General features: G+C 54.2%; 2 protein-coding genes across 8 annotated transcripts; one reads left to right on the forward strand and one right to left on the reverse strand.

Moving 5' to 3' along the window:
* Positions 1–2,545: 2,545 nt before the first annotated feature.
* Positions 2,546–13,991, reverse strand: CCDC92B (coiled-coil domain containing 92B). The gene is made up of 4 exons (XM_054287194.1): positions 13,931–13,991; positions 8,676–8,829; positions 6,599–6,646; positions 2,546–5,059 (listed from the first exon to the last, which is right to left on the reverse strand). Exons 1-4 carry the CDS (start codon positions 13,973–13,975, stop codon positions 4,398–4,400), a joined length of 909 nt encoding a protein of 302 aa, XP_054143169.1. The 5' UTR covers positions 13,976–13,991; the 3' UTR covers positions 2,546–4,397.
* A 5,197-nt stretch (positions 13,992–19,188) lies between these two features.
* RAP1GAP2 (RAP1 GTPase activating protein 2) lies at positions 19,189–70,656 on the forward strand. 7 transcript variants are annotated; one of them, XM_054287186.1, is made up of 26 exons: positions 19,189–19,253; positions 21,307–21,423; positions 33,127–33,162; positions 52,611–52,695; positions 55,103–55,138; positions 55,343–55,387; positions 55,814–55,846; positions 56,167–56,376; positions 56,779–56,882; positions 57,379–57,457; positions 57,800–57,853; positions 58,109–58,192; positions 59,053–59,153; positions 59,777–59,906; positions 60,100–60,255; positions 60,724–60,795; positions 61,196–61,282; positions 61,491–61,625; positions 64,331–64,468; positions 64,577–64,695; positions 64,827–64,940; positions 65,400–65,517; positions 66,016–66,142; positions 67,299–67,378; positions 67,555–67,590; positions 68,336–70,656. In XM_054287186.1, the coding sequence occupies exons 1-25, from the start codon at positions 19,204–19,206 to the stop codon at positions 67,561–67,563; spliced, it is 2,319 nt and encodes a 772-aa protein (XP_054143161.1). In that variant the 5' UTR covers positions 19,189–19,203; the 3' UTR covers positions 67,564–67,590; positions 68,336–70,656. The 7 variants fall into 7 exon arrangements, with proteins under 7 accessions (XP_054143161.1, XP_054143162.1, XP_054143163.1 ...); XM_054287187.1 differs by having other exon boundaries at positions 67,302–67,378; positions 68,336–70,655; XM_054287188.1 differs by having other exon boundaries at positions 65,457–65,517; positions 68,336–70,655.
* Positions 70,657–139,947: the final 69,291 nt, after the last annotated feature.

Consider the following 139,947-nt stretch of genomic DNA (forward strand, 5'->3'; position numbering starts at 1 on the left):
TTTAACTGGCCGTGGTGTCTGGTGCTCCTCCGCAGCTGCTGGGCCCATCGATCCTGAGCTCCTCCTGCTCACCCAGCCGGCACTGCTGATCTTATGCACAGATCTCAGATGCCTGCATGAGGCAACCCAGAGGCGTAAGGGAGTTCTCTGCCGTCCTGCTGGCAGCCAGGCGCCGGCAGTGCAAGAGGGTGACAAGAACAGGCGTGCAGCGAGGCGGCTGCGGCGTCACTACAGCCAGACTGGCTCAGCAGGGCTGCGGGGACACCAGGGCTGCTGTCTGGGAAAGGCAGGCTGGTGTGGCTTCATTGGGGCAGCAGGAGCCAGTTCACCAGGCTGGACACAAAGACTCTGAAAGGTTCACCTAACCCCCAACAATGGAAGTCCCTTGTTGTGCTGCTGATTTACCTTCCTAGTGTGCAGAGCTTGGGGAGAACTTGGGAAAAGCAGAGCAATCCCTTCACACTGCTGGCTCCAGCCACTTCAGGCAGGATGTTTCTTGCTGTGCCACTGCCATCTCTCCTGGGCACTGAGCAAAGAGCACCCCTCAGTCCCTCCAGAGCACCCATCAGCTGGGCATGAACCTGGCTTGGCCTGCCATAAGGCAATTCACAGAAAGCTTCCTTTCCTGGGCCTGGCCCAGGTCAGACTGTCTCAGCACAGAGCCATGCAGCAGTGGGAAGGCTGGGAGCCTAGTGGGGATGGGAAGGACACAGCTGGGAGTGCTTAGATTAGCCCCAGCAAACACATTCAGAAAATATGGCTTTTTAGTTAACAGGGTCAAGAAGAAGAACTTCCTGACTAATCTGCCAGGGTTAAATAAGTCCAGGGAAGCGTGCTCCCCATTGCAGGACTGGCTCTGCCACAGCAAGTGCAGCGGGTGCATCTTCCCCCATCCACTGCTCACCTCACACCAGCTGCAAGGTGCATTTCAGACATCCCTATCTCAGAAGATAGCATTAGGAAAAATAATGATGATAATAATAATAAGGAAAAGAGATATTAGCAAACCAACACATCAAATCCATAAGCCTCTGCAGAGCTGCAGAGCGGAAGGGGGTGCAGAGGAGAGGAGCCCGGCTGTTGGTCTGTAGACAGCTCTCAGCACGTGGTGGTTCACACACACAGGACGTTCAACAACCGAGCGTTATTGCTATGCTTCCATTTCCAGTGTAATCATTAAGCTTTACAGCCCCAAGCCCTGTCCGTTCCGTCGCTGTGCTCCTCAGTCTGTGCTTCCAGGAGCGCGGCGCAGGCCGGAGCTGTGCGCGCCCTTTGGACTCCCGAGGAGTGCAGAGCACTGACTGACGCACCTACAGATCCCTGTGACACTTACAGGCTAAGGGGGGAGGCTACGAGAGCCCCCCACTCCAGGAGGGGAGGGCAGGCCCTGCCTGGGCCCCAGGGGCTCTCAGGCTCCCGGTGGCTCCAGCCGCCTTCTCAGTAAAAAATAGGAATACTGTCTTTTTGATTTTTTTTTTGATCATTTTGATCTCTTTGATCATTTTATATAAATACAAAGATTAAAATAATTTATCTCAACATTATTTCTATTACAATCATACAGTGTTTTCCCTTCAAAACAAGTGCATGTATGTGTGTGTGTATATATATATATATATAAGTGTATATATAGTATCTCTAGAGCTTCCCTCCCCCCTAAGAAAAGCAGCAGTGACTGAAGCAGGTACAGCACGCAAGAGCTGATCCTTCCTGCTCCAACGCAAATGTGCCCAAGGAAAAGTGCAGGGCTCACCCTGACGACTCGTCTCCGAGCACATTACATTGGCATGAAGGGGGGCGCAGGGTGCTGGCTCTCCCTCCCTTGGGGAGCCCCCCTGCCTGCCCGCCCGCGGGGCTGCAGACCCGCCCCGCTGGGCAGGAACCGGCCTGGGGCACTGCAATGAGATCAATCCTTGAGCAAGCTGCTAATTACTGCTGGAGAGGAAAGGCCCTGCAGCTCAGACGGGGCTGCTTCATTTACATACTAGGCACTACGGATGATGATTGCTAGGAAGGTATTTACATAGGAGAAGGATCATACTTCTCCCTCCTCTTTTCAATGCTCACTCATAAACACCATGATCTCATGAAGAAGTTTGTAATAAGGATGCAACATATAGGTGTGTCTATCAGGATTGTCTAGGAGGGTCAGGAAGGAGCTGTGCACACCCCAGCTGCAGCAACAGCCGAGCACACAGGGACAGGCATCGCCTCTTTCACCGCAGGACAGGGGAGACAAATCTGCAGTAGAACCTCTCAGAACCTGAGAGAAACAGCGATTTCCAGAGGCCAATACGGGCACAACACTCCCAGAACTGTGCCGCTGGAGCCCTGGGGCTGCTCCCCTCACAGATCTGCCCTCCGTGCCCCCGAGGGTGGGTGACAGCAGGGCCCCAGCACAGCCAGCTCACCCGGAGCGGGGCCTGGCAGAGCCTGCCTGGGTCACTGTGCGGAGGGAAACAGCAGGATGCACTCTGCAGCCTTGCCGGGGAGCGCAGGGCTTTCTCCCTCGTGTAATTGTTCCTCAGAGCCCAGCAGGGCTGCCCTGCACCTGCCCAAGCTGTGCGGGCGGCCTGGGCACGGGGAGCTCTGCAGGGACGGCCTGTGAGGGCCCTGCCGGGCTCCTGCAGCCTCCCGCGGCTGCTGCGGCCTGCGAGGAGAGCTGGGGGCTCCTGGGGCTCTGCACTGCCCGGGCAGCACATCCAGGTGCCTCGCGGGCTGCGAACATTTCCCACTGGAGCTTCCGTGCCCCAGGAGCTGCACACCTCGGCCTGGCTGCTGCCTGGGCACTGTGAGGGGAGCCCTGCCCAGCGTGGCTTTGCTGGGCTCTTTCCCAAACCCAGAGCCCACGGCTGTGTTCGGGACCATGGGAGCAGCTGGGGAGTCCCAACCCTCAGGTCGTGCCCTCCAAAGCCTGACTAGTCACACGACAGCCAAAGAAAAGGTACAAAAGCCACTAATTTCTGCCCTGCTAGTGCAGCTCATACGCTTTGGAGTTTGTTTTTACTAAAGAGCTGGTTGGCGACTGCTACTGTCAATCTCATAAAGCATTTTAATAGAGTATATAAATATTGGACTACAAAAATAGACAGCTCTGACTGCACGGGCACACTGAGGGTGAGTGCGGGCAGGCCAAGCCTCGCTAGTCTATGAGGGTGATGTCTTTCAAGAGGTTTCAAACTGAATTGGAAGGAAATGGGGTCGGATGTCACCCTGCAGCTCCCTCGTGCCCACAGCAGCCGCGGGGGCAGGGAGGTCCTGCGGGAGGCTGCTGCCCACGGGCCGGCAGGGCGCTGGCTGCAGGCAGGGCCGCTCCCGGCCGGCCAGCCAGGCTGGCAGCCACACGCCGGGGTGAAACCTGCCCCTGGAGCTGCCCTGAGCAGCAGGGTCCGGCAGCACCGCAGCAGAGTGACCTTCGCCCTGCCCGGCCGGCAGAGCCCTCCCCTACAACGGTGTTTCACGACACCCAGGGAGAGATTGTAAAGCTGACAGTTGGGTGGAAATGGGGCAAGGCTGCCCCGGCGGGGCGAAGGCAGCTGGGCATGGCCGCTGTGCTGGGAAGGACGGGCGGGAGGACCGGGCGCTGCTCAGCCCTCAGCAGCGAGCCCAGACCTGGCTGCGGATGAGACTGAGAACCACAATGCTGGTGCCGAGGGGAGCACGGGGTGCAGCCCTGCTCCAGCAGCACGTGGAGCCCGGCTGCAGGGCCCAGGAGCCACGGGGTGTCCAGCAGGACGGACAATCCCGGCACTTGTCCGGCTGCCTTGTCCGAGTCCTGCCTGCGACCGCGATGACGGGAATCCGTGGTGGAGACAGCCAAACTGCTGCACGGGGAGCGCGGGACAGGGCTGGCCAGCACAGCAGCGCTGTCCCTGTGGAAGGGCTTCCCTCCGTCACCCAGGGGATCCACCTCGTCCGGCTACCTGCGCTCTGGGGAGCCCTGCTGGTGCCGTGCCCGGTGCCGCGATGGCCGGGCTGGGCTCACACCGCGGTGCCGGGCCGTGTGCTGCACGGCCTGCTGCTGCTGTGCCCGCTCCCAGCACCCGGGCCAGGGAAACCAGCCTGGCGCCCACTCTGAGGGCAGCAGGAAAATCTCATTTCAAAAACGCTTCCTCTTCTTTCTCTCTTTCCTTTTCCCTCGCAAGCTCCGGACAGGCGCTCGGACGTGTCCCCCTCGCAGCCCGGGTGCTGGACGCTCCCCTGTGCCGCGGCACCGCCGGTGACATCCCCGGCTCAGAACTTTCGGGGATCCTCCCTGGCTGCCGGCGGGTAGGTGCGCGCAGGGCTCCGCTTTCGGCCGCCCCTTCCTCTCCAGCGGGGATGGGGAAGGAGCCTCGGCCGGCGCCGCCCGGTGCCGCCGGGCTCAGGCCGTTCGGGGCCGCGCCGTGCCCTCGCCGCTACTCCTGGGCCCGGGGAGCGCCGTGGGCACCGTGGGCACCGGAGCCCTGCCTCTTGCCGGGCTCGCCCTTGGCCGACCTGGCCCTAGCCGCCGGCTCCTGCCGGGGAGGCCGCTGGCCCCGGGAGGCCGCGGCGGCGCCGGCCGGGTTGCGGGGCGAGGCCGGGGGCTCCGGCGGCGGCGGCGGGCGCTGCGGGCCGTGCGGCCGCGGCGCGTACAGGAACAGCGCCGGGTCGGGCATGGCGTCGTGCTCCTCCTGCGCCGGGTCCCGGGGCCGGGCGCCGTCCCCGGGCGGGCGCCGGGCGGGCGCTCTGTGGCCGCGGCGGCGGGGCCGGGGCTCGGCCGGGGCCTGCTCGGGGGGCGGCCGCCCGCCGGCCCGGGGGCCCGGCAGCCGCTGGGCCGTGGCGTGCAGCTGCAGCGAGAGGTAGGCGGCCGCCTCCGTCTGCTTCTGCAGCTCCGTGTCGAGGATGGTGACGCGGTGGCTCCGGCGCTTCAGCTCCTCCAGGAACCGGCGCTCCTTGCTGCGGAGGCTGGAGCGCAGCGCGGCCACCAGCGTCTCCTTGTGCTGCAGCTCCTTGCGCAGCTCCAGGTTGTCCTTCTCCTTCTCCTGCAGCTGCGCCTCCATCGCCCGGCACTTCTCCTCCAGCTCGCGGTCCAGGACATCTGTGGGTCGGGGCACAGAGGGGTCAGGATGGGGAGAGGGGGCTCAGCCGCGCTGCTCCTGGCGGGACGTGCCTGCTGACCGCTCCGTGGTGCCAGCGTGTGCCAGCAGTGCCACTGAGGCTGCTTGGGTGCTTCTTAAAGTCGGGAAAAAACCCCCTGAGCTGCCCGAGCACGGGCTCACTGCCAGCACAGGCACAGCAACCCCGGCATGTGTAACACCCAAACGCGGGGTGACAGCAAAGGCAGTTTCAGTGGAGGATGTTGTTGCCATGGAACCTGCTGCTTCTACCTTGCTGCAATTTTAAAATTTCCCTAGGTAAGTAGCTTTTCACCCTAAAAGTGACTTTGAATGTGTGCAGAGGGTGTGGGGGAGCATACGGGCTGGAAGAGAAAAGGAAATGGTGCAGGGAAACCATCAGCCCAACTTTGGAGGACTTTTGGCCTCAAGCCCTGGGATTCCAGAGCCTGGTTAGTCAGGATGGAGATGCTAATCCACTATTACAGAGGAATTGGGCCGCGCTCAGCAGGGAAGGAGCCTCCATCCTGGGACGGGAGTGACTTCTGGGGAATGCTGTCCTGGGGCAGGATGGCCATGTGGCTTGGGGAATTGGTAGCTTGGGGAATTTGCAGCTTGGGGCTCTGGAGCCAAGCCCAGTGGGCAGCAGGAGGGCTGAGGACTCCTGACCCCAGCCCTGGCTGCCTGCTCCAGCACCCAGCCCTTGGCAGGGCACAGGCTGGCACCTGCCCACGCTCCCAGGCCTGCCCAGGCCTGCTCCCATCCTCTGCAATAATCTGCTTTTTATGATGTGATTGGCAGCCACTTACAGCCTCAGCAAACAGTGTTTCTGCAGCTTTGTAATGAGGTCTTAGGGAGGCAGTTGCAGGCAGTAATTATTGCATGAACGGCACTAGAAGAGCAATCATTTGATGACATCATAAATGAGGCGCTGCCCCATAAATGTGGCAAAGTGATTGTGCAGCTCTGAAAGGCTGAAGGATGGGCAGGCACCAGGGATGAGACTCGCTGCATTGTGGCTGGTGATGGCACCCGGTGGGCTGGGCACCAGGCCCTCTGCCAGCAAAGCCCTCGGGTGCAGAGGAGGGACCCCATGGGAGGGCCGGCAGTGTGGAATTGCCACGGAGCCAGCCCCGGCACTGCGTGAGGGTGCCAGGGACCCCGCTGGCCCCAGTGAGAGCAGCCCGCACCCACCCTGGGACCGGCTGCCCTGGCACTGAGGACAGAGCACAGCTGGGGCTCGGTGCCAGGCACCGTGCCCAGGCAGCGCCAGGGAGGAGCTTCGTTTCATGTGTGGGCAGAGGAAGGAGAGGAGCCAGGCTGCTCCCAGAGCAGCCCCTGCCGGCCGCGGGGCTCCGGGCAGCACCGGCCGGCTGTGCACGCTGCTTCCAGTGCTGCCCTCAGCCCGCTGCCCCCCGGCACGGTCCTGTGCCCCCTGCAGCCCCGACGGGCCCCTCTGGCCGCGGCCGCACCTGCACCCGCACCTGCTCCCCCTCATCTGGTGCCCAAAGCTGTGCTCTTACCTTGCTGCCGGGCCTCCAGCTCCTTCATTTCCAGGTCATGGCTGAGCTCTGGAAGAGAAATCCAGCAGGACTGAGGAGGAGCATCCCACCCGCTCTGCGCTCCCCATGTCTTCCTCTGCTCCCTTTGGGGCACTGGGCATCACCGTGGCTGCAGTGATATCTCTGCCCAGCCTTCGTGGGAGTGTGGCCATCTTGGAGCACCAGCCACAGGCTGAGCTAAAAATAGGCAATTCTGGCAGCTTATATGATATTAGGGAGCCTCATGGCCAAGACATTGTCTCCGGCATGCTCTACTCTTCTGTCTTTCATTTTTCTGAAAGAGCTGCTGAACCATTTTCAGTACTGTAAACCGGGACAAAGAGCAGAGCAATGGATTGAAAATAGACCAAAGTGTAAGCTGCCACCCAAAGCATTTCATAATTTACTGCTCCAGGCTGATCACTGCCTCTGCATGTGACGCAAGCAGGGATGGCCTCGTCCCAGCACGATGTGCCTGCAGAAGGATGCTGCCCTGCTCCAGGGCGACGTGGACCATCCAAATCCCTTCCAAATCTCAGGAGCTGCAGCACCTACCTCCCTGCCCAGCCCCAACATGCTGCCTCCTCTCTGCTGCCCTTTGCCTGCTCACTGTCTAGCCCCAGGCTACAGCACCAGGTCACAAAGTGCAGCTCAGGGACCTTCTGCAGTTCACTTTACCCTGCACTCTTACAGACAGTCCCTTTTGAATTATTTATCACACCCCACCCAACCACTAACAGCCCTGAGCAGAGGAAGAGAGTGGTAGCAGCAGCATTCAGCTGCTTGGGGGCTATTTTTTCCCCTGAAAATGAGTTCAAATGGTTAATCTTTGCCCTACATTTTTCTTTTAATCTGCTTTTGTGTTGACTCTAATCCTCATCACTGCCATCCTTCTGAAACCGAACGCTTGTCTCAGGCTGCTCTGCCTGTCTGTCTTGGAAAACAAATCTGTAGTGAGGAGGCAGAAGTACCTGAGACCATAATGCAGTTTCTGGAAAGCGTTCAGCACTCTTGACTGCCCCAGTGGGAATCAATGGCCACTGTTGTGCTATTTTTCTGAAGCTAAAATAATAGGTTTGGAGTCTCAGATATATTTCAAATGAAAACCAAAGCAGTTGCCTGTTTCCAAAGACATCATTCTACTGAGCAAGTGCAGGGATGACGCATAGCCTGGGGTCCCAGTTTCTGTGCTGGAGCCAGGGGGTTGGTGCTGATCTGCTTCAGTACCATCCCCATGACCCTTGAGGGGCAGGTGAGAACCACCTCTGGGGAAGGGAGAGCCTTTCCCACAGGGGTACCTCAGAGAGACCAAGGGGACAGTGGAAAAGTCACAAACAACAGTGCCAGGGCAGCAGGCAAGGCTCCGCAGGGCCACATTGAGGAAAAACTGACTTAACGACTCTACTCTCCTCCTGCAAACAGCCTCCCAGATAATGACACTCAAGTGTCAGGAAAGGCTCCTTCCAACTGCCCAGGGGTTGCCTGGCACTCCTGGCAGAAGACACAGCACACCCAGGAGGACAGGACCCCTCTGGTCAGGTACAGCTGTCCTTGGGTCACACTGGGAAGGGGAGATCACCGTGCAGTGGCTCATTTCAGCCTGTGGGGACAGATCCCCCCAAGTTTGAATTAGGCAGGAGAACCCCACTGTTTTGTCTGCCTGAAGAGGCTGTAGATGAAACCATTAAGACAATGAAACAAAACAGTGAAAGCTCATAAAGGATGGGGAAAAATAGCCAATTTTATCGGTGCAGACATTTCTTTGTTTCCCAGGAACCTGGGAGAATGAGAGGCTGGAAGACAAGGAGTAATTAGCTATGGCTGAATTATTGATGAGAGCAGCAGCACAAGCTGGAATGAGTTCCAGTGGTGGCAGAAGGCTGCGCAGCCATCACTGCTGCAGGGGACTGTGACCCCGCTGCAGCTGCGCAGGGCCCCGAGCCTCGCCCTGCAGCCTCCTCTGAGCCCGTCTGGGGGCACCCCGGGCTGCAGCAGGAGCCTCCCTGCCCGAGGAGCTCCGGGAGCTCTCAGCTCCCAGCCCCGGGGCCGCAGCGCTCACCTGAGCAGTGCTTCTGCAGGCGCAGGATCTCCAGGTGCAGGTCGTGGAGCAGCTCCATCTGCTCCTTCTTCAGGAAAGCGATGTGCCGCTGCACGCTCTGGATCTGGTGCTCCAGGGACACGGTCTCCATCGCAACCAAATTCACAGTCCAGGCCTGCAGGGAGTGGAGATGGCCGGTGATGAAACGTGCAGCAGTGCCCCAGCCCCGGGGCCCTTGTGGGGGCAGAGCCCCTGTGTGAGCCCCACACAGAGGTGCAGGGTGGTGCCTCCTCTCCTCAACCCTCTCCACGGGCACCGTGGCTGTGGGCAAGGCAGCCCTGCTCAGCTGATGCAGGGAATGGCCTCAGCCCTCTCACCTTGCAGTGCCTCTGGGGCCGGCTCCTGTCCTGCCCGCTCTGAGACTGCACAGGCAGGAAATGCTGCTGCATGAACCCTGCCATCACAGCATGCATGTCTGTTCTGAATTGGCCCTAGGAAATACTTTATCACTGAGTAGGACGCATCTGGGACAGGATTGCTGCTCGTTGTCCCCAGGTGGGAGTTGCACCAGAGACGATTTTGGCTCTCACTTGACAAGCCCCACATTACACAGCAGCAACTGCAGCGAGCGATCCAGCACATGAAAAATACAATATGCTGTGTCTAACCCGATCAGCACTGCATGGCTGGGAGAGTCACGTTGTCTTCCAGGAGCAGGAACATCTTCCCTGGTAATTTGCCTGGCGGACAAGAGCTGCTGGCAGGCTGTGCCAGGCAGCCAAGCTGGGCTGGGCTGTGCTGGGGGTCCGTCCCCATATCATCAGCGGCTGTGGCAAAGCAGCTGCAAAAGCTGCCCACCTGTCCTGCTGCACAGGAAGATAAAAACAGCCCCTGAAAGAGCCCTTTATCCCAGGAAATACCTTTTTGTGGTGTGTGGAATCAGTCCTTGCTCCCTACACACAGCCCAGAAGGAAGGAAGCTGCAGCAAATGAAGATAACCTGGCAGAGTGGCTGGACTCAATGACCTGAGAGGTTTCTCCAACCTAAATGATTCTATGTGCCACAAGCCTGAGGGATGGAGTGCATCATCCTGTCCCTGGGCAGCTGTTCCCCACGTCCGACTCCAGTTTTCTCTCTACAGACACTGCAGAACCAAGTGAGCACTGTGGCCCACTGTTCCAGCACCCCTGGCAAGGTCACATAGGGCATTTTGCAATTCCTGCACCCAGAATGTATTTACGATCAATCCCTCAGTAAGTGGTCTTGGCAGTGCCCCAAGGTCAAAGCTTTGTTCCTGCTAAAGGCTCTGTAGATTTGGGACAATTCTACAGTCAGGTCTCCTGTGTTTGATGAGGTGTGGGCTGCAGGCTGGCTGGGGACAGCTGAGCACCCAAGCTGCTGGTAAAGAAATGATCCAAAGTGCATTGTCCTGTAGTTGTCCTTATGGAAGGTGTCAAACCCAGCTGTGCCAGGGGGCTGGGGCTGGCCAGGCCATCCTCCTTGGAGGGCAGTATGTCCTGATGCCAGTGCAAGAGTTATGGAGTTATCTGGCATCTGCCAGAGACCAGGAATGCAAACCACACCATGGGTACATCCTCCTGCCAGCCCTGGCCATGGTGGGCTGAGCTTCTTGATGGGAGCTGTGTTCCTCATCTCAGGAAACATCAGAAAGTAGGTTGGCCAAAGCACAGGGGACACATACTGCTATTTTCAAGCACTTTGTTCTGTCTAGTAGAAATGTCTTTAGTAGAAATGGCTGCAAATTTTCCATTGAACTTTCACTTCTCCCCTTAAGTAGGAAATTGTTCTCTTTTTTTTTTTTAACCAATGAAAATGTTTTCCTTTAAAAATAGTTGATAGATTTCAAGCTGCAAAAAAAGTCAAAGAAAAAAAATCTGGACTTGAGATCTGTTGTCTCTGATTTGGAAGCGAAGAGCCTTCATAATTTACCTGTGTATGCGGGAAGAGAAGTCTGTCTCCAGAATTGCAATGGTAAATCCTTAGTGGGTTTGAATCAGCTTTGCCTGTCCAACATGACTTTCATGTTTTGTCTAGAGAAGCAGCTGTCAGCTTGTGGCAGGAACATCTGAAGCCCCATGTGAGGGGGCGAGCACCTCGTTTTGTTTATCCACGAACCTCCCACCAGTACTGAGGGCATGGAGCAAGGCAGGGGTGGGACACAGAGGCAAGCGGGGCAGGAGCTGCCTTCACTGGAAATGAGGACAAAGCTGGAAACAGTCGTGCTGTTGCCCAAGAGCAGCGAGGAGAGGAGCTCTCCAGAGATTCCAGGGACCTGAGGCTGCTTCTGTTCACCATTTGCAGCCCCATGGGAGGGCCGTGTTGTCCCCTCTGCAGGTCCCACAGCTGTGCCTCACAGGTGATGATGCAAGAGCCAGAGCTGTTAAGGAAGATGCAATCTCATCCTGAGGCTTCAGTAACATCAGTGTTGGAGTGTCCCTAATGTAGTAGATAGGGAGAGGCGCCCGGAAAATCTCTCGATGTCACGGAAAGCAGTAGAATTCCTCTCCCCCTAACTTCTAGTGATAAGAGATCACCCAAGAATGTAGTCCCCCCTAACATTAGTAACTTTCTACTCCTTATTAACCAATTACAGTAAGGTAAGACCCCCTGACGTAGAGAAAAAACTTGCCAAGTATAAAACCCTACAAGACGAAACAATAAAAGCCTTTAGACCGTCCACCATACTAGTGCCTGCGTGTGTTCTTAACCCGAGTGACCCTAGAGAGTTTGAGTCGCCGTGCCGTTTCCTCAGAACCAAGTCGCCTCGCCTTGCATCAGAAAGCAACACCCTAACTGTACCCGAGGGCAGTAGATGGGCATTTGCATCACCAGGGCAGTGTCACCTTTTACCCCAAAGGAGTTCAGAACCAAACTCTCAGCAGCTGGTATCCTCCCTCCAAGTTTCTGAAGGCAAGTGGGATTGCAGCAGCATCCTGAGCCTTTAGTTTGATGTGTGCCTTGTGTCATTTCACACAGTTCCATCCTGGGCAGTGTTGGGAGTTAATAAGGATTAGCTGCTGCTGCTGGCTGATTTAACACTTACAGGGTGACCAGCTCCCAGCTGGTAACACCAGAACTCCCTGTGCCGAGGCTTCAGAACAGCCACAATGGTGATGTCCAAAAGCCTGTGCAGTGAACTATGGCAGGAACCTTCACCCTGTGCCACAGGCACGAGAGCCAAAGCATGGTGAGTGGGGCTGTCCTTGCCAGCGGCTCCTGCTGCCCAGCTGGGTGAGTGAGGCTCCCAGGATGGGTGTACTGCAGTGAGTGGGGACACGGTTGGTGCCCCACTCTGATCCCTCCCTTGTGCTGTAGCTGTTACTTCTCCTTTCCAGACTAGTTCTAAGGATGCCAAGACAACTGGTGGTGGAAACTCTCACAGTGACTGTACTCTGTGATTTTGATGAGTTATGTATGAGATTACAACCGTAGAAAACAATGTCATTCATAATAAAAGCCAAGAGTAGGTGATAGTAGTCCTCTTTAGCTTGAAGGATGCTCTGTGCCCTTGTGCTTTTGAGAGTTGTACGTGTGCACACACAGCAGCAAAGGAGGCAGCAGTCAGCTGAGCAGAGTGGCTTGCCCCTATTCAAAGGTGACACCTACAGCCTGAGCTCCGTGCAGAGCTCTGGCTAAACAGTTCTCTCCTGCTTTGAGGACTGGACATCCACAGCTTTGCTCCACCGCCGAGAGCTTCCCAGGAACAAGGCTCCCTTGCTGTTCCCCCAAGATTTTGAGCACAGACCTGGTGAGGTGGCACTGGGCTCAGCCCCCTCCAGTTCCCCACGGGGAGTGACCGTGGGCATGGTCTCAGCTGCTGAGCCTTCCTGTGCACCTGCCTCTAAACCACGTTTTTTTCCACACTTCTTGTCCTTTCATATGCAACCATGACATTTGGCACAAGAATATTGGGAGTCCTGATCTCAGCTGCTTCTTTCAAATGCTGGGGGAAAACTCCAGTGAGATTTACAATTTCATCCCAATTTATCAAATTCTTATTTCACAAATGACTGAAGCAGCCTCTTGGAGCAGCTACAATGACCAATTCAGTTGCAAGTCTACCGAGAGATGATTTCCTTTGCACAGACAGGTTGATTGAGAGTTTGCTTCCAGGGCAAAACTCTGCTTAAGTCTGCTGTTCAATGTAAATCAGAATCCCAAAGCTTTGACCCAAGAAAAACCCTCCATCCCAATGATACATCTGAAAGGGAGATGCAGTATTGCCTATCTGTGTACCTCTGTACACACACCATGGTCACACCGTGGTCTGGCCCTTATCTGTGATTATTATTCCCCATAAATGGCAAATTAGCTGGGAGTCAGGGGGCATGAGGTTTGCAGGAACAGGTCGATAATTTGTCCTGCTGTGGCTGCCAGCAACCTCTTCTCCATCACATTGAAACATATGCAGGAATAAACACTGACACACACTAGAAATCCATAGTGCTTGGTATTTACAGCTCAAATAATATAAACTGCAGCAGTGCCACTAAGCTAGTGTATCTTTAAATGTAGGGAAATCAGGCAAGCAGGAAGCTCAGAAACTTGCAGAAGGTCACAGAGGCAGTAGCGATGCCAGGAATAGAAACCAGAGGTGAAATCCTGGCCTTGGAAAAGTCAGTGGGAAACCTTCCCTGTTCTTAGCAGAGGCACAATTACACTCGGAGCTCTGTTTGCTATTCATTATCTGTCAGTGTCTATTCACAGATAAAATCAATACAGATGGTGATTATAAATTATTGTTTCTTGCAATTCTCTGAGCACAACCGCCTGAGGAAAAGCCCTGGTGACGCTCGTCAGGGGGATGCGGAGGCTGAAGGCAAGTCCCTGCTTTCTCCTCCCGGCTCCGAGGGAATTCGCTATGGATGCAGCTCTGCTCCGGGAGCGGAACCGGGCCCTCGGCGCCGCTCCGGGCCGATCCTGTTCCCGGCGGGGGCCCCGCGGTGCCGCGTTCGCTGGGGCTGGGGCTGGCAGCGGCCCTGCCCGGTGCCGGTGCCGGTGCCGCGCTCCGCAGCGGGCGGCAGAGCCCGGGGGCTCGGGGGGACGGCGGGACCGAGCGGCGGCGGCGGCGGCACAGCCGGGCAGGGGCGGCCACAGCGCCCGCGGGCCGCGCACCGCGAGAGGCAACTTCCCGCACGGGCACGGCGGGGCCGCGGGAACTTGTGCGGGGCCGGCCCGCGGCCCCGGGACCCGCGGGACCCGCCCGCCCCGCGCCCGCCCGCCCCGCGGCCCGCGGCCCGCGGCCGGCGCCTTACCTGTGGGGAGCGGCGGGGCCCCGCGGGGCGCCCGCTGGGCGTCATGGGCGGCGGGGCCGGGGCCGGGCCGGGCCGGGCCGGGGCCGCGCCGGCTCCGCGCTGCCCGCGCTGCCTGCGGCGGCCCCGCCTCGCCCGGCCCGGCCCCGCCGCCCGTAAACAGGCGGCAACGTGACCGGAACTGGGGAGCTCCGCCGGGGCGGCGGCGGCGGCGGGCGGGCGCAGACCCTGCCCCGGGGCCGGGCCGCGGCCGGGCAGCGCATCGGGCTGGGCGCCGCTCCCCGGGACCCTGGGCCAAGCGGGGCTCGGCTCCCCGGGACCCTCGCTAAGGCCGAGTCCCGCTCCTCGGGGCTCTCGGGGTGCCGCTCCCCGGGACCCTCGGTGCGGCCGGGCTCCGCTCCCCGCCGCTCCACGCCGCTGTCCGCGGTGCTGAAGCCCAGGCCGAGGCTGCCCCGGAGCCCCGCGGCCGCCGCCCGCTGAGCCCCGGGCGCGGGGACCCCCGAGCAGCCCCGGCGGTCGGAGCGGGGCTCTGTGTCTGCGGGGAGGGCGGCGGCCGTGTGTCCCTGCGGGGGCTGCGGGCTCACCGCCGCTCAAATGCGGGCCGGCACCGGCTGCAGCCGGGAAACCGTCAAACCAGCGGGGCTGTGGTCAGAGAGATGGTGATAAAAACTTGTTTACTCGAGTGGTTACTGATTTTTCATGCCTTTTGTTTGTGGTGCCCCGACCAGCTGGGGCTTGGCATTGAAGGATGACTCAATGCTTTGCGCCTGTGCTCCGTCAGGGAGGGGATGCGCTGGCCTGTTCCACGCGGCACGGCGGCACAGCGAAATGGTAGCGTCCTCCCGTCAGCTGACAGTCTGCTGATTGCCGTTCCCTAAACCCAAACGTGCCTGGAGAGCGCCCTGCTCCTGCTCTGATGCTGAGCTGTGCTCCGTCTCCTGTTAGAGCTGCTGCAATCCTGCTTATCCCAGTGCACAACCAGCACAGAGGAGTTGTAGGGGAGCTCACAGACTGTGGTCTGTGGTATCATTCTGCCATCCCACATCCTTCCCTCCCCTTGAATGCTTCCAGGCTCTGGGTGAGGGCTGGTGCTCCACAGATCCAGCGAGGCTGTGCTGTAGCCAATAGACTGCCCTGTGCCTGCAGCTCCAGGTGTGATACAGAGAGTTTGTGACATCTCTGCGCAGTAACGGCCAAGGACTGGGCCCTCACCTCAGGCACGGTGGTGGGGTCCAGCCTGGTCTGCTGTTTCTGGTAGTTGAGAAAGGCTGGGCTTGGTGATAGGGCTCATCTATGGAGACTAAGTTTAGTTCACATAAAGAAAGAAATCATTGAATCAGGAGAAAAGATAAGCAGTGTGCTCTGAAACGTCTGTACATGCACACGCAGGAAGATAATTTGCAATAAGTTATTCAGACAGATCTGCTTGCAGCCCCAGACAGTGCAATGGAGAGCTTCAGAGCCTCCCAATGCCAGCTCCTTTGTGGGCCTCCTTTCAACTTGTGTTCTCTGAAAAATGAGTTCTTGAAACAAGAAGTTGTTAAGGGGTCACAGGTGCTGCGTGAAGGGGGCGAGTGCAGCCGTTCTTGTTCAGAGCAGCACTGTCTCAGGTGGAGCCCCTCTCGTCCATCTGTGACCCTCAGGTCAACGCTTGCCAAGGTGCCATTGTCCCTCTCAGGGCAGTGTGCCATGCTTGGGGTGTGTGGGTGTTTTTAATGTCTCCTTGTGTCTTCCCCTAACTTGTGTGCTAACTTAAGCAGCAGCGAGCTACAGATGGGAGATGAGGGGAGGAGAAAGGGGAATGTCTGAGTGCATCACATTTCACAAGGTTTGTACAATTTTCATTGATTTTCCACTGGATAAAAGACAAGCCTGCAAAGAGTCAAGGTCAGGCACTCAGGGACAGAGAGTGGCTGTGTGAATGAGGTCATCGCTCGGGATGCAGCCTGCCAGGGGACAGCAGCAGAGCACAGCGCATCCTCTGCACCAGCACGGAGCAGGAAATGTTGGCTGCCTCCACAGCCATCATCTGGCAACTTGGGGTCACTCTGCTGCACGCAGCCTGCTCGCGTTTCCCATCTCCAGCTCCAAAATTAACTGGTTTCACTGGCAGCTTTCTCGAGCAGGACATGACACGGCAGTCCCTTTGCTGATGCTGCCAGGCGCCGTGATGTCCTGCACTGCAGTTATGCTGCATCTCTTCCCCACTCTCTGCTTGATCCCAGAGACAGGAGTTCCTGCTCAAACAGCTCTGAGGTTACAATGCAGTGAGGCAAATATGGCAGGAATACCAGTTCAGGAGGAACTGGGGGTCCCTGCTGCCGCCTCAGACGCGTGACTGAGCTCCAGAGGCTGCTGGGCAGCAGCAGAGAGCTCCTTGTCTGTCGCACCCAGCTCGGACACGTCTCACTGCCATGTGAGAGCGCTGGCAGCCCCTGCTCGGGGCCCCCCCGGGGCAGCAGACGTGGGGAGCCCCGCCGAGCGCCCCAGCCCCGGGTTCTGCTGCAGCAACGTGGCTTGTCCGCTGCTCCGAGCCGGGGGAGACTGGGGGGATGCAGGACGGGAGTGTGGGGATGTGAGGATGTAGGGATGGAGTGTGCGGGATGCGGAGCCGTGGGATGCGGGATGCGGGCACTGCGGATGGGGCTGCGGGCGGCAGCTCTTCCGAGCGGGGCTGGGCTCGGCTCCGCCGCTGCTGCTGCTGCTCCGAGCCGGCACTGACCTCTAGTGGCACCGGCAGCGGCAGCGGCAGCGGCGCCGGCGGACAGCGGTACCGGCCGCGGTAAGGATGAGCGGCCCCGGCCCCGGCACCGGCACAGGCAGCACCCGTGCGTCTGTGGGTGCGCATGTGCATGCATGTGGGTGGGTGTGTTTGTGTACATGTGTATAGGTGTGTGTGTCTGTGTCTGTGTTTGTGTGTGTATGCGTGTGTGTTTGTGTGTGTGTCTGTATGTGTAGGAGTGTGTGTACATGTGTGTGTGTGTTTGAGCGCATGAGTGTGTGTGTCTGTGTGTTTGTGTGTGTTTTTGTGTGTTTGTGTGTGTATGCGTGTGTTTGTGTGTGTGTCTGTGTGTGTGTGTGTCTGTGTGTGTATGAGTGTCTGTGTGTGTATGTGTGTGTGTGTGTCTGTGTGTGTGTTTGTGTCTGTGTGTGTATGAGTGTGTGTGTGTATGAGTGTGTGTGTGTCTGTGTGTGTATGAGTGTCTGTGTGTGTATGAGTGTGTGTGTGTGTCTGTGTGTGTGTGTGTATGAGTGTGTGTTTGTGTGCCCGTGTCCTGGCTCGAGCTGTCCCAGGCCGCGTTCCCGCTGTGGACACGCCACGCTCGGGGCTGGGCAGGGCCGGGGCCGTGCTGCCCTGCCGGGGGAAGGGGCGCTGGGCACCACGGCCTCCCTCTGTCCTCACAGGTGCCACAGTCAGCGGGCAGGGACAGGCCCGGGGCTGCTCGTGCCACCGTCCGTCCTTGCCGGGCCGCAGAGGAGCCGAGGGATGCAGCCTCTGCCGCAGGCCTGGACGTGGCCCAGGGCCTGTGCTGGCTCGGCCCGGGCCCCTTCAGCGCGGGCTGGTTCCTGGAGCGAGCCGCTGATTCCCGACCGGAGCCGCGTCCCGTGTGCGCTGCAGCGAGCCTGGACGCCGTGCCCTTCCAGGGTGGCCACGGCAGTGCTGTGGGACCAGAGCTTTCCTCTGCCACCCCCGAGTCAATTATTAGGGGGATTTTTCCATTTAATTTATAAATGAGTTTAACTTTGCCTCAGATATTATTTTCCAATCTAATTGAAATGTAGTGTATGTGTGCCTTCTAATTGCTTTGAAGAACCTAACAAGAAGCTCCTTAAAGTCTAAAGGCTAAAAGCTGGAGGATTTTAATAAATTTAACATTAGCTTAACATTTCCACAGGGATTGGAAAATATCTACTTGTAAGGATATTTGCCTGAGCCGAGCAATGCAATTTGTTCCTCTGTTAATACATATATGATATGTGAACGATCCAATTTTTAATTTTTCTCATTGTTTAAAAACTCTTTTAAAATGAAGGTTGCTTTTATTTTTAAATCTCCCAGGTCTTTAAAAATTGTTATGGTGAAGCATCAGATGTGGGGTGCCAGCCATTTCCTGGCCCACACAGGAGGCCGAGGCTGGGCTGCCGGGGGCATCCCCAGCTGCCCACCTGGGCACGTTCTCTCTGGGCAGGTGGTTCTCTCCAGCCTGCAGCCCATGGCTCGCAGGAGAGGAGAGCCCTGTGGAGGGCAGGCCACTGCCCAGATGTGGGAGAATCTGAGCTCCCTTTCTGTGGCCCAGGCAAGGCACAGCCTCCCCAGGTGGCATGGCTGGGCAACCTCGGCTCCCAGCTGTGAGCAGGCATCAATGCCCTTCAGATGTGTTTGCACCCAGCACCAGCAGGACTTCAGAATTACCAATAACAGGAATTTACTTCGGTATTGAACACCATTTGCTCTCAATGAGGCTGTTGGCTTGTGGATGCAGCACCTGGGTTTGCTGAGCTGTGAAATTAAGTTCTCAAAGATCAGAAAAGTGAGGATTTAGGACCAGAACACCACTTTTGGGAAACAGCTTTCCGTGTGGTTTCAAGCTGCTTGCAGTAACACCTGCCTGCAGGTGTGGTTTCCTCCCTGAGCCCCCTGCAGCTCCCAGGGGCTCTGGGGGGGAGCTCCGGCTCGGGCGGGTTTTACTCTGCATTTATGGGCGAACAGTCCTGCCGGTGCTGCCGAGTGGGTGCTCTCACAGCGAGCAAGGACCGAGACAGGAGCAGGGCGGGCCCAGCCCCGGCTGGGCAGGTACGGCCCCGCCCGCCCCGCGCACCTGCGCGGGATCGGTGAGTGGGGGGCTCGGGGGACGGGGATGCCGGGGCCCGCCCTGGGGTTTCTGCCCCCGAGGCTGTTCCCGAGGCACTTTGGGATGCTCAGCCCGACTCGCTCTGAGTGTTAAAGAGGCTGCAGACGCTCATTTCCCTGGAGCCCTGGACGGGGTCCAGCTGGCCGGTGCGAGACTCCGGGGTCCGCAGGGAGGCACCGGGGGCGTCGTGTCCCCCTCGGGGCCGCCCCGGCGGGGGCGTTGCATAACGCTTTACATAACGGGGCCGGCGGTGCGGCCCCCCCGCACCTGCCCGGGCCAGGCCCCCCGGTCCCGCGGGCGCCGGAGGGGGCGGGAGCGCAGGAACCGGCGCAGGAACCGGCGCAGCCCCGGGGCCGCCGCCGAGGAGCCGCCGCCGCTCCGAGCGGGGTCTGCGGGCTCGCCCCGCCCGGCGGGACCCCCGGCATGGCCTCGGGCAAGGCGGCGGGGGAGCGGCGCTGGGAGCTGGTGCGCTGGTGAGTGCGGCGGGCCCGGGGCTCCCTCGGCAGCGGGGAGCCGAGCTGGGCAGGGGGGGCTCAGCTTGCGAGGGCTCTGGGCTTTGGCCGGGGATGCTCCCAGCCCGGAGAGGGGGAGAGCCCGGGCTGGGGGGACACAGGATCTCGCCCTGGGTCTGGGACGTGCGGGGCGCTCCGAGGGGCGCCGGGGGTCCCGGCCGAGCGGGGGGGGGGGTCCGGGCGGAGCGGGGGTCCCGGTGAGGCTCCTGCTCCATCCGGGGGACACACGGGGTGCAGGGAGGGGGATCGCTGGCAGAGGCAGGAGGGGCGGTTCCGAGCACTTTGCGCGCTCGGGAAAGGGTCCTGCCCGCTGGGCAGGCTGCGTGCCGGGGTGCCGAGGGCTCCTCGTTCCGGGGTGTCCCCGGGACTCGCGTGGCTGCTCCGGGCTCTGGCGCGCGGGGACGGGGTGGGACAGGGCACCGTCTGTGCCCGGAGCAGCCGGGACGGGCTGACATTGAGAACAAGCTTTGTCTGTGCTCTTTTATGTTGAATTGTGCAGTTTGTGACGTCCGAAGCTTGTGACTTTTGAGCAGGGCGCTGCGGCGATGCCAGGCTGTGGCTGGGGACGCTGATGGCAGCGCCGGGCCGGGCCCGGGTGGGAGCAGAGCCGGGCCCGTGCTGGGTGCCAGCTGTGGGTGGGAGCCCCTCGAGCCAGGGAAGAGTGGGAACCACTGAGGCTTTTTCTTTTCCTCTCTCCCTCCCTTTCCCCGCTCCTTGCAGCCGAGGATACTTTTTCCCCTCACACACTTGAACAAACTGTGACAGCAGCTGCTGGCCTGGCTGTTCTGCATCCCCACTGCCTCACCCTCACTTCCCAAGGGACATCCTGGCTTCCCTGGCCCTGCTCTGTGCACGGTTATCATACCCCAGAGCTGCAGGGAGCGCTGGCATTGCACCGTGCTCGGTTGCTTTTAACTGGAAAATTGGCAGGACACTCTGTGCTGGGGATGCTCAGGGAGCCTTTTGGGTGTCCTTCAGCTGCAGCTCCTCCACTGTCGCTGCCCCAGCTCCACGGCACCCGGCAGGGTGGGCTCAGGCTGGTCACAGAGCCCAGCAGCAGCACCTGGGGAGCTCCTGGCACACTGGAGCCTCCCCTCAGCCCCATCCAGTGCAGGCACATCCCTGGGGTTAATGCTGGGGATGAACCTCCTGGAGCATCCATGTGCAGAGGAAGGGACAGGAGCTCTCTGCAGCTCTGGCTGAGGTTCATGGCTGCTGCAGTTGTGTGTGCATGTGTCTCCAATCAGTACTACAGGGGCTTTAACTTATTAATCACTCGCTGATGAAATTTCACAATCAGAGGAGTGTGTATGAAGCACAGCTGGCTGCTGGCATGGAAGCAGGCAGCAGGGTTTTGTTCCAAAAGATGGAAACAACTGCAGTTATCAGAATTTTGCTCACTTAACAGAGAACCCATACTCTTCTAATCAAATTCATAACCATCAATTCATTTGGCTATTACTGGATAAGCCTCGGCATCTGGCCTGGCATTTGAAGTGATGCTAGAAGGCCTTGGAGCCAGGGCCAGCCCGGGGGGTGGGTGTGTGCTGGGGCAGGCTGTGCCCCAGCACGATGGTGCTGAGCAGGGGTGCTGTGCCTCTGTCCCCTGGGGCCGTACAGGGGAATGTCCTGTGCTGCTCTGGGAATGTTTGTGCTTTGCTTTCCGGCACAAGGCGGTCAGGGGGGCCTGTGGGTCTGGGCTGGGGGCCCTGCGTGGGCTGGGGGCTCTGTCCCCTGGGGCTGTACAGGGTTGCAGCTGGCAGCAGCCCCACAGGTACCCAAGGGGGTGCAGGGCCCCCTCCCTGGGGTCAGTCTCAGGGGATGCCCTGTCCCAGGCACGGCCGTGGGTGCGTGGGCTGGGGGCAGCGAGGGTGCGGATGGCACGGGGAGCGGGCAGAGGAGGGGCTGTGAAGGATTTTCTGCCGCCCCCGGGGCAGGCCGCGGTGCACGCCCAGCCGCTCCCTCCCGCAATCGGGGCTGATGAATATTTCAGTCTCCCTGGGTTTATTTTTAGGTACGTGCGAGAGGGCCGCTTCCGCATCGAGGAGAGGACGCTGACGGCTTTCCAGTGGCTCTACTCACCCCAGCAGCACCGCATCGTCAGCAGGGCAGACCTGGGCTCCCCCAGCAGGTGAGGGGCCGCGGGCTCAGGGTGGGCACTGCGGGTAGAGCGCTGGCACGCCCTGCTGCTTGCTCTGTCACAAGCCCTTGTGGGCCTGCCGAGCCTGTCTGGGAGCCCTGTGACACATGAGCATCTCGGGCTGTGCTTCAAAATCAAGTGCCAGGTGCAGTGGTTGCGCCAGGAGCTGCAAACCCCACATAACAGCTGTTTGGTTTAAAGCAGTGGGAAGGACAAACGATCACCTGCCTGCCCAAACTCTTCTTGTAATCGTCCCCATGGTTTTGGTCGAGGATCTGCTTTATGTGGGCAGCACTTGAGGTTTACTTAAAAACAGATGGTAGCCAGGGGCTGTGTTTTCCCCAGCCATCAGTGATCGCTGGAAAATATCTGTTCTGATCCCCTGATTTTGGTCGGTGCTTAAACTCTCCCCTTGGGAGCCACATCCCAGGCACATGCTGCGGCTCTCCCTGCTGATGCATATGCATTGCTGTCAGTTCCCACCCCGTGTTTGATGATAAAACACCATTAACATAAAAGCCTCATGGGCCTCCAGACACACACAGAGCAGCATCTGCTCTCTGGCCTGCAAAGAGCTCTGGAACACGCTGAGTCCCTGAGTGGCTGTGGCACTAAAAGCTCTTCCCTCTCTGTTTCAGCAGCAGTTTTGCTCCAAGAGCCCTTAAAGCCCTGAAGTATTTATCTGCCTGGAACTGCATGGATGAGAACAGCGGTGGGAGGGTGGCTGCAGAGGATGGAGGTGCCCAAAATCCACTTGGGTTTCCCAGGACAGGAAGGGCTGTGGGTACTTTTCATGCAGGGCAAGCCGGGTGGGGTGGAAGGAGGTGACATTCACACCTGGGACAGGTGACATTCACACCTGGGAGAGACTTCCAGGGGCACGATGAGGTGCCGGCAGGAGCCACGGCAGACACGCTGACTGCTGCCATCTGCTTCCCGCGACGGGAATTCCTCTGCCTGCCGCTGGAGAGGCTTTCCAGAAACTGGAATGACTGTGCTGTTTATTGATTTTAACTAATTTTTGCAAATTGCTTTCAGAGGTTGTGTTAGCCCCGCGCCTGATGCGCATGTCTCATTTGGCACGTGCAACTGAAATGCGTGTAACATCATTTATAATTGATGTTAAGTGCTGTTGGGGTTAATTTCACTAGATTCATTTGATTTCCCGAGGGCGTTAATTTCCCTGGATTCCTTTGATTTCCCAGCGGAAAAGTTACCTGGAAGCTTCCCCTGGGAAGTTACCTGGAGCCGTCTGGAGACTCTGTAGGATACCAGCGACCTATTATGAGTGGTGTCTGTGTCTCTCTCATGGGAGTAAAATGTTTGTCTCCCAAGGCGGCTCAAGTGTAAGCTCTGGCTCGGCAGGAGCAGCCGCGGGCACAGGGACGGGCACGGGGACGCTGCGGGCACCGGGACGGGCACAGGAACGGGCACGGGGATGCTGCGGGCACCGCTGGGCACGGGGATGCTGCGGACACCGGGACGGGCACAGGGACGGGCACGGGGATGCTGCGGGCACCGCTGGGGCACGGGGATGCTGCGGGCACCGCTGGGCACGGGGATGCTGCGGGCCGGGCCGCCCGCTGCGGCGGCTGCTCGGTGGGAAGGGAGCGAGGGGACAGACGCGGCGGGGCCGCGTTGGTGCCTCGGGCAGGACAGGGCGGCGGCACCGGGCGGGCTCTGCCTCCGCAGCCGGCGGGGTCCCGGGGCCGCGGCGGCGGGCGGGGAACGCGCCCCGCCCGGTTCGGCCCCGCCCCGCCCCGCCCGGTTCGGCCCCGCCCCGCCCGGTTCTGTCCCGCCCCGCGCGGGGCCGGCTCCGCCACCGCGGCGGGATCCGCGGGCGGGAGCGGCGGGCACGGCGCGGCGCGGGGCTGCGGCTCCATCCCCGGTACGTACGCGCTCAGCGGGGCAGCCCCGCACGGCTCTCGGCTGCTCCGTCCGCGTTCGGGGCTGGGGCCGGGGGCTGTTCGGAGGCTCAGGGCTGGGGACGGACCGGGATAACGGGACCCGTGTGTGGGAGGGCGGCGAAGCGGCTGCCAGCGCGGCTCTTAGAATATTGACCATTCGAGGAGGCGATTTCCAGCAGCCCGTGCGGGGCTCTGCCTGCTGTCCCCGGGGGTCGGGGTGCTGGGGTCCGGCGGCGTGCGGGGGGCTCTGTCCCGCCTCCCCCGGCACCTCCTGGCCGGGAGCCCCAGGTGTTTGCACAGGACGGGGGTGTCTGAGCCTCCCTGCGTGCCCACGCCAGTCTGCCGGGGCGATTCCCCACACCGCGGCCCCTGCGCGGGGCTGCAGCTCATCCCTGACAGCAAAGCCGTGCAATGTCTGCCCACCAGGCTGAGCTTTCCCTTCATGCTGCTCATTCCCACAGGCAGAGCACCGATATGCCTGGCGTGGAGCTGCACAGAGCCTGTGAGGGCTGTGAGATGTTGTTTGCATCCCTGGCGAGCGCAGGCTGAGATGGATCCTGCCAGGTTGTGCCATCTTCTGCACGCTCTAGGCTCTGCTGTTTTGTTTAAGACTGCTTGTTGTTTTAGAAGCAGAAGGGACATAATATCTGTCCACAAGGCAGGATTTACTGGAGGTTGGAATCGTGCCAAAGAGTTTAAATTCAGATCCACCCCGCGGTGTGATTGCAGGCAGCCGGCTCGCGCTTGCACACACCACGTTTCACAGATACTGCATTCTCCCTCTGCTGCCGGTTCCTCCCGCTGGAGAGGATAACCATAGCAGCAAACATGCCTTTTTCTTTGCTTGTTTGTTTTATCATCCTCCCTTCCCTCCATCCCTAGGCACATCTGTGTGGTAGCAGGGTCCTGAGGGCTGCCCAGAGAGGCCCTCTGCTGCTGCTGCTGCCTGTTGTGTACCTGCTCAGATGCTCTGGTGGCTGCTGCTGCTGTGGAAACAGGAACAGGACTTCTGCAGCAACAGGAGGAGAGACATTTTTTCCAGGAGCTAAAACCAGCTCATTCTCCACAGACAGTTTTGCAGTTTTGTGGGGGCAGATGAATCCTCGCTTGGAGTTAACATCTGCCTCCAAGCTGGATGCCAGAAGGACTGTTGCTCGACTGTGATTTGGTTTCAGCCTGGCACTTGAAAAGCCCACTCAAAATGGTTGAAAAATACAGGTGATGTTGGCAAGAGGTAGCAGGATTTGGAAAAGCTCGAGTCCAAGCCCCATGTGGCTTGTTTGCAATGTTCAGTGTCCACACATGGGTTTGGCCTCAGACCTGAGCCTGGCTGCTGAGGCCTGACCTTGTGCCAGGGCAGCTCAGCCTCGGGCAGCCAGGATTCCCTGTGTGCTGCTGAGGCCAGGGTGCAGGGCAGGTGAGCAGAGGAGCAGCCCTGGGCAGGGGAAGGTGCCAGGACACGTGCTGGGTCAGCGAGCCCGGTGCCCTGCTGCTGAGGGCATTGCAGGGTCACACAATCACAGAATGCTTTGGGCTAAAGGGACTGTAAAGGTCATCCAGTTCCAAACCCCCCACTATGGACAGGGACACTAGACCTTACCACCTTGTGTAATATCTTAAATCTTCTGAGTCTCAATGAGGGGGTTGGGGTATTTTTGATTCCTTTATTTCCATTATTAGAAAATTGTCCCAGAGATTGATTGTATTGAAAATTAGAAAGCTCCTAATTCCCAGCCAAAACATGTTCAGGTCTCTCTCATTCCCATGCTTTCATCCCGCCCCCACGTTTTCCCAGCCCTGGTTTTCAGTTTAAGCTGTTCTTTTTCTGTCTCTGCACAATTTCTTCACTGGCTGCAGCCACCCCCTGCTCCGTGTTTGCTGTGTGAATTGGGCCAAACCCTCTCTAGCTCCTGGCGCAGCTGCCGGTGCCAGCCTGGCTCTGGGGGCAGGTTTTTGTGGAGGTTTGCCCCAATGCACCCTCCTTCCTGCAGCCCTTGCACTGCCTGGGCGGGCGAGCTCTGGGCTCCCGTTCCTGCAGGCGGTGGGGACTGACGTGCAGGGATGTGCAGGTAGCCATGGTGACAGCCCAGGACCTGCTCCGGCACGGCAGCCGCTCCTCTGCCTGCAGCAGGGCTGCCACGGCCGCAGAGGAGCGCGGCGGGCAGGGGCGCTGCCCTGTCCCTGGAGTATCCTGTGCCAGGCACCCGTTGGGCGCTGTGTGGGTGCCCGGAGCAGCCTCCCTGCTGGCTCCTGGGGAGGCACAGGGCACGGGGCTGTGAGCCCGTGCTTCCCTGGAGCATCCTCCTTCAGGCTGCACTGGCACGGGGCTGTGAGCCCCTGCTTCCCTGGGGCATCCTCCTTCAGGCTGCACTGGCACGGGGCTGTGAGCCCCTGCTTCCCTGGGGCATCCTCCTTCAGGCTGCACTGGCACGGGGCTGTGAGCCCCTGCTTCCCTGGGGCATCCTCCTTCAGGCTGCACTGGCACGGGGATGTGAGCCCCTGCTTCCCTGGGGCATCCTCCTTCAGGCTGCACTGGCACGGGGCTGTGAGCCCCTGCTTCCCTGGGGCATCCTCCTTCAGGCTGCACTGGCACGGGGATGTGAGCCTCTGCTGCTCCCCTCTGCATCCTCCTTCAGGCTGCACTGGCACGGGGATGTGAGCCTCTGCTGCTCCCCTCTGCATCCTCCCTCTGGCTCCACTGCCATGGGAAGGGGGTGGCCGGAAAAGGTGGAGAAAACAGGCAGAGAAAATCTGTGTGCTTGAACAGGCTTTTCCTAGAGAGAGCCTTTTCATGCCTTTTCATGAGAGAGGAATTTCGTGCCCTTGCTATCAAGGCAGGACTCTAAAATGGGTGGCCTTGAGAAAACAAACAACGCTGTGCATTAAATTCAGTGGGCTGAGAAGAATTCCATGAGCCCGGGAGCCCGTGTGATGAGTTTCTGCATACAGGGCTGTGGTGAGACACGATCTGTGTCCCTCTGCAGCAAAGAGCTGGTTCATGCGATGGTGGCAGCGGCCAGTGGGGCTTTGGGGGTCACGGGCAGATGGCCAGCATGGGGGCCAGGCTGTCAGCCAGCACCTCTTGGTGCTGGGTTCCTCTCCTCTGTGCTGGGCGCTTCCTGGGCTGCTGGGAAAGCTGGTGCTGCCGTTCCTGGTGTAAGTGTCCCTCTGTGCCAGCTGCCTGAGAAATGATGCTCTGCAGGTCGCGTTGTGGCTTCCTCCAGCATCTGTGTTTCAGCCATTTCCACAGAAACGAGCAGGAGAGGTCGGATCACTTTGGACATAGGGATGAGTCCATGAGCCATCAGTGGTTTCTTAAGAATGTGGAAGAGGAGCTGGAGCATGGTTTGAGCTTGAGCTGGGCTCAGGAAGGGCTCTGGCTTTCCCATCGTGTGTCTGAAGCTGCCCTCTGGGTGACACACAGCCTCCCTGTGGCCAAAGGAGCCGCCCGGTCCTTCTGGTCTGAAGCTGTTGGACAGTGAAGAGCCACCCCTGAGAGAAAGCTGGGGTTTGTGGGAAGCCGCATTTAAGATATGGAGTTTCTCTTTTCACTTCAGCAGTACCATAAAGGGAAGAAAATAGTGCTTAAATATTCCATGAACTGAGTCAGAGGTAATTTGGACACTGTTTTCCTTTGCTCTGTAGGTCAAGCTGATGATGCGCACAACATGTTCTTCCTGTCAGGACAAAATCTAATATTTCTGGGTGCCCACAACCTTCTTTAGAATCATAAAAGGAAGCTGAATGCCCTCAGAGTGCTGCAGGCAATATTAAAGCACTAATGATGCAATCCCAGTAAGAAAGGAAAGAATTATGCTGCCCTTGCAGGGCACAATCCTGCTCTGAGATGTCACCAGCAGTGTGGCACTGTTCCCAGTGGGCAGGGGCCGCTCACCAGGTTTGGTTGGAGCAATGGGATCCTGGTTCTGGCAGAGGCCCCTGGGAGATGTTAATTTAGACTGGTGCAGATGGTACTGAGGAGTCGTCCTCCCCCAGGGTTTTGTTTCCCCTAATTTTGGCTGCTCGGCTATGATTTGCCTGTGCCTGCTCTGAAAGTAGGAAGGTTTTCTCCTTGTTGTTTTTGAGCCTGTGTGAAATACCTCGGGGGGGAAGAGGGGAAGTGAGAAAATGTCATTGCAGAGCCTATTTCTGGAGGCACGCCCCTGCGGGTGAGACGGTGCTGGGCAGGCGGTGGTGAGGTACCCACAGCCAGGGAGGCTGGGGCAGCTGAGGCTGGCCCCTGGTGTGTTTTTAACCTTTGCCTGGTTCAAATGCAGTTTTTCACCTGGATCTGGGGCGGCTGCTGTGGCCCTGGGGGGCTGCCAGTTGTGGGGATGGGGAACAGGAACAGCTCCACTCCTATCACTGCCAGCCATGGGTACCCCCAGGTGCTGGAGTGGGGTGAGGTGGGCTTGTGCAGGGGCTGCCCCTCTCCCTCCTGGAGCAGGAAATGGAGATGCTTCCCTATGGCCGTCCAGGGTCCTGCCCTCTTGTGCTCTGAAATCCTGGGGCAGGCAGGGGGGTCACCCTGTGCTTTATCGTGAGGTGAGGAGGAGCCGCAGGAGTGACAATGGTGACAATGACCTACCGACTGCAGCGAGCTCTGGCAAAGGGAGCCAGGTCCTGCCCTGCCGTGGGTGTCCCTGTCACCCTGCCCTGCTGTGCCTGTCCCTGCTGTCCTGCCCTGCCGTGGGTGTCCCTGTCACCCATCCTGTGCCCGTGTCACCTCTGGTGGCTGTGAGCTCCGCAGGGCTGAAGCAGCAGAACAGGATGCAGCAGGTGGTGCTGCAAGGGGAAAAGGGGACAGGTCTAAAGCTGGCCGTGTCTCTGGGGCTCTCCCAGTTGTTCCTGGCCAAGTTGTGGTACCAGCCAAGGTCAGTGCCTCCCACAGCCCCTGTCACCTGTGTCCCACACCTCTGCAGGCAGGGCCCTGCTGGAGCAGCCGCACTGGGGCTCGTTCCAGTGTGTGGCAGAGCCTGGCTGCACCCAAAGCTTTTGTTTTCAGACATTTTAATTGTGAGCGGCTCGGTAGAGCTGGGCAGAAATCAGCAGGGAGGAGTGTAAGGAAGACACAACCTGGGGGAAGATGAAGCGAGAGGATAACGTCACACTGCTGCTGGTGCAGAGCTTTGACACAGATCAGGCAGGCCAGGAACAAACGTGTTCCAAGCAAATGACTGCTCTAGATATTTTGTAGCACCTGAATTATGGCTTCAAAGCCTGCAGCATTTTTTTTTTTAATAATGTCCTTAAGAGCTCTAAAATTAAAAGACTTTCCATCGTTTCATCCCTTTAAGGCTGTGGGCAGAAAGTAGGAGTTGAAATAGCTGGATTTCAGTCCAAGTTTTTTCCCTGGAGTTGAGTGATTTCTCTCTCCAGCTTGCTATACCCTCTCTCCCCCCACCCCTTTTTCACACATCAGATAGAATTCAAGTGCCTCTCAATTTAAAGTTTTTGGGTGCTTGTATGAGAACGCTGGGCTAGAGCTGCCTCTGAGCCAGGAGCCAGCCCTGCATGGAGTGCCAGGGCAAGGGGATGCTGCGAGCCCACACCAGGCGTTGGCCTGGATCACTGGGGTAGGAGGTGAGTGTGTGGCTGGGCCTTGCACTCAGAGGCTCTGTCTGGCCTTGGAGGTGCTGATCCCCTGGTGCAGCCCAGCTCTGAGCGGGTGCAGGTGGGTGCTGGCTGGTTTGGGGAGGTGAAAGGTGTGAGATGGGCACCACACTCAGCATCTGGGCACCATGCCCACCCCTGCGACCAGGCTCACCTCCCCACGGCTCTGCTGTGCCCTACAATGGCCAAAGCGGGGAGCAGCATCTGTTTTCAGGGGATTTGTGATGGATGGGAGCTCACACCCAGCTAGATGTCAGCATTTCCATTCCCGTGGGATTTCCGAAGCCTGGCTGTTAAAGCACAGGGGAGTTTGGGTGGTGCTCAGGCTGCAGGTGCCACTTCAGCCTTACAGAGCTGCCAGGGCACCAGAGGGTGGAAAACCTGTGCCACAGGCAGCAGCATGGGAGCTAGTGGGAGAGGCCTCGCTGGGCTCTGGGATGGTGGGATGTGTTTGCCGTGAGAGGTGAGGTGATGGGGTTTTGATGCCTTTGGTGGGATGTCTGTCCCCTGAGGGGCACTGGAGGGGTGGGTGGAGGATCCCCTAGCAGGGAGCCAGCCCGGTGCTGAGACTGCAGCGCTGCCATTGCGGGGACAGAGAGCGAGAGGCAGAGCACCGTGCCGCACCAGTGACCCTCTGGATCGGGCCTCAGCGGCCGGGGCAGCCGCAGGGCACGGCGTCTGTGGGTGACACGGTGCCCGTGGCTCAGCCCCGCTGCCCGTGCGGCGCCGATGGTGGTCCTGCCTTTAGGAGAAATACGATATTTGCAGCGTGAGGTTGCGAAAAGCCTGTGGCCACGAAAAGAAAAGGAAACGACTTTTTTTGTGGTGTTTCTGTGTGCGCGTGTGCATTCGCTGCTGCACTGGGGGCGGCGGACGCGACGTGCTCCGGTCCCCTCGCCCGGCACAGCTCCGCTCCGGCCGTGCCCGCCGTGCCGTGCCCGCCGTGCCCGCGGCCGCAGCGCCCCGGCAGCGCCGAGCCCCCAGCATGTTCCAGAGGAAGCGCAGCGTGTCCTTCGGCGGCTACGGCTGGTGGGTGCCTTCCCCTCCCTCCCTCCCTCGCTCTGCCGGAGCCGCGTGGGCGCTTCCCTCCCTCTGGCGGAGCAGGAGCCGCCGGCGCGGTGCCCTCGGGCACAGCCCTCCCTGGCAGTGCCAGCCCGAGCGTGCGGGTCGGAAGGGACCTTCCTGCCCCGTGCCCCCCGAGCCTGGCACGGCTGCGGCCCTGAGCAGCCCCCGGTGGTGGGGGTGAGGGCAGCGCCGGGGGCTCCGCTGGGCTCGGCCCCTGCAGGAGCGGCTGCCCCCGCGCCTCTGTCGCTGCTTTCCCTGCTGCTGCTCCGCCCGCACGCAGACAGCGATGCTCGCAGCCGCCTTGGGCACCTTGGCGTGTGCAGCAAGCTCCCTCCTGGTCCAGGGCAGGTCCTGGCACCTCCAGGAGTCATCCCTTCCTTGTGTGTCCTCAGCAGGGCTGCTGCCGGCACCCCGAGCTCGGCGGGACTGTTCGCTCCTGTCTCTCCCCTCTGAGAGGCGTTCATCTGTAGGGAAACAGCTTAAAGAGACTACACGGTTCTCCCTCTGCCCTCTCCGAGGTGTTTTGTGCCCGTTCCAAGTGCACTGTGGCCGTGGTGGTGTCTGGGGCACAGGGATGCTCTGCACCCTCCCGGTCCCGCAGGCGCTGGACAGTGGCAGCGCCGGGGCTTTGAGGGCAATGCGGTGCCCGGCACCGGCTGGGGAATGCTCAGTGACTGCGAGGGCACCGGGAGGGCAGCTGGAGCGCCGAGGCTTTGCAGGGTCCCCTGGGATGGAGCAGAGCCTCGCTGAAGCCACGAGAGCTGCCTTGGCCGCATTGCGTGTTCTTTACTTACAAAGGCAAAGGGAGCACTTGGAGATATGTGGGCTCATTTTGGGGTGGGCAAATGGCAGCTCTGTCCCACGATCCTGTTGGGAGCAGCGGCTCTGGGCCCTGCCTGCCCAGGGGCATCCCAGGAGCTCCTGCGGTGCAGCAGAGCCGTGACCGTCCCTGGCAGGGCATCCAGGGCCAGCTGCGCTCTGCTCTGCATTGTCTGATGTGTGCTCTGGCAGCTGCAGGGGAAAGAAAATCACGAGCTGGAGAGTCACTGAGGAAAACGGGCTGTGCCAGCTGGAGGGGGCTGCACTGGCCCTTGGGGGGCTGCACTGGCTCTTGGGGGCTGTGTTTGCAGTTGGGGCTGGGGGAACAGGACAGGGCCTTTCCTTCAGACACCCTGCCAGTATCTGCACGGTGAGGGCGGCGGGGGAGCCCCATCCCCAGGAGCTGGGGGCTGCTGCCAAGGGATCTGAGCTTTCCTGCCCGGGTCCCGGGGAGGGCACTCCTGGAAACCCCTGGCGCTGCCGGAGCGCCTTCCCGGGGCGTGCCCCGGAAAAGAAGGGACCTGCCGGAGCCCCGTACCTGCGCCCGCCTCTTCTCACGGCCCCGGCCGCCCCACCCTTCCTGTGGGGCTGCGTGTGAGGTGCCCGGGCACACCCAGCGCCTCCTGCTGTGGCCGCGCTCGCTAGTTCCATTCTCTGCTGGGCTGGAAATTGCTGTTTTATAAATCTCCAGCAGCTGCATCTGCTGCCGGCGAGTCCCGGAGCAGGGTGCTCGTCCCGGGGCCAGATGCGGTGTTCCCGGCCCGGCTGCAGGGATGCACAAGCTGTGAAAGCCGCTATGGGTGCTGCCCCGGAGCCGCTGCTGCCCAGCGCTGTGGGGTGTGGGCAGTTTCATTTTGCCGCCTTTGGGGCAGGGCAGGGCACACAAACGGCTCTCACAGTCACACTGCCGCTGCGGTTTCCCAAATATGGGAGCTTATTTCCTGTGGGGTTTTTTTTTTTGGTTGTTGTTATTGGTGTTTCTTTTTCTCCCCTTCTCACTCTAAGAGGGCAAATAACAACAACTGTTTTTTCTTGCCGTGGCTCCGGATGGAGCCCCTGGTGCAGCCCTCACTCAGGGACGGGTCCCATGGGTGTCCCTGGGCTGCTTTGCCTCTGCCACTGAGTTTGGAAACAGCTCTGCTCCCCAGCACGCTCTGATGTTCAGCGTGATTTAATGATCAACAAGGTCTGGGCAGGCTTGTAAGGTATTGAGTCACAATAGCAGGTGCCCTAGATCTATTTTAGGAGCAGCAGCATGCTGGCTCTCCAGAGCAGAGCATGGAAGCTGATGCTTGGGGAAATGCCTGGCACAGAGCTCCCGCAGCCATGGGGTTTTGGGAGGGTGAGGCTGCTGCAAGTGAGGGACCCTGGGCCAGGTGATGGCACCTGTGCCCGAGTGCCTGCCAGGCTCAGGCTGTGCCACAGAGTGCCAGGGCCCGGCCCCTGTGCCCCCCGCGGGTGCAGCCCCTCCTGACAGCAGAGCCCGGCCGGGGGGGACAAGGTAGAGCTGCAAGGGGGGGGAAGCTGCATTTCTGTGGCCATGCTGTGTTCTCTGCAATCACAGTGCAAAACAAGAGGGTGTTGGGGGTGTTATTTTGCTGTTTGTTCTTTTTTTGAGATGTGGAATTGATTCCATGTGGCAGATAACAGAGCATTTTCAGTGACTGCCAAAAGACATTATTTTGCATTTTGAGACATTACTATGATTTGCATTAATTAATATTAATATGTCTGTAAGCACAATGATTCCGAGGAGATGAGCACTCATTACCAGAGCCAGGGAAATGAGTGAAGCAACTGGGGCTGCTGGTCCCACATGAGCCAGCGAGGGCTGGGAGCGATGGGGCTGCTCTGTGTTTTGTCTGCCTGGGCTGGGTTGCAGTACGTGGGGTCTGGGGGGATCTTCCCAGCCCCAGGGCTGCCACAGGTCCATCATCTGTGAACACCTGGTTTGTGGCAGCTGTGCCTTGGAGAGAGCTGGGACACAGGCGATGCCCTGCTCTGCTGCCCAGCTCACCTCTGGCATTCCAGACTGGGAGGCAGCACTTCTGCACTGGGAAGGAACTGGGGGGATTTTTTTCTTGCTTGCTGCCAGGCTTCATTTTGGGTTAAATCTTGGTTGATTTTGTTTTCTGATGGACTCTTTCTGTGGCGTTGTTCGTGTCAGCCGGAGCGCTGGCACCTCCAAAGGATGTGCTGAGGTCGTGTTTGGCAGCAGCCCCCAGTCCCCAGCCGCCTCCAGGCACACCCGTGCCTGCAGTAACAGCCTGCTCTCTCTCTCTCTCCCCAGGATCGACAAGACGATGCTGGCCAGCCTGAAGATCAAGTGAGTACCTGGCTGCTCCTCGCCGCGATTTCCCGCGGGCTGGGGCTGGGCTGGCTCGGGTGCGGGGGATGCTCCCCCGGGAGCCGGGCTCCAGCTGGTGCAGTGGAGCCCAGCCACGCCCGCCCACTGCAGGACACGCGTTCGTGCCTGTCCCACAGTCTGTTCTCCTGGCGGCCCGGAGTGAATCAGGCACCGGGGGATTGCAGCAGACACGGTGACACGAGCGCTGTGAGATCAGCGGGCTGAGGGGCGCACGAGGCAACCCACAGGGCACCAGCTCTGCCTCGAGGGTGGGAATCAGCTGCTCAGGCCGACACTGAGCTTCTGGGTGGAAATCCAGTGAAGTGTGGAGGTTTTGTATTTTGTTTTTCAATCTGGAGAGGTGGTGTCAGTGGAACAGTGAGTGCTGGTGACCCAGCTCCTCTCCTGTGCTGCTGAGGGGCTCTGGGCACTGCTCTGGAGGGGGTGGAGATGCTACTGGGGTCCAGGAGGGTCTGTGGACTGGCAGTGTTGCTTGGTGGGTCCATCGTGGATTTGCCACTTGCTGGACACTGGTGGGTGGTGTGGGCTGTGCAACTCTGGCAAGGTGGTACTGGGCCAGGTGCTGTGCTGTGATGGAGTGAGCCGTGTGAGGTCACCATCCCTGCTGGGGAACGCCCTCAGCTGATGGGGAAGAGAAGGTGGAGAAGGTCTGGGAGTGGTGGCACCGATGCTCTGTGCTCCCCCAGCACTCGTGGCTGTCTGGGACCTGCCTCCTGTTCCCACCAGCTTTGCTCTCCTGGCTGCACATCCTGGGTACTGATCCCTTCCCTCCCAGTGTAGTGCATCCTCCCCTCTCCTGGATTCTGGATTCCTGGAACCCCAGGCTGGTGTTCTCCCTTGTGAGCACACGTGCAGCTCCAGTGCTTCAGCTGCACCCTGTGCTGATGCAGAAATGCTCTGGCCAAGCTTCCCCTGGGCTCCAGGCAGCGCACAGGGTGATGGCTCATGCGGTTTCCCTCTATAATCATTGTGCAAATTATTCATTAATGGAAAAGTATCCGGAAAGCCTGGGGGAGCTGCTGCCTGAGCGAGCCCAGTGCCCGTTGTAAATGGCACAGCAGAATCGCTGGCGCTACGCTCATTGCTCAGGTTGTGCTGAACTAATGAGAAGTTTAAATCAATGCTTTCCACTTTGGGGAGGGCAGGGAATTCTCTGCAGACTTTCCTTTTTCCGTGAAGCTGAGAAGGATTGAGCTGCTCTTTGCACTCTGCTGTGCACCGTGCCCTGATTCTCTCAGGGCTGCTGCAGCAGAGCCCCCTGTACCCTCCTGTCTCCGCCGTGCCAGGCAGGCTGGAATGCTGTGCCAGTGCTGTGGGCACGCTGCCATGCTCCTGCCTGGGCAGGGCGAGGGTTGGCGCCGCGTTTCTCTCTCTGTCAATGCCTTTCCTGCCCTGGCCAGAGGAGGGAGTTTCCTTGGAGCTTTTGATGAACATCCACTGCTGCTTGCAGAGAATGCTTCCCACAGCCCCTAGGTGTTTCTGGTCTGTGGGTAGGCTGCTTCATTAAGTGGTTCCGTAATTGGGGCTCAGCCAGAGCCACGTTTCATATCTGTAAAAGCTTTTAAAATTATAAAAATATTATAAACCCAAACTTTTGGGGGTTTAGCGCCCTCTTGTTATTGCTGCAGCCTCTGTCGGAGTGTCCTGGTTTAACCCGTGGCACAGAGGCACCAAGCATCGGAAGTTTTCTTCCCCTGTATAAGTTATTACCGAAAATCGGAGCTGCTTTCCGCCTGCCCTGGAGCAGCTCAGGGAGCCTCGTGCTGTGCAGAGGCAGCGAGCCCGGCGCGGGGCACCCGGCCGGGGCGGGAGGATGAGGGATGCGGGGCGAGCCCTGCCTGTGCCCGCACACAGCCGGGATGAACTCACCCACGCAGGTGGCGCTGGGGCACCCCAGCGGCTCTCCCTCCGCCTACCTCTCCGTTCGCTGCCTCCGTTCGGGTTGCGTTGGTTCCTATGGTAACCGGGGATGTATCTGAGGGACCCGAGAGCGGGAGCAGCGTCGGGAGAGGCGGTGGGGAGCCCTGGCAGCGCCAGCTGACCCCGCTGGTGACAGCAAAGGTGCCAGGGAGGGCAGGGAAGGCGTTGTACAGGCTCGGGCATTCCGCACAGCTGGGCTCTGTGAGCGCCTGGGCAGCTCTGATCTGGGGGAGGCTTGGGGATACCCTGCTGACTGTTTTGGGGGTGCACGTCCCCAGGGGTGGCAGCAGGCACTGGTGCTGCTGTGCTCGGCTGCTGGGGCTGTTGAGAGCTGCTGGGATTGGGGCTGTGGCACGCAGACTGAGACACTTGGGCAGTAAATGGGATTTGGCATTTGCAGACCCTGGGTTTGGTTTGGACCAATTCCGTTGTGATCCCTACTTTTCTGTTACATTTTGTTATTCCTTACCCACTTCAGGGGAAAGCGCTTGGAGTTGCTGAATCCCTTGGGCTGGCAAAAGGGGAATCGTGTCCAGAAGCTGCTCCCCAGCCTTGGCTTGGTGTTGGTGTTTTCTTGTGTCACATGAAGTCTCTGTAGGGAGCTGGAAGTGTCTCCAGGCTCCTGGGGGCACAGCTCCATGCAGTCCTGGTCACACATGGGGTGTTTGAGGTCAGGTTGTGCTGCCAGGAAGGGAAGACCTGAGCCAGATGGCAGCTAAGCTGCTTCCCTGGTGGGAAGGTCACCCTAGAGGAAAACATCAGCCTGCAAAGGATCCTTGCATGTCAAAGAGCAGTTCTGGCCAGGTGAGCCAGCCCGGTGGGTTTGCTTGCTTCTCACAGCAGCCCAGCAAGTGCAGGAGTCCCCAAGAAAGCAGGCAGAGACCCTCGAGCCCCCTTGGCCCTGTAAATCCTTGGATTTGGGATGCTGGAGGTGGAAAAGTGGGATGGGGACTCGTGGGACCCTTCCGCCTCCTGTGTGGAACAGTGGCAGGGTGATGTCCCGTGGGGGCTCACCAGCCCTTCCCCTGCTGACAGCTCCTCAGCTTTGTGCTCTGGTTATTTGCTCATTGCTACTGATGGGGTGCACTGAGAAACCACAGAGCATTAAACAAAAAGATCAGTAAAAAAGCCCCCCCTTCAGGCAGAGTCACCTCTTCTTTCAGCCTTATAAAGCAAAAATAGCACCAAAATAATCATGTCTCTGTGGAACGGAGGAGCCATGCACAGCAATTACTGGGAGCCAGTGTGTGTGCAGTCAGAACTCACATGAAAGAGCATGTGATGCTCCTCTGCTGATGGCAGCAGGAGGATGAAGGTGGGAAGAGATGAAAGATTTACTCGACCTTCGTAAAAAGAGCTGTGTCCAGGCTTGAGGTTCTTTAATATTTGATGGGCTGGAGCTGAGTTAATGGGAAGATGTGGGAATGATTTAGCTTCTTGGAGCTGGCTGCACTGACTATTGCACTGATCTTGGAGGTTTGAGCTTGGGTCCTGTGAGGACAAGGTCTGGCGAGCAGATTGCATCTAAGTAAATTCCTTTGACTTATTAGCACTTCATAAATGGATAATTGCATGTAAATGTATGTTTTGCAATTATATTTAGCTGGAGAAGCACATGCAAAGGAAATGCTGTCAGAACTACTGCAAGCAGCCAGCTGCAGCACACAGGGAGGTTTCCCATCTCTGTGTCTGTGGAACTGCTCCTCTCCATTGCTGATGGGCGTGGAGCCAGCCCAGTGCCAACCCCAGCAATGAGCCCCCACAGCAGGCCCTGCATGGCTCTCCCAGTTCTGGAGCCTGGCAGTGCCCCCCTCCTGCCAGTGTCTGGAGAGGGACTGAGTGTGCAGGGCCAGGGTGCAAGGAAGGCTCTGTACTTGCACAAAACTTTAAACTCAGTTAAAGCCAGTGCTGAGTTGGAGGGCAGAATGAGGCTGAGCTGTCTGTCCCCATGGGTCAGTGCTAGATGGGTGTTAGCTGTGCACCCAGCAGAGTGCAGGAGAGCCATGGCTGGGCATGGCATACCAGGCAAAATGAGTCCTTGTGTTGGCAGCAGGTCTGTGGCTGGGTTCCTGCTGGGATGAAGCAATGCCAGGGAACTGCAGGTGTGTGCCCAGGGATGGTGACAGGCCTCTGCTGCTGCCGCGGCTGGGGGCTGCTACCAGCCCTGCTCACCATCAACTGCTTGAGCTGCCTGCCAGGATGGTGGCAGGGCCACGGTCTGTCCTTCCTCGTCAGCCCGAGAACTGGTGGGAGATTTACAAAATCCAGCCAGTCCCAACGTCTCCCTGCTATCTGTGGCAGGCAGGCGGGAGCGCTTCCCTCTTCGTGGAAGGGCAGTTATCGCCCTGGCTGCCTGCCCACACCCAGCCCTGCGCCCACACAGCATCCTCCCAGCACGTCTCACAGCCTGCCTGGGACAGAGGAAGCTTTCATAGGAGGAGGAAGGTGCTGTCAGCTCTGAGGACTTGCAGTGTTTCAGCCATTTAATCTGGTAAGCCTTAGCTATATAAAATTCCAGGCCGGGGAAATGGGTACTGGCACAGCTCCACTGATGCTCTCCCTGGGTACTTGACTCTATGCGTTCCTCCTAGTGGCCTGGTGTAGACATTGGGTTTATGTGAGGGTTTGTTCCTGCAGAAAGCCCAGGCAGGGAGCAGGGAGGTGGGCTGGGATGTGGCGGTGACGTTGGAGGTGGCGCAGCGGTGAGTGCCACCCCGTCCATATGCTGAAATGTTGTTGTTGCTGTCAGACAGCCTTCCCATATTTAAAGCTAGATTATCCACAATTACATCTGCCCAGAGGACTGAGCAGCCCCACATGGGTCTATTTTTAGCTCTGTCTCAGAACTAATAAACTGTGCTGGTTTCTCCTCCTGCCATATTTATAGCCTGTCAGGCTGGGAGCTGTTTGCAGCCGGAGGGCGGTTGCTGGGCGAGCAGCCACCTTCAGAGAGCAAATATTGTCCTGATGGGTGGAGGGAGCCATGATGGCTGTGGTGATTGAGCCCCATCTGCCCTGGGTTTGGTCTCTGTCTGCAGAGTCACTGAGGTCACCCAGGCAGGGTCTGCAGGGGCTCTGCCCCACTTGGGGTGGTTGCTGGCCTCCCCTCAGCCCAGGCCATGCTCCCACTGGCTTCCCCTCGGCCCAGGCCATGTCCCCACTGGCCTCCCCTTGTCTCTGGCCATGTTCCCTCTGGCCTCCCCTTGGCCCAGGCCATGCTCCCACTGGGCTCCCCTCAGCCCAGGCCATGTTCCTACTGGCCTCCCCTTGGCCCTGGTGATGCTCCCTCTGGCCTCCCCTTGTCTCTGGCCATGTTCCCACTGGCCTCCCCTCGGCCCTGGTGATGCTCCCACTGGGCTCCCCTCGGCCCAGGCCATGTTCCCACTGGGCTCCCCTCGGCCCAGGCCATGTTCCCACTGGCCTCCTCTTGGCCCAGGCCATGTTCCCACTGGCCTCCCCTCGGCCCTGGTGATGCTCCCACTGGGCTCCCCTCGGCCCAGGCCATGTTCCCACTGGCCTCCCCTTGGCCCTGGACAGGGTGGGTGTGATTTTGGGGACCGTGAGCAGCCCCACGTCTGCCGGGCCAAGGAGCCCAGAGCAGGGTAGGCAGTGCCGGCGTGGCAGTGCAGGCATTCTGCCAAAGCCCGTGGTTTGTTCCTGATGATAATTTTGTTAATTACTGTACGCTCTTGCCGGCTGTCGCTTTTCCTGCCAGTTGGCAGGGCCTGGCTCCAGCCAGCCCGGCAGGGATGGGCGGCCACGGCACCCAGTGGCGCTCCCGTGCCACGCTCCTGCTCTGGAATGGCCCTCTCCATCTCGCCTGTTCTAGTTCCAGTGGGGCTTGTGGTGCTCTCCGCGACCCATACCGTACCCAAGGAACTCACATCTTCCAAAGCCCGTTGTGGAAACATGGCTCATCTCAGGCTCCCACCCAGAAGAGACATGTAGAGGCTTGACAGGTACTTGAATAGGTCAGAGCTGTATTCTGGGTCTCTGTGAAGTCTCAAAGGTCAGTCCTTTCAGGCACTGTCCTGTCTCGTTCCTCTCAAATGTTACTGGTGTCACACCAGGGACCATGACAGCTCCTTTCTGCTACAACAATATACTGTTAATTCCCAGTTTGGAATGCAGAGTCCGCTTTCTAAAGCCCTGACAAGCTGATCTGGGTCTCCTGTTCCCGATCATTTATAAAGTTACACAGTGTGAGGTGATTTGAAGAGGAAGATGATGGGTCTGCAGCTAAAAACTGCTTCATTTTCCATCTTTTCTTGTTTGGAGCAAGAGGCAAGGAAAAATCTGTAGAGCAGCAGAAACCCCTGGATTTGATTGACTTCAGAACGTTCCCTGTAGTACGGATGTGTCAGAGATAATACCTGTGTTTTAGCTCCGCAAATTATATGTCTTTTAATGCTTTCACATCAAACAAGGTGTGTGAGGGAGGCAGGTAATTGAGATGGTGTCATCTCCAGAAGCGTGGCTGGGGCCCAGGTGCTGCTGCTGCTGCTGCCCCCACTGTGGCACTGGGACCCCCCTGCCCCCCTCCCTGCCCACCTCCTCCTCCCACATCCCTTGCAGCACCCTCGGGAAGGGCACGGCTCCATTGAGGCTAAAGTTCGGGCCTAATCCTGAGCTTCCCAGCAGGATTCCAGTGGTGACTGGTTGGCACAAAGGCTCCAGGGATGGTCTTTGCTCTGCACGGGCAGGGCTGGGGCTGAGCAGGGTGCTGGGGCTGCTGGAAGCGTTGGGCGAGTGGCACGTGTTAGTGGCTGTGCCTCCAAATCTGGCTTTGTTAGTGATGTTAATGATCAATGCTGACATTTAGCTCACTGATTTACTAGTAAAATTCAGAGGATCTGCTCATGCTGTAAAGACTAATTTCCTCTGCTGATTTGATCTAATTTAATTGGATGCTGAAATCTTGGAGCTCATCTCTTCAGGAGGCCTGTGTTCACAGGGAGAAATACCCCAAATTATCAGGAATACAATTTCCATGTAATTGTGCTGCTGTCATGGCCATGACTACCTCGTTCTGTGTCAGCTGTGCTGTGGCTGATGCTGCCCCCAGTTGCCACCACACAGCCAGGCTGCTGGGCAGGAAGAGCCCAAAGGTGACTCACTTGGGCTGTCTCAGTTACAGAATAGGGTTTGGTTCATAGCCAGTGGCACACAATGGATGGGAGAGGTGTATAAGAGACTCCTTGTACCCACAGCTTGCTTTGTTCCTTGATAAATGAGTCTTGGAAAACCACCCACTCGTGCATTGATGTGTTGATGGCATGGTCAGTGTTCCAGGCTCCTGTCACTGATTGCTCTTGGGTCACTGCTCTTTGGTGGCTTTCTTAAAGTTCTTGGCTATGGCTCAGGTCTTACCCCCCTGGAGCTGTTTGAGCGTGTCTGTCACACACGGTGCTCAGTGTCACCTGCACACCTGCAGCAGGAGCCTTCACTAGGCTGCTCTGGAGGCTCTGTGCCAGGCAGGAGCTGCTCCCAGCACCTTCCTTAGCTGTGCTCCTCAGCATCCCCTCTGCCCAGGGGAGGGGGACAAGACCCACCTGGCCTCAGCTGCCTTCTGCAGTGAGAGTTCTTTCATGTTTGTTCTTTTGTTGTGGCTTTGACCACTCTTGCTGCCTATTGCTTGGGAGGGCTGGAAATTGTGCTGGGGAGATGGGCACTCCTGGGCCCGGCTTGGCCACAGCCCAGGCAGAAGGTCGATGTGGAGTGCACTTGTCACAGGGATGGGCTCTGGACAGGACCAGCCCATCCCTGTGTGCTTCTCCTTGAGCTCAGGGGTAAATTTCTCCTTTCTTGCACTTGAGCTCTGCTCCTCTGTACAGGAGCCACAGTGCTGGGCACAGGGACCGTCAGGGCTGGGGCACTGCTGTGCTGGGGGGCCTTGCCAACGTGTGGGGTGGGAGCTGGGGCTGCCCCGCGCCTTGGCACACGATCCAATCTCAGAATTGATGTGGTGTCAGGGTGGCTGTGGCGTGTCACACCCGTCTCACACCATTTCTGGGGAGATGGGCTCACTGTGCTCTGTCTCACCGCCTCCATGGAAGAGCTGGCTCTGTGCTTTCCTGGGATTGCCTTCATGTCTTTCTAACTGAAGCCATAAAATAAATTTCTAATCAGATTACTTGGGGCTGGATGTAATGTAATCTAAAGCTCTATTTCTTGTGATACTTCTGTAAAAGTGGATGCCCTCTTATCCTCCTCCTGCAGCACCAATTGAAACACTATAATCGCTTTCTCCCTCGTTTGCAAGCTTCCAAATCCATTTCTGCCATGCCAGGGAAATCGGGATGTGACTGCTTCTTTGCAGGGAAGCAGTTTCTATTTCTGGGGTATGGGCTGTGTTGCATTGTCTCCTTTTGTTCCTCCCTGGCTGCCGGTCCTCCGTGCTGGTGCAGCTGCCCCATCTCAGCTCTCCCACCTGGGCAGGGCAGGTGCTGTGCTCTGGTGGGAGGCAGTGCCCAGAGGGGCTCTGGGGGAGTGCCTGGGCAGTGGGGAAGGGTCCCAGGGTGGTGGGGCAGGGCCTGGGCAGGCCTCTGGGCTCCCCTCGGCCCCTGAGCTCAAGCAGGCTGGGCTGGCCGTGCCTCCAGCCCAGCTGTGGCAAATGCCTGGCATAGCTCGAGTATTTCTGGCACTGTCCCTCGTGAGCAAGGGAACCAGAAATATCCCCTGCCCAAGGAGGCAAGGAGGGTGACAGGGACGTGTCCTGCACTGTCTGATGAGGCAGTGCCACAGCTCTGGCTGGAGAAGCCCTGAGTCACCGGAGCTGGGCTCAGGTGTGAGCAGGGGGCTGGCTCCTCTGCAGGTGGCTGAGGCAGACTGGTGGGCTGCTCACCTATGGGGGGCTTCATCTCACAGCAGCAGCTGTACAGAAGCCAAAGTTATGACATAAATTAATGGCTTTATAATAATATTGATAGTGTCATTTATTCATGGCAGATCCAGTACTCCTAGGAGTAAAGGCTTAGTCTTGTCCCAGCCTGGTGTTTTCAGGTCCTTCTCTCCCAGCATTGTCCAGACGGCTGCCAGGTGATGAGTTAATCACCGTGTGTAATTGTCCTGGCCTGTCCTGCGCTCCTCCAGCCCCTCAGGCTTCCTAGCTCACTGCCAAACTGCTTTGTCTGGAGCAAAAGTGTCAGGGCATTTTTCAAGGTATATATATTCCTTCAAAAAACAGGGGCAACTGCTTAGCCTGGAGGTAATCTAGTCACTGACAGGGTGATATAGGTGTTTTAAAGGAAGGATGGAGACTTGGAATGTCTTGATCTGCAGCGTTCTCTCTTAGGAGATGTCCTTTGGGACATCTGGAGAGCTTCTGGGGGTGCTGGCCCTGACAGGGCGTTCTATGGCAAACATTCAGGAAGGTGATGGATGCTTGGTGGCATCGCTGCGGGAACAGGAGGCTGGATGGAGTGGAGAGGGTGAGGCATGGGGAAGACAGGCAGGGCAGGAGCTTTCAGCTGCACCAGCCCTGCCACCCTGTGTGCCTTCCTAGGCGTCCCTGTCATCCTGCCCTGTCCATCCTGGAGCAGCTCCCAGGTGGCAGAGCCCAAGAAATACAGGGCAGGCTCTGCAGGGCCTGGCTCAGCCAGAGGTGATGTCCTGTGGGGCAGGAGGTCCCGGTTCCTTTTCCTGTGTGACCCCATAGCCCCCAGCCCGCCCCAGCCCTCACCATCTATTGTCTTCTATAAATGACAAGTCAGCTGCAGTGAGTCCAGATGCCATTATCCACTGTGGGCTGGGCCCTGTTTGGGTGGAGAGGAAACCTGAGTTTCTGCTCAGTGTTTGTCTATTTCCAAATAGGACAGAACTGAACATCTTTAAAAATCAATACAAAGCCACTTCAGCATAAACCAAGAGGAGATTAATACTTAGCTTGTCTGGAAAAGGGGAGGAGAGATGTGGAAAATGTCCCCAGAGAGGGAGACTCAATGAAATTCGAATCTGCCTGTTTAATGTGAGAGCTAAAAGATTTAAAATTAACCCCCTCCCCCTCCATTAGTTGGAAATGAATTTGAGAATTGGTGTAATTTGGCACAGAAATAGGATCTAATTTTTTTTTTTTCTGTGCCTGAGGAATTTGTCAGACTGATAGCTTCAGCTTGGAGGAAAGCAGACAGGTATTTTCTGCAGGAAGAGATCTGTTGATCCATCAAAGTGTTTATTGAAAGGCTTGGCAGTGCAGGTAGCAGCCGGGTTTAGCAAGATTCATTCCTCTTACCAACTTACGTATTCTCACCAGCACTCAGAGTTTGGCATCATCTGATGTTGTTCTGAGGAGACAGAAATGCATTTTGGAATTTTTGGAGAATGAGTTGGACTTTTTCCTGTGGGAAAGTGGGTACCTCAACACTTGTCTGCTGGAATTGCTGCTGCCTCTCTCCCCAGGGACCTTGAGATCTGGTGAAACACAGAAATACTGATCCTGGGTTTCAGTTTGGGTCTTGGCTCTCTGGAGTGCTCCATGTGCACAGTGTAGGTCGGGATGGGTGCTGTGGTGACACTGAAATGCTGTCTGGTTCATCTGGGGTGAATTCATGTGGTGTGCTAACAGAAATAACATCACACCTGCTTTTATCTGGCTTACAGTAGGATACAGAGAGATTACAGCAATGATAGGGGTTTTGTTATGGTAGCGTTTAGGGAATCCATCTGATTAGAGATTCTGCTGAAGCGTTTAGATAGAGAAGGCCAGAGCTGAGGTTGTGTTGATCTCCTTAAGGGTGGTAGGCAGGAGGGTGACAGGCAGGGCGGTGGGTGAAGCAGGAGTGTGACAGGCGGGCTGAGGCAGCAGGAGCGGCTGTTCCCTGCCAGATGTGCTCTGCGGCCTCTGCAAGCTGTTTCTCCTGAGCAAACACATTTATTACAGGCTTTGCCAGGGGAGCCCCGTGCATTGTTAATGATTGACTGCCCCAGCTGGGGGTTTCCAGGCAGCTCCTGCTCTGTGCGTGGGGAGCCGGGGGCCTTTCTGGCCATCCTTCCCTGGGAGCTGCTCATGTCCTGCTCGAACGGATGGTGGATGTGCTTGCCTGCAGACTGTGTGTGCCCCCCAACAGATTGCTGTTTGTGGCAGGGTCCCCCCAAACCCTGAGCTGGCTGTGGCACTTGGAGCTGCCCCAGGGGCCTTGCACCTGTGTGCCACTGCCAGGGAGCTCCTGCCCTCCCTGCTCCGAGGCCAGGCTGGGTGCACCCACCCAGGGCAGTGGGCTGGACCAGCCGCAGGAGGATTGTTAGACTGCTCCTAATGGCTGCAGGGGTTCGGAGAGCCAGCAGGTTTGGGCAGGTGCCCGTGTCCTGTCCTGGGCTGGGGGGATGTTCTCATAAATGATCCCACACCTGGATGTTGTCATGAATGATCCCACGCCTGCTAGCAGCAGTTATGGTGCTCCATCCCTTAGACTGGGAAGTAGCTCAAAGAGCTGTAGCTTGCCCTGTGTCTAATTCCTGTGAAAATTGAACAGGCAGGGGAGAGAGGTGAGATAAGTGGGGCAGAGGGACCTGGGTGTTTTATCACCATGGCAACGAAGACTTCCAGGGAAAGGTGCTGAAGTGAGAAGTAGATAATTTACAGTTTACTTAATAAAAAAACCCATTCATTTCCTGGAGGGAGCTGTGTGTGAGCTCCCGGTGTGAGGGACAGGCTGGAGGCCCCGTGCTGTCCCGGTGCCGCAGGGGCGGCGGGATGCTCCGTGGCAGAGGGACGGATGGCAGGGCCGGGCTGGGACCGGCCGGGAGCTCCTGCGGGGTTTGCTGCGGTGAGGACCCGTCTGCGGGGCAGGAGCGAGTCCTCCCTCTGAGGGGGCTGAAGGGGCTGCGCTGGCGCTGCGCCCCTTGAGGAGCCCGGGCTGCGGCAGCCGGGAGGGAGAGCCGGGAGAGCCTCGGTACCGGGGCGCCCGGGCCGTGCCGCCGACCGTCCGCTCCCCGGGCCCGTGACGCGCTCCGGGCCCCGCCCGCCCGCGGCCCGGCCCGGCCCGGGGTGTCCGGGGGTCCGCGGGGAGGGGGCAGAGCTGCCGCCGTTCCGCAGCGGCTCCCGCGGGGCTCCGGTGCCGGCCCCGCGCTCGTTACCGGCGGCGCGGGGCGCGCGCGGGGCGGCGCGGGGCGGGGGCGGTCGCGGCCGCGGACGCGCCGCCGCCCCCGCCGGTGCCGGCGCTCGGTGGCGGCGGCGGCGGCAGCGGCGATGTCCCGGGCGGGCGGCAGGACGCGGTCCCGGCGCGCGGGGGTGCGGGCGGCCGTGGTGCTGATCGGGCTCCTGCACCGCTCCCGGCAGAGCAGCGAGAGAAGGTGACGCCGCGGGCAGCGCTGGGTACCGTGCGCCGGGCGCAGCCGGGGGCTGCGGGAGACGCGGGGCCGGCGGCGGAGGGAATTACCGGGGGGGGTGTCGGCGGCGGTACCGGGAGCTGCAAACGGGCACCGGGATAACCGTGACCCGCTGGCGGCGCGCGCCGTGCGCCGGAGCGGTGCCGGGGAGCGGGGGCCGGTAACGGTGACCCGCTCGCCGTGTGAGGGCGCCGGGAGCCGCGCTCCGGCCCCGCCGGTCAGTGCGTGTGCGCCGGGCCCGCGCCGGGCCAGGTGAGCCCCCGCTGCCGCCGCACCGAGAGAAGCAGCGCCGTGCTCGGGGGGCTCCGGGCGGCTCTGCCGTGACTCGGCCCCGCAGCTTTGTCTGCTCTGCGGCGGGAACAGCTGACACACGGTTTCATCTTTCCTTGCCGAGCCACGGGCTGGACTTGGTGTCCAACTTTGTGCCGTAGGAAATGGCCTGCTCGCAGCGCTCCGCACGGAGCCGCTGCTGGCCTCGGAGACTGACCCCGCGCTGATCCGTGCGGGCTGCCCGGGCAGGGAGCTTTCTCCTCCTGGACTCTGCTGCTCCGGCAACTCTGGCGTTAAAAACAGTCAGAAATATGCACCCGAACCTCGCAGTGTCTGTACCTCTGTTTCAGGGTGGAAGCAACATGGGCACTGCTGCAGGCTGAGGGGTTTTTTGTTTCTTTCTTTTTCTTGGTTCAGTTCGTGATTTTGTACCAAACTAAAATGAGTGAAGAAATGATTATTTGGAATCGTTATTGTAAAATATTCCCTCACTCCCTAATCTATAGGCATAAAAAATCAGAGTGAGGTGACTGAGGATGAAGCTTTTTGTCTGCCATCAGTTGTGGATTGCAGGGCTTGTACCCCATTTTTCAGCGCTGCTGGCATTGGGACTTTGCCTTGGACAGCTGATGCCATGGAGAGCAGGATGTCAGTGATGCACTAAAGACTGAGCATTGGTGTTCCTGGGGAGTTCCTGGGTCACTTGCTGGTTTGAGGTATTTTTGTCTCCCTTGCTGGGCTATTAGGTAGATCATCGAAGCAGAACAGTTGGGAAAAGCCAGCGTGCAGGTCCTGAATGAGCAGCAGCAATGTCTGCTCGCCTGAGCTGAGCCGTGGCTGGGTCCCCTGTACTGGGCTGGAATGAAGGTGTGGGGACTGTGCTGGGGCTCCTGCTGGGCTTGACTGTTCCTGCCCTGCTGTTGCTCCTGGGGTTTTGTCCTGTTCAGCCCAGGCCCATTCTGGCCACAGCTCTGCCCTTGGGCCGTGGGCTCCAGCTACCAGCTGCTGTGTAGGGAGGGACGGGCTGGCTGGGGTCTCTCCTGCTGCCTTCACGTGTGTGGGGACTGTGCAAGTGCAGAGTGGCACTGGGGGGGACCCAAATGATCCTCTGGATGTTGTACCCACTGAAACTCACTGCCCAATCCTGCACTTGCCTCAAGGGCAGGGGGAGCTTTACTGGTGACGCAAGGAAGACTTTGCTTAAGAGTTGTCTTTCCCCCAGGTACAAGGTTTTTATGAATGAGCTCAACATAACACTGGAGTGCTTAGAAAAAACCTGGCTCTGAACTTGCACTGGAATCTGCCCCGTGAGTCTGAGCCTGGTTTTCCTTTTTATTTTTTTCCCCCAGCATCATGTTGTGCACAAAGTGTCTCAGTGCGCCTCTTGCTGCAGGGTTTACTGAGTGCAACAAGAGTCACACAGATTTCTCACGGGGAGAAAAAGACCCTGAGGAGGTTTTTTCTGTCTGCCATGGACTGAGGAGCCTCCATGGGAGTGATTGCAAGAATCCAAGCAGTGCTTTATGGTGGTTGTTTCATCTTATGCAAGCTGCCAGGGCCATCAAAGTGACATAATCTGCAGGAAAAGGAAGGGACTGCTAGCGGCATCGTCAAAAGGGACTCTGTTCCTCCACCTGCTCCTGTTTGCTTTTTTCCCTCCTACATTCAGTCTTTGTTCTGCATTTGCAATTGAATTTTGCTTTCCATGAGCCATATGCAAGCCTGGCAGGATCAGTGGCAGCTGCAGAGTCTGTGGTGGCCCATGTCCCTCCTTGTTAGCAGCCCAGCAAAGTGCAGTGCAGCACACCAGGCTCCCCTGGCGGAGCTGGTGATGCTCACCTGCCCCTCCACCTGCACTCTTCTCACCTGTGCCTCCCCTGCACACCTGAGCTTGAGGGGAGGAGCAGAGAGGTCTGGGGGGTGGCTGCTGCTGTGGGCTCCTCCTTTCCTCTGAGAGCCTGGGATTTGGAACTGTATTTATATCTATAGCTAAATATCTAAAACTCATTTATATCTAAATGAGTTTTCCCAACTGTCCCACATGCAAGTGAGGTGATGCTGTGGTGGCTGTCCTCTGACAGGGGAGAGCTGGTGGGTGGGTGCCCTGGTGTGGGCATTCTCCTCTCACAGCCCTTTGGCAGCAGTGCCATGGCGTTTGGAGACGCAGGTTTCTGGGAGCTGTTCTCTGCAATTTGCAAATTATTGAATCAGCTCAGAAACGGCTGCCCAAGGTTCCTGGCTCGGGTTTGGCAGGAATAGGATCAGACGAGCCTTCTGGTCTGAAAATGTCTGCAAGTGCCTTGGCTGATTTACCCAGATCTGCAGGAAATTGCCACTTTCTCTGTTCCTGCAAGGCAGAGTAGGCAGCACATTTTGTAAAAGATAAAAACTTCTTTTCACCATTACTTGCATTTTGAGCCGCACTGGCCTGGCCTGGCCCAGCCCAGTGGGAAGCCCTTGGCCAGCTGGGCAGATTCCAGTGTCTGTAGAGGTGCAGGCAAAGCAGGAGTCGGCCCCTTGCTGGCCCCCCTGCCCAGCAGGATGGGCAATGTGTGCTGCAGCAGGGACCCCGTGGCCGGGCAGGCAGCTGGGATCCTGCCTGCTCAGGCACACAGTGCCCTGAACTGTTCAACAAAGTTTATTTGCTGTTTGGAGGGGCAATTACAGCCAACCCCAGTGGCATTAAATGTCATCTTTCTCTGAGCAGGGCTGAGGACAGAGTGCTGGGGACACTGCGTGTGTGCAGGTGCAGGCTGGCAGTTTGCAAAGATGTAATTTATTGCAAGAAATGTAGATGAGAAAATGCTGCACTTTTTTTTTGCTGACTGTCAGGCTTCGATGTGAGAAGGCAACGCTGCTGAATAGGGCTAAGCTGAGCCAGGACATAACAAGGTAAATCAGTTTCTAGAAGAGATGTTCCATGGCAGGGGCTCTGCCCAAGGGTCCTGCAGCTCTGCAGCACCGAGTGCTTGGGCTGCACCCCATGCCTGGGGGGATTCTGGAGCCCCACAAGTGTCTGACATCAGTGGGAGCCTGCAGCAGTGCATGTCCTCTGCTGATGTCCTCCGTGGGATGAGTGATGATGCAGCGAGATCTTGCCTGCCTGGCATCCTGGGATTGGGTGGAGAGCTGCTCAAAGTCAGGGCAAGGTTCTTCATTCAGGCACTCACTGCAGATTTCCAGGTGTAAACTCACAGCAAGGTGCCCTTGTCTGTGATGCAAAAACCCACAGTTTTTGTTTGGTTTTTTTTTGTTTTGTTTTCTTGTGCAATTTGTGAGCAGCTGGCAAGGGCCCCTGGCCGTGCTGCTCTGCCTGGTGTGTCGGCAGGTGCTCGTGTCCCGGGAGCCAGGGGTCAGTCCCAGCCGTGTGGGGCATGAGAGGAGCCCCCCAGAGGGGGGACGAGCAGCCTGTGCCCCACTGCCCGCTGTGGGCAGGGCTGAGCCTGGCTAGGGGCAGGATGGAAAGTGGTAGGGAAGCACATCCCCTCTGGAAACTTAGGAGATCAGGCATGCAATATGAAATAAACTAAAAAGGAAGCAGCTGGCAAGGTGATGCCCATCGAGGATAAAAAAATATGAGTCCAAAAATAGAGGCTGTTAATTTACAGGAGAGTCATTGCTGACCTTCTCAAGGATGAGGCATCTGACAGGCAGGACTTGTTGCTGCAGGAGTTTGGTACCTCCTTAGGCCAGGTTTGATCTGTGGAATTAAGCACAGGCATACGGGTAACCTGGGGTGCTCCCATCCCATTTGCACATCCTGACAGAGTAGAGCCAACCACATGAGGAGCATTTCACATGTCAGGTAAGATGCTGGCATCTCCCCTCCCCACCTGGGGTTTATCTAAAGGTACTGTGTTGATTTAGAGCCTGTCTGGGAAACAAATCAGATGGACACAATGAGGAGGTGGGAGGCACTGGGGGTTTTTCATTAGGCTTTGGCTTGAGAGAGATGAGAGAAGTGTGCACCCTGAGTCAGGGTCTGGATGGGAACACGCCAGGGGTCCAGGCAGCCCTGGTCTGTGCTGAGCAGGAATTTTTAATCAGAATCTCAGTATGTCAATGGGGTTTACTAAATACAGGATATTAATTTGAAGGACTTTAGGACTGTGATCTCCCTGATGCTTTAAAGAGCAAGGCCTCACCTGCCCTTGCTGTGCTGGAAACTCACCGGTGTCTGTGGTTTCCCCCCAAAAAGGGGGGAAAAATCCCCGTTTTCTCCCTCTTTGGAAGGAGCCAGGAGAGCAGCCCTTGGCAGGTGGGCTTTGCCTCCCTAGAGCTGGCAACAGGTGCCCAGCACAGTCCTGGGGGCCGGGATGGCTGGGGTGATCTCAGACTCCGTTCGGAAACCCTGCACTCGGCCCTGCCATAACCACATTAAGGTATTTCCTTAATTAGATTTACTAAGAATGCAGGATTCTAATTCTCTCTTTTTCCTTCTCTCTTAATTTGCCTAATGAGAAAAACAAAGAAATAATTACAGAAGTGATGCCCACGTTTCCTTCTGGAGAGGCTGGTGTCCGGCCGCCGGCTCCGGAGGATGCTCTGGCCCTTCCTGTGCGCTGGTGCCCGGCCGTGGCCCTGGCCAGTGTGGGCACGGGGGCATCGGGGGCGGGCAGAGCCCCCTGGCAGCTGCCGGGTGCCCCCTTAGGGAGAGCACACAGCGCTGTGCCCTTTGGCTGTCGGTGCTGGGGCTGTGCCTCTCCTGTGGTGCCAGGGAGAGGCGAGGGGAGGTCCCCAACGCCCATCCTCGCTGCGGTGGGCACCTGCCACCCCTGCTGTGCTTCAGGCTGTGCAGAGAGGCGCCCTCAGTGCCAGCTGGGGACCGGCTCACTGAGCGGGGCTGCTGCGAGCCCCAGTGCGCTGACAAAGGCGTGCTGATCTTCCCCCGGTTCATTTGCCATCCCCCGAGGGCAATCAGTTTGGGAAACGGGCGCCGGCCCTTGACCCCAGCGCTGATGGGGGCTGAATCATCGGCGTCTGTGGTTGGACTTTACCATAACAGATTCTCAGCGCAGGGCCCGTTCCAAGCAGTCGTTGGGGATGGGCTTGTTTTGCTCTCCCGGAACTGCAGGAGCAGTTCCAGCAGTGTGGCCCCAAAGAAGCAGCCAGCATGTGACAGAGGAACATGTTGTTAAGTTGGGGGATTTTATAATACTTAGAATATGATGCTATGGCAACCCACTACAAATCCCAGATCAAATCAAATTATTTGTGCGCATCCCTGTAACTTTAATCTTTTCAAAGTCGTATCTGTTTTATGCCTTTGAGGCCACTGTGCAGCTGAGTGCAATCAGGCAGAGCTCAGGGTTCAAAGCAAGGAGAGCAGAGGATGAGTGGTTTGCTCCAGATCAGGCTGTGCTTTAGTGTCCTAGAAAGTCAAAGAGCAAACAAGGAAAATCTGTCATCTCGGCATTTTTCAGCAGCAGAGACAGGGTGAGGTTGTGGAGAGCAGAGAGGGAAGGAGCTTGATAAACAGTATGGGTGGGCAGGATGGGAATTATGCTATTGCCCCACATTGCTTCAGTTAATATCTTGCAGGGAAAAACTGGAAGATACCAGGAGCTCAAATGAGGTGTAATAATGTAAATTTTACCTGCTCTGATATGAAAAAGAGAGAAAGAAGATTTACTTTGATTTATTGTCATGTGAAACACCAGTTCTTGGTCTGGATTCACATTTGGGCACAATGCAGTGGGTATTGCCCCCAGTGCCTCTGGCTAAGCCCGTGTTGCTGGCACAGCCCAGGTGGGGCCATGACTCCCCTGGCTGTGAGTAGGATGGTGCTGCTGGTCCCACTTTGCCTCCCCAGCATCCCTGCTGCCTCCCCAGCTCATTCCCCAGCGCGTCCGTGGCTGCTGAGGAGGGGCTGCAGGCGCCCATGACCAGCAGGCGGTTGTCACCCGCTGTCACAAGTCCCGGGGCCTGGGAGGGCAGCGCGGGGGGCTGGCTGTGGGGAGGGCAGCCCGGGGTGTTTCGGGGGTGTTCCTGCAGAAGGAGCTGTGGGGAGGGCAGCCCGGGGTGCGGGGCTATGGGAGGGCAGCCCGGGGGGTTTCAGGGGTGTTCCTGCAGCAGGAGCTGTGCTGGAGAGCCCGGCGGGATCGGTGCCGGCGCCGCGCGGAGCATCCCGGGGCGCGCTGCCATGGGAACCAAACCTCGTTACCGAGAGATAAACAGTTGGACATTTTGGCCCGGTTTCTGCAGGACTAACCTGGCAGGGACGAGAGGAAACTAAATTAAATCTCAGATTTTCTGACTCCCGGAGGAGCATCTGGCAGTGCCGCTGTGTGATGGCGTGGCTGCCTGCCCGGGAACCGCCGGGCGACGGGGATGGGAATCTTGTTCAGGGGAGGGCTGAGGCCGTACTTCCCAAAGCTTAGGGGACTTTCGGGGGGCTGTCTTGACAGCTCCGTGGCACAGGGGCTGCTTTCTGCTTTCCTGCGGTCTTGCATCTTCACGATGCTCTTGGTACTTCCAAATCGGGTGCCAGGTGCTGTGTTGGGGCCCTCAGCTGGGTCCCTCCAAAGCCATGCTAGGGTGTCCCTGGGTGTCCCTGAGCCTCCTTTGCTGCCACAGGGCCGCTCAGCCGCAGGTCCTGCCCAGGTGGGGAGGGAAGCCGTGGGGATGGCTGGCTCCTGTCATAGGAACAGCCCTGCTGTCCCTGCACCACCAGCACCAGGCATGGGGACTCGCAGCCCACCCTGGGCACGGGCTCTTCTGATGGCTTTTATCGCCTCCTCACACTGTCTGCTGGGTTTTTTCTCAGATTCCAGATATTACTGTACAGGCAGCTGCACACCACGGCTTTGCCAAGGGAGATAACCCTTATCTCCTGCCCGGTGCGCTGGCTGGGGCGGGGGGAGCTGACCTGCCTGTGTTTGGTTTTCCAGGAAGCAGGAGCTGCTCAACAGCACGGATGTGGCCGTCCCGGAGCGGCCGCTGTCCCCCCCGCTGACGGCGCCCCCGACCATGAAGGTGAGTGCGGGGCCGGGTCCGGAGCGCCGGGCGGGCGGGGAGCGGCGCTGCCAGCGCAGCGGCTGCAGGGCTCGGGGCTGTTCCCGCAGGAGCGGCAGTAGGTGTGTCTGCAATCCAGCCGGCAGCCTGTTCCCCTGTTCCGGCTCCGTCCCTCTCCCCCCGCGGCGGCGCCGTGCCTGCGGCCCGTCCCGCACCGACGCTCCCGTTCAGGCGGGGCGCTGGGTCCGGGGGCTGCTTCCCTGCCAGCGACCCTCCCAGCCCCGGGCCGGGTGGCTCTGTGTGCTGGGTTTGGGTGGCTCTGTGTGATTCCCAGTGTGGTTCCCTCCCATTGACCCTCCCAGCCCCGTGCCGGTCGCTCCGTGCCCGCATGGGCAGGCGCTGTGCCCGCCGCGGGGCCGGGCACCCTGAGCTGTGCCTGTCCCACCCGCCCGTCCCCCCAAACCCCACCTGTCCGTCCCAGCAAACCCCACCTGTCCCCCCAAACCCCACCTGTCCGTCCCCGCAAACCCCACCTGTCCCAGCAAACCGCACCTGCCTCCCGCCCAGCCTGTTCCGGGCTCTGCCACCCTTTGGAATAACAATCCGGCTGTCCGGCTGCGCCTCTGGATGAGGAACCATCCCCGAGGGGAGGCGGGGCTGGGCGGGATGGCCGGGCTGCGGCTTTGCTGGGTGCCCCCGAGGAGCTCGGGCGGTGCGGCTGATGCGGGCGGGGAGCGATGGGAATAGATTTCTTCTCTTCAGGAAGGTAACAGATTTCTTCCAGGGCTGTGACATCTGTGGGAGAGTGCTGGGCAGGGGTGCCCAGCTCTGTTTGCTGCCCTCCACTCTGCTCCTGCCTGGTGCAGGGTTTTCTTTCCGTCCTTCCCTCTGTGGCCCAGCAAAGCTGGCTCTAGGTGTGCACAGCTCTCTGGGGAGCTGCAGGCTTTGCTCAGTACGTGTGGTATTTTCTGTGGCGCTCACTGTAGCACCTGGGTCTGGTGCCACCGTGAGGTCAGGTCTTGGCTCTGGTTACTGGTAGAGCAGGACCTGAAACTACCCTGGAACATTTGTACCTGGAGATAAACAGAATCCAAACCAAGCTCCAACTAAGGAAGGCTTTTCAAAGAGTATTTTGCTGTGGGCACAGAGCTGTCTGAGCCTGGGGTTTTTCTTTTTGACTCCCTCAGGTGTGTTAGGTGAGGAGAGGCATGGTCTAAAGCTGGAAACAGCCAGGGTGGTGTCCGGGGCACAGCTGCCCCACCTGTGCTGGCAGCCACAGACTGCTTGTGCTGTATATTCGACCTTTGCTCACCACAAATATTAAAGGAAAAAATGTCTCTGAGACTTTTCTTTTCCTTTGATTTTCATTTCTTCATCCTCTTCTCTGTTTTTTCCTTTATTTTTTTTGTCCTTTGAGAAATTAGTCTATTCTAAGAGCTCACTAAAAATCACCCCCCTTGCCTTTCCCCTTGTTACCGTGACCCCTTTTTTTGGCCCCAAATCACGCGTGTCCCTCCCGCGAGCCGTTTCTGGCCGCCGCTGGGATGGGGGCTGCTGATGCCGCGTTTCCCTGGGGGATCTGCCGCTCCCGGCCCGGTGAAAGGAGGGCAGAGCCAAGGGACGGGGCGGGGGCGGCCGCCTCCAGAAAAGCCACTTAGGGGCTTAGGGGAGAGCCGCGTTCACAGCCGCAGCTTGGCTGGGCGCTTTGTTTGTGTGTACCTGGCGGCAGCAAGAGCTGGGAGGGGGATCGGGGCTGTCCGGCCGGCCCGGCTGCTGCGGTGCGGAGCGGTGCGGGAGGCGCGGCCCCGAGCAGCTCCCGCACGGCCCCGCTGGGCAGCACAGGTACATCGGAGCAGGGGGACCTGCAGGTCCCGAGGCCGAGCGCGGCTGAGCCGTCAGCGGGGTCTGGGCAGCTCTCCGGAGGGGCCGTGGGGGGCTGAGCCCGCCCCGGTGGGTTCCTGTCCCTGAGCCCCTCCGTGTCACCCGGGGCGCGGGGCCGCTGCCCTGTGCGCGGCTCCTGCCCCGCGCTCCCGAGCCGGCAGCACAACGGGGATTCCAACGGGAGCGGCTCAGTAATCTCTTCGGTTCCTGCGGCAAGGGGATTAACCCTGCGCTGGGCAGCCCAGCACCACAGGCAGCAGCTTCACCAGCGCTGCTGTGATTAAGAAAATAGATGATTCAAGGCCCCTGATCAAACGTGCTCAAAGCTCGGCATTTTTGGGGGTCGAGGTCTTCTGGCAAGGGCAGCTGCAGCAATGATGCTGAGCTCCAGGTGGGGCTGCATGGGAATCCCAGCTGCTTGGTCACATTCAGGGAGCAGGACAAGTGCTCGGGGTGGGGGTCCAGTGTCCCTGCTGTCATGTGGCTTGGACTGGCTTGCTTTGTGTCTGCTTTTCTCGAACAGTCGATTTCCTTCTTTTCTTTTCAGTCGGCAGAATTCTTCGAAATGCTGGAAAAAATGCAGGTGAGCAGCAGTGTGCATGCCAGAAACTCGGGATGTTTGCCCCAGCACAGCCCCTGAGGGCAGAGGGCCTGTCCCAGGAACAGACCTCACCTTCCAGCCACTTGGATTGGAGTGATCTCCATGTAGCAAAATACCCTCATGTTGGTGGACTGACCCCCTGTGTGGGTCAAAGCATCTAAAATGCATTCATTTTGTTCCAAACAGGCACCAAAACTGGAAGAACAGAGGTCTGGAAGCCAAAAACACAAGGTTGGTTGATTTTTGTTTCCTGGGGGCATCTCTTCAAGTGTCCCCCCCCTCTCGGAGGTTTATTGTGATTGTCAAAGACAGTCACTCAAAGGGCTGGGAAGGATTTGGATGTTATCTAAAAACAAGGCACTGATTGAATTGCAGAGATGGGAGCATGGTGCCTGTAAATCCCTAATCCAGCTTTATGCCCAGCCCAGTGCAGGTCAGCTCCCAGCTGTGCGAAAGGGTTGGGGTTTTGCCACTGCACTGGAAGTTGCACCAGTGGAGGAACTCCCTTTAGGCAGGGCTTAGCTTGCATTGGTGCCCTTCTGCAAGGGACCAATAGGTGCTGGAGGCATTCCCTGGCTTGGGTGGGCAGGGCTGGGGTTTTAAGGGACAGCCGGGGGAGCAGATGGTCATGGATGATGTTTTGGTTCCTTTTTCCAGGAAGACTACATCCCGTACCCCAGCATCGATGAGGTGGGTGCCCTGAACCCCCTGAACACCTTCTTGTGAATGCCTTTCCAAAACTGCTGATGGCAGAGGAATTGGTGGAGATTCTGTTTCTGAGAGGAGCTACATAAAGCATGTTCCTCCTCCCTACCTTTGTGGCTTTTGGCTTTTCCTCAGTAGCATGTGCCCTCTTCTGTCACAGAGAAGAGGTTTCAGAGAGGGGCTGGACTTGTCCCTCCAGGGCTGGGGTCTGCTGCAGTAGAGGGGCAAAACATGGAGCAGTGAGCTCTGCATCCCACATCCACACCCCAATCCTGCCTGAGCCCTCGTGGCACATGTCTCTGCAGATCCTGGAGAAGGGCAGCCCGTACCCACTGATCATCCTGCCCCAGTTTGGGGGGTACTGGATAGAAGACCCAGAAAACCTTGGCACGCCCACCTCATCTGACAGCAGCATCTGCGAGGAGGAGGAGGAAAACCTCAGCCCCAGCACCTATGGCTACAAGCTGGAGTGCAAGGGAGAGGCCAGAGCCTACCGCAAGCATTTCCTGGGGAAGGTGGGTTTCTCCACCCCACGGGCTCAACCCTTTGGCTAAGAAAACTTTCCGGTTGAGAGCAAAATGGGCGAGTTTTACAATTTCCCTCCTTGCAGGGAATGGAGCAGTGGTGGGTTCCCAGCATGGCAGTGATGGCCACACGTGTGGCTTTGCCCCAGCCCCACGGGCACGGGTCTCCTGTGACACCAATGGGGGTGCTGGCTCTGAGCCTCCTGCCCCTGGGGCCCAGCCAGACACGGGGCCTGTAGGGCAGCCCCTGCCCTCCTGCTCGCAGCCCTGCTCCTGGCAAGGGGTGCAGGGTGGGCGGTGGGAGGCTGTGGGGTGGCAGGTGAGTGGCCAGGCAGTGTCCTTGCCATCGGCGCGTTGCTTCCCGGCTGCTAACATGCTGTTTTCTATTTTTAGGATCATTTAAATTTCTACTGTACAGCCAGCAGCCTTGGAAATCTGATCCTTTCTGTTAAATGCGAGGAGACAGATGGCACAGAATATTTAAGGGTTATACTCAGGTACAGAAAAAAAAAATCTTTGTTTAACAAAATATTCTCTCTTTGTGAGTCCCTGGTTCTGTTTCTACAGCAGGTGCTTGAGCTGGACTGGCAGCATGTGGAGGGGTCTGGGTGGGATGGGAGGCAGTGGCAGCATAGCTGTGTTTTTGTGCTGGGACTGCCTAAACCTGATAATGAATGTGAGACTTTGATCTGTTGCTAAACCTGCTGGAACTGAACATAAACCTCTGGGGTTTAATCCTCCCTGGGATAACACCAGTCACTTCTCTCACCATCCCTCCATAAGCTGACAGGACCCAGCATGTCTGAACCATTGTGTCATTTAACCATTGTGTCATTTCCCTCGAACTATGAATATTTTAAGAGATGAGAAGACAAATCGAGCCTTTGCTCACTAACCAGGCCCAACAAATGCAGCACAACTGTGTTTCCCAACAGCGGATGTTGCTTTGCTGTAGACACTCTGACATCTGTGTGCTCGTTGTTTCTTTGCCAGGTCCAAAGTGAAGACATTGCATGAAAGGATCCCATTGGCAGGATTCAGCAAACTCCCGAGTATTCCCCAGATTGCAAAGGTGAATTTTCTGGCTTGGCTGGAACTCGTGCAGCAAAGCCTGTGCCAGGCAGTGCTGGGCAGTGTTGGGCAGCAGTGCCTGGGCTCTCAGGTCAAGGGGCACTTGGGTGGTGCTGTTGTTTTCCTGCAAGGAGAGCAAGGGGCTCTCCTTTGACACGGAGGGACCTGGGACCTGGCTGGCTGCATCCTCAGTCGGGCCAGCCAGGCCATGGGCATCCCAATGGTGGATGTGAAGTGGGGAGCTCCTGCCATTGGAGACTGTATTTGGCTTCTTTATAAGACATTGATGGCTGAAGTTTTGGCCCAGCACCTGGCACTCACTGCTCCTTCCCCTTGCCCACAGGCCTTCTGTGACGATGCCTCTGGGCTGAAGTTTAACCCGGTTCTCTACCCCAAGGTGAGCTAACTTGCCCAAGTTGGTTGTGTGTTCTGCAGGGACACTGAGAACCACACCCTGGGCCACTGTTGAAAACTTTTAGCCTAATTATTTGGGAGTTTGGCTTCTTTCCCCCTTCCACTCCCCTGATGCTGCCCAGCTGTTGTTGTACCCTGCTGCAGCTCTGGTGGGCTCTCCTCACCCCTCTCCGTGGATCTTTTGGCCATCACATTTTGAACCACCAGATGAAACTATTGGCATTTTGCTTTCCTGCAGGCATCCCAGATGATAGTGTCCTATGATGAGCATGAGGTCAACAACACGTTCAAGTTTGGTGTGATCTATCAGAAGTTCAGGCAGGTGAGTTGTCCCCACGCTGCTTCCATGGAGCATGTCCCGGTGATCCCAGAGATCCACGTTTCAGGAGCACAGGCTCAACCATGACCTTGGTTCTGCTACGTGCAGCACCTCGTGGCACTGGCTGTCCTCACTGACTGTGTTTCTCATTGCTCGGATGTTTTCCCTACTCATTAAAAAATTATATGACTGAAAAGTCTCAGTATGGAAATCAGCCCACAAGCTGCTGTAGGGAAAAGCGGATGTGAAAATGGATTTTAGCAGGCGTGGTGTTTTAATCAGATATATGTTTAGACAGCTAAACAGCTACGTTTGTCTGGAGGGACTGTGGGCTCTGAAGAGAGGTGCTTGCTGAAAGTGCTGTCATTAGCAGGGGGACTCTGGATGGGGAGTGCAGAACTCAGCCTCAGAACTCACTGAGAATTACTCTGACAGGCACTCTACATATTGCATTTTGGGTTGGATTGAGTGACTCATGCAAGGCTGTAATTAGGGTCTCATTGTTTTGAAATACAGCAAGCGGGAGATGATTAGGGATTTTTCAACAGAGGATTCACTTCTGGTTTGGTATTTCCTGGACGTTGTCCTAAGGCCCTGCTGGGGCTCAGAGGAGGCTCTCAGCAGCTTTGCCCGGGGCTGTGCTGGGTGCTGAGCGGGCTGTGCAGCCCGGGGATGGTGCTGGTGGGGAATGTGGTGGTGCCAGCCGGGGAGCAGAGGTGGGGAGCAGCCTGTGGCTGTGCAGGACACCAGGCAACAAGGTGCTGGTCAGACCCCAGGGATCCCGTGGGTGGAGCTGGAGGTGGCAGGGGATTGGACAGGCAGGGAAGTTGGGGCTGTCAGCACATACACCCTGTGTTTTGTAGACACAAGAGGAGGAGCTGTTTGGCAATAATGAAGAGAGCACTGCCTTCAAGAACTTCTTAAGTTTTCTGGGAGACACCATAACTCTCCAGGACTTCAAAGGGTAAGTTAAATAAAAAGGATGATTTTACAAATACATTAACAAGAGACCATGTCATATGTAAAAATATCTATGTGTGAGAACAGAAGTCATCTCGCTCTTGAGCGGGATGTGCGGAGCAGAAGCAAATATAGTTTTGGCTTGTTTTTCAAGGCTGGGGGAGTTAAAAAAAAATTGGAGCTGCCAAGAGAGAAAAATTTCTTTTCCTGCAGCTTTGAGGTTGTGATAAAATCTGGCTATATTCAGCCGTAGATGGAAGGCAGTCTGTGGCAATGTGCTGTGCCGGGCGTCGCGGCTCAGCCGTGGGTGCCTCCGGGCAGTCCCACCGTGCAGGCAGAGACCCCCGCTGCTGCTGAGGGATGGGGAGGCCACGGCTCGTGCCCCTGGCCGTGGTCAGCCCTGCTGACCAGCCCTGCCTCGTGTGCACCCTGTATTTCAGGCTGGTGACAGCGATGGCTGGTTACAGCACATGACGCACGGTTTGTTCTTTCCCATTTGCTCGCTGCTAGATAAAGATAAATGAGCTGGGCTGTTCATCAGCCTGTCCCCCGACAGCCGCTGGTGCTCCCTGTGAAGCTTTCAATTAACATCTCTGAGCTTCTCTCCGCCTTTCCCTTGATCTCCAGTTTTCGAGGAGGCCTGGATGTCAGCCACGGGCAGACGGGAGTGGAGTCTGTGTACACGGTGTTCAGGGACAGGGAGATAATGTTTCATGTCTCCACCAAGCTGCCTTTTACCGAAGGAGACACACAACAAGTAAGAGAGACGTGGCTGCTTGCTCAGAGGGGACTGAGTGGGGATGCCCTGACGCTGCCCAGTGCTGTGGGCCCTGCTGAGCCCTGGCCCGTGGGATGGGGCTGCTTGGCTCCCCAGCACGGGACTGGCACTTGCTGCTGCAGGAGCAGAGCTGCCTGGTTTTACTGACCCAATGTTCTCCCTGCTGGTTTAGCTCCAGAGGAAGAGGCACATTGGCAACGACATAGTGGCAATTATCTTCCAAGAGGAGAACACGCCATTCGTGCCAGACATGATTGCCTCCAACTTCCTGCATGCCTACATCGTGGTGCAGGTGGAGAACCCCGAGGCAGACAATACAGCGTACAAGGTGAGGGCAGTCCCAGGGTCACCCACACAGTTTTGCTTCAGCATCTTTTGACAGGGGCATGGAGTGACAGGACGAGGGGGGAATGGCTTCCCACTTGCAAAAGTAGGGTTAGATTAGAGATTAGCAGGAAATTCTTCCCTGTGAGGGTGGTGAGCCCCGGCACAGGCTGCCCAGGGCACTTGCCCTGTGCTCAGTGCTGCAGTCAGTGTTAAGCCTGGTGGGGACTTGTACCTGTGTGCTGAGCACAAACACGTGTGCACACAGGTGTGTTATGTATGCACTGTGACAGAATGTGTGTCTATACAGACAGCAGTACATGAAATACATGTTTGTGAAACAGCTCATTTGTTAAAGAGTTTTGATGATCCTCAGTGTTTGGAACAATCTGACATATCACCTGGGTGTAGATGGTACAAACCCTGTTATCCTGCTGCAGCCGTGGGAATAACACGTCTCTTGGCTCCCCAGGTGTCAGTCACAGCCCGGGAAGATGTTCCCTCCTTTGGCCCGCCCCTGCCGAGCCCGCCGGTGTTCCAGAAGGTAGGGGCTGCCAGGGAAGCGTGTCCCAAGCTGTAGAAATGTAGATGTGCGTGTCCGAGGTGTGTCCAAGCACACTGGCTTGGGGAAAACAGGACTGCTGGAATTGGCCTGCATTAATTTTGGTTTCCATTGGGGCCCCTGGTGTTTATGGTAGGGTGAGTGGCCGTGCACCGCAGCATGGCATCACTTGAGCAAGGCAGCAGCAGCAGCTCTGGTGCTGGGGCACTGTGTTGGTGCAGGCGAGCCCCTCAAACCCCCTGGGGTTTCCACCAATGCTTCCACATCTGGAGGCACTGCCAGGTGCTGAGAGCTTGGGTTTTGGGTTGGTACAGCTGTGCTACCAGAGACACAGAGAGTCCTGAGCCAGAGGGCGTTTTGTGCCTCGGTTCTGTCCCCGCAGAGCCCCGAGTTCCGAGAGTTCCTGCTGACCAAGCTCATCAATGCTGAGAACGCCTGCTGCAAGTCCGACAAGTTTGCCAAGCTGGAGGTAACGCTGCCCCCGTGTCCCCGCCTGGGGCAGCTCTGGGGGCTGTGCCAGCCCTCCCCAGAGCCGCCCTTCCCTGCCGAGCTGGGGCAGTGCTCGCAGGCACGAGCGGTGGTGCCCGTGGGTGGCTGTCCCCTCCAGAGGACGGGCTGGGCCCTGGGTCAGTGCCGCTGCTCCTCCCGGGCCCTGGCTGAGCCCTGGCTCTCCCCAGGACCGGACACGGGCTGCCCTGCTGGACAACCTGCACGACGAGCTGCACGGGCACACGCAGACCATGCTGGGGCTGGGGCCCGAGGAGGACAAGATGGAGAACGGCGGTCACGGAGGCTTCCTGGAGTCTTTCAAGGTAAAGCCCTGCCCTTGCCAGCGGCAGGGCTAAAAGGCACCTGGGGCTGGCAGAGTGCACGCTGGGGGACAAGAGACGTCCCCCGAGGGTAGGGTGGCAAGAGGGGGGGGGGGGGGGCAGCTGCCACCACTGCCTGCCCAGTCTGCCGAGTGCCCGAGCTGGTCCCGGTGGGAGCAAGCAAAAGCTGGCACGGTGGCATTGTTGGGGAGTGTCCCCATTGGAGTGACTTCTCCAGAGCTCCTGAGCACTCTGTGCCAGTGTGCTGCAGCATTTTGTGTCCCCAGAGGGGTCTTAGTTCAGGCCCCTGCCACAGAGCGTGCCTGCAGCTGGGCTCTGCTGTGGCAGGACATGTCCTGCTCATGTTCTGGCTGCTGGCTGGCACTGCTGTGGGACAGGGAGCAGGAGGGGTGCCTGGGGCAGCTGCCACAGCAAGCTGGGTGGTGGTCATTGTGCTTAAAACAGAAATAGCATGCTGGGTGTGGAGTGGGGAAGGGCTGCTGAGTGTGCCAGGGAGGCTGGGTGCGTGGGAGAGAAAGCAGGTGACGTGGGCTGGAGGAGAAGGGGTGGGTAAAGTGCTGTGGGGGAAACTCTGAGCAGCCACTGGCAGCAGGGACAGTGGCTGGCTGGGCAGCAGGGACCCCCTGGAGATGGAGGGGCAGCACCTGAGCGTGAGGGGTGAGCCACTGCCAGGTGTCTGTGGTGCAGCTGCCCTGCAGCACGGAGGGGCTGGCGCTGGGTGGCTGTCACTGTCTGGGCAGGGGCCTGTCCTGCTGGGACAGTTCCTGCTGTTATCTCAGGCATGGCTGTGTCTGTAGCACAGAGAAGTGAGATGGTGAATGGGTACCCGGAGGATGGGGCTGGGGAGGAGGGTGCACAGCTCCCCATACCCCGCTGCAGAGGCTCAGGTGTGTCTGTTGCAGTGTGAGACGCGTAGGAAGGGCACAGCCAGTCGTACACCCAGCGTTCACGTCAGGTCTCAGCGCTGAGGTTGGGCAGGCATGTTCTGGCCCACTGTGTGTGTGTGAGGAGACAGCCCGTGCTCTCTTGGCATTGCAGGGAGTGCTGGGGTGGGAGGTGAGCCCCGTGGTCCGTGTGGGGCGCCTCGGGCCCGCGCTGCTGGGCTGCCTGCTGGCTTACATCCTGCACCGCGTGCTCTGGGAGTGACGGGAGCACACACGGTAACGGGCGGCTGCAGGGCTCAGTCCTGGTCCCATCACACAGGGGGGCTGCAGGGCTCACACCTGTCCCCATCACACACCGAGGGCTCCAGGGCTCACATCTGGTCCCCTTGGCAAAGGCTGCAGGGCTCACACCTGGTCCCATCATACAGGGAGGCTGCAGGGCTCACACCTGTCCCCATGGTAAAGGAGGGCTGCAGGGCTCACACCTGTCCCCTTGACAAAGGCTGCAGGGCTCACACCTGTCCCCACTGTACCTTTTTGCTCGCTGCCTTGCACCCACGACTCAGCCTACAGACCCATCCCCTTGGCCAGGGGACCAGTTCTCAGCGGTGAGCAGAGCTCAGTTCTGCTGGGCTCTGGGTGAGTGAGTGAGAGGGGCCTTTGCCTCTTGTGTGGGGAAAGGAGCCCCTGCTCAGGGCTGGGCTCTTGGGGAACCCCACAGAGTTCCACAGCCCTGGACAGGAGCCTGCAGGGTGGGAGTGCCTGTGGCTGCTGCTTTGCAGCAAAACAACTGATCACTTTTACCTAAGAACAACATCAAATTGTATGTCAATGCTGCTGACCCCAATAAATGCAGTCTGATGGACTCTTGCCTGATGTTCATTATTGGCTGGGCAGGAGGGGCTGCTGGGACTGTGGTCTGCAGCACTGCAGGCTCGGTGAGAGCTCAGGGCTGCAGTTCCTCTCACCCTGTGCAGGTCCCCCTGTGGCTCCATGAGCCCCAGAGCCAGCAGCAAACAGCCTGCATGCTGCAGATGCAGTGCTGGCACCCAGGGAACTCGGCCAGCCATGCTCATTTACCCTTTAGCCTGGGCTGGGGTTCAGGGGCTGGAGCAGCCATGGCTGAGGGAATAGCTGAGAGGAGAATGGAGAGGGTTGCTGATGTGAAGAGTGAGGGAAGGGACGGGGAGAAATGAAGATCCACAGGAGCAGGGAGGGCCTGTGGCTGCCGTGGGGCCAGTGCTGCACAGCTCACCTCCAGTCCCTTCCAGAGGTGCATAAACCAAACCAGAAGCCACAGCAGGGGTTCAGGCTAAATGTATTCTCAAGCAGGAGCTTGCTGAAGAACAGAAGCACTTTCATGTGGCTGTGAAGCCTCCAGCTCAGGGGCTGTTTTGAGTAGGCTGGAGAGGTGCAGGAGAGGTGCAAGAAAGGCAGGAGAGGATGTGTCCTCTCTGAGTCCAGGCAGAATTGTGGAGGGTGTGCACACAAACAAGGCTTATGGCTTGGCTGCGGTCCCCATTCCTGCCGAGGGGTCTGCGAGCTTGGCCAGGGCTCGGGGCTTGTGTCCGCATCTCCTGGTCCCAGAGATGGAGTCCTTGATATCACAGAGCAATGGGGGAAAATCTGATCCTGTGGTGGCTGTGGGGCTCCCCAAGGGCAGCCGTGCTCAGCTGTGCTGCTGTTGGGGTGTGCTTGCTCTCGGGGAGGCACAGGGGCTGGCTCTCCCTTGTGCCCGGGGAGGAGTTCTGGGGACAGCAGCCCCCTGGTGCTGACCTGCTGTCCCTGTCCCCTCTGGCACAGAGAGCCATCCGGGTGCGCAGCCACTCCATGGAGACCATGGTGGGCAGCCAGAAGAAGCACCATGGCAGCGGCATCCCAGGCAGCCTCAGCGGGGGCATTGCCCACAACAGCGGCGAGGTGACCAAGACCACCTTCTCGGTGAGCATGTCCCTGTGTGCCTGTGTCCCCGTGTCCCTGTGTCCCTGCCTCCTCCCAGCCCCGCACAGCCCGAGGGGCTCTCAGACCCAGACTGTTCTCTGCTGCCAGCCCCCTGTCCCAGCTGTTGCTGCCAAGAACCAGTCCAGGAGCCCCATCAAGCGCCGCTCAGGGCTGTTCCCCCGCCTGCACACGACATCGGAGAGCCAGGCGGAGAGCAGGACCAGGTGGTGAGTTTGTGGTGGTGCCTGTAGAGCCTCTGCCACTCTCACAGTTTATAGCTGGTGTCAGGTAGTACAATTTGACCATCCTTTTAAAGTCTGTTGTATAACTCATGCAACTTGTCTCTTTGTGCCCTCAGTGACAGTGTTTCTGGAGCCCAGAAGACACCAGATTTGGGACATTCTTCCCAAGAGATGAAATCTGAAACCTCATCCAACCCCAGCTCCCCTGAAATATGCCCCAACAAAGACAGGTGAGCCAGGAGGAGCCCGTCCTCCTTCCACCACAGCTCAGCAGACGTCAAGGAATTTGTCAAACAAAACCATATCTAAATTTCACTGTAAATAAGTTTGATATTAAGGGAGAAAAGATTCTGGTGGTTCTTGAGCCCAGCTCCTTTTTGGTTTTACAAAGAAGAGCAAAGAGCAGCGTTAGACCGAGGTTGCCCGAATCCTCAGGACGTGGAAGGCTGCTGTGCCTGTTCCTCCCTGCCAAGGCGAACTCAGCTCCACCTAGGGTTTCCTGCTGGCACCCACCCCGTGCCCTGTCCCACGCCTTTGGAGGTGGTTATGTGCAGAAGCACCCCAAAGGTTCATTTCTGCGGCAGCACTGCGCTCCGGGGTGTGCAGGAGGGCCTGTCCCCGTCCCAGTCCCAGGGACACGCTGCCCTGGTGACAGCCACGCGCCCTTCCTTCGTTCCGCCTTTCTCTAGGCCTTTTATCAAGCTGAAAGAGAACGGGCGGTCGAACATCTCCCGTTCCTCCTCCAGCACCAGCAGCTTCAGCAGCACGGCGGGGGAGAGCGAGACCCTGGAGGAGTACGACAGCGTGGTGGGTACCAAACTCTCCCCGGGCCCGTTCCCCGCTCCCCGGGCTCCTGCTGCCCCCAGAGCCCCGGGCTCTGAGCGGGACGTGCCTGCCGGCCCCAGGTGCCTCCTCGCTGCTGAGGCGGAGGGGCTCAGCCCGTCCCTGGCTGTGGGAGGATGGTGTTGTGCAGGGTGCTGTGCCTGGCGGGCCCGGGCTGTTGTGGCTGCCCCATCCCTGCAGGTGTCTAAGGCCGGGTTGGACAGGGCTGGAGCAGCCTGGGCCGGTGGAAGGTGTCGCTGCCCGTGGGAGGGAGGGTCGGGTAGATGGTCTTTAAGGTCCCTTCCAAACCAAGAACCCAAAGGAGTCTGTGATTCCGTGGCACCCCGGCGAGCCTTGGAATGCCCTGGCACTGCTCGCTCTGCCCAGGCCAGTGTGTGCAGCGGGCCCGGGGGCAGCGGGGCGTTGGCAGGGTGCGGGGAAGGCCCGTGTGCAGGAGGAGCCATGTGCTGTGTGTGTGAGCAGGGGAGCCAGCCCTCCACGGCGTCGCCGTTCAAGCAGGAGGTGTTTGTGTACAGCGCTTCGCCCGGCAGCGACAGCCCCGGCGCGGGGGCCGCGGCCACCCCCGTCATCATGAGCAGGAGCCCCACAGGTGGGTCAGGCCAGGGGCACCAGCTCTGCCTTCCCCTCCCAGAGCCGCCCAAAGCCACAGCGCCGGGTTCCTGTGGGGCGGGTGGGGATGGAGGAGCCCCCTCCCAGCCTTGCCCCAGGGTGAAGCAGCAGCCGTGCCCACCATGGCAGGGCGGGCACCCACGGGCGTAGGGCAGCCCCATCCTGGCAGGGCTGCTCTGGACACATGGCCCCATGTGCTGTGGTTACTTCCATGGGGAATTGGTTTCCTTCCTCAATTAGAGTGCAGAGGTGGCTCTTGCTGTGGCTTTGTTCCCTCTGTCTCCCCTGACAAGCATGTGCAGTAGTCGTGGAAACTCTGTCTCCAGAGGCTGAGCCATGACTCACAATTACTTAATCAACAATCAGCTTCCCGTGGTCTTGGCTCCATTCCTCTCGTGCCAACCCACTCACCAGCTCCATCCATTTCAGTCGGATGATTTGCACAATGAGGTGCAGCTCAGAAGGGCCAAACAGGCAGGAAAAGCTCTTTGCTGGCCCGTTCTGTGGTGAGGGTGCAGTGAGACGGGATGGCCACAGCCACCCCTCGCCCACAAATCCCCATGGCTCTGGTTCCTTGAGCCACAGAGAGCCTGCCACAAGGCACCAGCAGCCACGAGGAGACGCACTGTCAGCTGAGGAGCTGTTTCTGAAACAGCCGGGAAGCACAAATAGACCCAAACAGCTCAGTAACTGGGAGTGTTGCAGGCAAAATGGGACCAGGGAGTGCAGGCAGGCTTTTTGTGTCTCAACACCCCACAGGTCCTCCTCCTTACTTCATAAGTGATTTTCTGAACCCTTAAACCAGCCCCTTTTAATGCTTGAAGTGTTTATTTTGTATTTTTCCTGCCAAGAACATGAAAATCCACCCATACATTATATGGATCAGTCATTCCTTGTAGCCTTTTCAGTGGCATTTCCAGGAGAAAGACTGTGAAATGTAATTAAGCCTCAATTTGTTCCATCGCAAACACTTAATGTACAGCTTTTGCCAAACATTCAGCCAAGGCAGACTAAATATTGGTAGCACTCCTGACAGCCTATTAAAGTGCCTAGCTGGGCCAGTGCAGCCAGTACTACAGCAAATATTTTTGTTCACAGTTTATTATTTTTGTTCTTTGTTTGTCCTCTCCCTCCAGCAGATCTAAAGAACAGAAATTCTCCAAGGTCCAACCTGAAGTTTCGCTTTGACAAGCTCAGCCATGGCAGCTCCAGCCTGGTAGGTGCCCGGGCTCGCTCTCACTGGTGGATGCTGCCAGCCGTGTCCTCCCTGCCTGGCATGGGCCTCTGGGCTCTGGGGGTGCCTCTGGGCCCATGGCGGAGAAAAGGGAAGGGATTTTGTGACTTCTTGCCCCTTTGTTTGCAACCCACCCCGTGTTCTGTTCTTTCTCATAGAGCCACTAGCAGGAGGAAGTCATGAACTTGTCACAGGTGAGCGTTGGTGTGTTTTGCTTTGTGCAAAAAGGCTGCTTGGGGGCCAGCTGTGTTCAGCTACCCACAGCTGCTCACTCTGCTTGTTATTGCTGTGGGATCCATGCTGTGCTTAGAACACCCTGGATGCTGCTGCAGGTGAGGGAGGGAAAGGGCAGGGATGCGTGGCAGTGTGCACCCCGCAGCGCTGCTGCTCCTGTCTGCAGCACCGTGCTCCTGCACCTGCTCCCAGGTCAGCCCAGCAGGCTGCAGTTTCCCCAGTTAACCTCTGTCAAACACTGGTGCCCATCTCCAGGTTTGCTGTGCTGTGCTCTGGGCACTGGGGTGGAAAGGCAGTGCAGGCCCTTACCCATTCCAAAAATCCAAGGGGAAATAGAAGATACACGAGATGGATTTCATGGGCAGAGGTAAAGGGAACTCACTGGGATCTACCTGGGTGCCTTCTGTTCCACGGAATTAAGGGTGTCATTAGGAAGATCCAAACTGAGCAGAAGAGCCCATAGAACTTGGAATGAAAGAAAGTTATATTTCTGAAAGCATGGGTCTCAAAAGCTGGGCTTTTCACCCAGTCACTGGGTTTCCTGCTCCCGCAGCCCGGGAGTGATGGGTGGCCTGGTGTTTTGGGGAAGGGCACTGCTGTGGCATCAGCTCCCTCCCTGGGACAGGTGCTTCACAGCCAGCACCTCCGGGGTGGGAATATTCTCCTTCCACACTCCTGACTTTTATCCTTTTCTTCTCGGCACAGAATGTTTCAACAAAGGGAAAAATCTTCAACACCCCATGGAGCACGCACGCCTCGGCCATGGGCAGCGAGGTGCCCTCGCCCGCACACCAGAACAGAGCTCTCACCTTGCTGCAGCCCTGTCCTGACAGGGACAGCCACCTTCTCACCCTGTGCTGTGCAGCACAGCCCTGTGCCCCTCTGCGTGCAGGAGGGGACTGTCCCTGCCTGTGCTGCACTCCTGGCCGGGGCCATGTCCCCTTTGGTCACCCTGTGCTTGCCCAGTGCGCCGCAGCTGGTGGCACCGTCCATCCGCCTGTCCCTGGGTTGCCTGGCAGCTCCTTCTGGGCAGAGGGGCAGCAGGAGAGACCTCCACATAGTTTAGGTCCCTGCATGCTTTATTTGCAGTTACCAGTGGGGAAACAGGGGTTTATGTTTGTTTTTTGAAGGGTGGGGGTCAGGCCAAGGTTAGGTGCTAGTGGCTCTGGGGCAGTTTGCCCTCCACCATCGTTTGCTGTTGCTCTTCCCTGGGGACAATGGGGCAGAACCTCCCAGGGGGGTCCTGGGCAGCTCTCCCTGGAGTGGGGTCTGCAGGGTCCCTCCAGCCATCCCCCAGCTCCTCCCTACACCCCAAAACTCTTGGGGCAGAGGCAGCCCCTCGCTCCAGACCTGCTCAGTCTCTTGCACGAGAGGCAGTGAGTGACTTGGCCCAGGGAGGGCAGCTGGGGACAGCACCAGCTCATCCTCCTTGGCAGGTTCATCCTGCCTGCTTTGTCCCTGCCTGACACTGGGCACAGGCCTGGGAAAGGTGACCCAAAGCTGTGCTGTATTACGGCTTTAGCTTTTCTTAGTGCTAGAACTGGAACCAGAGGGGATTTACCTGGTGGGCTCTGCTTTTCCCTATGGCTTGGATCACCAGGCAGGCAAATGCATAAAACTCTGGTGATCTGGGAGGCATTAGGCTGCTCCAGCCCTTACAGAGTCTGTCCTGCTGCTTTTGAGCAAACTCTTGTTGTTATGAAAGGATTATAGATTCTGCAAGGTAACTCTCCAATAATGCCCTTTCCCAGAAAATACCTCTCTCAATATGCCAAGAAATCCTTTTGCTCTTTTATGGAGCTTCATGTGAAGTTTCCTGAAGCCTGTCTGTAAATTTCACATTGCCCATAGATTTCCCTTACCCATTTTCTGGAAGACAGGCCATGATGCTGCAGAGATATTCCCCCCTGTGCCCCCAGCCTGTGACCTTTGGACACCCTCATGAAATCAGGTTCTCAGTCTCAAGTGAACGCAGTTCCTCAGGTTTGTGATTCCTACTGAAAGCAGGCCTTTGAGTGCCAAAGCCACCTCCCCCGTGGGTGCTCCTGGAGCACAAAGCGCCTGGCAGAGGTGTCAGAGGGGCAGAGCTGCGCTCCTGGAGCAGCCCTGGCTGTGCCTGCTCCTGCTCCCCTCTCTGGGGCCAGTGCTTATGGGGTTCAGCCCCCACCTGCCCTCCTCCTGTCATCTGCCTGGCCAGAGGCGAGCCCAGGCAAGCAGGACGTGCTCTGCTCACCCTGGTCCTGCAGGGAGGTGCTCTCCAAGAGCCTTAGACCCGCTTCACACAGGTGCTGGAATTAATCCACGGGGAAGGCTGTAGCTATGATGGGGGGAGGGGAACCAAGTTAAAGAAGGAGAACAGTTGTGAAAAGGCAGGGAACAGTTTCACCGGCCCTAAGTGCTGTGTAGGACTAGTAAATACCAATAACTCCCGTGGGCATGCTCCCTCCTGCTCCCAGCCAGCTGCATTTCAATAGGGTTTAAGCCTTGAGTTTCCTTTGGAAGGAGAGCATGCCGTGTGCTCAGCCCAGCCCGCAGCTGTAGGTGTCTCAGGATCACACACTTTGCTGCTCAGCACTTGTCTGATGATGCTTCAGTAGCACTTTCAAACCCACCCCCAATTTGCCTCTTAGAAGCTTTGGTCTGATTTCCTGAGGCTGCACAGTGAAACACTGACTGGTGCAATGACTTGCTCCCAGGGTCTGCTCTGGGTTTTTTTCCTCTGAGAAGTCACTCGGTTCTGTAGATGTTGTCATTCCTGTGGGTGTTGATCTCCGTGAGATCTTTCAGCAGATGATGCAGTGGCTACTGTCAGCTGGTTTGCCATTTTTGGTTGTTTTGTTGCTTTCTTTTTTTTTTTTTTTCACTTGAAACTGTGGCTTTCTTTTTTGACCTAGATAGATTTGGGAATTATTCGAACGGGACTAACAGGCAGAGAACAGTGTGAAGCCTCAGGGAGGGTTGCAGTGCTGTGGGCTTGTCGCCCTGCCAGCCCGCCGAAGCAGCACTGGGGCCGGGTTTGGCTCCTGGGTGCATTTCCCACAGCACTCTTGGGTGCACGTCCCGCAGCACTCCTGGGTGCATTTCCCGCAGCGCTCCTTGGTGCATTTCCCGCAGCGCTCCTGGGTGCGTGTCCCGCAGCGCTCCTGGGTGCGTGTCCCGCAGCGCTCCTGGGTGCGTGTCCCGCAGCGCTCCTGGGTGCATTTCCCGCAGCGCTCCTGGGTGCGTGTCCCGCAGCACTCTTGGGTGCATTTCCCGCAGCGCTCCTGGGTGCGTGTCCCGCAGCGCTCCTGGGTGCGTTTCCCGCAGCGCTCCTGGGTGCGTGTCCCGCAGCGCTCTTGGGTGCGTGTCCCGCAGCGCTCCTGGGTGCGTGTCCCGCAGCACTCTTGGGTGCGTGTCCCGCAGCACTCTTGGGTGCGTGTCCCGCAGCGCTCCTGGGTGCGTTTCCCGCAGCGCTCCTGGGTGCATTTCCCGCAGCGCTCCTGGGTGCGTTTCCCGCAGCACTCCTGGGTGCGTTTCCCGCAGCGCTCCTGGGTGCGTTTCCCGCAGCGCTCCTCGCCAGGGGGCTGGAGCCCGCTGTGTGCCCTCCAGCAGCGGGGTCGGCTGCCCTGCCCTGCCCTGCCCTGCCCCGTCCCGCTTTCCGGGCTCCAGCCGCCCCCGCGGGGCTCCTGCCGCATCCCGGGCACTTCTGGGCTGCCAGCGGCCGTGCAGGTGCTCCTGTAGATATCTTGCAAAATGTTTTGTGCTCATAAGTGACACACATCTATACATATATGAAAGGGATATATATATGTATATGTATAAAATATATATATTTATATATATAAAGGAAAGGATCCTTAACTGACACTAGAATTACTGGGCAGTGCATTTTCCTTTCTGATTCCACTGTTTCCATGCACACAGCTTCTGCCCTCCTCAGAAGTGACATGGCAGAGGGAGCAGAGGGGGCTCAGAAATGCCTTAGGGGGGTGATGGGGCAGCCCCCGCTGTGCGGAGGCGTTTCTGGGGGTCTCTGACCTCCTCTGCAGAGGGGTGTCTGTGGCTGGGGGTGTCTGGGGGTCTCTGCCCCCTTGCAGAGGGCTCTCTGTGGCTGGGGGTGCTCCCCCTCTGCCTGCTGGTGCTGCAGCCCCTCGCTCGGCCCAGCCCAGGTGCAGCTGCACCCCTGGGGCCGCTGCTCCGGGGCCGGTGCGGGACCTTTCCCTGCGGGGGCATCGCCTCGGCCGGGGCCGGTGCGCGGCTGCCCCGGGCTGGCACAGCCCTGCCCTGCCCAGCCCTGCCCTGCCTGGGCTTCCCTTCGGCAAAGCTCTTGGCACGCACTCGCAGCGTCTCGAAAGGCCACAGCGCCGAAGCACAACAGGAATTGCTTTTTGTGAGGGAAGCAGGGCATCGTAAGCACAAACTCCGTTCCTTCCCCGAGCTCTGAGGGTCCCCGGGAGCGGCCGGCGGGGGCCCCGGGCTGTTTGTGCCGCGGGGGCTGTGCCGGGCCGGGTCTCGGCCGCGGGCGGTGCCGGTGCCGGTGCCGAGCCCGGCGGGCCCCGCTCAGCCCTGCCCGGCCCCGCACGCTCCCGCCGCCCCAGTGAATGTAGCGCTGCCCGCGTCCTGCAAAGGGAACGCTGCGCTTACAGCAGAGAATGTGAGGAGAGTTTATAGAGTGACTATGAATCCTGGAGAATGTATCTGACAAAGTTTATTTTTGATGTAGAGAGGCAGTGCTTTGTAGTTTCTGGTGACCTATGTCTGTTGTAAATAATGTATATTTAATTTATTGCTATGGTAGCAGATTGTTATGTATAAAACTAAAGGTTCACAAATGTATATTTTGTTGCTTAAATGTGTCTTTGCAAAATTCACAATAAATAACATATTTTGTGTCCATATACGTGCTCTGTGTGTGTGGCCATGTAGTGACAGTTTTAGAGGCGCTTTTGGGGAGCTTTCCTTTGAAAACCAGGTGAGGGCATGGAACCAGCTGAGCCTGGGGAGCTCCCGGAGTCAAGCGCCCGGCAGTGGAAGCACAGGAATATTGCGGCACAGCGACATAAATGAGGAAATCTCTGGTGCTGCCAGCTCTGGGACTGGAGCAGTGCAGGAGGAGGCAGCCACTCCTCTGCAAACACTCAGCCATTTACCCATGAGAGCTGTCCTGTCTGAACTGAGGTTAGTGTCCCCTACAGCTCCACACAAACCGGTTCCTGTCAGCAGCCACACCGTGTGGCAGCAATTCTGTGCCAGCCAAGCTCCCCTCAGGGTATCAGGCCTCTGGGCAGGCCAGCTAAGCTAACAAGGAAATTGCATTTTCTCTCTCCAGCTCCTCAGCCTCCTTTCAAATCAATTTTTTTTCAAGATTTTAACAGGCGTTAGGGAAAAGGATGCTGTGGGAGAACCTGAGCAGCTCGGTGCGTGGTCATGGGCACAAAGCCTGTCTGGTGCCACAGGCAGCTCTTACATGGTGCAAACCCACTGACAGCTCCTCCCCTTGGGAGCAGGATCGGCCTTGAGTGGCTTAAAAAGTTAAGCTTTAAAATTAAATAGTGTGAGACAATGTTGACAGATAAACAAGCAGTTTAGACATATGTTTTAAAGGATTTAAAGAAATGTTTTCTAGACCTGGCAGATGGGCAAGTTGGGAATTAATGGCTGAGTATTCCAGCTAGAATTTGGAAAGTTTCCCACAGAACCTGAACTCCTAAGTTTGGTGGGAGGGAGACTCAAATACTACAGACAACTGGAAAACAAACTCCAAACAGGCTGCTCAGCCAGAATTGCTTCACTCGCTTTTAAACAAAATGCAAGTGTTGTGGAAACAAAGACCTAAATCCAGGTTTCAGAGGAGTTTGTGGAGCCTTTCATTCACTGGGTTCCAGCTCTCCTCAGAGCAGCGTCCCCGAGTGATGCTGGCAGCAAAGGGCAGCTGTGCCCAGAGCCAGGCTGGGGCACGGAGCTGCTGCCGCAGGGGCAGAGTCACCGGAGCGGGATTTCACTGCCTGGGCACCCTCTCTGTTTATTTCACTGCCTGAGCACCCTCTCTGTCTCCCAGGGATGCCCACTGTGCCACACACTGCCCGTCCTGGTCACAGGGCAGGATTTGATCCCTCAGTGACAGGAGCATCTGCAGATGTGAAGAACTGACCCCAGTTAAAAGTGGTTGGATGTTCTAAGGCTGTTCCAAATCATCTTGAGAGCTTATCAGATCTGGCAGGGCAGCATGGGGCAGCTATTAGGAAAGATGCTAAGACCTTGTCTGTCTCTTTAATGAAACTCTGGAGATACCAGATAATCATGCTGAATAGTGCTTAGAGGAAAACCTCCTGAATGTAATTAGTCAAGTAATCAAGTAATTTTCTCGGCACTGTAGGCAAGTAGAAGGACGAATGCAATCACAGAATGCTTAGGGATAGGAGGGAAGTTTAAAGATCACCTGCTCACCCCAGATAAGGGCAGGGAGATCCACGAGGCCCAGGTGCTCAAAGGCTCATCCAGTCTGCCCTGAGCCCTCACAGGGATGTGGCTCTGCACAGCTGCTGCTCTGGATCCAGCTCTGACAGTGGCTCTGGGCGGCTCAACCAAGCGGGGCACCAACTGATAAAAACCAGGTTTGTTCTTAATATTTGAAATTGAAATTAGGGACATGAAAATTCAACTTGTTTTTGTTTTGGGGCTCTTTTTTTAATGCTTGCAAACTCTTTTTGCAATATGAAAAAGCTGGATGTTTCCTGCAGTCCTTTGTGTGGCTGGATGCAGTGTGGTCTCCAAGGATGAGGGGTGTGTTCCACGGCACAGCCAGGACACTGCAGCCCCACAGCAGTCCCGGGCTGAAAACCTCTGGGAAAGGCTCAGGATGACAAAGGAAAACAACTATTCCTGATCACATACTTTATCATGGCCCCATGAATTTATTTGGCATGTGGTTTTGACATTTATAGACAGACTTATGCTTTACTTTTTTTTATAATAGTGGATGTTTATTTCTCTCACCCATTACATCCCATCCCAGAAATGGCACAAATTTATGACAAACACAAAGTGAGGCTGATGTACTTTCTTTGTAAAATTAGAAGGTTTTGGCACCTGTGGGTGTCTCTAGCACACAACTCAGTGTGCTGTTGAGCTACTGAAAATGTAAATCCTTCAGTGTTTAATTTCAATAGTGACTGAGTTTTTCCATGTGGGTGGGGGAAGAATTTTCCAGTTTCATTCCTCGGAGCTGCTGAACTCAGAGGTTTCCCCTTCTGTACAGAAGGTGGCACTGGAAATACAGGAATGAGATGTCACCATCTGCTTGCCTCTACCAACGGGCTCCTGTTTGTGTGTGGGTGGCACCTGCCAGAACAGCTGGGAGCAAAGCGCTCCCTCTCCCAGGCCGTGGGGTCCGTCCTGCCTCCTGCTGAGGGTTAATTCCAGGAGACCAGCACAGCTACCACAGAGCACATTTGAAATGTCTGAGCCCCACGGATGAGCTGCGCTCTGGTGGGAATCGACAGAGCAGAACGCTCAGGATGGCGAGAGACAGCCCTGACAGAGAGCTGAGCGGCGCTGTCCCCTCTCCAGTGAGGGAGCCCAGATCCCATCGGCAGGATAAGGGCTGCTCCAGCCCATCCCAGCTCCATGGGCAGGATAAGGGCTGCTCCAGCCCATCCCAGCTCCATGGGTAGCAGGGTGAAGGGCTCTCCAGCCCATCCCAGCTCCATGGGCAGGATAAGGGCTGCTCCAGCCCATCCCAGCTCCATGGGTAGCAGGGTGAAGGGCTCTCCAGCCCATCCCAGCTCCATGGGCAGGATAAGGGCTGCTCCAGCCCATCCCAGCTCCATGGGTAGCAGGGTGAAGGGCTCTCCAGCCCATCCCAGCTCCATGGGCAGGATAAGGGCTGCTCCAGCCCATCCCAGCTCCATGGGTAGCAGGGTGAAGGGCTCTCCAGCCCATCCCAGCTCCATGGGCAGGATAAGGGCTGCTCCAGCCCATCCCAGCTCCATGGGTAGCAGGGTGAAGGGCTCTCCAGCCCATCCCAGCTCCATGGGCAGGATAAGGGCTGCTCCAGCCCATCCCAGCTCCATGGGTAGCAGGGTGAAGGGCTCTCCAGCCCATCCCAGCTCCATGGGTAGCAGGCTGAAGGGCTCTCCAGCCCATCCCAGCGCCCATCCGCCGGAGCGATGCCCGGGGCTGCCGGGACCGGAGCCGGAGCCGGGGCTGTGTCAGCTCCGCCCGGACCGCGGGGCGGCGGCGCAGCCACGAACCCGCCTGGGGAGCGCCGGCTCTGGAGGTAACCTGGAAATAAATAACTGCGCTCGTAGGAGCTTAGGGCTTACATGCTTGACTAAATGGGAAAAACCTTCGTTTCTTTCTTTGCGATGTTGGAGGCGCTGCAGGAGAGCGCAAATTCACAGCAGCTCCTGCTCAGGGACGGAGCAGCTGCTGCCGGGAGAGGCTCAGCTGCAAAAGGCATGTTTGTGTTCATAGTGCTGCTAATGTTTCCTTTACAACTTTGCCAAATGCAACAAGTTTAAAGAATGGTTGTCCCAATGAGAAGAAATGAGTTCGCCTTGCTAGAAGTCCTTCCTGTGTTACCTCAAGTCCCACCTTGGGTGGAGTCAGCCTCAAAGTAAACCCTCAAAGTAAAGGGATTTACTTTGCTGCTGGGATGCAGAGGGAAGGCTGCTGAATAGCTGTGAACTCTATAGTGCCAAACACAGGTCTGGCCAAGGCCCCCCAGCAGCTGGCTGCACATCTGGCAGTTCTCTTACAGCCAGTGCCACGGTCTTGAATTTCCGTTTCTGGCTCTATTTCTTGTGTCCAGTAGGAAAGTTTTGGAAGGAAAACTGATAGATCTGCCTCTGTGCATGCCTGGCACTGAGACCTGCTGGAGCAATTGTGTGTCTCTGTGGAGCTCTGCAAGTCCTCGCTGCAGCCGTGATCCATCCCCCTTGGATCCTTCCCTCTCCCCGTTGCCATCAGCTCTGTCTGGGAGGGCCCCCACACCTCCTGAAGGTACAGAAGCTTCTCCCTGCGCCCTCGAGGCCATTCCCCTCTGCTGCCCGAGTCAGAACCTGCAATCTGGAGTGCAGAAATGGCCACTGTGGCCACTCCAGTAGTGCCTCCACTGGCTGACAGGGACTGTGATGCTTTGCTTTACTCTGGTGCTTTGTCTGAATTTTGTGTGCAGGAGCAGGGACTGGGCTGTGTCTGCTGTGCTCTGTTGTCTGTTTGCTTTCCCTGAAGCCTTCCTAGAGGAATTATTTGTTAAACAAATTGAATGTGTTGGGAATAACACACAATGGTTCATAATTCTCTGTCATGTACCACTGAGTCCAGTGGGGATTTCTGCTACATCACTAGCGCAGTGCTGGGGCTGAAGACAGCACTCTGGGAGGTGCTGCAGCTGCTGAAGACATGACCATATTCATTGACAAGCAGAATTAATTTGTTGGGTTTTGTTTGCATGGATTTTACTGGAGTAAAATCCCACTTATTTTCCATTTCAGTGCCATGAAAAGTGTATTGATTTTTCTTTGCTTCTGATTGTTCACATTACTGGATTGCTTTTAAATAGTTGACAGAGATCATTCATTTTCCAGCTCCGACATATTTTACAGCCTGCTCCCTGTTTTATTTGTGTGCTCTGGGGGAGTTGCACAGTCATTCATCACTCTGGTCACATTCTGCCTCGGCAGCCCTGGCAGCAGGGAGGAAACTCTGCCCCCGCGGGGTTTTTGCTCCTCCTGCCTTCTCCCCAGCAGCTTCTGCACCTGTTCCACCTTTGGAGGTGGAGCTGAGGCTCAAAACCTCTCCAAGCCAAAGAGCAGAGCAGGCCAAAGCAATAAGGAGGCCACAGAAGGATGAGTGGTGCTGTGAGAGGGCATTGAGAGCTGTCCTGGTGTTGGTGAGTGAGGGTGATGAGCTGAGCAGGGAGGGGCAGCATCCTTCAGCCCACACACAGAGAATGAGGGAACTCTGGGCATCCCTTCAGCGCAGAGCCCACGGGGCTTTGGAACGCTGCCCCAGCCCAGCACAGCTCCCACCCATCCCCGAGCTGCGCCCCCTCTCCAGGCTGAGCCCTTTGGGAGCAGGCATTGTCCCTGTTTGCTGGCACAGTCCCTAAAGCAATGGGGTCCTGATTTCACAGAGGCCTCAGGCAGCAGGGACACAGTGCTAATAATGAGAATTAATTATTCATTTATCACTTCACTCTCAGTGAGTAATCTCCAATAATCATGTATAATTTGCTGCTTCAGTGAATACTTTGATACTAAACAGAGCTGGTAGAATAAAGTCACAGAAGTGAAAACCCCATGTAAAAGAAGTGAGAAAATGGCCAAGACTAAAAAAATGGTCTAAGAAATATTTGTGCATAATCATTTGCCCAGATCTAGTTGTGTCCTGGATAAACACATGGAAGGCAGATAGAGACATAGATTGCTCAATCTCTTCCCCAGCTCTTGTTAGAGTCAGAGATCACAGTGTGACCCCAAACAGAAGCCTAGGTTCTGTGTCCAGAGGATGGTCCAGGAGATCGTTTTGCCTTCTTTAACCTCCTTCTGGGATGAAGGAAGTGCAGCAAGGGACTGAATCAATTAAGTATTCAGCAGGCCTAAATGATTGGGACATGCAGAGTGCAGCTCTGCCCTGGGGAGTCGGGGAAAGCTCCTCCAGTGCTGCTCAGGGTGAGTTTGCATGATTTGTGACGGTTCAATGACTTTGATTTTCCCCTTTGCCTTTTCCCTTCCCATGGCTACTGAGTGCTTGGCCACAGGGCTGCGCTCACCCACACCAGGGGCATTTATTGCAAAGCTGTTTGTGACAAAGGCAGATCCCAGCAGCCAGGAGCTGTGTTGGGCCGTGGTGTTGTTATGGGAAACTGCTGAAATATTGTCTGTTCCCACGTGGAAATCTCTCTCAGAAGCAGATTGCGCGGTTGTATTTTACACTGTGGTGCCTGCTCACATTATCCCTCGCTGACGTACAGTGATGATGCACATGTTGGATCCCACAATGCTGAGAGAATTAACGCTTTGGAAGTGTTTACCTCCCCCATTATGGATGTTCTGCCAGTAGCAGTGTGCTCATATTCTCTGCAGAGAAACTAAAGGCACTGATAAAAATCACTGAGCTTCTCTTCTCATCTAAATCTCCAGGTAAGAAATGGCATTTCTGTATGTGAACAGCACTGTTTGGTGACACAAACCCTTACCTGTTTCTCCTTTGAGGTACAGGATATTTGTTCAGTTTTTCTTTCTTTCTTTTCTTTTTTTTTTTTTTTTTTTTTTTCTGGACAACTTTCCAAAGCATCACTTGGCAGATTTTATTTATTTTATTCGTGCTTTCCTCCCTTATATCTATTTCCACAGAACTATTAAAGCATTTAACTTCCACTTATACATTCATAAGTGTGTGACTAAAGTCCTGTTGGTGGGATGAACAGCTAGAGCTCTCCTGTGCACTGAAAAATGGGCATTTTCAGAGAGATAACAGAATCTAACATCCTAAAGCTACAAGGAATTCAGATATCTCATGTTTTGGACAGCTGGTTTGAACATAAAAACCCAGGAAGGGATTTACTCATTTTCTCATTAAGCCACCTGAACCAAATCCCAGTGTCTGTGTGAGAAGCTCTCAGTGAAGGGCACGGATGCTGCCAGTGCAAATCAATCCTGCAGGCTGGGCAGTGCCAGTTGGGCAGTGCCGGGCTGGGCAGTGCCAGGCTGGGCAGTGCCGGGCTGGGGAATGCCGGGCTGGCAGGGATGGTGTGAGCAGTGCCGGGCTGGGCAGTGCCGGGCTGGGCAGTGCCGGGCTGGGGAATGCCGGGCTGGCAGGGATGGTGTGGGCAGTGCCGGGCTGGGCAGTGCCAGGCTGGGCAGTGCCGGGCTGGGCAGTGCCGGGCTGGGCAGTGCCGGGCTGGGCAGTGCCGGGCTGGCAGGGATGGTGTGAGCAGTGCCGGGCTGGGCAGTGCCGGGCTGGGCAGTGCCGGGCTGGCAGGGATGGTGTGAGCTGGCCTGGCAGGGCCTGTGCGAGCAGAGCAGCCCCACCTGGCAGCTCTCCTTCCTCTCCAAGGCCACCAGAGCGGGTCAGGGCAGGAGCTGCAGCGTGGGAACTCTCCCTTGTGCTGGCACCAGGGATTCACAGCTCCGGATCCAAACTTCCCCAGCCTGCAGCCCCAGTGCTGCTCACTGCTGAGTAAATGCTAATCTTCCATCTTACAGGCATGTCCTGAGACTTAATTAATGCTTCTGAAGTATTTTAAAGCCCTCAGATGGCAAGCAGGCTAAAATATTGCCAGTCCCTGAGGAACCTTCCCCTTCAGGGAGAACTCCGGGTGTTTTATTTAATGAGCAGCAGTGTCTGAGGACTGTCTTGACTGATTATTTCTGAGGCAAAGCAGCAACACGTTCACACGATGCTGCTGAATTTTAAATGGGCTCCAGTTTATTGTGGAAATATAGCAGTGGAGCAGGTACTCCCTTTTGCCCTCCTGCAGCCAGCCTGGCCAGAGACTCCTCCTGCAGGAGCGGCACCCATGGAAACCCTTGCACCATGGACAGCTGGGGAGCTCCCCCCTCTTCTCCCTCAGGGAAAATGTGTGGAGCCAGAGGATCCATGTTTCTGCTGGAATGTGTCTTGCTCACCTTTTCTGTGTCTCTAGGTTAGACAGCAGTGGCTGCATTGGGCAGCATCTCTTCTCACACCCTGGGAATGCAGGGCAGCTCAGCCATGCTGGTAAACAACTTTATGATAATGCAGATTATGCAAATGGACCAGTTTTGCTATCATTTCTTGTGCTGCCCATGGGAGCAAGTATTTTCTGGTGTGTGAGCTGGCTGCAGCATTCAACCTGCTGCCTTTTTTAAAAAATGCTTTACAGGAGCAGAACTGTCTTCAGAGTTCTCTCGCCTGATACCTGAACTAGTGACTGTGAACACGACGTGCACCGTGTGAAGCCAAATAACCCTCCAGGAATTCTTTCTATTAAAATAATTGCTAGGGCAGGGGAATACTGCAAACAGCTGTGGTTCATCCCATAAACATATTCTGCCTCCCTTGGAACCTCAGCCTCCAACTGATGCCAGAGCCTGTCAGCTGCAGGAGCAGTGGAACATATTTCCTTTGCAGAAATGAAACGATTACTGATGAATAAATCTGTTGCGCACAGACCTGAACTCCCCAGTGTGTGCTGCATATGCAAAAGGGAAAAGTGACAGTGTTTCACCCTGGAAGGAGCTGGAGCGACAGTTCATCTGCTGAGCGCGCTGGCTGTGGAGCTGCCTTGTGTCACTGAGCGTGAGGAAAAATCCCCCACGTCAGTCCAGCCGGGAATGGCATCCCCGTGCCATGCAGCGCCCTCGCTCTGGCAGGGAGGCAGCTGTCCCATGCCGTGGATGGGCTGAGGGGAGGCTCCCTGCAGGCCCAGCATCCTCCTTTGGCAGTCTGGTGGCAAAGGGCTGAGCTGGGGAGGGCAGGAGGGCCTGGGACCAGAGGGGCTGGGGGTCCCTGGGCTGGGGCAATGGGGGCCTCCAGGCTGATGGCTGCTACAGAAACCCAGGCAAGAGCTGAGCCCCTGGCTCCACTGATCCCCCGAGGTGATGCCTGGAGTGGAGGGGGAGATGGGAGGGACCAGAGAAAACCCTGCTCTGCATCTGTGAGGGGACAGGAAGGAGAAATCTCAGAGGTCACTGAGACCTGTACGTGCCCGGTTTCATGGGCTCAGGATTGTCTGGCAAAGCCAAACCCTCTGGCAGGCCCATTTATCTCTGTCAGTCACGTCTGAGTGCAGGAGATGGGCAGTGGACACGGTCACTGATGGCCCTGGTGTGCAGGTGAGCTGTCCCCAGCCCTTGTGCCACAGTTTCTGCAGGAGTGGGAGCAGTGCTCGCCCAGCCCCACCAGTGCCTGTCAGGCTGCTCAAACAGCCTGCACTGCATTGGCAAATATTGTTAATCAAGAGCCACAGTTCAAGGCATTTGACTGGCACATCCAGTTAAGTGGCAGCAAACATGCTGTAAAACCACTGTGCTGAGGCCACCTTCCTAATGAAGGCAAAGTGGGAGCAATCAATCAGGGCCGGCAGCCAGGCTGGCACCGCCTCTGCAAATGCAAATTGAACGAACAATAATGAGCGTTATCTAATTAGTGCACACAGCTGCAATGTTACAGCCCTGTATAGGACACACCTTGTTAAATTTCATGGTATGTATCCCAGAGTGTCTGAGAAAATGATGGAGGTTTGCCACGTGCACACCTTGTAGAGCACAGACGGGTAGAATCGTGGTGATAAATGCGTTATTCTCAGCAGGTGAGCTCTGGATTGAGCAGTGCCAGGATGGCTGCAGACTGGGAATGGACCCTGCTGTGGAAGGGTCAGCCCTCAGTGAACTCCTCCTACACTGCAGCTCCAGCACCTGCTCTTACACCAGGAGGAAGAACACCCGGGGCCAAATTCTTCCATGAGACACTTTTATACAAATCCATGTCAGAAATTTGGTGAAAGAAATATTTCAGGCAATTCTTTCGCCTTTGTTGCTTTAATGTTCAGCAATATCTGTTCTTCCTGTAAGATCCCTGGTGACACTGCAGGGGATGGTGGGAGGGTGTTTAAATATTGATGTTTTAGCAGCTTATGGTTTTAATACAATTTAAATTATGCACATTTTTATTGGACTCATAGGTTCATCAGCAATTAGTCTCCCCCAGCTGCACAGGAGGGTGTTCAGCAGCTCTGTATTGATTTCTGCCTCAGCCTCTGAGTTTTAGTGACGGGCTACGTCTTGGTGCCTTGGCAAGGTAAACAAATCCACAGGACCTTATTCGAGAGCTGCTGGTTAGCAGCCATAAATGTGTAATCAACAACTCAGTATCCTTGGATTAGATCTTCTTAACAATCATTAGTTTCATCCCTTGCCGCTCTAATAAACCTCTTGGTAGCAGGCCAGAGCCAATTATACATGTGCTTGGAAAATTATAAAAGAAGGAGAAGTCTGTGTTGCCACAAATAAGTGAAAATTTTAACTGGCCCAAACCCGTGGCACGTGCAGGACTCATCTGTTGTTTATAGGAGGTTGAGCGTTGAGTATTGGAGACAACGTTAGGGAAATTCCGTATTTATTTTGCACTTTATGGTTCTTCCACCTGATGCCAAGCTGGCATCAATGCACAAGTCCTGCAGCCCCTTTCACATTTCTCCTGTGGGCTCTGCAGACCAGAGCCAGGGTTGTGAGAGCTGCAGTGAGCTGACTTTGACTCCAAGCTGTTTTGTGGCAGGATCCCTGCCCAGGGATGCACTGCAATGCTCAGGAGGAGGATTGCTGTCACGATACAGTGACCAAATCACTCATTTATCTTCTGAGAGACAGGGAACTGCTCAGCCTGGGGGTCCAGAGGCTGGTTTTCAATTTCCCCCTCCCTTGTGCAGCCCTGGGCAGCTCACGGAACATCCCTGGCCCAGCTCTTTGCTCCCACAGATCCCTGTCCTTTGGGATGAGCCTTGGGGGAGAGCTCGGAGCCCTGGCGTGCTCACTCTGTTCCTGTTTTGTCCCCGGTGCCGTGGGATACAACAGATAAACACCCCTGAATCACTAAGGTTTTGCTTACATTTGGTTTCTGTTCATTCAGTGGGACTTTTGCAAGGCGCAGTGAGAAGAGAGCATGCACCTGCACCAAGGGCAGTGGTTTTGTGGGCTCTTGCTGAAGAAAATCATTAATAACAGATCCACCCATCCTTCTCCAGGTGGTTCTCATGCCATCCTGCACAAAACATGTTTTTTTGGGAGAGGTGATAAGTTTCCAGGATGTACCATCAGCTTTACAGTCAAGCTGCTGGCATTAGGAGAGGAGAATGGGAATGCAAACCATAAAAATAACAGATGGGAGGCAGATGTGATAAAATGGAAGCACAGGCAAATTATAAAACCATTCAAACTGCTCATGCAGATAAAATCAGGAGACAAAATCACATCTGAAATCATAAGGACCGGGTGTCTGTTTGAGAAAAGAGTGTTTGACTTTGCTGTTTGTTAGTGGTACTGCTGGTGGAGGTGTTCAAGCTCAAAGCCCTGGAGGAGAAGCAGGGATTCCTGCTGCAGGCAAGCTGGGGCTGTGGCACTTCCATTTGCTGCTGAGGAGCATTTCTGCTGTGGAGGCTTAAACATGGTGTTTTTTCTCAACTCACACTGCAAATGTTAATGCTCATATTGTGCCAGTGCAATTACTTGACTGCAGTGATAAAATATCATCCAAATAACTGAAGAAACACGAAGAGAAAAACAATCCCTCAAAAACCTGAAGGGCAGATGAACACGAAATGGAAACCCAAAATAATGCTGGGATCTTCAGGAGCCCAGCTGGGTGTGCCACAGGACCTGGCAGTGCCCAGCAGTGCCCGGCAGTGCCCGGCAATGCCCGGCAGTGCCCGGCAGTGCCCAGCAGTGCCCAGCAATGCCCAGCAATGCCCATCAATGCCCGGCAGTGCCCAGCAGTGCCCAGCAATGCCCGGCAGTGCCCGGCAGTGCCCAGCAGTGCCCGGCAATGCCCAGCAATGCCCGACAGTGCCCGGCAATGCCCAGCAATGCCCGGCAGTGCCCAGCAGTGCCCAGCAATGCCCGGCAATGCCCAGCAATGCCCGGCAGTGCCCAGCAGTGCCCAGCAATGCCCAGCAGTGCCCAGCAATGCCCGGCAATGCCCGGCAGTGCCCAGCAATGCCCGGCAGTGCCCAGCAATGCCCAGCAATGCCCGGCAGTGCCCAGCAATGCCCGGCAGTGCCCAGCAGTGCCCAGCAGTGCCCAGCAATGCCCGGCAGTGCCCGGCAATGCCCAGCAGTGCCCGGCAGTGCCCAGCAATGCCCAGCAATGCCCAGCAGTGCCCAGCAGTGCCCAGCAATGCCCAGCAATGCCCGGCAGTGCCCAGCAATGCCCGGCAGTGCCCGGCAGTGCCCAGCAATGCCCAGCAGTGCCCAGCAATGCCCGACAGTGCCCAGCAATGCCCAGCAATGCCCAGCAGTGCCCAGCAGTGCCCAGCAATGCCCAGCAATGCCCGGCAGTGCCCAGCAATGCCCGGCAGTGCCCGGCAGTGCCCAGCAATGCCCAGCAGTGCCCAGCAATGCCCGACAGTGCCCAGCAATGCCCAGCAATGCCCAGCAGTGCCCAGCAGTGCCCAGCAATGCCCAGCAATGCCCGGCAGTGCCCAGCAGTGCCCAGCAATGCCCAGCAATGCCCAGCAATGCCCGGCAGTGCCCGGCAGTGCCCAGCAATGCCCAGCAGTGCCCAGCAATGCCCGACAGTGCCCAGCAATGCCCAGCAGTGCCCAGCAATGCCCAGCAATGCCCGGCAGTGCCCGGCAATGCCCAGCAGTGCCCAGCAATGCCCAGCAGTGCCCGGCAGTGCCCGGCAATGCCCAGCAATGCCCGGCAGTGCCCGGCAATGCCCAGCAGTGCCCAGCAATGCCCAGCAATGCCCGGCAGTGCCCGGCAATGCCCAGCAATGCCCGGCAGTGCCCAGCAATGCCCGGCAGTGCCCGGCAGTGCCCAGCAGTGCCCAGCAGTGCCCAGCAATGCCCGGCAGTGCCCAGCAATGCCCGGCAGTGCCCGGCAGTGCCCAGCAATGCCCAGCAATGCCCAGCAATGCCCTGCAGTGCCCAGCAGTGCCCAGCAGTGCCCGGCAATGCCCAGCAATGCCCGGCAGTGCCCAGCAATGCCCGGCAGTGCCCGGCAGTGCCCAGCAATGCCCAGCAGTGACCAGCAATGCCCAGCAATGCCCGACAGTGCCCAGCAATGCCCAGCAATGCCCGGCAGTGCCCGGCAGTGCCCAGCAGTGCCCAGCAATGCCCAGCAATGCCCGGCAGTGCCCGGCAGTGCCCAGCAATGCCCAGCAATGCCCGGCAATGCCCGACAGTGCCCAGCAATGCCCAGCAATGCCCAGCAATGCCCAGCAGTGCCCAGCAGTGCCCAGCAATGCCCAGCAATGCCCAGCAATGCCCGGCAGTGCCCGGCAGTGCCCAGCAGTGCCCGGCTGGTGCTGTGGTGGCTCCTGAGAAGGCTGGGATGCTGCAGAGCCCCTCAGCGCAGCAGAGCTGCAGAGCCTGGGCAGGGGCTCACACCAGGGCACTGCTGGGCACTGCAGAACCCACCGCTGCCTTTCCAGGGCACTCTGCTGTCCCCCGCTCCATTCTCTCCTCCAAACGTGGCGTGCCTGCGAGGTAATTGGGTTCCATTATTTGATATATAAAGTGGGAGTGGGAGGGAGGGTCAGGGAGGACGAATTAAAATGAATTGAGAATCTTTATGTGAAGAGAAAAGAGGACTGGAGGGAGCCATGATAACTCTTTACAAATACTTAGAGGGACATTATGAAGAGGACAGAGACCAATTACTCTCATTAGTCAGTGCAGCAGAACAAGGAGCAGTGCTGTGTGCTGCTGAAGGGAAACCTGGACTCTGATGCAAAGGTTCCAAGGATAACAGCACAGAAGGAGCCATCAGGGGAAGGTTTGTCCTGGCTTGGCTGAAGAACCTGGTCCAGAGTTCAGGTAACTGACATGCAGACTTCCAGGTAATTCACCAGTGCATTGGGGAAAGGGTTTTGCTGATTTCATGTTTACCTGGCATATATTCCTACTCAACTGGGGACATATTTCCTGCTCTCGTATCAACCCTCAATATTTGACGTGACACCTTAGGAATCCACCTACAGTTTGTTGCTCCTTTTGATCAGACACTTTTCAAGGAAATGAGAGGGAAAAGGAGAAAACCTGGGAGGAACCAGAGTGGGAATCAGGGGGAGTATATTAGCATTTGCTGAGCTGGGCACAAGAATCACTCAGGAAATTAAAAGCAGAATGATATTTTGGGGTGATAAAACATTAAAGTATGAAACTTGCATTTGGCTCAGATCCAGCCTCAATTTTTCCTTTTTAAGCTGCAGTTTAGGAAAAGCTGAACACTTGCCAGTGACAAATGCAGGCTCTGGACTCTTGCAAAAGGGAGAAAGAATTAAATTATGTTAGTTGGTGATGAAAAGACATGAGAAATGCAGAAAGAGGACAAAGGAAAAAGGTAACCATGGAGGTGAAACAAAAAGGTGCAAGAGTTTCCTTACACAATGTATTAATGAAGGCAATGCAGTGATTTTCAGGGCGGCTCCAAGCTCGCTCAAAGTCTGACCAAAGAGGTCAGGCAAGGTCCTGGGGCCTTTGGCACAGTGCAGGGTGGTGGTGATGTGTACCGGTGCCCTGCTCTTGGATGAAGCCTCAGCTTTCCATTGGCACAGTTATAAGCCTTTTGTTCTGTTGGGTTTTTGTTTGGCTGTCATTATTTTCCTATGTTTGGAAATACACCCAAAGAGGGTGTAAAGCCTGCTGCAAAGGCAGCATTTATTTGATAAATCAGATACCCTAAATGCAATGTAACAAAAAAGCCTCCTGTGGTTGGTTTGTGCTGATTTTCCTGTTTTCTGCGTGTGAATGTGGTTCAAGAAACAGTGTCAGCTCTGCTTACACAAGCTGGGAGTGGCACCCAGCATTCCCCATGCCAAAGCTCTGTGGTCCCTGTCCTGCAGGGGCACCATCCCTGCCCTGTTTGTTTTCATTCATCCAGCCCTTGAGCAGAATGATCCCCCGAGCAGGCAGTGATTCAATCACTGATTTTCTCTCATTCCCTTTCACAGCTGTTATTTGAGGCACAGCTGTCACTACATCCATTCAGGGGAAAGAGATGATCAAAGAGGAAAAGACAGGAAAACACCATTTAAGAAATAAATGCAAAGTTATGATGCCTCTGTTTGCCTGAGAAAGAGAGGTTTTTATGCAGCTTTTGGCATTTACAAATCCTTTGTGAAAAGGTCACCCTGTAGTTGCAATCTTATTAATACAGAAGAACGGCCCAGAAAATGTCATGTCTCTTTACCCTGGTATTTGCCCGGGAAGGAGTGACTCAGCGTGCAGGGCTGCTGTGGCAGGGTGGCACAGGACGTGCGGGGCTGGCAGAGCTGGCAGTGCCACCGCTGCCCGTGACCCTGGAGCAGCGGGTCCTTGTGCCACCCTGCACCTCCCTGGCTGCAGAGGGCAGCCCATCCACTGCCCACTGCATGCAGCGTGCACGTACATAACCCCCAAAAAAGGCAGAAGTGTATAACTGTTCTAGAAACATACACACAGATTTTGTAGGGGTACGGGTATAATCACATCCAGCAGGACGTGGGGATGGAGTTTTGGCAAATAAAGGCTGTGAGGGCAGTGTGAGATGCTGCGAGGGGAAGGCAGAGTGCACAATGAAAAAGACACGATAAATGCTTTTCCTCTGGAAAATCACCAAGAAAAAGTTGAAGTTTGTCTGTCATCTGCAGTTTATATTTCAATCTTTAATCTACTGCTTTTAGTTATGTTTGTGCTCACTTCCTTCAAGGGAATTTTTGTTCTGTTTGCCTTAGTGGTGACTCATGTTACCTTTAATATGTTTTGGCAGAACTGAGGTGTTTATTTTAGCGGAGTAGTGGAAACAGTTGTGAGCGTGGTGGCGCTGGCTGCGGCTCCTGCCGTGTCACTGAGTGGGCAATGCCCTGGCTCAGGCTGACCCGGTGAGCTCTGAGCACACCATCAATCGCCACCACACCTCACCCTGGGCACAATTTCTTCATTTTTAATAACTGGCACAGTGAAACATTTTGTCACTTCTGACACGTCACAGACTGACGCTGAATGGAGCTGTCTCGTTCAGCATCTTCTAACCCATTACAGTGTTTTCATTTTACTTTTCTCTTTACTGGAGCTGCAAGAGCTCAAGGTGGTATTTATAACAGAGAACAACTGTGGTACACCACCTCTGACTGGGGAACTTCTCAATATCAGTGCTTCTTTCATTTTTATTTCCCATGGGATTTAAGGTTCCTGCTGCCCTGTCCTGTGATCCAAACATTGCTTTCCTCTCAGGACACAGATCTAGCATGAACGCTCATGAAAGGACACACATTGTCTCTTGGTTATTCGTGCATCACTGCTCACTCACAAGCTGACTGAATTCTGCAAAGCTGTGGGCAGAAAGCCTCTGGTGCTCACCTCCACATTCAGCATCATGCCAGTGAAAGATTTTACAGGAATGTAATTGCATTCCAAGATGAAATACCCCCAGTCTGGGTTTTCAGAACCACACCCAGTTCTTTAACAGCGTTTCCCTTCCACTGCAGCTATACAGCCTGAGTACCACATCACTCCTCCTTTACCCCTTTTCCCCCAGCCCACCCCAGGTGCCTCTCACCATCACCTTCCTGGTCCTCAGGCTCTGCTGCTCACTGGGGAATGGCTGTCACTGCCCCTGCTGCTGCCACTCATGACTGAAAGCACAAAGGAAAATTGACAGACAGCAAGCAAACCAATGGCTTCTGAATCCAGCTGCAGAGCCCCAGGTGAAGGTCACCCAGAGCTCTGTGTGGGAGCTGTTGGTGTTCATATTTGTAAAGCCTTTTGTGAGCACTGTAACGATGAATGGTGACGGCTCATGTTGGTGTGCCTGTGTACACACACACAGGACCCCCCACGTTGGAACACTATGCCAAAGAAATTATGTTTCACATAATTTCTAGTGTCATCTTTGATTAATTTGCGTTTATTTTCTCATTATGACTCATCCCTCATTACAAAGGTGTCCTTCAAACCAGAACATGGGAAGAGGACCAAGAAGTGACAGACAGCAAGGAATAATCTTAAGGCACAGCCCAGGAAAGCCATTCCCACTGCCACATCTCCGGTTTAGCACTCCCACCCCACTTCCCACAGACAATTTCCTCTTTGGAGAAGTTGTTTTCCCAGAACTGATTCATCGTGTCCCAAGGGCCACAGATTCCCCGTCACCCTTATCAGTCAAGGAACAAAGGAATGCCTAAATCAGTGAGATTAGCCATGGGTCATTTGACAGCTACGCAGAGTCACAATATGCAGAAATACAAACAGCCCAGTGCCATTTATCCCCTTGTCAGCACCCCCTGCCCCACGGGGATGTGTCTGGGCCGCTCTGTGCTGATTGCCACAGCTCAGTGCTGAACGGGCTGCAGGACACGTCCCCAGCGCTGTGACCCTGGCTCTCCCCTGCCGAGGGTGGCCACCCTGCAGGGGCTCCGAGGACACCTCTGCCATTGTGCAGTAAATCACAGCTCCGCTGGCCACAGTGCTGTTGTTAAAATAGCTGTAGAACATCATAAACAGAACTCGTCTGGGGAGATATTTCATCTCAAGCTTTGATGGCGAGGTCAGCACTGCTCAAACACATCCTTCAGCTGCAGGTCAGCCCTCTCTGCACTCTATTTTGAGATCTCCATACCCCATTTGCTAACCCTGGAACAGTCCCAAGACCCTCTGGACTCCTGTCTCTCCCTAAAGTCCTGCCCAAACCTGTTGTCTCTGGAGGCACAAGTGGGTGCTCAGAAAACCCAGCTCACCTTTCTGCTCATGTGTGTGAACTGTACAACACAGACACAGCTTGTTCTTTGCCTAATACAGAATTAAACGTTATGCAACTCACTGAGTGATATGTTTTGTCCCATGAGAGATTTGCTTCAGAAATACAAAGACAGAAAAATACTCAACTGTCATTATCATGCCAGTTTTTAATCAGCTGGGAAATGCTGCTTCTTCCCCCAAAAGAGCAGGCTGGATAGAAACAATGTTCTACCTCTGCCTCCCCCAACACTGCTTTCTTTTCCCACAGAAATTTTCCATTTTAATTAGATTCCTTTATTACCACCCTCTTTTCTAGCATATCTTTTCTTACTGTTAAACTTTTTTCCCTCTACATATCTATTTTTCATTTTCTTCAATTGCCAAGAGCTACAGCATGTGTCCATGTGCATGTGCTGGGGGAAAGAGAAGAAAGAGATAAGAAAGGAATAAAAAGAGAGAAAAGATGGGGAAAATGAATCCGATAATTGTTGGAAAGAATTGTTGCCAGCAGCAAAAGTGCTGAAAAGCCACTTTCATGAAACCAGAAAGTTTTCCTATTTTGCCAGGATGGAGGTGACACCCGCAGGCCCTTCCCCACCCTGGCTGCACCCCAAAAGCGCAGGGGGCAGTGAAGCCCTGAGTGCCTGTCCAGCCTCTGCTCTGCCGTAAGGGTTCATGCAGAGAACAAACCAAGCAGAAATAAGCAACCTCTGGTTTCTAAGCCACTCCAGCTCACTGACAGCTCTGGCCCACTATGCCGAGGAGGGGGATGCCCATGGGCAGTGTGGGGCTGCTGGCCCCAGAGCTGTGATGTGCTGTGCAAGTGCTGATTTGTGTCTTTCCTTGATGCACGTCAAAGCTTACATTTGCATTCCAACTCCAATGAAAAATTTATGACTGTTAAACTTCTGTATGTCATAATTAAACACAAACAATAATTTCCAAATAACTGTTTACCATGCTGCATATTCAATTGTGCAATCAATCTCAGTGACTCTTTTTCCTTGCAGAGGAAGGGAGGCGGGTTGCACCTGCCACACGCACTTGCACCCAGCCCGTGGAAGATGAAGAGTCAATCTGACATTTCAGGAGAGAGCGGTTACCTGTGGAATAAATAGATTGAAGCCCTGTCATTCCCAAATAGATGCCACCTCCTCCTGCTATTTGTTTGGAGGAAGCCTCCCAGAGAGATGGATGGGACAACTGCTGTTCAAACATTAATCTTAATGCAGAGAGAGAAGGAAGCAGCTGCTGGCAGAGCTCTGCCAAGGGACCTGCAAGGAACGTGTGTGAGGTGGTCCCAGCCCTGCCCCTGGGGATGGCCCCACAGCCAGGACCTGCTCTGGGAGGGGACAGGGACCAAGTGACCAGCAGAGACCCCCCCGTGCTTGTGACAAGCTCTAGCAACAGGCAGGCAAGGGGATGAGCAGGGAAAGCTCCACTGAAAACTGGCAGAGGAAAAAGACCTTGGCCTGAGGGTAAGGTCCTGCCAGAGGCCCCGTCCCTGGGCGTTGCCACCCTTGCCAGCTCAGGTGGCTTTGCTGGCAGTGCCCAGGGTGGCCAGCGAGGACCAGGGCAGCCGTGGGAGCTGAGGAGGCGGCTCATGCTGAGTCAGTGGCCCTGTAAGCCAGGTACTGCTGGCATTCAGAGCAGCCTGCTTCCTTTGTGGCATAAAACCTGCACTGGTGACCTGCCAGTGGGTGCCAATTGGTGGTGGCTTCACAGGGAACTGCATTTGTCCTGGAAACAAGGAAAATAAAAGATATAATGGAGTTCAGTGATGCAATACAAATAACAGTGTCCTTTTACATTACTAAAAACACACTCTACGCTGTCTGGCTCCCTGTTCTCCTGAGGACACCACTAAGAAGCTCTCTGTAAATAGGATGTCTCAGTCAATGTGCTCTCCCAAAGACTGCATTAATCACCCTTTGTGAATGCAGTCTCGGGGGCAAGGACTGTGCTGGGTGGGAGGAAGGCGTCCCTCCTCATGTGAGCGGTGTGGGCGCTGCCCACAGCCCACACCCTCTCCAGGGCTGAGGCCCAGGGCGGAGATGCCAGCTGTGGCAGGCCCCACGCTGCAGGAGAGCCAGTGCCACGGCAGCACGGGGCTGCAGACAGGGCCACGAGCCCCTGGGGCTGGCACAGGGCTGTGGAGGGCACGGGGGATGGAGCACTCCTCTTGGGCAGCCCTGAGCTCTGCTGCCTCCACGAGCAGGCGTCAGCGAGTCTGGAGCGTACCTGTGAGCTCAAGGGCCTTCTCATTGGGTCTGAAGGGTTTCTGCTCTGGACTGTGGGTTTACACTGTCCCCAGACCGATTCCAGTGACCGTAAGCTACATCCACCCAGAGAATTTGTAAAGCTGAATATTGTCCCAGACTGGGCCCCTTCTGTAACTGCAACCCCTGCTCATGCAGAGAAGGACAGGGCTGGCAGCACATGGACCCTGCTCTGTCCCCTGCCACCAGGGCCAGGTGTGCCCATGCAGGGCAGGTGTGCCCCATGCAGGGCAGGTGTGCCCCATGCAGGGCAGGTGTGCCCCATGCAGGGCCAGGTGTGCCCCATGCAGGGCAGGTGTGCCCCATGCAGGGCAGGTGTGCTCATGCAGGGCAGGTGTGCCCATGCAGGGCCAGGTGTGCCCCATGCAGGGCAGGTGTGCCCATGCAGGGCAGGTGTGCCCCATGCAGGGCCAGGTGTGCCCCATGCAGGGCAGGTGTGCCCATGCAGGGCAGGTGTGCCCCATGCAGGGCCAGGTGTGCCCATGCAGGGCAGGTGTGCTCATGCAGGGCAGGTGTGCCCCATGCAGGCCAGGTGTGCCCATGCAGGGCAGGTGTGCTCATGCAGGGCAGGTGTGCCCATGCAGGGCCAGGTGTGCCCCATGCAGGGCAGGTGTGCCCATGCAGGGCAGGTGTGCCCCATGCAGGGCCAGGTGTGCCCATGCAGGGCAGGTGTGCCCCATGCAGGGCAGGTGTGCCCATGCAGGGCAGGTGTGCCCCATGCAGGGCCAGGTGTGCCCATGCAGGCCAGGTGTGCCCATGCAGGGCAGGTGTGCTCATGCAGGGCAGGTGTGCCCCATGCAGGGCAGGTGTGCCCATGCAGGGCCAGGTGTGCCCCATGCAGGGCAGGTGTGCTCATGCAGGGCAGGTGTGCCCATGCAGGGCAGGTGTGCCCCATGCAGGGCCAGGTGTGCCCATGCAGGGCAGGTGTGCCCCATGCAGGGCAGGTGTGCCCCATGCAGGGCCAGGTGTGCCCATGCAGGGCAGGTGTGCTCATGCAGGGCAGGTGTGCCCCATGCAGGGCCAGGTGTGCCCCATGCAGGGCCAGGTGTGCCCATGCAGGGCAGGTGTGCTCATGCAGGGCAGGTGTGCCCCATGCAGGGCAGGTGTGCCCCATGCAGGGCAGGTGTGCTCATGCAGGGCAGGTGTGCCCATGCAGGGCAGGTGTGCCCCATGCAGGGCCAGGTGTGCCCCATGCAGGGCAGGTGTGCCCATGCAGGGCAGGTGTGCTCATGCAGGGCAGGTGTGCCCATGCAGGGCAGGTGTGCCCCATGCAGGGCCAGGTGTGCCCATGCAGGGCAGGTGTGCCCCATGCAGGGCAGGTGTGCCCATGCAGGGCAGGTGTGCCCCATGCAGGGCCAGGTGTGCCCATGCAGGGCCAGGTGTGCCCATGCAGGGCAGGTGTGCCCCATGCAGGGCAGGTGTGCCCCATGCAGGGCCAGGTGTGCCCATGCAGGGCAGGTGTGCTCATGCAGGGCAGGTGTGCCCCATGCAGGGCCAGGTGTGCCCATGCAGGGCAGGTGTGCCCATGCAGGGCAGGTGTGCCCCATGCAGGGCCAGGTGTGCCCCATGCAGGGCAGGTGTGCCCATGCAGGGCAGGTGTGCCCCATGCAGGGCCAGGTGTGCCCATGCAGGGCAGGTGTGCTCATGCAGGGCCAGGTGTGCCCATGCAGGGCAGGTGTGCCCCATGCAGGGCAGGTGTGCCCCATGCAGGGCCAGGTGTGCCCATGCAGGGCAGGTGTGCCCCATGCAGCAGCTCCCAGTGAGATCCTGTGTGCTCAGCTCATGCCATGGCCAGAAGATTTCAGCTCTCTGGGCTGTCAGCTTGCTGGCTTCCATAAGGCCTGATTCCATAATTAAATTAAATTCTTTAGTGGTATTTAATGTTGCATATGCAACATTAATTTTTGTGCTAGCATGATCAGTGCCATATTCACACTTGTTTATTCCAGGGTGTTAACGCAAATCCTGCTGTAAACACATTTTCACAGGTCAAGAGCAAAGCATAAAAATCAACAAAAATATTTTCATCATTAGTTTACCAGTTCTACAGTAAATGTGATGAGAGAAAGAATGTCTTGAGAGCAGGAGAGGCTGTTGGAGGGCCCTGATGCTCTGAGACTTGTCATCCCACAGGGGAGCTGCTCTCACAGCCACATCCAGCAGCAAACCCCACCTGGGAGTTTAACTAACCTCACAACATTTTGTCTTCCCTTCTGGCTGAGCCTCATGTCCTGCCTAGGCAGGAGGTTATACATGGGGTGAAAGGTTTAAGGGAAGGAAAAGGCTCTGAAAGGCACAGAACCCTCACTTTGGATTGCACAGATTCAAAGTGCTCTCACTGGGACCTCAAAACTGTGTCAAACAAATGCAACCTATTGTCTCTTTCCCGGCCTTAGTCCCTAACAAAGCTGTTTCCACTGCTGGGGAAACCCCTGGAGAAGGGTTAGCGTCCTGAGTAGCCCTTGTAAGCAGAACCAAATGAGGGAAGTGAGCAGACAACAGAGCAGAGCAAACAGATTTCATTTTCTGTCTATCAGGTTCTGTTAGCTTCACAGACAGGTCTCTATCACAGCCACGGCCTGTCTGGGGCCAGAGTGCAGCCAGCAGATTGAAATGGAAATGCCTGCTGAGGGCCGGTGCTGCTATTGAGGGAGCTCCATCCCCAGCTGCTGCAATTACAGACATCCCTACCGAATCCTGCAGGCAAAGCTCTCTGCAGGGCTCACCAATTGCTTACAACACACACCTCTGATGTGCATCCAGGTGAGATCAAACTGCTGCTGAAAAGGTTCTTTGTGCCTGCTCCTCCACACACTGCTGCAAACCCACCAAACTCTTTTCCAGCACCTGTAACACATCATGGGCAAACTGCTTAATCACCACAGCACCACTCACCCAGCCCTGGCAGCGGTGGGACACAGACCCCAGCCACCCGAACAGCCCTCACAGCTACAGAGAACACCACCAGGAGGTGAGGGAAAGAAAATTTACCTAGTAATTGCTAACAAGCCCCATATTTCCTTGCTAGCACATATACAAGGGAATTTGGCTCTCTTGCTGCATTAATGCCACTTGTGAAAACTAACTTGGGAGGCTGGATGTTTTTTCCAGGGTAAGGAGATGTTCCAATTACCACTAAATTGCCAGCACTTGGAACAACACTGCATATTAATTCAAAGCCAGTGAATGTTCATTGAATTACCCAGAAGAGTAAACAGCTTTTTGTGGGCTGTGTAAATAATCCCAGGGTAATGAAGAAATTGGGAAAAGAGATTTTAAAAACTAATTTGCCTGGGCAGAGAAAAAAAATCCAAAGGAAGTGAGTAAAAGAAAGGGTTATCAGTGCAATGGCTATTGTGGCTGTCACAAGCTGGGTCATGCATTTGTGAGTGGAAGGAGCAGCCCCAGGCTGCCCATGACAGCAGCCCTGGGACAGGAGCACACGAGCAGCCCCGTCCCTGCCCCACAGCCCCCTGGCCGTCTCGGGCGCCCCACGGCAGGAGAAACAAGGACCCAGTGCTGTGGGAGCAGCAAGGGGATGCAGGGGTTGCTGTTCTTCCACCTGAACCAAACTCCGGTGCCTCTCCAGTGTCCACCACAGCCACCACTAACGAGCAAAGGTTTAATGAATACACCTGGCTTCAGGCGGTTTTCCACCATTTTCTTTTTTTTCCAACTCAGCTCCCTCATCACTGAGCTAATGCACTAATGGACACTCACCATTACCTAACTTCCGACCTAATGGGCACAGCAAATAAGTGAAAGGCTCATAAAATCAAATTTACTGAGCATCATTCCTTTTGCTGTCCATTAACTGAAACTATTTATCAGGTTAAGCAGATCCAGGGTATGGAGCTATATCCATCTTGCATTAATGCTGTTACAGGGACATTTCAGGATCTCAGGCTCTCCAGCAGTTGCAGGGGAGTGCAGTGAGGCCAAGCTCTCGCTCCTGGCAGTGATTTCAGCAGCTTGAGGGCTGCACCAGCCCTGTCAGATGGGTGGGCTTTCTTCTTAAGGCATCAAGGAGCTCCAGCCAACTGGCTGCTGCAACATTCCCACAACAGGAAAGTGCTGTTAACCTTGATGTCAGTGTCTGGTTTAGAAATACCAAAACTAGAGACAGATTAGATGAACTCTAAAAACTTTCCTGTATATATATTTACAGGGTTTTCCCTTGCTAAGTTACTTTTTTCCTTTCTAAACTCTCAAGGCCCCAGTAAAGCCAGTCAACATGCCATTACAATCATTTGGGGACCAGTAAAGCTTTGAAAAATGGCATATGCACTGTGGATTTAAAGAAACCATGTGAACCACAGTAAGCCTTGAAGATAACTTTGAAATGCATTTTTATTTCTCAATAATTTCTTGAGAACCATTAAAAGAAATGAAGACTCTGCACCCTGGACAGACACAGGGTGGTAAAGCACTGTGAGAGGGAAAAACACATTGTCAATACTTTGGAAAGGACGTCAGGAGTGTCCCCAAGCACTGTTTTGCCAGCAGAGGCGACAGCTGCAGCTCTCCTGTTCCCACACCTGTAACCCCACCGCCACCCCAGAGCCCCACCCTGCCCCTCTGGGTGCTACTGGTCCCTGCTGCCACCACGAGGCTCAAGCACCTGCTTGGGGTGGTGGTTTCCTGCTTGAAATGGGTTTGGCCCCCAGAAACCCAGTCCTTCCTCTCTCCTTTCTCCTCCTAACCATCCATTTGACTATTTTCTAAAACAAAACAGCAGCTTCATTGCATCCAAGTAATGACATTTCAGGCCTGAAAGCGTGCTATGCACACAATTCAATGAATCAAACAGCCTCTAATGTCCCCTGACCTACTTCTCAGATCCTTCATTGTATCTGTTTAAGATAAAACCCTTGCCAGGATTAAAGCATTCATGGCATATGTCCAAGGGGCAGAAAAGGCCATGCTGCAACCTCAAACCAAAAAAAATGCTCGTGGCAGTTTCTGTGTTGTATTTTACCTTCAGGACAGGAAAAACTTATTTAAACTGTGAATTATCACACCTGTGGGAAGAGCTGGAGCCTCTCATTGCAGTGGTGCCTCCCGAGCCAAACCCAGCCTCTGAATGTACCTTTCTTCCTGTAAGGTGAGAACAAGACATCAACAGAAATTAGGATCTGTTTTTCCTCTTAAAATACCTTGATTTTCTTCAGTATTTATGCTATAAATGGGAATTAAGTAGTAAAGGATTTGAAGCCATTAAACAATGAAATCCCTGGTTTTCCATTTTCTCAACTGTGGGTTAGTTTGGCCTCCAGGACAGGTGGCACTTTGCAGTGGAATACCAAATGCATTTGGAACATTTCTCAAGCATTCCCAGCTGGCAGGAGAGTGAGCTTGGTTCTGAAGGCCACGGTGGTGCCAGAGCCTGGAGAAGAGACAGGGATGCACAGTCAGTCTGCCCTGTGGGACACTCTCAGCACAGGGGAACGGATTCTGAGTGCGATTTCCCCTTTCTGTGGGTGCCCCTCTGTGCCCTAGGAGTGTCAGAGGACAAACTGCAGCCCAGCCTGGTGCCCCAGTGAGATGAGGGCAGGGTGACGCTGTGCCCGGTGCCATGGCAGTGCCCAGGGGTGCCCCAGTGAGATGAGGGCAGGGTGACGCTGTGCCAGTGCCATGGCAGTGCCCAGGGGTGCCCCAGTGAGATGAGGGCAGGGTGACGCTGTGCCAGTGCCATGGCAGTGCCCAGGGGTGCCCCAGTGAGATGAGGGCAGGGTGACGCTGTGCCCGTGCCATGGCAGTGCCCAGGGGTGCCCCAGTGAGATGAGGGCAGGGTGACGCTGTGCCAGTGCCATGGCAGTGCCCAGGGGTGCCCCAGTGAGATGAGGGCAGGGTGACGCTGTGCCCGTGCCATGGCAGTGCCCAGCCTGGTGCCCCAGTGAGATGAGGGCAGGGTGACGCTGTGCCCGGTGCCATGGCAGTGCCCAGGGGTGCCCCAGTGAGATGAGGGCAGGGTGACGCTGTGCCCGGTGCCATGGCAGTGCCCAGCCTGGTGTCCCAGTGAGATGAGGGCAGGGTGACGCTGTGCCAGTGCCATGGCAGTGCCCAGCCTGGTGTCCCAGTGAGATGAGGGCAGGGTGACGCTGTGCCAGTGCCATGGCAGTGCCCAGGGGTGTCCCAGTGAGATGAGGGCAGGGTGACGCTGTGCCCGGTGCCATGGCAGTGCCCAGCCTGGTGTCCCAGTGAGATGAGGGCAGGGTGACGCTGTGCCCGGTGCCATGGCAGTGCCCAGGGGTGCCCCAGTGAGATGAGGGCAGGGTGACACTGTGCCCGTGCCATGGCAGTGCCCAGCCTGGTGTCCCAGTGAGATGAGGGCAGGGTGACGCTGTGCCCGGTGCCATGGCAGTGCCCAGGGGTGTCCCAGTGAGATGAGGGCAGGGTGACGCTGTGCCAGTGCCATGGCAGTGCCCAGGGGTGTCCCAGTGAGATGAGGGCAGGGTGACGCTGTGCCAGTGCCATGGCAGTGCCCAGGGGTGCCCCAGCCCCAGCAGAGCCGGGCAGTGCCAGCCCGGCACACTGGCCCCGAGAGCTGCCCAAGGCTTCGTGTGGGTGCCAGGCTGTGCCGTGCTGCAGCTGGGCATCGGATCAATGACAGTGAAGAGAGGAGCAGGAATACACTGTGAGCTGGTTTGCAGCTAATTTAGCACATGATGTCAGCTGTGCAGGCTCGGGCTATTTCTATTCCCCCATTAACCTCAGTCCTGACAGATTGTGCTGCTGCACTTCAGGGACCATCCATCAATGCCCAACTCCCAGTGACACTGCTCCTACTTCAGTGATGGTGACTGAAGAAAAATTCCATTGTTTCTGCAGGATCAGGCCTCCAGGAACCCATGGTGCTGCTGGAGAGGGGGATTCAGGTGCTGGTGCTTGGCCCTTTCAGCCGGGTCAGTACCTGACCCGATGCCTGCTGCGAGTGGACACCAGGCTCTTGGCAAGGCCTCTTGCAGATGAGCTGAAAAACTGCTGTCCCAAGTCACCAGGGTCTGTGAGAATTTGACTATTTCTGTTTAACTTTTTTTGTCAGAGATGGGCAACTCTAAGTCCTAGAGTTCTACTTAAAATCTTGCCACCTTCTTGCTGAATACTGAATTTCTCTTCTAGCAGGAATAGGGCTTTCAGTCTGAACCCCCTGTACTGTCAGTGAAAGATTATATGAGATATGTTATGTGGGACAAATCTTTCTGATTTTTCAGATGAAGTTTCATACTTTCAATTTTCTCATGTTCTGGAGAGGAAAAAGAACTCCTGTACAAGGAGTCCCCTGGAAGAGGGAAAATTTTGTTACTTCAAAGGCTCTGTTAGAACAAAATATAATTTCACTCGAGCCTGACTTGTGGAAAATGTCAGAAAACTGAAACATTCAATTCTGAAAACACAAACAGGCACTCCTCCTTGAGCATCCTGGAGTGAGGCTGGAATGCTGGCCCCTTCCCAAAGTGTTTTTTTCCTTCCAAGTTCTCCCTGGAATACACGTTTTGTTGGAACTCTGTGGCCTCCAACACCTGCAGCTACAATGATGCCACGGTTAAGGGCAGTGTTCCACAGGAAGTCAGCCCATCCAGATCTGGGCAAATCAGCCCTTATTACTTATTTATGAGAGTTAATTTCATGTGCTGGCATTTCACACGCCATATGGAGGAGCGGCTGCCCGAGCCAAGCTGCAGGCAGCTCTCAGCTGCCTTTTTTTTGTTGTTGTTTTAAATACCGCTGCTCGTGACTGAAGCAAGGTTAATCACTGCTTTTACCAAGAAAAATTACTTCTTGAGAACCCCCAAATCCTCACCTCCCAGGCATGATTATGCCACAGAGGGCTGGTGTGCCGCAGCCAAGGCTCCAGCTGCCCGGTGCCTCAGGATTCACAAACAGATTGGCTTGGCAGGTACAGTTACAGATAATCAGATGCTGGGAATGTGCAGCCACGTCTATTAATTTTCACAAGCACCAGTTCCTCCCGGTATTTGCTCATCTGACGGTGACTGACAGGGGAACAGTCCAGAGTGATTTGCCATCACAGCCCGAGTGCTGCACACCCGGCAGCTCAGTCCTGCTGCTGTGTTCTGCGCCTCCACCATTGCTGAGAAACCTGTCCTCACCACTGTCTTCTGTTAAATCTGGAGTCTTTGTCACTTTTGGGAAGCTTTTTGTAAGGGTACCAAAGCCCAGGTTTGACCAGAAACTCTTATTGTGTAAACAAAACTAGACCTGTGCAGACTGCGGATTTGCATTGCTTCAGCTGCCCGATAAGCTGATCCCTGACATCCATCCAGACAAAAATATACATCCAAAAATATACAGCTATTTTCAGTATTACTTCTTTTCAGATGAGGTATGTCTCCAAAGATAGCACTGAGATAGATTCACAGGAAGGTTGTGGCACTTTTGGTATTTGCAGTATGAGAATGACATTTATGATAAGAAAAATGGAAGACATGTGGAGCAGTAATGATGGCAATAACACTTCACTGGGGACAGAGAAATTACGTAAGGAAATGAAAGCTGAAATGGAGGGATGGCAGGAAGGGGACCACGGCAGTTGGGAAGCAGAGAGCAGCAGTGCCCAGGTGGGCTCAGGGAGCAGCTTTTGTCTGGGGTGGGGTGAGCAAGAGAACAGCCCTGGCTCTCTGGCACGGGTGGGACCTGAGGGAGCCCCGAGTGAGCCGCCAGGGTCTGAGCACGTGGGCACAACAATCACAGCCACCTGGCTCCGCATGCATCCTTCCTCACCACAGCACCAATTCCCTCTCCTTTTCCCCACATAAATCTCTTTCCTCCTGGAGATTCCCATGGCTAGTGGATCCTGCACAAACCTGTTTGTTTTCTTCATTTATGAGGCATCTTTGATCTATCTGAGAAATGCTACAAACACTGTAATAGAAAACTGTTCTCATTACAGTCTGAAATTAAAATTTACTAGAAGATGCACAAAGCAGAATAAACTTTCAATTAAAATCTAAACACTGTACTGAGAAAGAAAACTGGAGGGAGTCCCTAGGTTTCTTTGCATTGAAAATGCTTGAGATTTAATTTCACTGTGACATCTCCTTGGAATTACACTGCTAATTGATCAAATTTTGTCTGTCTGTTATTTAAACTTTCAATAAAACTTAGATTAATGGAAGGTGTAATCCTCCTGGGCAGAACAAATATTCCCATTGTTCGTGCCAGGTATGGAATAGCAATGCCCCCACTAACAGCTTTGCATGCAGCCTGGGAACAAGAAGTTAATCATAAAAGTGTGGTGATTCCTTAATTGCTTGAATGAAATTTTCTCTGTGTGCCATTCTCCCCGCCCCCAGTCTCTACAACTGCTGCTACAGATCTTTAAAACACACAGGCAGCATTTCCAGACTGACTTGATTTGCTCCTGATGGAAATGAAACCCCAACTTGCTCTACTCACGGTCTTCCAGAAGGACAGAAGCACCTTCAACAGCTTTATGGAATCACAGTTAAGGAGGCTGGAAAGCCACTCAGGACCCCAAGTGGAACCGTTCCCCCAGCACTGCCAAGGCCACCACTAAACCCTGTCCCCAGGTACCACACCTGCATGTCTCCCAAATCTATCCAAGAATGGGACTCCACCACTGCCCTGGGCAACCTGCTCGGGGCTGGACTCCCTTTCCGTGGAGAAATTTCCCCAGTATCCAGTCCAAACCTCCGCTGACACAGCTTGGAACGTTCCTCCTGTTCCTTGTGACCCTCTGGAGTGGATGCCCGCTGCAGTAAACATTAGCCCCCATCTCTGGCACCACAGAGAACCAAGCCTGAGCCAGGAGGCAGGAGCATCCTACTCTCCTGGAATGCCCAAGGAACCTCTGTGCATCCCTACAGCTTCTGCACTGGCTAAGGGGGACCCCAAAATTCCTATCAGGCCGTGGGGACATTACTGTTGAAGAGCCTCTTGGCCACACACCAGCTGGACCCCAACACTTGCTGAGCATCTGGCTTGCACAGGCCTCCACAGGACTGCAGCTGTAAAGGAGCCCTTTGTTAGCACAGCGACCTCGACCTGCAGCTTTTGAAGATTTGGTGATTTTCCTACACAAGGCACTTGCTGACACAATGTATTTTTGGATGCTTCTGGGGGTAAAACCATTTCTCTATTTCAAGCTGAGTTTGAATAAATTATAGAAAGCCTCTCCAAGATGCAGAATGCTTTCCAAATTGCTTATTTTAGTTTTCCATCTCAGTGAGGACTAAAATCTCTTGCATTTTTAGAGAAAGTGATCGACAGTCAAAGTGCCACCTGTGGGCTGAAATGGTTCTTGCTCCAGAAAACTGGGATCAGTCTTGGACAAAGGACATGCTACAAAGACAAGACAACACCACACGGTTCATAGATACTAATATTAACATACTGCAAAAAATTAGAGCCCATTTTTTACCATTCTTTTCCACTGAGAGAGCAATGTATCTGCGCCAAACTGTTAATATCCACAGGAGGAGAAAATCATGCAGTATTTTTTCCTGATTTCTGCCTTTCCAGCAAATTTACTATCTGCCAGACTAAGACCTTTTGTACTACATCTAATAAAAGCCAAAGAGGAGCACTAACAAGAGGGAGGAAGAATTCAGGAAGCAACACCTAGTTTGTATTCCTGCAGTGGTCCTGTTTGTTGTGAACTGCTAAATTAACTCCCATTAATTCATTGTGAAAACAAGCTGTAGAAAATAGCAAGGAACTTACAGTTTCTTCTGAATTAATGCTGCATGGTAGCACTTTATTTTAAGAATAATTAACGGTAACTCAGTGGTGGAAAAACCATCTTTTGATGCCTCTGAAGCATGTCAGGGTAGATGGCTATGATTGTACCTGTTGGGAGTCCTGCTTAAAATATAGTCAAATATTTTCATAGCTGTGATGCATCTTTTCATCCTCCTAGGCCTGTGCTATATTTATTACACATGCACTTTAAGAGGAGAAGAAGGAAAAACCTGGCGCACCTGAAAGAGGAATAAAAGGATCCATTTCAGGCACTCTGCTCACACCAAGCCAGGCGTCACCGGGACATTACTGTGGACAAGAACTAGCAGGAGGGATGCTGATCCACAGGTCAGCTGCAGGTCCTCGGATGTCCCTTGATGAAGGTGGCAGCCCTCGGAGCCTGAGATAAGATGCCTGGCCAGGGCTGTGCTGTGCTCCCTGCAGAGCTTTGATATCACTCAGCTGAAACATGGCAAGGTCTTCTTTGCTGGGTTGAGACAGGGCCTGTGGTGGGGACTTGGCAGGAATGTGCAAAAATTATTGATCCAGGTGAGTGGCACACACCATCCTCATTAAACCATCAGTGGGGCTGGAAATGAAAAAGATTCATGTCTGCTGCAGGAGGCTTTCAGGGATCAATATGTTCCAACATATGTTTTAATACTTACTCAGTTCTCATGCGTGTCTCATGGGATTTCTTTATTTTTTTCCCCCAAGGTTATGAAGCCAACTGTTTTTTATGTGCTCTGAGGCAGGGACCTGATTTTCATAATAAATCTCTTTCCTAGCAAGTGAAAAGCATGAAGCTGTGTTTCTTATCCAAACAGAGCATGATCAGATTATGCTGCGCACAGAGCCCCGGCTGCTCCCGCTGCGCGGTGCTGGAGTGCTCCAACACCTTCGGGAGATTATTGTTCCAAAAGGGGCTGAACACAACTCCTGCTTGTCCATACTTCTGGAATATTTTCTTCTCTCCTTATCTCTCCTTTTCCCAGAGGATGCTGTGCTTTGATGTCTCTGTAACACAGATCACACTGACACTGAGAGGTGAGTGGCTGCGCAGAACCGTACTGGAAGTGGGAAAAGCTGTCCTCTGCAGCACTGGAGGAGGAGGGAGAGCAGCCCAGGGAATGGGATTTGATAGGAAAGAAAGGGGAAAGGGCACGAGACTGTTGAAGCATGTGGGAGATGCAGAGCAGCCTTGGTTGTGCTGGCCTAGGAGCACAAACCAGTTCACAGCTGCTCTGTAACTTGGCTTCTGAGGCTCATGGGCTTGGTAACTAACCCAGCTCCTCATCAAACTAATTAATTGAGAGAGCTCAAGGGGTCTCTTGAAGCCAGTTCATGGCAGGATGCTGTGAACAGCTCCCTTGCTCACTGTAGAACACAGGACTGGGCTCTCAAACGCAGTTCTGAGCTGGTGGGGTGGGTGTGCTCGGAGCTGCACCAGGAGTGACCCCCGGCCCCTCGTGGTGCTCTGAAGGGCCTGGGCCGCCGGGGGGGCTGAGGTGCTCTGGCCTCCCCTCCCCTGCTGGCTGGCCCCAGAGGCACGGTGGCCGCTGCTCCTGCCCGGGTCACCAAGGCCACACAAATCCTCTACCTGAGGTGCCCTTGTCCTTCTCTTTCATTCCGGGGAGAAGCGATGAGCTGCCTCTGCAGCAAACGGGTGATGAGCAAACCGTGTGCGACACCTCCCACGTGTCTCGGCGCTGCAGCTCGCTCTGGGGTCCATCGCTGCTGGTGGGAAGGAAAGACAGGACGCTTTCACACCCTGCTCTCATTAGCTGTGTGAGCCTGTGCTGCTCTTTTCTCCAGCACTTCTTTCCCCTCTCACAGCAAAACTGTAGGACAGGAAAGAAACACTGCTGGATTCAAACCTGGGCCTTTATACAAGAAATCATTGTATTCCAAAAGTCCTATTCGAGGGGCTAAATAATAGGATAGAAACAATGTTTGCATGAAATCCAAAATCAACATAAGAAAGGAAGTCTTTGCAACTGCAGAACCCCACCCAAGACAGCTCAGACTATCCCAGTATTGCACTGGAAATGCTATTTATTTGTATTCACACCACCATAAAACTGCCTTCAGTCAGATTTACAGGCCTGTCATTTTCTAAGTGTATAATGTATGGTAAATACAGGCCTCTGACAGCACAAGAAGATACAAAAGCCAAAGGGCAGGAGGAAGCACATGCTACTCTGGTCCCGTTTCACATGCCAGGAGAAGGGATTTGGAAGAACCTTTGCTGTTCTCACTACAGCACATCCCTGCACTGACACCCGTGGTACCTGGGCCTGGACACCATGCTGTGGTGGGGAGGATTTGAATTTGCATCTCCCAGCTCTCCTACACAGAGTGCAGAATTATCATTTGTAACCTAAAATTCCCACTGAAACCTTCCTTGGATAATCAGTGCTGCGCCCTGTGCCCCTCTGCCCTCCCAAAATCGGAGCTGTCACAGAGCCTGGGGCAGGTGGCAGCTCCCTGCTGAAGGAGAGAGTGTGCTGGGAAGCACAGAGAGCTGCTTTGGGTGCTGGGCTGACCGCTCTGATTTCACTCTACAGCACAAAGTGCTTGTGAGAACCAAAACATCCAGCAGGTGCTGGAAGTCCCTCCCTTGGTGTGGGATTCAGAGCTGAGACACTGCCAGGATGCAAGGCCAGCTCGGCCAGGCTCGCCCCAGGCACGGCCCTGCCCCAGCTGGGAGGGTCTGTGCAGCTCCCAGCCCGACCCCTCACACCAGGGCTAAGGACTCATCACCGATTCCTCATTGTCACCCTCAACAGGGGGACCATCCCGGGCTGTGCCCTTCTCTCGTTCGGACAGCTAGTGATAACTGAATCTGACATGACGACACAATTCCATAGCTCACAGGCCCTGGAACAGGGACTGCTTGTTGGCCATCCTGCCTGAGAGACCATTTAAAAATAATTAGAACATGTAACCGTTTATGTGGTGTATGATGCTTTGATCAAGGTTTTAATTAACCTATCTTGCTTTCAGCTACTGCAAGTTCATTTCACCCTCACTGACAACATCATACAGGGATTGACTATAACCCAGTGGAGAGCGTGAGCCACAGGGCCCAGCTGCGGAGCTCCTTTAACCCCTTGGCCACCAGTGCTCCTGACAAGGTCCCTAAGGGACGTGGGGCTGCTGTGAGGGGCAAGGTGCCTGGGAGCAGGGGCAGCAGCAGGCTGTGCCAGATGCTGGCCAGGCACAGCCGCAGAGCCGGGCAGTGCATCCATCAGCACTGCTGCCACGCCAAGGCCGGCCATTCATCAACCAGTCAATTGGGAAGCAGCACGGGGGCATGGCCAGGACACGTCTCAATGCTGCTGCCTTGGAAGTGTCAGGCTGGAATTAGTCACCCGAGTCCCTACAGTCAGAGAGACACAGGTCCTTCGCAAGGGTAATTTGCTCCATCAATCTGTGTGGAGACACTGAACCACTCACACGATGTTAAGTCAGTGGGGAGGGAGGTATAAATGTCACCTGACATTAATGCTGCTGCCTCTGCATGGCAAGGGAAGCTGCTCTGCATCAGCTCAGGGCAGATCTGCAGTGGCAGCGAGCTGGGGACGGTGGAACACAACCACAAGTCATGATGGTCCTGCCAAGACCTGTCAGAAGGACCAGGGCTGGGAAGGAATTAAAGCTCTCCTGTCTCCCAGAGTCCTGTTCCTCTACTAAAGCTGCCATCAGAATGAACTTGTGCTCACACTGCTAAATGTGGGTATCTCCGCTGGGCTGCCACACTGAGCTGTGTCCCCCAGACTGCTCACAGGGCGTGCATTGCTGCATGCCACCAAGCAGCACCACCGCGCCCCTGGCCAGGAGATTGCCTGACCCATGGCTCATCTCCCCACAGAAATCGCCCTAAAGGCACTGACTGGTAGAAGCAGCAGCACTGTGTCTCCTGGTGCTTCCACCCAAGGTCACAACATGAACTTGATATTGAACAATAGCCTAAAACAATTTTTGGCAAGTGAAGAGACTTACAGTGTGCTGTGCCAAGAGCTTTCCAAGAGGCATTGGAGCAGGCTGTGCTAATAAACCCTGTGGAGAGCCATTGCATGGGGAAATGCTGAATCATTGCAGCATCCTCTGAACAGCCACTGAGCCTGGATAAATCCATTCAGCAACTTCTTTAAGAAGTGTTTCTTAGGAATTGTTTTTAAACAAAATTGGGATTTCTATTTCATACCATTATCTTAAGGAAAGGCTAATTAAGCCCAAGCTCTTGGAATAGAAAGATTTTCTGAGTCTGTTTCCAAAACTGTCATAAAAATTTGCATTTTCATGATGCTGTTGTTTTCTTAAAAAAACCCTCTTCTACACCCTGGTGCCACTGCCCTGAGATATTCCTGCAGACAAGTGCCTTTGTCTGCTTTTTTTCCCTGCCAGCTAGATTTGGCAGAAAAATCCCAGATGGGACTGAGACTCCTGCCCCACTGTATTTTCATAAAACCTGAGCCACATCTTAGTAACAGCAATTCTAAAGAAGGTAAAATGCTGGTGATGGGAAAGCACCTCAACTCCTTATTGAGGAATGAAAAAAAGACAATAGCAAAAGATTCAAAGAAAGAAAAAAATAAGTTGTTTATAGCAGGAACTTTCCTTAAAAACTTGAATACCTGTGGAAAATGTGAGAATGAAATAAGAAAAAGATTTATTGAGTCTCAAAGTCGCCAGTTAAAATTAAATGTGGTGAGAAAAGTGGCTTTCCACTTTTAATTGTCTTTACCACAGTAACTGTGTGTCAGTCTCTTCTAAAAGCCTATTAATTCTATAATTTAGTGCTAGCAAGAGCTGGGAGACAGTCAGAACCATCACTGTTCTTTTTTTCTTAATTCATTGACTAAATGTCATCAGGCATCAATACTAGGGGGGCTTTCTCCTTCAAGGCTTTAAATACTAAAAATTTAAAACTTTTAATAGTTTACTGAATAATAAAGTACTGTCACATCAGTTAACAGAAGGGGTGCTATGACATTGTATGTTGGTGTCTTAATTGTGGCTAAAAATAACCTGACAGGTCCAAAGAGCTGTTGAGTGAACAATTTTCCAGGCAAGAGAGGGAATTAGCTTGTTTAACTGCTGCAGCTAGATGCAATGTGTGTGTTTAGCCATAGTTTTAGAGTTTATTCTGAAACTAGCTAGAGCTGGTAATAGAGCTATTAAGGCAGAGACAGCCTGGTAGGTGGATTTCTTGACATTTGAGATTGTACAACAAGCTAACTGGCAAAAAACCCCATTACCTCAGAGCCAGCAGCAAAACAGTGTCCATATTTGAGCTTTTAAAAATCAGGAGGAAAGGCATTCAAAGAAATAAATAAATCAAGGCATGGGCCAAGGGGAACAAGGGGACGTGCAGGGGCACCAGCATCCCCCGCGGGCACTGGGGAGCTGCTGGCACCCACAGCTATTTCTGAATGGTCAGCTATCACAAATAAATCACTGGGGGGCCCTGGGTCACCTCTGTGGCTGAAGCAGCAGCAGAACTGAAGAGTCACCTTGAACAAGGGCTGGCACTGGAAATGAGAGCTTCTGTGTGCTTATGGAGGAATGCTGAGGGTGGACCCCAATCTCACTCATCCATTCCAGCTCTTTGTGCATTATTTCATGTAAACCAGGATGCAATTTCCCTGCATCCCTCCTGCAATCCATAGGTAGAAGCCTATAGGAATGTTTTTCATTATTTGCTGTCTGTTTCCATTTCCCAGGCCTGCTGAAAACCACAGGAGGTTTTGTAACTGGCAAAATCTGAGATTTAGGTAACTCTTTTTCTTATCCGAATGCATTTCATACAGTGCCTCAGCCTGATTCACAACTAAACTTCCTTTCTCGTAACAATTTTCAGTGTGATTGAAGTGCAATTTCGTACTCACCTGTTGTCAGGGCGCTGCAGTTCCATGGGCAGGACGGTGCCTCCTCCTGCTGAGCGGGACACAGGGCACAGGGCACAGGGCATGCCAGGGCTGGGCACAGACACTGCCCCACCACTGCACTGTGGCACACACACCCTGGCTGCCACCATGTGTCACTTTGTCCTCCGGTGCCAGGTAAGCAAGCACACTATGTTAGCCTGGCTGGCAATTTATTCCCTACTGAATCTAACAGAAAAGAAAAAAAAAGCCCTTAGATTCAAGGTTTCAGAGTTCAGGACTGATTTTCTGCATATACTTTGTTCCTCACTTCAGAACCATCGGGGTTTTTTTCTCCCAGGAACATAAACAACTGAATTTTAAACCAGACTCAGCAACTAACATGACATTGTGAAGGACACACCAGCACTTATCATCTCTCCAGATGAGTTGGTAAGTATTTATAGAAACATTTCCTCCTTGGCACAGCTTTAACTAAGCAATGTATCTAATTTCCTCTGGAGAAATGTGTTGGAGAAATCAGTTAGATAAGTCTCATCATAAATAGTAATAAATAACTACTCTGGCATAGTTGCTTATTTAGTGAAGTTATTTGAATATCAACGGCTTTACAGGTACACTCGCAGGGTAAAAATCCATGACAGTAAAACCCCAAGACTAAATCCAGGATTCTGTGGTCTGAATTACAAGGCAAGATGTGGCCGAGGTTACTGGAGATAACAATGTGTGGAATAACCCAAACCTCCCCTCACACATCAGAGACTGCATGGAGAGTCCGAGGTCACCCAGAGCAGGCAGCCAGGCCGGGGGGCACCGGGGCACAGGCGCTGCTGCACGGGACAAGCCCAGCACGAGCTGCGCGGCTGCCCGGAGGCAGCAGCCTGTGCTGAGAGCACGGGGGCTGCAGGGCTGTGACCCAGCCGCAGGGACAGCGGGACAGGAGGGACCAGCCCCGCAGTGCTGGCCCTGCTGGTGCTCCCTGCGTCAGGGTCCCCATCCCCATGGCGAGATGGAGCTCCATGGAACTCCCTGTCCTCTGCACACAGCAGTGATGCCTTGGGTTGCTTTGATGTTAGCAGCAGGAGACATCACAGCAGTGCTGAGATGCTTATTATCCCCTTGGGTTCTTTCCTTTTATTCGTCATGGGTTTCAGCCTGTTGTATAATATACATTTTTCAAGTTAAGCATCAAAACAATGAATACAAATGAGCGAGGAAGTGTTCACTTGCTGAAGGAGGAGAATTACTAAGAGCAACACTGTGCAGTATTATAATGCATTTCCACTACTACACCATTTGTATTAATGTATTAGAGACATCTACAAAGACAAATTGCAGCTTAGTTCAAAGGGAAGAACACTCAAATGTCTGTAAAACGCTGTAGGCTGCTCTCAGAGATGCTCTCCCTGAAACAACATTTGGATTTCAGATCTCTCCTGGCATCAAGGACAATATGCTCCCACTCCCTCTCCCCAGCCACACCAGCTTGTGGCAGCACGTGGGTGCCCACGGGCCCTGGGAGGGGATGACCACTGTCCCCACTGTCCCCACTGTCCCCACTGTCCCCAGCCCAGGGCAGTGCCTGGCTCCAGCCCTCGCTGCGCTGCATGCTCGGACACCGTGGGCAGATCTGACAGCACTGGCTTATCCCAGTGAAGACTTTGCTGCTGAATATAAAGTAGCTTCAAAAGCTGGGGGAAGATCTCCCTGGAACCTCCTCTCCCCTTCAGCATTTGGAGGTTCTGAATTTCCCAGCGAGAATGGACAAACAGCCCCTCAGACCGTGGGACACAGGACTCCCCTCCGTTCCGCAGCCCTGCAGTGGCTCAGGAGCAAATGCATCGTTTTGGAAGTGCCATTTCTCACCAGCACCAGGGACCCTGCAGATAAAGAGCATAAACCCAGGCTGGGAACACAGAGGTCACTCAGTGCAATGAGATCTCTGGGTAGGATGAATCAGATGAGCCATTTTCAGGACATTAAGATTGTTTACAAATCCAGTCAATTTTTATTTCGTTTTGAATGAATTTGTGTACGTATTTTCTTTTGCCCTCTGCAAGCACAGTCATCCTTTCTGATCTCCTCCCATCTCTCCCTGGCATATGGTATTTTCATCTTGCTAACAGGATTACATTTACTCTGCCAGGCTATAGCAGGCACCCAGTTTCGTTCAGACTTCCAATGCTGCTCTACCAATGCACCGCTATTAGCAAATGTCAGCCCTGGAGCAGGGAGGTGGGAGAGAAGGAAAGAGTGAAACAAGAAAGGGGGGTGGGGGTCATTGAAAGAAAAGGAGGAATGGTGTTTATAGCAGCTGTTGGGAGCACAGAGCCGCTGGTGAGCTCCTGGGGCTGGAGCCCTGGCACACCGCGGTGTGAGGGGCAGGGAGAGGGGACCCTGAGCCACAGCCCTGTTCCATCCTGCTGGGCTCTCATGGCTGGGCTGGGGCTGAGCATCACCCCCAGCAGCCTGGGGAGAGCAGGGGCATCTGGGGGGCCTGGTCAGTGCTGCACATCCTGACACCGCGCTGGCTGCGAGCCACAACCAAAGAAACTGTTTATTCTTCCTGGCTATCTCATGTTCATCAAAAAGCAGAAAACCAGCTTTGTTATTCCTTGGGTATCATCTCCCTCAGTGTTTGTGCCAGCTAAAAGGGACAAGTTCAGCCAATCTACAGGTGCATGCATCCAGGTTCTGTTTGCTGTGTGCCAGGTCTCCTCCTCAGCTGGCATCACCCCTCACTGCAGGTACCACTGTGGCCACCTGGAGATGCATCTCCTTTACATGCCCATCCCTTCCCTGTACATCTTGCAAGAAGAATTAATTAGTTCAGATGATAAAGCACCATGGGGAAGGAGAATCAAGGTTAATAACATATATTAATAAAATATCAGCAAGGAAAAATGACTAGCTGTGTCCCAGCTAAGCCATCTCCGTGACCATAATCTGTCCCTGTCTTTGAAAGTGGTTATATCTCAATAGATCAGGAGGGAAAAATAATGGAGATGAAATAACACTGCAAGGTTTCAGCTCCACATGAATGCTCTGCTTGCTGCTCCAATGGCAACAACCTGATGTGCCAAGGAGCAAACTGGGTGGCTGGCAGCACCCCGGGAGTTGTTCCCAATATCTGCTCTGAGGGAGATTCCAGCCTGGTGCACCACCACACACAAATGAGGGACAAGGACAAGGACCAGGTCCAGCCCTGGGCACAGTGATGTGCACACCAGCCCTCAGTTCTAGGTTTAGGTTTGCAGAGTGGAAATAGTCAGCTGCCAGAGAGCTGTGGTTGTCATGCTGCCCCAAAACATCACCCAGATTCTCTTTTTAGCTTGTTTAAATACATCACTTTATCATTCCCAGTAAGTTTCCCATTAAGTGTTCCCATCAGCAGAGAAGCCATGGAATCACACCATTTATCTGAGGTTTCACCACCGCCCCAACTAATTACCTGTCCCCAAGTCATGAAGCAGCCAGAGAAGCAAGACAGGCACCTTCTGTAACAGGCAGGTGAGGAAAAACATTTTATCTTCACTGCTGCCTCTCACTCTTGCCCAGGAGAAGAGCTGAAGGGCAGGAACACCACCACCACCACAACAACAGGAAATGCAAAGCCTGTGGAGAGGCGTCAGCAAACGGCATTTGCCCATTAAATTGCACCATCAGAGGGGAAACTGAAATTCATCTCACCAAAATAAGAGGAAAGCCTCAATCCAGAACTTCCTTTCTAGAGCCAGACTTCCAGCAGCTGGTAGGGGCAGGGTTTGGATGCACTGCCAGCCTAAGAGGATTGATTTGGACTTTATAGAAACAGCAGCTCCTCCCCACTGCAAGCAAAGCAGGAACCTGCTCTGTTCTCTAGCTGCTATTGATTTATAACAGCTCAGAAACCTCTCACTATATAGTCTTTTAATGCTGAGCTGTGAAATGAAAAGACATTTTCACACCATTAAAGGGAGGTTAATGTAAGATAAAAAAGAGAGTATTTGCATTTAATGAGTGAATTTGAAGAGCTCGGCTGGATTTCTTGCAGGCTGTCCCTGGAAAGCTGATTCCTGTATGGAGAAACGTTTCTTCCTAAAAACAAGTGTGTTCCTCCCCTCTCCAATCCCAAAGCAAAGGACACTTTTAAAGTTTCATATGGTCTGGTTTCAGAATAAGAGCTAATAGCTCCAAGAAGTCAGAGGGTGGGAAAGCACGAGGAGCCTGGCAAGGAAATGACACACATGTGGCTGCTCATGAGGCTTGTATGTTTCTTTTCCCAGTTTTCCATGTCTCTCAATTCCAGGTGCTGCAGCACAGCACCAATACATTGACTTTATGCATAACTGAGTAACAGCAGATATTTCCTTTGCTGTTGCTGTTCCACAGGAATGCTCCTGGAGGCAAGCTGTGTGGGGGACAGATGAGCCCAGCTGGCTCTCCGGGCCCTGCAGCCCCAGCCCCAGCGAGCACAGGAGGGTCCCGGTGCCCCCAGCCCAGCCCTGGCAGCTGCTCCATCACCCGGCACACACACTTGGCTCCAGCCACCAACAGCTCCCGAGCAGCGTGCAACAGCTGCGAGCGCAGATCCCCGCACTGATCTATGCTCCCATTCCTATCTTTTGATATCTGGAAGCAGAGAATTTCAGCGAAAAAGGGCTTTCCACTAAGATGACCATAAATCTCAATGTGTTTACAACAGAAGACTGACCAGAAGAGTTTATTAAATCTCTGAGGGATTTGATGTATATCAAACGGTTACATAAAGTCAATACTTTGGAAAGAACTAGACAATAAATACCCTACAAGAGGCAATATTTCTATCACAGAGAAAGCAATCACATAAAGATTAGGAGACCAATTTCAATACTGAATGTCAGTCTGCTGTAAGAAGACATTTATTGTTTTTCTGAGTTATCACAGAAGAGAGAGATAAGCCATAACAATATTCTGAGCCCAGCTAATCATGCTATCAAACTCAGAAATACTCTTTCACCTTTTAAAAATCACTTTTCTACTTCGCACATAAAAGGAACAACTTCTTGAAGGTGCAAGGAGAGGGAGGGAAGGAGATTTATCATGGCAGGTGGTGAAAAATCTGGAACTGCTGCCCCTCAGCCATGAACACAATTCAAGGTTCCTCTGTGGGTGCAGCCCACCCCAGGGACCCAGGTTCTGCTCCAGTTGCTACAACTGGTTCAAGGACCAAAGCATCACCTGGCACAAAGCTAGCCACAGTGGAGGGTTTGGGAACTCTTTTTAATGGATGAAATATGAAGACCTATGACAAAATATCAACATTCAGCATGCAAAAATGCCACTTGTTTAAATTCTCCAAAACAATCCCTACAAAGAATTTTTCCTTTAACCGTTCAGATTAAAAGAAAGGAAAATCTCAACCAGTTTCATTTTAGCAGAAGCCAAAGAACAGATGTCACTGGGGAACAGTATTAACCCACTGGTATTTCAAGGGCAGCTGCTTGTTCCACTGCCATTCCCTGCCTCCCCAGGCAGCGTTCTCCCCGCAGGGCACTGGCCCTGTGCCCGCAGCCCTGCCCCAAAGCAGCTCCTGCACCGCAGCGCTGCGCTCGGGTGATGCTGAGCATTGCAGCTTTGAGCTGCAGCCCTGCCCAGGGAGGGCACACCGCACTGGCAGCAGGGCAGGTGCACTGTCCTGCCTCCCAGCGCTCGGGGAAGGATGTCACACCAAGGACTAGAGGTACTGGGATACCCTGGGAGCATGGGTTATTCAAGCCATAGAAGCGAACCTGGAAACTGCCAGTAGCTCCAACCATGCTGGTGGGATGAGTTTGAGAGTTTGGCTTTGTCTGGCTGAAGCAAAAATTTCAAATTTGAATACCAGAACAGGAGCTTAAGAAGGAATGTAATTTCTGCACAGCACGTTTCCCCCGCCAGTGGGGAGCACAGCGAGCACACCAAGATAAACCCTCTGCAGCAGAGATTAGCTGACAGCCTAAGTGAGCACAGCTATTAATAATGACCCGGTCCAGAAGGGAATCATCAATTATCCTTATCATCCTCAGCTTGTACTTCTGGAAAGATGAATCCAGCAGATTGGTGTGTACAGGGAAGAAAGGAAATGACACGGAGCTGTTGCACACTGTTATCGTGAACTGAAACGCAGTGAGATGGAGGTAATTATCAGCAATTTCAACACAACTGTACCAGATGCATCAATGCTGTAACATTGAGCATCAGTGGGTAGTGTCACCTGGCACAAGCACTGAGGGGTCTGGTACTGGTTTTATTTCACCTGTTTACCTGAAGAACTGCTCTGATCTGTTTCTAATAGAACAATAATCTGCACTCTTCTGGGGCTGGAGAAGCTGGGTTTCTGAGGGAATTTGACAGCATCTTTACTAGTTTATGGCAGAAAAGAAAAGGCACTTAAGGGGATTTTGTTTGTCACTTGAAAATTAGCCTAGAGGAAAAAGAATCTTCAATTCAAATTTAATTAAAAACTGATGAACCAAAAGCCTTGTAGTGGTTCTGTGAAGTCCCATTCTTACAAGAACATGGCCCTAATAAGAAGAAAATAAACACAACAGATTTAAAGCAAAAACCCGAACACAAATGGGCCAAACTGTAATTCAGTGGCACCAGACCGTTGCCAGAACAGAAATTGTCCCACTGCACTAAACAGGGGCTTTAAGGAAACTGCTGAGCTGCTTCTGTACTATTGGCAACATCCCATTAAACTTACTGTCATTTTTTCATCCATCTCTTTTGGTCAAGACCTCCTGCCCCCGCGGGGAGGGGACGTGTCCCTGAGGTGCACATATCCCTCTGCACTGTCACACAGCTCTGAGCCAGGCTAATTGCACACAGCCAAGGTCAGCTTTGTTCCCTAAAACATTAGAGCATGTTCATAAACAGCTAATAAACCCACAGATGAGTGATGACTTGGCACAGAGGAGGAGAGGTCAGTGGTGCTCAGCTGCTCCAGAAAGGGAAAGCAGCAAGTCCCCAGGGTGGTTTTGGGGATGTCACTGGTGTTACTGGAGCTGCTGTGGGAAGGGTTGAGCAGGGCACCACACTCACGACCTGTGCACTCACACAGCCCTTAGAGGCATGCATGTGGACGTGACCCGCAGCAGCAAATCTCTGAGGCCAGAGTGTATGGCTTCATTTTACCAGCTGGACCAATTTGATTAACTATGGGAACATTAATTATTGGCTATTGCTATTTTTATTTTAGAAAAACCAACTGGCATTTCACCAGGTCAATATAATGCAAAATAGCCACTAACCCCAGCCTGAGCTCAGGCCCCAGATACTTTAGATTGATGGTAATTTCTCTGCAGCTCTTACTGGCAAAAAACAATTTTAAAAATGGTCCTGAATACCAGACCAGCCAGAGGAATGAAATTTCCTCAGATACTTAAGACCTCCTGTTTATCACCCTCTGTAGCATGCGATATACATGGTTGTACATTTTCTGTCACCAGTGATTTATGAACAAAACACATTGTTCAAATAAGTCTAATACACAAAGACCGGAAGCATTCTGTGCCATGGTCTTGCGGCAGCAATTGCCTGCCCTACCTCTGGGCCTCCTGCTCCATTCTGAAAGACTAGGGCGGCTGCAGGAGGCCAGCGGCCAGCAGCCACCTGCGCCACATTGCTGGGACAGGGCTGCTCAGGACAGGGAGGAACTTCAGCCCACTCTGCCTGTGGGGCTGCCAGGAGGCAAAACACTACCCTGACTCCATAGAGGGTTTAGGCACAACAATGTATTGGAATGAAAAGAATGATGAGAGTAATTCCATGTTTCTTTGTGATTCTGGTATTATGGTTTAAACTCTTGGCCTAGCTTGAACAGCTTCTAAGTTGCACTAAAAATTCTTCCAGTGAGAAAGGAAAAGTCCAAAGAAAACGGTGGTATTGAAAGCAGGGGGAGGATGGAGCTTGGGTGGCTCCTGTGCACCATTTGGACGTGGAAACGAGCTGCCTCTGGTTCCGTGTTGCTTCTCCTGCTGATGGCCCCCACGGCTTGCACAGACCAGGAACAGCTGGAGCGTCACACACCGTCACCTGCAGCCCCCACGCTCCCCCTCCGCCTTCCCTTCCTGTCCTGAGGCTGCCGAGACCCACGTGGGGCTTGCAGAGCATCCAGCCAGCTCTCACCGCCTCCTGCCCACCCCTCCCACTAATGGACACAGCACAGCCATTTCCCCGAACTCCTGCATTTTTCTTTCCATGATTATCTTCTTTAAAAAGGCACGGATTGAAAATGAGATGCAGAGCCAGCGGGCTCTTTTGAGCTATGGTTATTAGCTGTGTGGAGGATGAAAGTGGTACGACTCCCCAGATAAATATATAGTTCATTAAAAGTGTTCGGGATCACTCTATTCTGCTGATCAAAAGCCTAAATCACACAGTTAGCAACATTAAGGAGCTGTGTTATGATTTGAGTTATATCTGGATAAACCCACAGGAGGACCGAGGGAAGCCCAGCGGCGCTGGGGCCTGGGCTCACTGCGGCTCTGCTCCCAGCACTGCAGCCCAAGGCAGGATTTCATCCTGTTTTCAACAGCTTAAACCACTCTGGCTGTTGGGGAGCAGCAGACTGCACACATGAGTAGGTGCTTTCTTCCTCAAACCACAGCTGTCAGGTTCCTCTCGGGTTTTAACCAGGCAACAAACCCAACAGGCACTGCCCAGCTTCAGAGGTATGTTTAGAACCGCACCAGGGCTCTGCTTTCCTTAGTGTCCCTGTGGAATGCCATGAGTTTGGGGAATGGGCACATCCTGGTGTCCTGAGCTTCCAACGCTTACAGTGTGTTCAGGCTAAGGAATGTGTGGGTCTGGAAGGTGCAGGGAGGCTGCAGGCTGGCTCTGTAGTCACGGGACAATGACGTACTTAATGCCACAGTTCTGGGCTTACTGCAACCAGAGATGTGAAACACTGATTCTGGAGAACAACTGCACACTGATTTACGCAGAGCTACCAACACTCAGCAAAGGTGGTTGTCCCATCCCTTTTGTGCAACTACTTCTTTTATTGAGCACACAGCTTAATACAAACCCAGAAACTCACAAATCCTCTGCATGACCAGGCTCCAGCCCTCTCAGGCAGAGACCTCTGCAAAGTCCAGCCTGACCTCCTAAGTCTTGGCTCAAAACCTGCCACTCTCTGATTTCCGATCATTTCAAATTTGGCTCAATAAAAGCTATCTGAGACTGAGGACATGAATACTGATGACAAATTTTGCACCCAAATGATATCTCAATCAGTCATTTTTAAAGAGAGCACAAGTCTCTTGTTCAGCTTCAGGCTTTGTCAAGGACACCAAGAGTCCAGGGGAGCTCCTTAGGAGGTGGTGAAGGAGTGCTGGGTCTCAGCACCTGTAGCAGCTCCTGTCCCACTCCTCTGCCACCTGAAGAACTCACCATTGTGCTCACCCTGCTCAAACAGGGCTTGATCCTCTTTCCTGGCTGCTCTCACAGCCCAAGCCCAATGCTTTGACAACTGGATGTTCCTGCTTACCCTACGGCTCCTGCCATGGCAGCAGGACAGCTTACAGCTGAAGGAATCCCTGCATTTCAGTGTGGCGCAATTAAACAACAGGCACGCTAATCTACAGCAGGAGAGCACCAGTTTGAGACTGCTGTTCCCCCTTCCCTCTCTGGGAGTTCTTGGCCAGTCACTGATAAATTAAACTCGGCACCTCCTTTGACTAAGATGGATGGCAAGCTTAAGTGATATCCACTAAGCAAATGGCTGATTTGTGTATTCTTCCATTCAGGATTAGGCTAATAAGATGTTCATTTATGGATCTATTACTCAGTCATTTAACTGCTTAAAAGAAGAGCACCGGGCAAATTTCACTATCCAGGAATTGATTTCCATCTTTTTAGGCCAAATTTTAGTGGAGGGTTTGCAAAGGTAATTTAGTGGGACATATCAAAACATCATTGAGATGACAGAGTATTTTAAAATACATTAAAAAAACTTGGGGCGCTTGAAGCCTCCAGGTTTAAGGCAGCCCTGCTCCTCCCCAGCTGTCTTTTTTTGTGGTTCCTGGAAGGACACACAACCAGGGTATTTTAGACTGAGAGGTGGAAAGGGGCTTCCAATGACCCTTTGGGGAACCCCTAGCTGTCCCCAGGCAGAGCAGGTCTCTGCAGGGCTGTTCCCAATTGCTGCATGCTGCAACCTGTAACTGCAGCGTCCCCTCGGTGACACAGCTGCACCTGCTCCAGCCCTGGAGAGCAAACAGTCAGTCACATCAGGCTGTCCGAGCAGCACCAGCATCTGCCTCCCTTCCTGCCCATCATCAGCAGCAGGGAGGAGGTTTGTACATCCCCGCTCACACCGCTGGGACAGTGCTCAGCTCAGCGCCCATCGTGGGCAGGAGCGCTGTCTGCTCTGCTCCTCGACTCACAGACTTACGGGGACAACAGGAAAATCCACAGCAGATTTTTCAACATGAAGATTTGCAGTCACTAATCATCCACACCCAGTCCATGGAGGCTTTGTGTCCGGATAAACAAACCAGCATTCTGGCATCTGTGCAGCCGGCCTCTGGGCTGGCATTAATTCAGGCACGGGGAAAGGCTTTCTGCTTGAATTAAAATAAAAATCATCAGCTGCCTGGTTCTGCTTAATTAAACCAGGAAATAACTAAAGACACTGGTATTTAGGGTGCTGTCATTAGGATTCAGGATGAGAGCTCTGCCCTGCTCTCTCCTCCCCAGCCCCATGCTTGTGTTCCTAACTCACAGCCAAGGTGCTCGCCCACCGGCCAGGGCTGGGCTTTAAGGCTTTACCCAGTGCCGCTGCAAGCCGACAGAATCCTCCTCGCTGAGCCCTTTGGGGCACCAGAGACTGAGCTGTAACGCTCTCCACACCGGTCACTCGGGGAACAGCTCATTACCCAGGATTTTGATAACACTGCTGAGCGTTGGAGACAGGAACACAATTATCTTCCAACCTGGATTTCCCAGCGCTCTCATCCTCTTGCCTCACTGAAGCACAAGCTCTAATGGAGCACTCTGCTCTGTGAGATCACTGGTGCCTTCACAGAGACAGAGAGACAGACAACAGGAGGGGACACAAGAATTCTTAATTTATACTTCATCTACTGGGTCTTGGTTAATTTAACAGGTCCTTAAATTCATACAACAAATTGTCCCTCCAGAAAACAGAGCTGGTGCCAGTATGGAACTGTTTCATTTAATACACCCATCAACACCACGAAAACCCATCTACGTGTGTGCTGTCGAGCACTCCACATGGACAGAAATTCTCATGCACATCAGGGCTCTGTCCCTCTCTGTCATGTGTCTTTTCATGCAGACCACTACGAAGAAAATACAAATGTTTTGTCCAGAAATCCACTTTCACCTGGCGGCACGCTTTGTCTCCTGCCTGCTAAGCACAGCAGGGGTGACGGGGCTCAGCACAGGGCCAGACGCACGGAGCAGAGGGCGATGCTCTGGCTCCCTGCGGGAAGGAGAGCTGCTGGCAGCCACTGGAGCAAGGACTCACAGCACCCTGCTCTGCTGGCTCAGCTCCCCTCACCAGGGCCCCCCGGGCACAGCGAGCCCCTCTCCCCGCCAGGGCAGCTGCCCATGGAGCCCAGCAGTGCCAGGGCACGGCCGCTCCTTGCCCAGAGCACAGGTCACAGAGAGGAGCACAAGCACAACACCCCACGTTCTGAGCACCCGAGCAGGCAGTCTGTCTGTCCACCCACCAGCCCCCTGTGCCCTGACAGTGGCTTTCCGTGGCAGGCCCCCTCCCCAAAACAGCCCAGGGAAAAACCCTTGCCGGGCTGGCTTCTCTGTGGATTCCACACTCTTTCAGAATCCAGGGCAGAGCACTGGGCTGTGACATTCATCTGTCTCTTTTGCATAATGCATTCAGAAGTGGATCTATTTTTTATTGCAGAATAATATGTCTGGTTTATATATTGGCATCTTTGTGATGTACTGACATTTTGTGCACATTCACTGCTCACCCCAGGGACAGCTGGTAACCGAATAACACTGTGGCCCTGTTTCACAGCACCAATTATGATCTTTCCCAGGTACAACTTGCTTCATTATCTGAGTGAAGAGTTTTATCTTACCTACCAGGCAAACCTTCCAAATTCACAGCTGGGTAGATATAACCTTGAATATTTAGCTCAGCCATAATGGCAGCTAATATTCCTCTTAACTGCTGCTCTTAAACAGTTTCATCCTATCATTGTTAATCACATTAAAAGGTATTGGATATATAATTTCCTTTAATTACGTGAAAATATTGGTTGCTTCCTTTCTTTGGAGTGTTATGCACAGAGCAGCAGTGATTAATGCCAGAAGTTTCAAAAGGCAGTCAGAGAAAGCTCCTAATTGTTGATTTATGCTCTAATTGGAAGACACCTGTTTTTTCCCATCCTTTTGATCTTTACTTTCTGTATGAGTCCAAAATTATTCTGCATGTGTCATCATTACATTAATCGATACAAGTTTTGTCCTTCACAAATCTGCCTAATTGCTTCTCTCATTTAGACAGTCATTTGCTAACGAACACCGTCACCCACTAACACCAGCAGAAGGATTTACTGGGAGCATTGAGCAGATTTAGAAGGGGAAAGATATCATTGTTAGGGGCAGTGAGCTTTTGGGACAAGGCTTCAGAGAGCCAGCAGGGAAAGGGAAAACCAAGCAGTTCAAAAATAAGTAATTTGGCCTACAAAGCAAGATTTTCTATTCACACATGTACAGAAACATGGGTTTGGTTTTTCTGACTATGATTCCTGAGTTATTTTTTTGGAGGCTGCAAATGACACTGAGCCTTCTGTGATAGTGTAATAGGAAGTGCCTAAAATGACAAATTAGGAGGAAAAGTGTTTGTGACAGTGATAAAGGGAAAGTTTAAGGCTTGTATTTAGATAAATTGGCTGGAAAATTTGATCCACACAGTCTTTCAAATACGATTATACAAACATAATTTGCATAAATATTATAATTAAAATTGTGCCTATGGCATAATAAAGAAGGGAGAATAGTATTAAATGATCAAGGCATTTGAATGTTTGAAATATCACTGTGTGATGTTTCATGCTATCCATTAAATAAGTAATTTATTGCAAAATCTATCAAAGCAAAAGGAAATTAAGTCAGATAAGGCTGGTTTTTTACTTTGCATGGGTTTTTTTCTGAGGATATCATTCCTTTCAGAGCACATTTGATTTTTCCAAGGTACTAACTCAGAGTAACTACAATACTGGGTCTGCTGTAGAGCTGTGACTCTCCAAATGCTGTAACTGCAGCATGGGCCAATGCACAGCTTAGGGCAGCAGGGGACAGGACTTGTCATTCCTGGATGGGAGTGGCTGCTGCCACTTCAGTCACTGCTTTCTTCTGCACACGTGGACTCCCACAGCCCCGGCAACCTGCTGCTGTCCTCTCTGTGTCCCTCCTTGCCCTTGGCACGGGCTGCCACAGCAGCACCTTTGCCCTGGCACACCTCGCACACGCTGCCAGGAAAGGTGAACGAGGGATGCAGGCACGGGAGGGATGGCAGCATCAGCAGCTCCTGAGCACACACAGGGAGCATTAAACATGGTTCTCAGCAGCCGATTGCCTGCATCCCTGGCTGGACTCCCCACCTGCTCCTAGGACACTGGTGCCGGATCTCCAGACCCAGCTCAGCCCGGTGTGTCCCCAGCCACCCCAGCTCCTGCCAGGACCAGGGGCCCACAGCATGAGCACCCCATCCAGAGAGCAGATTGGGCTGGTTATTTACCCTGTCTGTTGGGTCAGCCTGGTGGAGACCAAAAGATGAAAGGGCATGTGGGAAATGAGCTTTGAACTGCACAGGGAAACAGCCTTCCTTCTCAGCCACCACTGCTTGGTCCCTGCCACTGCAAAGATCTCTTTAAGCAAACTGCAAAGAAAAATAGGATAGCAAAGGAAAGAAAACGTACAAACAGTTTACTGAAGCATCGAAACTAAACTGCTGCAAGGTACGTTGACCCTCTGATATAAATCCTCTGCCTTGTCCACCTCCAGGCCTGCAAACAAGGCAGCCTCGCCCCTAATGTCACTTCTACTGCTGAAAATTTGTGACATCAATAAAATCCTGGTTTGTCAGTACAAATGGAATTTTAAATTGAATTCTTATCAAATTAGCCTTTCATCAAGGTCATGCAATATTGTGTGAATAACCTTTTGTGAGGCTGTGTACATGGCTGCTGCCGGAGGTGAGAAAGAGACAAATTCTAATGAGATTACCCAGCTGGAGCACTCAATAACAGGCAGTGGAGGAGATGGGGTGACATTAGGCTTAGCGATAATTTAAGTAAATGGCTACACCAATGCTTGAAGCACAATGCTTCACCTCCCCATCTCGACTGAACCCACACTTGCAGCGCCTCTCTCACAGGCCTCAGCAGCCCCCGAGCAGTCACAGCTCTGACACGTCAGCGCCAAACAGAATGTCCTGGAGGAACCAGAATGAATTGTATATGCATCCCCTCTGCTGGCTCTGCGGTGCAATAAAACTTCCCTTCCTTTCAGGGGAATGGTGTTTTGCAGCAGCAGCTGGAGGGATTTTCCATCAGCCTTGCACACCACGACCAAATCTGGGGGAAAAACCTGTTTTTCAGCACGAGGAGCCCAGTGCTCCGGGAGTCTGAGATGTGCACACGCACTGTGAAGCAAGGACACAGCCTTGCTCCCTCGCGCTGGGCTTGGCTGCCCGCAGAGCCCCGATCTGTGTCAGACACTGCCCGTGGCATCACCCATCCAGGCAGCCAGGAAGGGGCAACACCGCCCTGGTCCCCCAGCCCTGCTGTGCCAGCCCTGGGAACTCAGGACCCAGCTGAGGAAGCTGTTCCCACCATGATGGAATAATCCTGATAAATAAATATGAGCTGCTGGTGCTATCCTTTTAGATAACATCTTCTTGAAATGAAATATGTAGATCAAATTGCACAATCAAGAAATAAACTATCCAGCTGCTAAAACCTCCCTCCCAAATAACAAAATAGCTGCATATTTGACAACTCCAAAAAATATTTCAGCAAACATAATAGAGAAGTTAATGATAATTAGGCTGGTATTTTATGCCATAACACTCTTGAATGCCTACAAAATACAATATTTTCAGCAAAAGATAATTGAAAAGATTATTTGGCTTATCTAAAATAAGTTTTCCAAGCCTCAGCACATCTGTTACGAGAATTCCTGCAGATCCATAGTGCAATTCTGTTGGCTCAACGGACTGCTCATTACTTTGAGAAAGAGGTGGAAAAAGACACAGAGGGTTTTGCTTGTGACAAGTCCCTTTGACAGAAAACAGACATAATCGCTTTTTATGGGGCCCATGGAAAAGGGGAAGTGAGTGAATGCCCGGGGAAGCAGCAGCCGGCCAAGCTGCAGCCCTGGCCGGGGCAGAGGAGGGATGTGAACCCTCGGCATTTCCGGCGAACCCGCACGCCTCGCTCTCTGTGGCCGTTTCGTGTGTACCCAGCCCCGCGCAATCCCTCCGGCACCCAGCACAGGGGCCCTCTGCAGCTGCAGCCTCGGGGTTCGCTCGCGGTGAGGACTCAGGCTGAGAATTTGGTTTTAGTTCGTGTTCTTGCTGTCGGGATCTGCAGGCTGAACCTTTTAGGTACGAACAGGGTCATTGAAAGCCACTTTCTGTCTTTGGGGGTGGAAATCCAGGCTCAGCTGCAGCAACACAATACAAGGGAGCCTGCCATACCAATGGACTGTGGATGCAGCCAAGGCATCAGCTCTGACAACATTCTGATATTTCAAAATTGATCATTTCCAACCTGAGGGGCCACAAATTCCTTGTCTTTATCCTTCCCTGCTTGTCCCCCTCTCCAGACACTCTAGCTCCAGGCAGACTGAGCAAGACCTTTTGCTTTCAAGGTCTGAACAGTGCTCTGGTGTTTGCACCTCCAGCTGGCAAGGCAGGGGGAAATGCCTTCATGCCTTGTTTTGGGGTCCCTCGGCGCTCTGCCTCAGGTGCCTGTGTTCTACCACTGCAGCCACCTTGGCCGCACTCACCTCCCAGGCTTCTGTGGCCACAAGGAAGTGTTCCCAGTGATCCCTGGGTGCTTTTGTGACACAGCATTTTTATAGGTCTCAGCATTTCTAAAAACACTGACTCCTGTTCAGCCAGTAGTTGTGGCTGACTGAGGAGAATCTGGAAAACAAAAGTTTTACACAGGCGCTGGTAGGTTCACTCTTCAGTGCTGCTGTGCCCCAGCCCTGGAACACGCAGAGCTGTCAGCACGTGTGTTACAAGCTGAGCACAGAGCAGGAGAGAAGCAAAGGGGCCAGTGCTCAACTCTTCCCGTGCCAGTGAAGAGCATCTCAATACTCTGGGGCAGAACCCCAGCTGGTCCTCAGCAGCCTCTCCCCAGAAGCTGCTCTGCTGGTACTGACTGGACTCGAGGCAAGGACCAGGTTTATCCACGGCCTGCAGGGCCCATCCTCCAATTCAATATTCAGAATACACTAAGCACAACGCTTGTGAAAAGTGTCAAATGCAATAATATATTCCTGTGTTTAACTTCAGGCTACCCTCTCACCAACCGCACTGAAAAGTGTTAAAATTGGACAAGATTTCCCAGGAGTAAAAGAAATGCATGTTCATATGCTTATAAAGGCTGACAGGTGAACAAACTCTTCTACAGGGCAATTGCAGATGCTCTAAGTGACATTTTAAATTCTTAAGAATTTTCGTTTGCAAATAGAAGTGTCCTTGCAAAATGACAAGCAAACCAAGCAGACTTCCCAGAAACTGTTGCCTTTTAGTGGTTTCATTTTCCATAAGAGAGAAATATGATCAGTGGTCCCTCAGAAATGGACTTTTGCATCTATCTTTTTAAATCTTTTATGGAAGAATAATAGGCCAGATACAGCACTAATTTCTTTTGTAAACTACTCTGGGAACATATTTTACTCAGAGCCCTTAGCAGAGAAAGCAGATTAACTGGAAAAGTTAATGGTATAGTTCAGTATGAATATTTACACAAATGTTTAGCTAAATCCTTTATTAATAGGTCAAATTTTCTCTGAATTTTTCACCTTTTGTTATGAGCTTTTTAATGGGTTGATACCTTTCCAGGCTTTAAAAACTCTTCAAGGGAGGAGGAGACAGCCCCACAAGCAACCCCAGCTCTTGTTGCTGTGCTGTTTTCATCCCCCTGGCTCTCACAAAGCAGAATTATACCTAAATTGTGGTGCCCCTCCATGGGACATGACTGCTCAGAGAGTGAGGAACAGCCAAAGGGGTTCTCACAGCAGATGCCCCGTGGCTGTGTCACCGTCCCTGCACCCTCTGGCCCCATACCCACCGCATGGTGGGACACCAGGAGCCTCTTCCCAGAACAATCAGTCTTCTTGTTCAGCAGGGCAAACATTCTGTTTCTCCCTCCTTCCTTCTGTTTCTCATTTTACCATACATAATTCTAAGGTTAATAATGATCATTAAGCACACTAAAGATCAATACCTTCCAAAAATCTCTGAAAAATGTTTTAATTCAAGGAACTGGAGGTTGCTGTTGGGTCCTCTTACAGTTTTACAGCCTTGAATTTATTTGAGATGGTTTCAAGTCAAACCAGACACACTGACAGCAGAGAAGGAAGATCTGGGCAAACTCAGTACATCAACTCTGTCATCAGGTGGATTCACCAGTCTGCTCAGAACCAGGATAAGAAGTGTGGCTTACACTTGTCAATTTTCCATTCTGTCTATCCAGTAAAAAGAAAAAAACCCAAAGGTTTTGAGAAATCATCACCTTGGGTCACTTAGGAATTTCCCATTTAGCCCAGCTGTGATGAACATCTCAGACTCTCCTGGCGCCACAATTCATCCAGCCCAGCCTGCCAGTCCTGCCTGTGGCAAACGAATCCTGTGAACACAAGGAGCTGCCAGAGGCAGGGACACCTGGGCCATCCCCCAGCAGCCCTGCAGCACCCACCCACCCACCTCTGGGGGTTTGTTTGGGGTTTTGCAGGGATTTCTTCCTTCAAAAATTTTGTCTTGAAGGATGGGAGCAAGGTGAAGGGCGCATCTTGGACAGAGGTCTGGTAGAAAGCATCTGTATCTGCATGGGTAGCAATGCCTAACTGCTGCCAGCTCAGAGTCAAGAAAGAGGTGGGATTGTTCTTCCCCTCTCCTGCTACTCAATCTGTCCCCCATCATTAGAATGTGCTTTTTTGCCATGGACCTGAAACAGAGCTGATTTACCCCAGCAACAGATCCTACCCTGTAAATGTTCAAAAATCTGTCTCATGGTTCTCCAGTCATGCAGATAATTTTGTTCTTAATTAAACAAATGCCACAATGACAGCTGGGAATTAGCAGCTGTAGTTTGACCAAGGAGGTATAATACCTCCTTTAATTAAAAGAAAAACTCTCAAAAGTTCCCTAATGAAATCTCCACTCCGATAAGATGGAGCAGCTACAAACCCAGAAAGCAAGACATAACAGGGAAGCACAGGGATTCAGTCAATGCAATTTTCTTGCAGGAAAATACTTCAACTTTCAAGGAAAGAAAAGAAGACATGGAAGTTGCAAGAAGTCAGCTTTCCAATTGATTTTATCTTGACTTTGTAGAGCATCATTCCCAAGTAATGACTAGGAAAATGTACAGCATCCCAATTACATTCAGGAGCACCAGACACCAGAGGTATCGAACTTAACTGTGACAGTTCAGAGTGTGTTAAACAATATCTTTTATTTCCTAAGGAGGTAGGCATCTACAGCAGAGGATACGAGACAGCCAGAGATTCAAATCTGTTTTTTTTTAATATTGGCTCTTTTGCCAGCCTCAGAGCTACTCAACGTATTTACATATTCTGACACACCAGACTTGCTCTCTTGATAGATAAAATATGCAAGTCTATTTAGAGATAGAGAATCTCTCTCTGCATATTTTCCTAAATAACATCAGATACATAAGAGACTCCCACTGGCATAAAATTTTCTCTTACTCATTTGACTCTTAACATTGCCCCCTGGACCCAGCCCTTAAAACACTCCCCACACTGGGCAAGGCACCGAGGGCTCTGTGTCACCCCTCCTAGAACAGTCTCCACGGCCATGGTGCAGGGACAAAGCTGGAGCACCACACAGCTGCCAAAGCTGTGACTATTGGCCAGTGGCTCAGAAAAACAAGGGGGGCAGAAACCATTGGGAGCTTATGCAGAGTGGCCAAAGACACCAGTTACTGCAGAGCTGAGGCTGCCGACATCTGAAACAGGGTTTTTCTCAATTTTTTGCAGTCTTAGGAAATTATCATTTGTCTCCAGGTAATCATTTCACAACAAATTTGGAAGAGGATATGTACCATCTTTGATGTCTTGTGGACTCTGGGGTTTGCCATAGGGAGTAAATACACGAGAGCAGAAACTGGGTCAGGTCACCAAGGATAACTGAAAAGAAGACAAATGTACAAGGACAAATCCAGAAAACTAGTGGGCACTAAACTAAGTAGAAATCCAGGGTCCATCATCCATAACCAAGAGAAAGCCTGGGTGGTGTGGGAAGGGGTAAGTGCTCTGTCCAAAAAAGGGACAGCAGAGATGGGAGCCCATATGCCTCCAGGCAACCCAGGCTTGCTGATCTTCTCCCTGCCCCACCAAGATGCTTGTCTGAGGCCACCCCTGAGCTGTGCTGGCAGTGGCATTCCCACAGAGAACAGGAACAGAGGCATTAGCCTGGCCATGGGCAGCTCTGGGGCTGACCAAAGCACCAGGAGGGAGGAACTGATGGATTTTATTGAAATAATTGTTTTGCAGAAAACAGTCACTGCTGAAAATCATCTGTAAAAGATGATACTCATCTGACACAAACTGATTCAGAGCTACAAACTTTGATGGAGCACCAAAAATCATTGCAAAAGTAGCTCCCTGCCCCATTGAGGTGGCAGATAACTCCACATGACAAACCAGGCAGTGACTGTCAATAACATATTGACTTTATAGGTGCTTCCAAGAACAGGGACTACACAAGTTTCCAAAAGCAGGGACATACGGTCCTCTGCATATAATTACATATTAGCAATACCCAAGTTGTGCCTGGAAGAACCACTCTGTGTTGTAAAACCCATTCCTGGCTATGCAGAAGGCATTCTTATGCACAGACACCCTTGGTGCCCATCCTGCCTCAGGTGTGCACAGTGACTTCCCACACCAGCCAGCTCCCTGAACCCAAGCTGTAAGCATCACACATGTTCCTGCCTCTTTAAAAAGCATTTGGAGACCTGGGGTAGCAAAGTGCTGTTTGGTATTTGAACTGCCTTTTGATCATCAAAGCACATGCTTAAGAACAGATCAGCAGGATTAGGGCACGGGCCAAACCAGAACTCCCCAGGGCACAGAACCCTCCATCCTTTTGTATCCCCACCAAAGGAAAGGGGAGGACAAAAGAAACTGCTTGCAAGGCTGCTATGCTACAGCAAGGTCAGCCTTCCCCCTGCTATGATGAGAGGCTCCAGCTGTGACCCCAGCACCACCGTGTTACTCAAAGCAGAACAGTCCCATTTATCAGGAATGTTTTTTCCTAAAGCAAACCATTCTGGTATTAGCCTTTTCCAACAAATACCAAAGTTTGCACAGCAACAGCAACCAGCAGGGTAGAGCACTGGTCTGCACTTGACTGGCTGGGGTTTGCTGGCAAATATTCACTCAGATGAGGACTCCCAGGGATGCCTAGGATTCTGTGAGCACAAGGACATGGGCTCCCTGAAAGCCCATTGGGAACAACCAGTTTTCTCCAGAATTTCCTAGCTGGGCACACATAGCTACTCACTGGGGAGAGTGGGGTTGGTCCCTATCCCAGCACTGGGGGACAGTGCCAAAGGCACTGCAGAGTGCTGCCAGAATTGATATCACTGTCCAGCTGGAATTTGATAAACCAGCTTCTGTCCAAATCCCATCTTCCTTTTCTTTTGTTTATTTGTTTTATGTTTCTCCTGTTTGTTGCTTCAGAATAACCTACTTTTCCTGTCAGAGGAGCTGCTGATGTACTCACCTCTCAGTGTTGTTTCCCTCCTTCCTTCCCGTCAGAGATGACTGAACCTGGGCCCAGGGGCTCAGCTTTTATCTTGTTTACTCATGCTGTGGTTGGCACAATGGGGCAGTGAGGTCTGGGGACAATCTGCCCATTTTACTGGGCAAAAAGGTACTGATGTGAATAACTCGAGTTCCTCAGAGAAGCCGTAGCTGCCAGCACCATGCTGCCAGCCCTGGCTCTCTGTCCCCATGTGCCAGCAGGGCACAGCACTAGCAAGGCACCAGGAGGGTGTGCAGTGACAGAACTCCATCCCTGCTGCCCCTGCAGCCTGGCACAGGGCACCGTCAGCTGATGTAGGGAGCTGCTGCCACGTTCCCTCCTGGCTGGCTCCAGCTAGGGCAGAGGAAAGAGTGTTCCCTCCTAAAGCAGGCAGCAGCAGCAGCAGGGCACAGACACCAGCAGGGGCTGCTCGGTGGTGCTGGAGCCCAGAACTTGGTGGGCAGGGATGCTGATGTGAGGGCAGGAACCAGCCTCCAGCCCTGGGGCAGCTCTGCAGGGATGGAGCAGCTTTACCACCACATTCATTACCCTTTGTGTTCCTGCAGTTTGCAGTGGCACACACAAAATCACAGTGATGTATTATTTATGAGAAATAAATATTAATCAAGATCAGTAAATACATATGCACACATAAAGAGAGAATGGCAGTAGATGATGGCCACTGAGTGATGGTGAACGTCCTTGCCCACAGGGACTCAGCAAACACCATAAATATATCAACCAGACATACAAATACACCCCCTCCCTCTCTGGGGCTCAAATACCAGGTGTAAACACCCAGCTTTAATATCAGATACACAATAATGGTTTTTAAAGACTGCAGTAGAATAAAGCCCTGTGGTTCAGGGGCTGTGCAGGTAAGTGGGTTTTAGACTGCCCACCACCCAACAGGGATGGGGCTGAGGGGATGCTGCTGAACAGAGACCAGCAAACTGCCCCTGCAGCAGGACAGTCCATCAGCTGGCTCTCACTGTCCAGGCATGACACAGGGCTCCCTTGGCATAGCAGATTTACCAAGGGAAGGGGGAGAACCAAGCAAGCTGAGGATCCTTAGAAAAGCTGGAAGTCAAAGAGGAATGAGGGCCCACAGCCGCAGCAGGAGCTGTCAGTAATCAGTATGTGCCACCATATGTTTTAATAATTTCAGATTTCTCACATGTCTCTAGGGAGCCTCAGAGGGATTTTCATGCTCTTCCCTCAGTTTTCAAACTTATGGCTGTTCTCATCAATAAAAGATTTGGTTTACACACTGTTGCAACTGCATAATGAAAACCAGGTGTAGCTATGTAATATTTCTCTTTAATTACTTTCTCTTTAATTACTATTTGTGGCATGAAAAAGAAGAGTTAATCATTGTACACTGTTAGAACAGGATGAACCACCTACTAATCACAAATTTGATTTTCATTCTGGTGATGCTGCACAACATTCTATTAGTCCAAGTAAACATCAACACTAGTCTTAATTATTTCTTTGGTCCTTCTCCCTGCATGAAACATCTACCTGATGGGAACAGGTACACATAAGTTAAAGAGTTACAGCTCTTTCCTCTCACACACCTGGTCCAGAGACAAAACACTTTCTCTCCACACCCTTAGAATGAAAGAGATGTCCTTGTTTCCCCTTCCAGCTATTTTCTCTAGCATCAAATTTGTTTTTATGACTTATGGGTGAAAAGTGTGAATTCAAGGAAAATGTAGTCTTCCATCATTTATTCATAGTATCCTTCAAAGCCAACCCACTCAAGGATCCACAATCATTTCTTTATTTTGACTGTGGGCACACGTGAACAAATGCGTCAGTTAGGTGTTAGCCCTGCTACAGTACTTCCTGATGGTCAATTTTTAATTCCTGGCAGGGGTCTGATGTCCAAATCTGACTGAAAAACAAGAAATTCACAGAAATGCCTATCCACAAAGGAGTTGTGTTAGCACTTACTGAATGCCATTTTGTGATGAGATGCGCAGAAGGCTCCAGCACTCCTAAATTATGCATGGCTGTGCATTCAGCAGATCCTTTGCTTTATTTGCAAGTCTCACTTGCCAGAGCACTCCAGGGAAGGAGGAGAGGCTCCTGTCAGAATGAATACAGTCAACCAGAGAAAGAGAATTCCACCAATTAACTGATCGGGTTTCTTTATTCTGGTGTTTTTCCTCTCTGCCTCTCCCCAGCCCCTTTCCTGCAGCCCTCCAGGACAGCAGGGCAGGGAGCAGCGGCTCGCTCGCAGCCCGACGGGAGCGCTGCGCCCAGGGCTGTGCCTGTGCCCTCCCTGCCTGTTCCTGTGCCTGTGCCCTCCGGGCTGGCAGGGACCGAGGGCTGCCCCTGTGCCTGCCCCTGACCCCTCCCTGCCTGTTCCTGTGCCTGTGCCCTCCGGGCTGGCAGGGACCGAGGGCTGCCCCTGTGCCTGCCCCTGTGCCCTCCGGGCTGGCAGGGACCGAGGGCTGTGCCTGTGCCCTCCCTGCCTGCCCCTGTGCCCTCCGGGCTGGCAGGGACCGAGGGCTGTGCCTGTGCCCTCCCTGCCTGCCCCTGTGCCCTCCGGGCTGGCAGGGACCGAGGGCTGCCCCTGTGCCTGCCCCTGTCCCCTCCCTGCCTGTTCCTGTGCCCTCCGGGCTGGCAGGGACCGAGGGCTGCCCCTGTGCCCTCCGGGCTGGCAGGGACCGAGGGTTGTCGCTTGGTTTTCCTTTCCAGTCCAACACAGGGACACAGCAGGCTGTGCCCTCAGCCCAGCTCTTGGCAGCACTGGCGTGGGGCAGGAGCAGGCACAGGACTTCCTCATGCTCCGTTGAGATTTCACTTCCCCATCTATTACCGCTCCCACTTCCCAGCTGCTCTGCCTCCCTTGAAGCCGCCGCCCCTTCGCAGCAGGGGTTGTCCAAAGAAGCTGTGTGCTCCCTGGGCTTGGCCAGGAAAGAGCCTGCTCTGGGTTCACTGGGAGGTTTTCTCTGCCGGTCCCACATCCCAGCCCCGTCTCTTGGTCAATCCCACAGGACTTGCTGTGCTCAGTCTCCTACTCCCACACAAGTACCAGGACCCCAGTTCCTCAGCAGCCTTCAGCAGATCCTGATGCGCTGCTTCTTTGATGTGAACTTAATTAACCTCAAATGGACATTCCTGGGGTTTCCTACCTCCCACAAGGCTACTGGGACTCCCAGGCTCATCTCATACTGAGTGCAGCAATTCACCAGCCCTGAATTCCTTCCCCAGAGTTGTTCTCCTGCTTTTTAGCCAAGTCTTCCACTCGGACCTGTCCATCCCAGCCCAGGGGGCAGGCAGCCCAGAGATGAAGCCAGTTTGGATCCACTGCAGCTGTGGCTCATCACAGCTGACTGAGATGAATGCCCGTGTCCCTGCAGCCTCCTAAGTACCCACGGCAGCTTTGACCAGATAAGATGCTTGTACAGGACACGTTACAGCATGTCCTGGCAGCCCTGCTCTGCACTGGCAATCAGGAGACTGAGCTGAAAACAATTAAAAATGCAATGGCACAGCTCTCTTACCTGGGAATTAACCCAGAAAGGAGATTAGAATAAGGCTGTGGGAAAAAGCATGAGGTAGTTTACAGCTACAGTGTTCTCCATCTGAGCCAAGCACGCAAAGAATGATAAACCTCAGCCATGTTTCTCCTGCTGTCATAAACACAGTTTTCTTTGGTGAACTTGGGGGTTTTAGCTTTGCTTTTTCTTGTTTTTCTTTTAAAACCAAGCACACACATGGTCTGCACTGCATGGGACCAGCGAGTCCACAACATCCATCCTACCTACACTCCACCATGGCTAAGCTGGAAACAAGTGACCCAGCTTCAGACTCAGGAGCTGCTCCTGCACAACACAGCTGTGTGGACGTAGATGGAAGAAGGGAAAACCACTGGCTAGTTCTTTGCCATTGCTGCTTTCCTTTGCCTCAATTCCTAATACAGATTTTTCTATATGAGGAACTCTAAGAAATACCAATAGAACAGGGGAAACACCAGCCCTCACATTGATGGTCTGAATCATAGTACAGATTAATTGTGGCTCTCTAGTCCTGGGAGCCACAACCATGAATTCATAATCATCACAGACAACTGCTGAACACAACAGCTGCTCAGGCTTCCCATTACATGTATTTATAGTGGTGGCTATCCAGAAAACAGACACTGCTTTACGGAGAGAGTTAAAAAGTGATGCCATTTGCAACACACACACGCACATTTAACAACCATAATGCTCCCCCCTGCACTGCACAGCATTGTAATAGATGTTGGCATTATGTCAGGAAAAGCAGTTTCCTGGATTCAGCCACATTAATGTTCACCCTAATGAACTCTCTGGAGGAGCTGTCATAAATGACAGAATATCATAAAAGAGCTTTGCCACCAATAGAGGCCAGGGAGAGCACAGACCCTGATTACATGCACGAGATGAACTCAGAGCTGTGATGTTCTTGAGGCAAGGCAGTGATATTTCTGCTTTATCAGTTATTCATTGGGCTAAGTTTGCTGCTTTTATCTCTGAAGGTGCATTTGAAGTAGGATTCATGGAAAAGAACTTGAAATATTTCCTACAAAGTTATTAAAGATAATAATTGAAATCATCATTTTGCCTGATAAAGCCAAAGGCTAAAATTATTCAGGCTTTTAAAAATCAGATAATAAACTAAGTTTCTTCCTACTGGTAATCAGCTCATTTCATTGCAAAGGTTGTCTTAAAAAAATTCAGCTTTGTTAATGCCAATCTTGTCAGAGGTTATTCAGTGGTGAGTAGGTGCTTGTTTGTTTTTCATTATTTTGGCTTCGGCTTGTTTTGTTTAGGGTTTTTAAAATTGCATAGATACTAGGGAAGAGGAAGGGAGATGAGACCACATGGAATAGTTCTTTCTGCTCAGCTGCTACTTTTAACCCACACTGAGAAGTTCGGTCACCTGAAAGCATTTACCCTAAAATACTCACAGGCCTTGGAGCTGGGACCATTTCTGGGCAAACAGTCTACAGCCCATCCTACCCGACAAGGAGAAGTTCCTCTCCATCAGCACATTTTCAATGTAGTCTTGGACATCCACAATCCAACCAGAGCTCTGACTGCCACCCTCTCTGCAGTGACATCCAACCAACAGAGAACTCAATTCAGCAAGCAGCCAACAAATGCAATAACTCACTGACACTCACAGACTATTGTCTGCTTCACTTTGGGAATTCAGGTATATGCCTTCCCATCTACAGTGCATGTCATCTGAGGATAGCAGCATTTCTCCAATGATTGCACCTCGAACAGACCTTTTCCTTTCTGTTTGGTTTCATTCCCTTTTCACTGCCTCATTTGGGCTCCTTTCACTATTTCCTGCCTCCATCCCTCTTCATGCTACAGGTGATCAGAAATGGAGTACAAAGGATTTCATGTCACACGGTCACAGCAAAAATAATGGAACAACTCTGGAATTAGATCAAAGCAGCCCCATCATTTCTTTTGGCAGAGTTATTTTATACAAATTGCAACTGTGGCCTCATTTCCAGAGAAACAGATGCTCAAGGTTTGGATACAAACTCCAGCCCCCATGCCACAACCCTCTCCTCCCTCGGAGCAGGATGGAGCCCACACAACCAGGTACAGGCAAGAGCCGCCTGACACAGAATAACTTCTCCATCCTTTCCGAGACCAGCAAGGGGCAAGACACCAAGTGTGCTGTGCTTCACAACCCCCCCAGAGCCAGTAACAGCCCTCTGCACCCAACACCTGCTGGGATAAATTAAATCAATCCTCTGCACTGCATGGTGCCAGCCAGGCAGGCAAAGCCAGGTGCAATTCCCACTTTTCTTCCTGGGCTCTGCTTTTCAGGAGAGCAAACACTGCTGCATTTTTGCAGCCCGTCCCCTTTGCTTTTTTCTCTAACCCCTTCAAAGTGGGACCAATAGGAGCTAATAGAGCCTCCTGCAAGATTAAAGCAATTTAGCAAGTCGAAGGCGTCCTCATTTAATAATCTCTGGATCTCTATCACCCTGACAGTACGTCTTCATCAAGCCATTACAGTCTGAAAAGAAGCGGGGACATGAGATAGGGAGGCCTGTCACAGTCACTGGTGAGCTGGCTCCACAACTTACCTGTCAGCTGCAATCAGGCATCCACAGATTGCTGCTCTGCTGCAGACCTGAAAAAAAAGGAAATAAAAAAAAATCAATCACCATCATCCTGATGTGATAAAATCCTCAGTGCTCCAGACATGCCAGGTAATTGATCACTTCCTCATAACATACATCACTCCCTTGCTCTTCATCAGAAATAAACCCACCAAAAATTGAAATACAGAATGCAGCTCTGCCTCTGTGGAGCAATCCCAATCCCTTTGCCCCAAATCCCTTAACACTAACTGTTACAAAGCTGCCCACCCCAAAGAGTCAAGCGTGCTTCAGTCATAAAAAAAATAAACTGGGGTGATAATGTAGTCATTAAAGTATGACTTCTCCCAGGGTTAAGAGCAAGAAATCTCTGGAGTTTAGAGCTGAGTCTTTTAGGAGTCCTCAGAAGAGCTTTAGGGTGATGACGGCTCCCCTTCACCAGCCAGATTCCAGTTACCCAGATCCCTTGTGCAGTCTCAGCCTGCTGCAGAACCTCAGGGCAGATGGGGACCACATAGGAGGGGGAGTCAGCTCCCTGCATTTATGCACCCACTGATCCCTCCCGTCCGGGCGTGCCTCCCTGAGCCACCGACCGACAGCTGGGCAGGATGATGACTGACAGCTGGGCAGGATGACCGAGCCCATTCCAGGGCTTGGGCTTGGCCCTCAGAGGCTTCTCACATTTCTGTGGTGCCGAGGGGATTCAGGCACCAGCACAAGCACTCGGCTCTGCTGGGGCTGAGGGTGGACAGGCCACAGGGCTCAGCTCCACGGCAGGATACAGCGTACATCCCCAACCCATCTGATCAGGCGTGCTGCACTGCAGGTTAATTAATGCACTTAATGTTTTGGTGCTTGCATGTGAAGAGCAGGGCTGGGTGTGGGTTCTCTAGTTTTGCACAGGAACTTCCGTTTCTTTGGACTTCATGAACAGCACAAATACAAATGTAGGCAAAGAAATTAAATGTTGTCTTTCTTTCCTTGAGGCTTATTACTGGAAAACAAGCCAGTTCCTTTAAAAATGGTCCCAAATCCCTGTATTTCCAGCTTTTTCTCTCTGCTTGAACAAATACCATGCTCCCAGTGTACCCTCCCATCTGTTAAATTCATGCAAAAATGTTGGGTCTCTTTTTATTTACCATCTTAATTAATTGCCCTGAAGCTTACCTTTCCCTTCTTACCTTTTGCTTGTTTATCAGCTCATTTTTGCAACATTTGCTAATTACTGCAGACACTTTCATTTAAGGAGGATTTGCTCCTTTCCTGCCAATCTCTTCTTTCCATTTGACCCTGCAGCAACTTTGCCCATCAAAGTAAACATAAGATGCCTGGTTTGCATATGGAAGAATAAGGACAGTAAGCGGAAAACAAATGGGCATTGCTGCAATGTGTGGTGTTTATGGCTGCAAGCTCCCCACCTCTGCCCCAGTGAAGGGAGGGGTATTCATTTAGAGGAGAGCAAACAGAGCACTCCCTCCTCCATCCCCTACCCCAATGGCTTGGCTGGGGACACAATTGCATAAAGCAGCAGAGATGGAAGCTGAGCACTGTTTATGTAAAGCAGCAGATGGTGACATTACATAATCTGAAATGTTATATATGTGTATATATATATATAAAAATTTCAGTGAGGCAATAGGACATTACATTGCAGGGACAATGTGTATGGCTGGTTGTGGGGTGGGTCTATAAACCATCTGACAAGTTGAACATGTTTTTGGCTGCTATGTCTCAAGAGCAAAACATTTAGGTGCAGATTTCCATCTCAAACCTTCTCCCAGAAGAAGGAAAAAGGAAATGCTAAAAGTCATAAAAGACAAAGTAAGAAATTATCACTACGAAAGCAGCAGCGTAAATAACCAAACATGTAAACAAACGTGGAATTCCAGGTATGTGCTACATGCTGAATCCTTGCAAAGTCTGGCCCAAACCCCTTTCATGCAGAAGCCAGGACCTGTTGATGACCACCACAGATGTGGGGTACGGGTTGTTTGGACCGCAGGGCTGTGTGTCCCAGGCTGTCCTGTGCTGGTGTCAGTGAGCACAGAACCACGGACCCCTGAGGCCACGCAGGAGGGCTCTGCACTGGAGCAGCGCCCTGCGCCACAAGCTCCCAGACTGACGGAGTGACAAGACTGCGTGGATGAATCCCAGGTGTCCATCCTGAGATGGCCATGGAGCACAGGGCTCCCAGATGCACACAAGTGACAGCGCCTGTACAGGGGAATGCTACACGTCCTGTGATGGGGACTGGCCACTTTGGCAGAGAACACAGGCACTGCCCCTGCAAGGTGGTGCTGGGCTTGAAATGGCCATTGGCCTTTAAATGCAGAAAGAGCAGCAGGCATTGACTGCACATTAATTTAAAATGTAATTTTTATCCTCCGCCTGAGACTCACGTGGGATTTATGCTATTAAATATTAAATACCAAGACCTTTATGCAATGAGGAAGCTTTACTGAATAAAATTACATTAAACAATGAAATCAGAAGCTTTGAAAATATTAACCATGAAACAAGTTCCAAAAAACAGGGTGAGGACGCAGAGGGGATGTGTCCTTCAGCCAGTGATCCCCAAAGAGCTCCTGGGGCTTGTGGCCTCTGGCACGCACCTGAACAAGGGCCTCTGTCTTACAGCTGCACTGTGCTAGTGTCTGCACCCTCCTGAGGGCAAGGCTTGCACATCAAAATAGGGCTTTGAAGGGTAGCTCAACTCCCAATTTGTGAAAAGTCCAACAGCAAATTATAATTATCTTTTGTTTTCTTTTTCCTTACATTGCACTTCAGGGAATTATTTGAATATTCTGCATGAGAATTATGATTACTTTGTCAAGATGGGCTGTTGGTGTGATATGGAGCTGATTTCATTCCATGTCCAAGTGGGAAGAGAAACACTTCTGTAGCAATTGCCAAAACCGACCTCTAATTAACACTGGTACCACTGAACCTCAATTCTGTAGGATCTGCAAATAAACAACTACGCTACAGTCTCAAATGTAACAACTATTCAGTAATCTGTTTTACTCTTAGATTGTTTCAGGATTTAAAACAATGGGAAATAAGTTACTATCCCACCTCACAGCCTGACTGACACCCAAGTGTTAACACAGGTCTGGGTCATACCTGCTCTGTGAGCCTTGATTTCAGAAAACCTGCTTAAATGTCGTCTGGATACTACTTAGCATAAGCACAGGTTAAGGACCTGCTCCATGTGAGGCACTTCTCTGAAGTTCCTGTGTTTAAATGTCTTCCTCACCCAAAATATTTGAGTCTTCTCTCACATGAGGTCATTTGTCAGCAAGTATCCAGAGCTTGAACTGGGGAGGTAAGAACATCTTGTTATTAGAGCAGAGAGACTGGTCCTCTTTTCAACCAATTCACTGAGGTTTTCTAAGTGGAGAGAGGAGAGAGGGAGGCTCTTTGTTAAAATGCTCATCTTGCAAAAATAGAACAGGTAGAAAACACTATTTCCCAAGTTCTCAAAATGGACTTGATGTTGAGATTGAGATTTTTAGAACAGAAGACTAATGTTGAAAAGTAATTGGAAACCTGTTTGAACTGCTTTAAGAAGATTGTCTTTGGGGAAATATCCATTTAAGGGGAAATAAAGAAGCGTAAGGGCCTGGAGGCAAAGCAACCTTCAATAAAGTGCACGGCTTGCTTCTGCAGCCCAGTGAGTGAGCGTTCCAGGGCGAGCAGCCCCAGCTCAGCTGTGTGCTCCCCTGGCCAAAACACTCTGTCCACCACTGCTGCTGGGAAAAAACTCCAGAGAATCCAGGCAGCAGGAGCACAGATACCACAGAACAATGTAAATACAGACATTAGTATAATTTCTGTCAGAACAGATAACTGAAGGAATTTCTGCTGTTCCATTTGCAGTTCCAAATTCAACCCATGCC

The sequence above is a fragment of the Melozone crissalis genome, unplaced genomic scaffold (assembly GCF_028551555.1).
Source record: "Melozone crissalis strain CALT ecotype California unplaced genomic scaffold, PUWL_Pcris_2 ptg000057l_1, whole genome shotgun sequence".
NCBI classification, from domain to species: domain Eukaryota; kingdom Metazoa; phylum Chordata; class Aves; order Passeriformes; family Passerellidae; genus Melozone; species Melozone crissalis.

What these genes read in the sequence shown, in the direction of transcription:
- CCDC92B (XM_054287194.1), bottom strand. Translation starts at nt 13,975, where the DNA reads ATGACGCCCAGCGGGCGCCCCGCGGGGCCCCGCCGCTCCCCACAG. An exon ending in GGCCCCGCCGCTCCCCACAG is followed by an intron (nt 8,830 to 13,930) that starts GTAAGGCGCCGG and finishes CACTCCCTGCAG; the next exon opens with GCCTGGACTGTGAATTTGGT. An exon ending in GCTGGAGGCCCGGCAGCAAG is followed by an intron (nt 5,060 to 6,598) that starts GTAAGAGCACAG and finishes CCCGACCCACAG; the next exon opens with ATGTCCTGGACCGCGAGCTG.
- RAP1GAP2 (XM_054287186.1), top strand. Translation starts at nt 19,204, where the DNA reads ATGGCCTCGGGCAAGGCGGCGGGGGAGCGGCGCTGGGAGCTGGTGCGC. An exon ending in CTGGCCAGCCTGAAGATCAA is followed by an intron (nt 33,163 to 52,610) that starts GTGAGTACCTGG and finishes TTGGTTTTCCAG; the next exon opens with GAAGCAGGAGCTGCTCAACA. An exon ending in GCTTCCTGGAGTCTTTCAAG is followed by an intron (nt 61,626 to 64,330) that starts GTAAAGCCCTGC and finishes CCTCTGGCACAG; the next exon opens with AGAGCCATCCGGGTGCGCAG.